Raw genomic sequence first — 111,870 nt, 5'->3', positions numbered from 1 at the left:
CACTCAATGCCCCCAGAGTGCAGCGCTAACATTAGGAGGTGATGAGTGACCAAGCTGGCCTGACAAATGAGAAGAGATCAGCAAACAGAGAACAGCAAACACTTCATGGGAGGGCCAGAACACCTGCTGGGAAAGATGTTCCTTTTGACAGGTATCAGGTGGCATAGGTGGGCGTCACAGCTGAGGAAAGTAGTCTCAGGTAGGGGTAGCCAGTGAGATGCTGAGGTGGTACTGGTAAGTTGTAGTGCTGTTCCTTTGATGTAGTCCAGTTACTGAAGTCAGTAGTTAGGTTTCTCATTTCAGCCATTCTTTGCCTTGTCAGGAACGACTTCTGATAACTTCTCTTTGTTCCACAGGTTTACAGCCTGCTTCCCATTCTACATGACCACTTTCAATTATATAAGGGGTTAAACAAAACTAATTATTCTAACTGGCATGTCTCTGCTTCTTTCCCAAGCCTGAGGAAGGGTACTTCTTGCTGAAAAGCTTGTCTAACATCTGTCCCCACTCTAGAATTGGTCCAGTAAAAGTTATTATCAAACAAATCTTGCATATTCCCTGGACCATAACAATTACAACAACATTACTAACAGGGGAGTTACACCCACAGGGCTGTACTGCATTGATGTGAAAGGTTCAGCAGCTCTGGGGGTGGGAAAGAGAAGTGGAGACCCAGAGCCATACTAACAAGAGCGATACAGTCCTACAGGTAGGGGAGTAGAAGGCACGAGTGTGCATTAGCAGGACAAATGTTATCACAGGCTGGAAGAAGCAGTTTGGAGGGGAGTAAACTCCATGCTGCAATTAAAATTGTTGTTTCTCTCTCTCCCCAGAGGTGAGAGGCAAATAAACAATGAAGTAGTAGGTGAGGAGAAGGCAGAGACAAAATTTGAGTAAGGAAATAGGATGGCCCAAGCAACTAGTAAGGAAAATCTAGGCACAGCTCAGCTGCCAAAAGAAGAATGAACTGGGTCAACCAGGCAGAAAAAGGTTGCAGCAGCCAATACGAAACACAAGCGGAGCTTTGACAAGAGTTTTGGCAATAAGGGTGCAGAAGAAAAGGTTAGTTTAATAGAAGTGATAAAGGAGGAACCTGGAGAGAGCTGTTGCAACAGGTAAACTGCATCCAAAACTTAAGCCTTAAAAACCTACTTTAAAACTTCAATTTACTGAAAATCCAAGTGGCCAGGAGACCTTAGGAGCAGTACTGATTAAAAGCTTCCAGTGTTCTTCAGGGGTGTTGATTGTAGCCGTGTTGGTCTAAGGACATAGGCACACAAGGTTCTTTGGGTAAATGTGATATCTTTTATTAGACTAACTAAATAGTTGGAAAAATTGTTCTTTGCAAGCTGGTGAGGGAGCACTTAGAGCATCTGAATGTCTTCAAGTTGGCAGGAAAGTGCTGAAGGGACTGGTTGGAGTCATTGTAGGACTGTTGTAGCTGAAGACTCGCAGTGCTCAAGATAGGTCCCAAAAGTCTGAAAAAGGGCCAATTTGGTGCCAGTCCTTAAAAAGGAGAGGAGGGAGGATCTGGGAAACTATAAGCCAGTCAGTTTGACCTCAATACCGGCTAAAATTTTGGAAAAAATTATCAAGAATTCCATTTGTGAGAGACTGACAGACGGCATGATGCTAAAGAATAGCCAACATGGTTTCATTGTGGGCAGGTCATGTCTGACCAACCTTGTCCTCTTCTACGATCAAGTAACAAACTGCTTAAATGTGGAAGATGTGATTGATATCATATGCTTGGATTTTAAAAAGGCTTTCCATATGGTGTCTTATGATGCTCTTATAAAAAAACTGGGGGATTGTAGTCTGGCAGAGTCCAAGGTCAGGTGGGTTGGGACCTGGCTGAAGGGGTCGAACCCAGAGAGTGTTAGTGAACAGGTCTGTATCATCTTGGCAGGAGGTGGCCAGTGGTGTCCCGCAGAGTTCAGTTCTTGGACCCGCGCTGTTCAACATTGTTATCAACAATTTAGATGAGTATATGGAAAGCGTGCTGCCCAAGTTTGCGGATGCAGGGCACCCCAGGGGAAAACAAGCAGCAATGGTCATAAACTGTTAGAGGATGGTTTCAGGTTGGATGTAAGGAAGAGCTTCTTTACAGTAAGGGTGACCAGAATCTGAAATTGGCATCTCAAGGAGGTGGTGCAGCCCCCAACCTTGGAAGTCTTCTAAAGGAAACTAGACAGAAACCTTTCTGGGATCATTTGATCTCAGCAGTATTCCTGCCCAGAGCAGAGGGGTTAGACTCAATGATCTTTTGAGGTCCCTTCCAGCCCTTAATTTCTATGATTCTTTTGGGCAGTTTGTGCCCAAAAACTTGCAAAGAACAATTTCTCCAACTATTTATCTGATCTAATAAAAAATACCATATTTACACAAAGAACCTTATCTGTCTAGTGTTCTTCTGTATTTGAGGTTGTTGGAAAAGATTGATCCATCTCCTTTTTGAAATAGTAACAGGAACCCTTTTGTCTCAAGCCACCACTCCGGGATGAGAAGATGCTCTCTCGCTTGGTTGGGAAGGTTTCTTATATTAAGCAAATATCTGACCCCAGTACTCCAGACTCAGAGTTATTGCCTAATTGTTATAAACCCCAAATGCCTTCTTTGATATTCTGCTAATAAAACTGCTACTAGTGACCCAAGCACCAAGACTGGCCACAGACTGCTTTTTCTACAAGTCACCAGGTACAGGGATTGAACCTCATGAGAGAAACCTACCCAAGCCACCAGAGGGCTTTTCAAGGAAAATAACTTTTGTCTCAGTGGGGCTAGGCTGGTTCAGAACAAATGGAAGATTCCTCTCCTGTTACATGTTTCTCTTCAGGGTGGTTTTATATTCCAGTTGACAGAGCAGAATACCATGATTCTACCATAAATGCCTCTGATTTTAATTTTTTCAGGGTTTTTTGTGAATGGCTCTCCCCCAGAAGCTACTAAGGCAGAAAAGTATACAACCAGGGCCCCATTTGGTAGTGCTGTCTGAAAGAGTGAGATGGCTGAGAAGGTCCCACCCCAGCTGGCGGGGCTGACAGAGCCCCAGGCAGATAGCAGCTGCACTGGCCTGCCTCCCAGGAGCAGGGTGGACATGATCAGCCAACATCTGTTCCCCTTTAATCTCTTGTTCCTTTGTGTTTTGGTTTGGAGCTCTTCTACATAATGAGTTACACTCTCTGGCTCATGCACAGCCCCTGCCCTGAACTGCAATTCTCTGGGACCAGGCTGGGAACAGAAGGGTCCTTCAGTGTTTCACAGGTACACCTGGGCTGCTCAGGCTATGCTGCTGCAGGTGTACCTCTGCTGCTTGTAACTCCTCCTCTCCTCTCCAGCAGTGTTCCCAAGCTTCTGCATAAGAGCTCACCAGCAAAGAGCTGGATAGTTAATGATGTTTCTGTTCATCTCCTTGATCTGACTGTTTCTAATTGTTCTGGTTATGAGGCTCATGTCAGAACAACCTTCCAGGCTTCCTTTTATTCACACCCGTAGTCATGCTGCTACGATCACACCTGCAGTGTCTCTGCCTTGAAGTGCTGAAGGGTTCAACTACTTGTGTGTGCCATTTAGTATATCCCATTGCATTATCAACCCAGGGAAGGGGGGAAGACATTGAATCCTAAAGCACCTGTGCTTGTTCAGCTTCCGCTCCTGTCTCCAGCAGTTCACTGAGACACATTGGAGAGGAGCCAAAGATGGCACCCCAGTAAGAGGAAAGCACTTATCACAGATATCCTTTAAAGTCCTTTTCCATTTAACTCCCTACCAGTGTAGCTCACAAAGGAGCATCCGGAGCTGAGATTTGAAAGATGAAGATTTCTATAGAATCTACAGGAGGCCTTGGAGGAAGTAGGCCTTTTCCTCTCTAAACAGGATATGAAATCTCAGGCCATACTATAATTTCTAGCTTGCTTGGCATCTGGTGTCCCTGTAGGGCCAGGGAGACTAGGATAAAAGAGCCTTGGCCTGCTTCACCAGTCTTTCTTCAGAGTGAGGGGCATGTGCCTGGATCACTGCCTGTGTTCTACATAGAGGCAGTTACCTGGGAATAGGAGCACTGAGGGGAGCTGAACTCTGAGTGGAAGTACTTTAGCAACTGTTCACATACAACACCCTGCTGTGGAGTCTGAAGCAGCAGCACTTGGTAATATACCCTGTGTGGGAAACGATTTCAGATTGAAAGGGAACATCAGGAATACACAATGGGACAGATTTCAGAGGCCAATGAACCCAGAGCAGCTCCAAAGAGTTGTGAAATGACCTTTCCACATCCAGCTGTAAAGCAAAACTGGCAGGATCCATGATCCCAAATCTCAGAGCAGGAGAGAATGGATTAAACATGGAGCAGAAAGGGCTGTAATCTCTAGCCACACCAACCCAAAACTCTCTCTGACTTACCTGAGGTCTGCTGCTCAGGTGGATTCACTTTAAACAGGAGAAGAGATGGCATAATGGCCACTTGAAGCTAGATGAGACAGATGTGCACTTATGGAAGGCTAGATCACTGTGTTGTTCAGACATCTGAGAGGTAGGGGCAGCCTTCTGGTCTGAGGGCAGCTTTTCCTCAATCCCTGTTGGATATGCATCCCCAGTGAAGAACTAAAAGATACTTTTACAACATTTCCTGCTATCGCTTCTGTGATGCCTAAAAGATACAGGGGTCTCAACTACACAAAGCTGCTCCCTCCGAGCCTTTCTGCAATCCCGAGGAGGCCATTGTTGCTTTTGAATGGATGTTCATGAAGCAGTCAAGGGTCTACAGGTCATGGTTCAAGGATGCATCTCTTCTCTCTCGCACACTGTTCATGGTTGCATTTTTTACAGAGCTGGTAAAAACAGGATGTGATGAGTTCAAGGGAAAATCTTGAAGTGTTTCTCCCAGGAAAACAGCCTGTGGGCAGGGACCCTACACAGCCAGGGAGGAACTGCCAGGAAAAATAAACAGCCACCCAGCTGTGACTTCCCCTGAGCATCTCCAACCCCTCCCATTTGAGAACAGTTTGTTTCTCCCTCTCTTATCTCCATGCAGATCAAATCCGTGAGTGCACTGTGGGACATTATAGAGTCTAGATGCAGCACTGCAAGGCTGGAACCTGGAGGAGGGAGGTGCTGGGAGCCTACCCCAAGGTGTGAGATTCTCATCTCTAGTCTAGTCCCCCTCCGCCCCCTGCACCTGCCTGTCTTTGCAGAGCCAACTGCTACAGCTTGTAGGTAGTGGAAAAAGAGACACCAATAAAGGACAGTCTCTGGTCACATTAGGAAGGCAGTGGTTTGTGGATGTCACTGCCTTCTAGTGGAAAAGATATGTCACTCCTGCTTTTGTGTTTGAGATGTCGCTCCCTCTTCTGTTTGAGATGGTGGAGTTGCTGCTTTAGCTGAGAAGATCAAGGCCTTAAGGCGCTTGTACATGTGATGCCATTACCATGTACACATGATGAAAATGTCACTTTGTGTGGCTTAATGATGTCACGCTGTACACAGTTTTTGGGGTTTTAAATGGGTTTCCATCATTGCAAACTAAACTACATCATGATGTAGTTTAGTTTGCAGTGATGCATTACAGCTATTAGGCAGCTCACCCCCCGGCTGCGGGACAGGCAGGCAGACTCTGCAGAACAAAAGGATTGGGCCCCTCGCTGCTACTGCCTTCGGCAGGTGCCTGCTGAAAGCAAAAGCAGCGAGGGGCCTGACTTCTTTTATTTTCAGTGGAGTCTGCCCGCCTCTCCCACACCTGGGGGTAAGCTGCTGGCAGGCCATGCAGCCCCTGAGCTGTGGGGGGGCCCAGTCTTTTCCTCCATAGCAGCAGCACCTTCCCCCCTCCCGGGCTCCCCAGGCAGGCTGCTAATGGGCCAGGATTGGGGAAGAGTTGGATTGGGCCAGGTGCTGCCTCCACGCTGGTGCAGCACCAGGTCTGTTAGCAGCCTACCCAGACAGCCCCACAGGGCACCACCATCATGGAGGGAAGGATCAGAGCCCCCCCACAGCTCAGGGACTGCTTAGCCCACCAGCACCTCACCCTCTCGCCACAGGCAGGCTCTGCCAAAAAAAAAAAAAAAAAAAGGATCAGGCCCCTCACTATAACAGTGATGGAAACCCCTAAATTGAAATGGCAGGTTTCAATTAAAAACTCACTGTTTCAATTTAGGGGACACAGAACGCTAAGGACTAACCCCCCCCCCCCCCCCCATGTGTACAAATCCACCCTTTTAGTGCACAGATTTGAATTCCATCTACTGTGCCATAAAAGTCTGAGGGCCTTCAAAGGCTCAGATCAGCCACCCTGAACCATTCAGAAGTTTCAAGGTGAAAATAATTTGTTCCCCTTGCTCAGAGCCAGCAGTTTCCACAAAGAATTTTGCTATGGCTCAAACATGACTTTAGGCTAGAATCTGTGACAAGTTCTATAGCAAAATTTACTTGACATTATTACGTGTAACAAGAATCTGATAGTGCTGGGCTGTGGATCTTGGCGCTAATGCTCTTGAGATGTGGATTCTGCTGTATTCAGAGATTGCATGCCCTGTGGTACAGATCCCTTGGCTTCAATATAAAAACTATAGTGCCTGCAGAAGACTATAGTCAGAGCATGTCAGTAACCCTGGGTGTGTCTACACATGCATTTAAGCAAGCCTAAATTTAATGCGCATTAGCTTACTGTGCATTGAGTTTAGGCAGGCGTCTACACATGCAGGCATTAAAATGCATTAATACTGTGTGTGTAGACTGACTTAGGACTAAAGTTAGTCCCAAGTCAGTCCACACACACAGAGTCTTAATGTGCTTTATTATGTGTCTGCATGTTCTCTAATGCACTTTAACTGTTCACGCCTAAATTTAAAACCTGCATTTGCAGGTATTAAATTTAGGTGTGAATAGCCTAAATTCACCATTTTTAAAGCACCTTAAGGGTGTGGCTCTAATACACCTTAAATTTAAGCTAATGTGCCTTAAAGCATCTCGTGTAGACATGCCCCCTGTCTGCAAATCAGTCTTCTAGGGGAAGAGGGTATGGATTATCCTTTCTTTTTCCCTAGAGGATAAGCCATCATTGGTACAGGGTAGTGCTTTAACTGGAACATTAAAAGTACCCACTTTCTATTCCCTTAAATGGAGGATTAAAGGGAGAGAAAGTGGTCTCTATTCCCTGCATCAATGCTGTCCCTCTGTGGTCAACGTGTTGGCACAAGTGTGACTGTCTGAGATTCCCATGCTCTACAACACTGAGGGTGTACACAGTAGAGGTGCGATTCCAGCACAGCTGGACATATTCAAGATAGCTAAAATTCAACTACCATGAATACCAATAGCAGAAAGGCTGTAGAAACCTAGACTTCAATGCAAGCTAGCTGTGCACACAGCCAGGGCCCTGGACTGGCCTGCACTGAAGCCCATTCTGCTGTGGCTTCACAGCTGTTTCCACTTGAACCACAGACAGAAACCAGCTCAGATAAGGCTGCTAGTGCTGCAATCCCACCTCTGAGTGCATGTTAAATGAACACCCCTCCACCTGGTCCTTCTTCAGGACTCTGCTCAGTAGTGGACACTTTAGGTATTGTAGAGGACCAGAACCCCTTCTTTTGCAAGGCTCTTTGATGGCCTTACATCACCCCCAAATCTTTGGCAAATGCCTGTGCTGTTTTTTAACCAAGTGAATCCCAAATCCTGTGCCATTGGGAGGTAGGCCCATGGTAGCTAATTGTTTCCCCTGGGGATTAGCTGACCCTATTCTACTTCCAGCCAGAAGGTTTAGCAGAGATCAAAAGCCAAGTCATCCTTTTACAGTTCCATGGGCTCCCTGAGGCCATGAAGGAAACCTTGCACTGACGTCTCCAAAAGCCACTGTATTTCCATGCCAGGTCAGTTACCTATCCCTGAAGAGAGGTAGGTGGACCAATGGACAGGGAGAGCAATGGGCAGGTATTTGTCAAGAGAGGTCAGGGATTGAGGAAGAATGGCTCACCATGTGGCAAGCTCTAAGTCCAGTCTCAGACTCAAGCAGTAGAAGGCACTGACAAGAATAGGGGTAGGAGCACTAGTTCTGCAGGGAGCTCCGAAATCCTCTAGCCCCATAGACATATCCCAGTTGCAGACATAAATTAGATATTCTAGTAATACAGACTGTGCTTGCCTAAACAGAAACTGGATACCATGCCAGGGACTGTAAGGGGTGTACCGCCAGGCAGTGGTAATCCAGGCAGCATGGGATCTCTTAACTATGAGATAGAAAACAGCTCTACAGAACATGCCCTCCTCACATTTTATCACCATCTTCAAGCACTTGGAACTGGCCCAGACCTTGTTTCACCTCCCTGGAGACAAGCTGATTACATTTTCCCCTTCCCTCCCTACTCTGCTTTTTACTGGTCCATGGGAAGATAGAGAGCATATTTCCCATCCTATCTGGCTGTGGGAACACCCTGTATGTTCCTCACTTCACCTCAACACATGCTGACCCCAGAGCCTGTGCTTAAACACCAGCTGTTCTCCATACCACTCCCCATAAACCTGAGTGCGGCTGACTAGAACTAGATTCTCATATGTTGCTCTGATGCTGTCTGTGTAATATGGGGTTTGAAGGAAAGACAGATGCTAACCTAGTGAAAGTGCTGCAGCTTTAGCCCTGCAGGCTTAACTCAGCCTTTAGCATTGACCCTGTGTGATCCCGCCAACTATGTGAGTTCCCAGGCTACTGAATTTGCTCTTATGTTCATGGCTCCCTAAGCCATTGCCTCCCCCTACCCCATCTGGATTCACACCTGCCTCAGGTTCATTACTTCAGAACTTCCTCTTCATAGGCTATAGGACTCAGATTGAATGTGAGAGAGAGGCGGAGACCACCCAGGTAGGGGACGTTTAAAATTAGCCTAAAATTTGAAGAATTAAACAGGGCAGATAAACTCTGCAATGTTCACAGCAGGTCTTAGGGTCTCCAAGGCTAAGAATGGAGATTAACTTGATGCTAAACACACAATGAGGGGCACAAGCAGGCCAAGAACTTATGATCATCAGGAAAGGCAGATCCTGGTGCAATCAGAGGCTGCAAGCATGAACCCAGGCCTACAGATCCAACTCAGCTGGGGCTGGGGCTCATGTGCTAGGGGCTCTAGTAACCAAATCCTGGAATTCAGAAATAGAAGAAATCCATTATGTCAGGGAGGCTGATGCAGAAAGAAATTTTCTACTGCTTTGTCCATTCTAATTTCAGAAGTTCCAGGTGATGAGGCTTTCACTGGGAGAGTGATCATCTCATCATAATGTCATTCTCCCCACTTATCTCCACTATGTTTGTGGTGTTCATCCACTTCTCACAACCTGCTCCCAGGATCCATGAGCTCCCTGTGAACTCTCTGGGGCAGAGAACAAATATCTTTCACTTGCTTATACCATGCTTGCCACAATGGAGACTTGAACTTCAGCTGGGGTTCTGATATTCTGCAAGAATATAAATCAGGGGTAGGCAAACCCCAGCACAGGTGCCAGAGCATGGCACATAAAGGTATTTTGCTTGCCTCATGCAGCTTGGGGCAGACAGTGGGGAAGAGGCTAGGGCTGCACTGCCACAACAAGGATTGGGCCCCTTGCGGCTATCCCACCATCTGCCCCTGGCATGCCAATGTCTTACAAGTGGAGGTTGTGGGTGTTTTAGGCATTCCAGCCCAAAATGTTGCTGGCCCCTGGTATAAATAATGTCTTACAGTCTGATAACTCACAAGTAAGGAAGATTCAACACAAGTGTCGGCATTGTTTACCAATCTCCACCAATTATTCTAAATTGTGCTTCCTTTTTATTATAGAAAGAGCTGGAAGCAACTTTGAAAGAGCATCTAATTCCCAAGGCAGGCCCAGTTGTGTTTGTACTATACCCAAACCAATCTTTGTCTAACTTGTTCTTGAAAACCTCCAGTGATGGAAGTTCCAGTGCTTCACTATTCTTACAGTTAGAAAGTCTTTATTATGTCTAACCTGCTTTTTTGCAGTCTAAGGTCATTATACAAAACAGTTTTTTCTCTAGCAAGGGTGTTTACACCCTTTTGGAGGCTGTTATTGTATTCTGCATCAATTATTCCCTAGGGCAGCAAACTAGACAGATTTCGCTCTTTAATGTTTTCGTCATCTGCCATGATCATTTGCGTGGCTGTTCTCTGAACTCCTTCCAGTCTGTCACTATTTGGTAATGCTGTCCCTGGAACTGAACACAGTATTCCAGGCAGCTGAGATCTGTGCGTATGTGTAGTGTTGCCCCCAGGTGATTTGTCCACTGAGAAGATGAGATTTAGATAAGAACTGTATGTCTTCAGCACAGAGAGTTGTTACTGCACCAGAGTTGTAGAGAAAACATGCTCTTTAAGAGATGTCTGTGTATATGGAAGCCAGGATCACACTGATCATTTCTATCTGTGTATTCTCACCCCCAAGTCTCTGCTCTGTGGCTTTGAAGGTTGTTTGCTCCTATTGAATTTGTAAAATTTGTAGAGTAGAAGCATGAATCTTGTATCTGGTACTCTGGAGGGTGTATATCACGTTAACTTCAGAGGCAGGGAGCAACACTGACTTGCCACTTTTGGGAGATTGCCTTCAGCAGTTTCATAAAACTATCATCATTTACCTAACTACGTAATATTATACAATGGCAAAGACATTTCTTCCTGACTTTCACCAATGATCAGTGTGTAAAATCTTGTAAAATGAGGTTAGCCCTGACAATTTTGTCCTAGTCAGTCTCAGTTAAGATGCTGTGTTTTTTCCATATAAATATTTAAATCCTAGGTTTTTTTAAACTTAATGAGCTATTTGTGCTTGGTTGCATTCTGTATCAGTGAGTTCCACAGGAGCTCACATTAGTGAGTTCCATATGTTGCATAAAATGTACTTCCTTAAATATGTTTCCTTCTTACTCCATCCACTGCTTTCTCAAGTTTCTGCATCTTGAAAAGTGCTTACATACCATAAGTGACCTAGACAGAAGTCCTCTCCTCCAACTCAACAGTTTTCCAAGCTAAGCCCCTTCTCCCATGGAAGTCCTCTAGTTACTGTGTTGCCTTTGCATTCTCTATTTCTTTTCTATTAAACTGTGCCCTTTGTTGAGGAGGTGACCGGAAGCTAATACTGGTTTCAAAGAGAAGTTGTGCCATCCATTTATACAGAAACCACTGTGGTATCTTGCAGTACATCTCCTGTTGAAGTGAGACCAAAGGACAGAGTAAGCAGGAGTCTGTAGTCCAATGATTACAGCACCCTTGAGAAGGAGGCCCTGGGCTCTGTTCTCTGTTCCCCGGATCATTTATGCATGTTTACATTAAATGAGCATTGGATAATGATCAGAAATAACTATAGGAGCAAGGACTGAAACCCAGGATCCCCCTATCCCAGGGCAGTGTCCTCATAGTTGGGCTGGAAAGTCGTATTCCTTCATGTTTGCTCTCCTCTTGGCCCCAAGACTTTTGCCTCCTTTCTGCCTGCTGTACCCACTTCAACAGGAGGGGTGGAGAATGCTGGGGCCTGGCCGCTCCCCTGTCACTTATAAGTTAGTGTCTTACAATTCTGCACTCACCTATTTTTCCAGCTACATTTCCAGGTCCTCAGGTAGGTGCTTAACTCCCAACCTACCTTAGGTTCTAGTAATTTAGCTGGTTTTAATGTAAAATTAAAGAACATATTTTTATTTGGAGTTTGGCTGTTTCAGTCTTTAATTTCTTCATGGCTCTCGGGTGCATGTCATGATCTGAGTAGTTGCATTCTGTTGTTATTCTAAGGCATAACTGGTTGTTGACAATTGGTGATTGACAGCAGAAGAGGCCATAGAGAAAAGAAAGAATTAGTCAGAAAGGAGGAAACAGATATATTTCTGAATGGCCCCATGGCTAATGCAGTCCCAAGTAGGAGGAAATAATTAATAGAACCAGAAGAGAAAACTTTCCAGAACGTGTGCGAGTCAAACGGCCTATGACTACAATATCCCAGCGATTATCACCCCTGGGTATCACTGACCTAAACAAACTTTCTTGGGCCTGAATGTTGCTTTTGTTGCTGTTGTTTTTAATTTTGCTGAGTCTCTAAAACCAGCACATGCAACAAATTGTCTGGTTCCAAGGAGCTGTTGTGTAACTTTGCTCTCCAACCCCCAAGCCCCGCTGCCTGCCCTTCATTTAATGGTCTCAGTTTCATCGGGAAGCGCCCTGAGGAACCTCTTAGCTTCCTAATTAGCAACAGAAGGGGCCTATCCTTGCTAGAGGTAGCAGTGAAACGTTTGTGAGCTCTCTTGAGAATAGGAGAGGCAGAGAAGGAGCCATTTCCAGCTGGGAAAACACAAACTTTTATTCACCTCTTCACTGCAGCAGGCCATAGGTAGGAGGTGTGTGTGCTGGGGGTGATGCTTTGCCAAAGGGGCCTAGAGAGATGATGATGGGTTGTTGGCAGTTAGGAGATCAATAGGTGTGAGGAGTGGGAAGAAAACCTCCATGACTTCCCCAGGCTGCTGGCTAGCACAGAAGCCTAAGTTTTACGTAAGATCCTGTGGGTCACCAGCTGTGGTGAAGGCCTCATGGACTAGATTTCTGAGGGAGCGGGGGAGTCTGGTGATGCCGGAAGCAGTTCTCAGATATAATGATTCCTTTACTGCTAATAAGATTCAGGAATTAACGGCTCGGAAGCGCTTAGGAGCTCAGCGTTTTATACCAACATGTAACCAATGGGGCTGAGTACAGAGGCCACCATTCATGCTTGGGGCAGATTTTGGGGTAAAATAAATCTCTTCACTCTCAGCTGAATCTCCTCAGGGAAGTGACAGCTTTCTCTATCCATTGCTTGTGGGGGTTGAGAAGTGGATAGGGCCTCTTTCTTGCGTCCCTGGGCCCAGCCAGCAGCCCTATGCCCAATTCATGAGCAATAAGATTTCTTGGTTAGATTTAAATAGTATTAAATAAGATGAGGATAGTCCCTTGGTATTGCTAAATGTCTGCCTCAGTACTGAGACAACAGGTCTCTGGGAAAAATCCAGTGCCATTAAAATGGGAATATGTGACATCTAGATTTCTGCTAGGCAAGGCCATTTTTGAGCAGCACTGCTTGCAGGACTTAACTAGAGGAAAAACTCCCTCTGTGTAAATTGCTCCACTCTGCACTGTTGAAACCATGTTCCATGTCTCTTATAATTAGGTATCTTGGGCTTGGAAGGACTTGGTCCAACGTGGCAACTGGAAGATGACCAGCAGTCTTGGCTGTCAGGGTGGAGGAATGCCTTGGCACCCATGGAGCCTGTGAAGGAGGGAGAGAAGGTGGCGTCTCTCATGGAAAAAGGGGTTGTAGATCTAATAGTAGGCATGTGTGCAAAGCCAAGACTGGAAGAAACACTTAAGCTGCAAGCATTTAGAGAAGCAAAAGCAGGGAGAGGGTGCTAGTGATATCTTCTATTGGACCAGCTGTATAGTTGAGAGAGATGTTAAACGAGCTTGACCTCGGTATGAAATGCTGACCTAAAAGCTCACTGTATGCCTGAAAGTTTGTCTAACACTTCTCATGACTGCACAACTGGTCCAGTAAAAAATATCACCAAAGAACCCCTTGCTTCTTGCATGACTACAACACTCCATTCACATCCTAACCAAAATAGCACAAGCTTTATTTTGGCTAGCAAGTAATAAGAAGCAGCCACCGCCCACAGGAAGACATGGCAGCCTAACTCCCAATGTGGTGAAAATAGGTGCCCTTTTTGCCATTCTTAGCTATTAAGAGACTCTTGCCTTTCATGGAGGAGCGTCAAACTCACCCTCTTCTCTGGGCTGGATATGAACCCTGGCCAGAGCCAGCCCAGGGCACAGGATTACTTTGGCAGTGGTGGCAGCTCTAGCCCCATCCGATGCATGCAGTGGCAGCAGCAGCAGCAGCAACTCCAGCTACCACTGCACATCCTCTTCCAGAGCTGGAGCTGCTGCTGCTGACACGTGTTTTCGTTGGGGCAGCAGCAACAGCTCCATCTCTGGCACAGAGCAGCACACAATGGTGACAGCTCCAGCACCAGGTTGGGCACAAAAGAAATAAGGCAGCAGCAGAGCTGGCAGCCAAGGAGCTAGGGTCATGGCAGCAGCAAAGCATGTCACGAGGGCAACCAGGGTGTGTCAACATTGGCTTACCTTCTTGACACCACTTGCTATGTTCACCAGGGCTCACGTGGGCTAGATTCTGTGGCCAGCCACATCCCCTAGCCATACCCCCCAATTTCTGGTGGCCTGTTGGTAGCCTAGCAGGCTAGAGACGGTAGCTTTGTGGGCTGAATCCAGCCCATAGGATGTATTTTTTACACCCCTGCCTTACTGAGATTCTTTAGGATACTTAAGGAATTGGATTAGATGATTTATGGACTAGATCAGCATTTCTCAACCCATGAGTTACAACCCAAAAGTGGGTTGCAAGAATGTATGTAAGGGTCACGAGCAAACTTTGCAAATGGATTCTCCTTTAAAGGAAAAAAGAGTGGGAAACTGTGGGTTTTCCCTTGCAGGCTGGCAGAGTTCCAGCCTGCAGGAGGCTGCTTGGGAGCCCCTCATGCCTCACACAGTGGAGGGCTGGGGATGGAAAGCAGCAGGTTGGGAGTGAGGTGGAGTGGCAGGACCAGAGTGCTGTTTTCTACCTAAAACTGTTTATTGGGTCAGGACTGGCCATCAATGTTGACAAATGAGTCCTGGTACAAAAAAGGTTGAGAACCACTGGGCTAGATGATCTATGGAGATCCATTCCAGCCCTACTACTTTACTTCTCTATGATATATCCAAAGAGGAGACTGTTAACCAAGATCTGGCTGACCAGACATATGCTTCCCACATGGAAAAGGGCAAATCAATACTGCTGCTCCAACAAACCCACACTGACGGGTCTAACTGACCTTTGAAGTTCACTGCAATTGGTCTGGATTTTATAAATTATTTTAGTAATCCAAAGTACAAGGCATAAGAGGCATACTCAGAAATTCTGGGTTCTATTCTCAGCTCTGTTACTGACTCACTGTATGACCATGAGTAACCCAGTGTAGTCTTTCCAGTAATCTCTGTAAAATGGGAAAAGTGGCATTTAGGAGGCATATTTCCTTGCTATGTTTGGAGAGTTTTAAGAGCCTGAGGGCCTTATCACATGGTAGACTTAGCCTGTGTTTTATTTAGTAAGCGTGGCTGTGTCAAATTAAAAGTTAGAATGTGTTCTGAGAAGTTGCATGGTAGTGTTTACTACAGTTCCTACGTGCAACATGTAACATGGTGCGGCACCAAGACTCTGGTGCAGTACTGGAGCTAGGACTGACAGTCAGCTGATTTTCAGTCCCAGCCCTGGCACTGCACCAGTCCTAGTCCCAGGACCACATGAGAGGTAGTTCAAGGCTCTGGTACAGTGCCAGTGCTGGCACCCACAACCAGCAAGCTGTGCTGGTATTATCTCCACAGAGTGGTCAAATGATATGATCTGGAAATAGTCCTTGCCCGAAAAGTCCTAACTTTGCTACAACATGATCACACTTAGCACATGTTTTACTGCTTGAATGCATGGACACTCGTGTCTTAAGTGCAGTTAATATGTCATAAGTGTAATTTGTGACCAAGTCCTTAGGCTAGGGACAGAAATTACACATAAACCAGTGTAAGTAATTGGAAACCAATTAAAATCAGAAACAGAACAGAAGTTCAGTGCATATAAACCACTTTCAAAATAGCCAAAACCAGTTGAAGGTAAACCTGGATGACTGTAGTATCAGACTTAACTGATTTACGTTAGATCAGTTTATTGAACTTCTGCCACAGATCCCCTCCAGATTAAAGTTAACTCACAGTCCCCCAGCATCCCAGGATGCTTTGCATATCCCCCACAACCCCTCCCCCCCTCCCAGGATGGGTGGGCTAGTCTTGGCCCAAGTTGTCTGCTCCAGCTGAGATGGGAGGCATGCTCTAGCACCCTCCAGCTTCTGACCTGAGCCACTGCAGGCACGTGGCTGCATTTCCAGAATCAAAAGTGAATGTCTGTTCACTTGCTCATCGGTTCAATCTACACAGTTTAGCCTAACCCAGGAAGATTGAATCAATTCAGCCTTGGGCTTTTTGACTATCTGTGCTTAGCCTAGGTGAAAGCCTAGAATGGGGCAAAGCAGTATTATCATATGGTATGAAATCCACCAGAGGGCGCTCAATACCCATGCAATTATCACAGCTGCTCTTGCTTCAGGACCTAGAGGTGCCTTCTCAAGCAGCCGTTCTTAACCTTCTGTGTGTGTGTCCTAACCCACGAAAGCAGAGCTAAAAATACATAAATGTACATACATTATATTTTTGTGTGAGCATTTGTTAATGGGTGCAGGAGGATCTAAGGCAGTCAGAGTGGGACTGGGAGATAAAGTATCCAAGAAATCTATTCAAATGCACTTCATGCAGTGAAAAAGGCCAAGTCTAATAGCTGTCTAGATACTACAGGCCACCAGCTTTTCCCAAGCCTCAAGGTTCTGCGTGGCATGCTAGACTGATGTGCAGTAGAATATATTTCTTTTCCACCAGCCTTTTTTCTGGAGGCTATAGGAGCAGCTGGGTCAGGGGGAGCTCAGTATTGAGACAAAGGAAGTTACAGGGCAACAGGTTATGTTGCTCTCCTTGCTGCATGCCTACTAGGCCAAACCTACCGACAGCTCTCACAACAGAGCATTATTATGGAAAGTCTGATCACTCAGCAGATAATGAATCTCACTGCTAATGCAACCAGGACCACATGGGAAATGTTAGCAGGGCAGATGAAGAACTCCTGCCTTGTTAATGAGCACTGGGTGATTCCATTCCCTGTCTGCTGCCTCATGTTCCTCATCTGATCAGATACAGCCTTGAAAATATTTGTGTCTTGATGGCCTGAAGACCTCATTATGAAAGGAGCAGGAACCTGAAGGCTTCTCAAGTTCCTGGGACTGCCCTGGGGTGGAATATTAGCCCTAGAGTATATACATTTATGCATACATGTGTGGGGGAAAGGGAGGCAAGGGACAGGTGAGAGACAGCATGACCTAGGTAGTTGCCCTTCTCATTCCAGGTGGAGTAGAGCACCCAGAAATCAAACAGAGGGGCAAAAAGTATACAGGCCAAATTTTGTTCTTCTCACTAACAAAAAGAATAAAATCCAAACTAAAAAAACAGTGTACACCATAGTCAGACTACTAAAATACACACCTGCCTCCTTTGCTTCCCTGGGCTTCTACTGACTCCTGAAAAGCCTGAAAAAAATTGCAGAATAGGATTTCTCATTCCTGCCTTCCACGCAGGCTAGGGAATGAAAGAAAAGAGGTAGACCTTTCACTTTTGATTCTGGTTGGTCTCCCTTGTTCACCACCTTCTCATGCACCAGCACCTGCACAGTGGAGAAGAAAGTTGCCTTGTCACTCCTCTGGCGTGCATCAGGATGAGTGTCCTCAGTGGCTCTCAATGGTTTTTGTACCAGGATCTATTTGTAAACATTGATGGCCAGTCCTGACCCACTGCCCCTTGTTCCTGACCCACTGCCCCCCACCCCACAGTGTGTGGGGCAGGGGATGGGTGGGGTAGGGAGTGGGTACGTAGGGGGCATGGGGAGCCCCAAGCAGCCCCTTGTAGGCTGGAACTCTGCCAGCCTGAGTCACAGTTTCCCACCTTTTTGTCCTTTAAAGGAGAATCCATTTTTAAAGTTTGCTCATGACCCTTTCATATATTCTTGTGACCCACAGGTTGAGAAACATGGCTCTAGGTGGCTTTTAGGAGGAAGCTACCTAACCAATTTTGTTCACCTATCACACTCCCTGCCATTGCAGGGCACCAGGGAGTTGCGGTGCCCTTGGTTCTCCTTCTCTCTTCCTGCAGCACCAATCAGGCTTTCTCATCTTGGTGTTGCTGGGAGCTTTGCAACTCTAGTGTGAGAGGGAATGGAGCAGATGCCTCAGGGAACTCTTAATTTGTGTTCTGTGGTTGCTTGAGCACAAGGGACTAGACTCGGTGATTTGAGAGGTCCCTTCCAGTCCTACATGCCTATGATTTCCTAAGAAAAGTGTGATGTTGCTGAGTTTAATTCCTCAGGGGAATTGGTCTCATTACCATGCTCATCATTCAAACCTGAGGATGCTTTCATGCCTGTGAAAAGAATTGCAGTGTTCTGTAGCAACTTAATCAAATGCTACAGTTTACAGAGTTTGAGCCCACAATGGTACACTGCTCTAGCGTTACCTTCCTTTTTCAGAAGAGCAAGTCAGAAGTCAAATGCTACAACGCAAGTGAAAAAAGGCTTCCAGCTACTGAATTAATTTCATCATATCTAGAGAAAACTGATGCATTTCATATGCTCAGCCTCTGCTCGTTTTGGATGCATTCAGCAAAAAAGGAAATAAAGCAGGCCAGACTGCAGGGGACATTGTCATTCAGATGACAGCTCTGCCTAAGAAAATGTGCCAATTTAGCAGGATTCTAATAGCATGCTCTTAAAATGGTCTGAAAGTCTTTAGTAAAGACAATTCCTGGATGCAGGTTCTTCATTTTGGCCACTAGAGGTTGCGATGTAACAGGGAATGATCCTTGTTTTCCACTAGGCAAATACTGCTACAGTTCAAGAATGGTGGGAGCCTTCCTGGAGGATCTCTTGTTCTCTTCTTCATCAGGGCTTAATCATTTCCTCACAGACCAAACTTCTGTACTTGTTCGCACCTGATTTACTGCAGTTCAGTGCCTCAGAATCAGGCTACATTGCTCTCCCCTGATTCCCTTTCCATTAACCAGACAACTGCCTCCCCTGCTAACTGATTGCCCTTGGTCCTACTGTCAACAGCAACTCGTTCATACCTTACCTTTTGTCTGCAGCTTTAATTAACTGCATCAGTTCCTTTCCAGCCTTCCCAGTTCCAGGGTTTTTTCCCCCCCCTCAGATCTCTGAGCCAGTTTCTCATCGAAGTTTAGGGCCCTTCCTTTTCTTGACTGCTAGATAAGAAATATTTGAGTAACGTTTCACAGTGTAAGGTGTATTTTGCACTCTTGTACCTCAGGGGAATCACAGTGTGTTGAACCTGAATTAGGGCATCTTGCAGGGGTCCCTATCTGTTTTCCATGAGGCTGGAATCAAATTCTTCCCTCCTGTTGCTTCTCATTCATAGTTTCATAGTTGGTAGGGTTGGAAGGGACCTAAGCAGATCATCTAGTCCGAATCCCTGCCATGGGCAGGAAAGTATGCTGGTGTCAAATGACTCCAGCCAGGTGGCTGTCTAGCCTCCTTTGGAAGACCCCCCAGGGTAGAGGCTAGCACCACTTCCCTTGGAAGTTGGTTCCAGCTCCTAGCCGCCCTGACTGTGAAGTAGTGCCTCCTGATATCTAGCCTGAATCTACTCTGAATCAACTTATGGCAGTTATTCCTTGTCACTCCTGATAGTGCTCGGGGGAACGGGGACTCTCCCATTGCCTGCTGGTCCCCCTTGGCAAGTTTATAGGCAGCCACCAGATCCCTTCTCAGCTTTCTTTTGTGGAGGCTGAACAGATTCAGGTCCCATAGCCTCTCCTCGTAGGGCTTGCCCTGCTGCCCCCTAATCATGCGAGTGGCCCTCCTCTGGACCCTCTCACTACACCTCTTAATATTACTCCCTCTTATGAAACCAAGCATCAAGCCCTGAGAAGCTGAAGAAATCCATTTTGATTCTGTGAATAAATGAATGAGCACACTGAAGCATGGCCAGAAATAATGGGGGGGCTGTTGGTTGAACTCTGACCATGCAAAGGACTGCCCCGCTGCTCCCATTGCCACCGCCACGACAGGCAGCCCTGAAATGCAAAGACCCATAGCAAAATGGAAACATGAATGCCAAGGATGGCAGTGATCATCCTACAACACCTTGCACAGTGCATAAAGACACGGATATTTCTCCCATCACTGAAAAGCAGCTGCTTCTGGGGTAAAGCACAGCAGCCATTCTGCATGAAGGCCACTGCTTAGTAGTTTAGGACAGGAAGTGAAGGAGAATCCTTTCCCTAGCTGAAAGGGAAGTGCAACGGTAGGGAAACAACATATAATCCCCTGAAGTTAAATGCAGTCATTTTCTCTCAGGGCCTCACTTTTTTTCCATCTGATCCAAAAACACAGGTGAGTTGAAGATGTGCCCAGGTGGCCAAGTTATCTGCAATCCCCTGCTTAAGCAGCAGGTGGCAAGATGAGATGACACAGTTTGCAATGTTATGGAGAAAGCCGAGAGGAGAAGGCAGCAGCAACAATCGGTGCTTCCTGGTCCAGTGTCATGTGTGGGCTGAACTGGACCGAAATGTGGCAGCAAGTCCTTCAGAGCGTCCGGTGAGTGCAGAAGGGTGCAGGAGAGCCCTTTGGGGAGCAGGTGCCATGTCAGCTGGACTCCAGGCAGGGGGAAAAGTCCAACAGGGGAGTGAGTCGGAGCTGCCAGCACTGATCACGCTGCTGGGGAGTGCTCACTACAGCTGCCATTGTGTCCCTTTGGCAGGGAATGGCTCCCCTGGATGTGATCACTTAGGAGGCTTGGCTCAACTAAAGGGCTAAGCCAAGGGGCTGCCTGAGGTGGGTTAGCAGCAGGGTTAAGGCTGTTCAGTGCCAAATCAACACGGTACCCTGCTGCGATATTCTGTGCTTCTCGCGAAACCCTATCAGGCATCTGGCATGAATATTTGGGTGTCTGTTGCATAAGCTGCTGAGCCTCCAAGCTGCTGGGGAAAGGCAGAGGCACAGGCTTCCTGTTCCCCCTTGGCAGGCAGAGCTTTTAGTACCCAGCTGTCAGACTCTGGCAGGGGATGCTGCTGAAGTTGCAGCCACAGGGGCCTCCATAGCTGGTGGGTAAGATGGGAACTGCTCCGTGGTGATGGCTCGTTTTGTTGTGGCTGCCCGGGCTCAGGCACAGGGCAGTCTGTCACACTCCTCCAGGCAACCAGGAATCTTTACTCACTTTCTCCTCACACACGTCGTCACTCTCCCCACAGCTAGTATGGGGAAGCTGGGAGGCAGGGTTTGAAGGGAAAGGACTGTATGCTAAATGTCAGACTGCTCATCTGAAGTATGGGTGAATAGCTTGCTAGAACCTGCCAGGATTATGGCATTTCCTGAAAGAGCCCGCATTTGCAGCACAAGGTTGCAGTCTGATACAGGACTTCTGTCATGCAGCAGGGAGCCTGGAGGCAACAGCCTAGGAGGACGTGGGGCACCTGATTGAAATGGATGTCCTGGTCCTGTAGGAAAATTGGGACTCAGATCCGGTGCTTGAGGCTATGAGGAAACCATAAGGGAAGCCCTGCCAAGTGGAGCTGGCTCTTGGACTGCTGGCTTCTTCCAGGGTTGAAAACTGTCCTCTCTGGAATGTACTGCAATGCTGGTAGCTCCGACTGCCCTCCTGGACTTCGCTCCCCACCTCCATTCTGACTGTTGCATAAGCTGACTGTTTACTCCCCACCTCCATTCTGACTGATATGCAAAGTCGCGATCGTTCTCCATAGCAATTCCACATTAATGTAATCTGAACACTGGGCCTCCCAGTGTCCCCTGGGTCAGTTCCCTGGGCTGTACTGATACTCTTCTCTGTTGTTGAGGATACCGGGCTGAGAGCTTTCACCAAGTGGAGCCAGGAGAGCTCCATGACCAGTAAACAGGCACGTGATGATCAGAGATCCTGGCTTTCTCTGATTTAAAATTTCAGTTAAAAAAAGTAACCCAAAATCCACATTTTTCCATGATTTAAATGAAACACTACTATAGATAGATAGATAGATTTTAATCATGGAAAATGTGGATTTGGAGTTACTTTTTAAACTGAAAATTGGGGATTTTTTTAAATCAGAGAAAACCAGGATCCCTGGTGAGGATCTCAGTTCTTTAAACCACATATTGCTAATGGGCATTATCCCTTGATGGTGTATTAGAGAGCTGTCAGAGGAAGGACTGTGGCTCTTAGACACTTCCTTCCAAGTGCTATTGTTCAGTTCAGCTCTTATTTGCCCTTTTTAATTGTTTCCAAGATTAGTTTTTTTCCCCCATTTAACCTGGGGGTAAAGCCCCTCATCTTGCAATAGAATACAATATAGCTGGGAGATCGGGGGACAGGCAGGTGCCACGGCTCCAGCTCCAGCCCTGACCCAGGGCTGGGGCCAGAGTAGTAACCGCTGCCTGCCCCCCACTGCCTCTGAACCCCTCTGATGCTCCTCCTCTCTACAGCCTCTTCCCCAACACCATCTCTTCCCCTATCAGCTTCTGCTCCCTGCCTACCGCACCTAGTGGTAGAAGAGGGGCAGGCAGGGAACAGAGGCTGTGGGGGGAAGGGAAGTGGGGAAAGGGAGGGTCCAGAGGCTATGGGGAGGCAGGCAGCAAGGCAGCAAATAGGTGGTGGACCAGGCAGCAAAGTACAAGCTGCCTGACCTCCCCACACCACCTGCTCCCCTCCACTACCTGCCCCCCTGCAGCAGTGGGGGGCAAATTAAAGATGATCCTCCAATAATTAGATTATAACAAATTTTATAAATTGTCCATTTATAGAATCTAATTATTGGGGGTCATTTTAAATCCAGGGTAAACTTGGGGCTTCTGTTCCTAATCTGACAGCAACCTAACCTGACTCTTAAACCAACATAGGCAGGTCATAGGATCAAAGGAAAATAGGGCTGGAAGTGCTATCACGACATTATCTAGTTCAGCCCCTGGCTCAAGGCAAGACAGACCATCTGCCTAACCTGCTCTTGAAAATTTCCAGGGATGGAGACTCCACAGCTTCTCTGCATAGCCTGTTCCAGTGCTTAACCAGTATCATAGTCATAAAGTTCCTCTTAATCTCCAATTTACATTTCCCCTGCTGCAGCTTGAAGCTGTTGCTTCTAGTCCTGTCCCCTGTAACTACAGAGAAAAGCCTATTGCCATCCTCTCTATAATCACCCTTCAGGTATTGGAAGATGGCTATCAGATGTCTCTTCAGTTTTCTCTTCTTCAGACTAGATAAATCTAGTTCTTTAGACATTCCTCCAAAGTGGAGGTTAGGCTGGCTGGTCTGTAATTCCCCTTTCTTAAAGATGGGTACTATGCTTACCCTTTTCCAACCATCTGGGACCTCACTCATCCTCCACAAGTTCTCAAAAAGGATAGCCAATGGCTATGAAATTATTTCATCTTATTCCTTCAGTACTCTAGGGTATGTCCCATCAGGCTTTGCTGACTTGAAAGGATCTACTTTCTTAAATAATCCCTAACCTGTTCTTCCACTATTCTAAGTTGTTTGTCTCCTCCCTTATCATTGCTGCTAACAACTGTAGTCATGTGGTAGCTGCCCCTATTTGTGAAGGCTGAAGTAAAAAAGACATTAAATACTTTGGCCTTTTTTGTATGTAGCCATTTATCTTGTGTACCCCAAGTTCTGTATCCCCAAACTGGGGATACAGTCTTGAGCTCGATCTTCAAAGGTGCTAGAAATCTATAACCCTCGTTGGCTTCATGAGTGTACATTACCTCCCAAACCCATGCTGTATGGGTGTAGGAAGGGTGCTCAACCCCAAGCCCATGGGCTAGATCCAGCTCTCAGTATTGTGTTGTCTGGCCTGTAAGGCTCCTCATGGGGCCAAAAAATTGTTGATAGGGGAACGATGTCAGCATTAATTGCTACTCCCCAGCTACCAAATTTCCACACACCTGGAGAGCCCTATAGGCAGACAGTGTGGCCCTGCACACTAGACTAGACACATGGGTCACAGTGATGGAAAGTGGTGCAAAGTGGAATCTGTGCATGCAGAGACTAATCTGGGCAGCGTGAGGCAAGATCTGGGCACACAGGTCCCAAACTGAGTGGCACGAGGCCAGATCTGGGCAGTACAGGCAGGGTTCAAATTACACTTAAACTCTTGTGGGGGTCTGCAAAAAATATTCATCAGGATCGGGGCTGTGTGCATGAGTCCCCGCCAGTACTACAGGGCTGGGGCCAGCAGCAGCGGCAACCAGGAGGAGCCACCACCACCACCACCTGGGCTGCTTAGAAAGACACAGGGTGGGCCAGGGACTGTGTACCATGGCACATGGCCTCCGGGCTGTTGAGAAGGAGGGAAGGGGTGCTGACCGGCCCACAGCGGGGCTCTTGTTTCTTATGGGGGGCTCTCATCCCTTATGGAGGGGCTCAGCCCTCCCACCCAAGCTCCCCCATAATTCAAACCCTGAGTGCAGGGCTGGATCTGGATCCAGATGGTGCAAGGGAAGATCTGGGTGGTTGGAACCCAACCTCATGTACTGACCCCACATGAGATCCAGCTCGTAGACCAGCTTGACACCAGTTACCTTGCCCATGGGGACAAAAGTTTGGATATCACTGTTCTGAAGGCACTGGAGTAGTCTAGTGTCCTGAATCTTTGGTGACTAAATGTGATACCTTTGTCTCTTTCTAGGTCCTTTGAATATCCCCAGAGTGCGATTGTGGTATCCACAGCCCTGGGAGCTGGAGGGCTCCTGACTTGTTGGCTCCTGTCTCGACAGAAAATCAAGACCTTAGAGGTGGGAGATGGATGGTGGGGTTCAGGCGAGAGGCCCCCAAAAGAAAAAGAAGATGAGAGCATCCGACCTTTCCGAATTGAAACCTCAGACAGGGAAATCCAGGTATCAGGGCTGGGATATAGGGACCTGGGAAAGGTATCCAAGGAGAAGGAGCTTGGGGGCCTAGAAATCAGAGGTGTATTGCTGATCAGTCCATCCATCTGTCTGCTTGAGGCTGACATCCCAATGCATACAGGAATACTGGGCTGGAAAAAGAAACGAGTTCCAGTCCATACTGGATCACAAATTGACTGAGTTACCTGGATCGCAGGCTAGTGGTGGTTTATCAAGATCACAACATCCCCATGCAACCTGAGAGAGAAGCTGCTGAGAGGCTCAAACCTGAAATAGAAGGGATTGGTGGTGAAGCCTGAGGTACACTAAGCGGCAGTTGCATGCAAGGTTTTGGGAACAGCAGTGAGAACTGTAGGTCAGGATTGAAGGCAGCTGTAGGGCTAAATTTAGAATCCTGGCACCGGAATAGCAGTGGGTGGTATAAGTCAGGACCAACAGTCAGCAGAACTGGGAAAAAGAAAGTACAGTCCATACCTGACCCTAAATCTAATTCTCTAGTAAAGAACAGCTCAGGTAACTGGGGTTGAGCTTCAGAGACTTTCACCTCTTTGGTCACCATTTCCACTCATCCCAGCCAGTAGTGACTAAAAGCTGTTATCATTTGCTGTGAGTGGGCAGCTTGTGTGACCAGATCACAAAACCACTCTTCATCTGCCACCCATTATCTCCATTGCTCACAGCCTAAGCAGAGACAGTAATTGCGTATTGGGCCCCAGAGGCTGGCCTTAGCTTTCTGCTGTTAGGGGCTGTCCCTCCAGAGCAGCAGCGAGGCATTCAGATTCAGGCAATCTGGGCTTCCATGCCCCTTGTGCACTATGCACAGAGAGGCCTACGTTTTCCTTAAGGTGCATCTCCACTAGGGCAGCAGTATGTCTCATCTGGGATAGCCATGAGTACATCTCACCCCCTGACTCACCCACATGCTCCAAACCTGGAAATACACTGATGGGACTGACCTGGGCTCATTCCCAGCAGCTGCTGAAAAGCATGTTGGAGACAGAGTAGTCACAGAAGGACACACAGCATCTTGCCCAGTATGCTTCCAGGTTTGGAGCGTCCAAGGGGGATTGGGGTGAGGCAGGGCATGTTAGTAATGTCACAGCTGAGGTACACTGCCATCAGGGTGTAAGCATGTTCTGAATCCAGCAGCATGTTAAAAAGAGAAGATGAAATGTGGGTGACAGTGAAATACCTCCCTCTTTGCACAGAGAAGGAAACCTAGGCACAGAATGGGAAAATGGTTTGCCCATGATTGTGTATTGTCAGCATTCAAGCCAGGAATAGAACCTAGGGGGTCCTGCCAACCATTCCCTGCTTTAACCAGTAATATACGTAATACACGTTTTCACTGGGTTCATAATTCAGGAGGTCCTCTGTGATGTGGCTGCCTAGACAGTGCCCTTTAGGCCATTACATAATAGCATAGAAAGCAGAGCAGCTGGAAGACCTGGCATGTGATATATTCTGCCAGTATCTTATGGCCCACAACAGAATTCTTCCTCTGCAGGACCTGCACGAGCGCCTGGACAGGGCCCGCTACACACCCCCACTGGAGGGGGCTGCCTTCCAGTACGGATTCAATACTACCTACCTGCGGCGAGTTGTTGCCTACTGGAGGAACCAGTTTAACTGGCAGAAACAAGTGGAAATTTTGAACCAATATCCACATTTCAAAACTACCATTGAAGGTACATGAGGCTCCTTAGCCTCTGAATGCTCCATTCATTTCCCCAAGGTGTCCTTCCCCTCACTCACAAGCTACCCACTCTGTTTCTTTTTCTCCTCACTTTTATATAGTGCTCCCCCACCATTCTCCTCACCCCTTCTTCTCCATCTGCCTTCCTTTGTGAAAGGCACTTTTGAGACAAGGAGTCACTAGAACAGGAGTGAGCAAAATGCAACCCAGGGGCTGGATGTGGCCCACCAGGCCATTCTACCCAACCCACGGGGCCCCTAAAAAATTTAGAAAATTAATATTTATCTGCCCTGGGTTGCCTATCATGCAGCCCTCGATGGCTTGCCAAAACTCAGTAAGCTGCCTTCTGCCCAAAATAACTGCCCACCCCTGTACTAGAACCTGATACCTAGCAGCTTCTTCCATTGCAGAGCTCAGCATTGTACTTAGATATAGCAAAGGAGGTATCCATTGTCCCCCCAGGCTCACAGCCCTCATCGTCATCAAAGTCAGGATGACCTTTTCATGCTGGGATCTAAGCCTCATTGGCTGCAGCCTTATCACTCACCCTCAAGAGGGCTAACATAAACCCTCTCAATGTGTGGCATCCTCTCCCAGCTCCAACTGTGGAGTTCCCTCCCTCTGCCATGGGTCTTTCTGCATGGCTTTGCTGCAAACACTGGCTAAGAATTTGCCTTCCACCTTTAGGGTCCAGGTCAGGATCTGAGAAGCATGTGTAACATTAACCAGCCTGTCTTGGGTTTCTGGCAGGGATCGACATACACTTCATCCACGTGAAGCCCCTGCATGTCCCCAGGGGTCAGATAGTCCGGCCTTTGCTAATGGTGCATGGCTGGCCTGGCTCCTTCTTTGAGTTCTATAAGATCATCCCGCTGCTCACTGACCCAGCCAGACATGGCCTGAATGAGGACGTGGTGTTTGAGGTCATCTGCCCGTCCATCCCTGGTTATGGCTTCTCTGAGGCACCTCACCAACGAGGTGAGTAATGAGCAGGAGGAGAAGAGTCATTAGAATCCCAGGCTACCTCAGAGACACCCCAGGAACACTCTGGCTATGGGCTTGTTCCTGAACTTTGGGAGTTGTTCCTTTAATGAAGTGAATTTCATCCCATAAATTCACTAATGAATTTGAGGATCTGAAGGTATCTATGATGGTGTTCACATAGTCAACATGGGCCACTGGCAAGTTTTCAGCTCATTTTTCACAAAAAACTAAATGCCTTGAAAGTGAAAGGCTTTGTGTCTGTTCCCAGTTCCTTGAGCCAGATAATCATTGCCCTGGTGAAAGGCTCCATAGCTTATTAACCATTCCCCCCGAGTCAGCATTTCTCTCGCTGCACCAACATACTTATTCATGCAGGACAGGGGTGAAAACAGTGCTGTACAGTGGCATAAAAATACACCAAAATCCCTTCCCAGAGGGACAGGTGTGCAATAGAACATAGGCAAGGCAACATCTGTAGTTAGGCAGAAGGCAGGGTAGTGAAGCACTTTATAATCTAACTGAATCAGAAATGCATGAGCTTTTATGATCGATTAGCATCTGATAAAGTGAGCTACGGCCACAAAAGCTTATGCATCTCCGATTCAGTTAGTCTATAAAGTGCCTCTCTACCCTGCCCTCTGCCTGATTTCAAACTAATTCAGCTAAATGAATTTGCTCAATCTCTGTACTTGTAATAGCAGGGGCACATCAAGGAACAGGTAATTTCCCAGTGGCCTTTGGAAGAAATGAGGAAGAATGCTGGGTGAGGGTTAACAGCAGGGTTCTTGCACACTGAGATGATGGCCTGAAGGATGATGCAGGGATGAGTGAAAGAAACCAAAGGAGCAGAGAACAGGGGTGGGATGGAGACTGGGCAGAGCCTTAAAGGGAAAGACCAAGGACATGAACTTGGGGCAGGAGAGTGAGAGCCAATGGAGGGATTTGAGGGGAGCGGATGTTGAGGGGAGCGGATGGAGATATGCAGAGAAAAATGAATTTGGGTGAACTGTAGCAGAAGAACAAGGTGAAAAGGCTACAGAGCAAAGTCTGTGTCTTGCACTGCATGTGAAAAAGCACTAGGCAGGCCTACAGTATTTACTAACAATGTTGATCCAAGAGACCAGCACATACAAGCTGGGACCTATTGTCTCTCTGCTAAGGAGTAAAGCAGATGTTGTCTCCTCCCTTCCAGTTCCCTGGTGCCCACACTGTCTTTTACCCCAGAGGAAACTGCAGTGAGTCCAATGAAGTCTCATTTCTTGGCTTTTACATCTCCAGGTTCTGCCAGCTGCTTTGTTATAAAGGGTCAGCTCCATCTGCTAGACATATTTAGTTAGCTGGTCTGTGACAGATGCTCCTTGCAGTGATATTGGAAAGGTCCACGTGGCTGAGGTCACCAGACTCTGGACTCAGCTGTGAAAATTTGGATTGCAGGGTTAGTAGGGAGTCAAGTCACCCTCCTCATTCCCCATGATTCCCACAGTGCTTCTGCATCCCTCCCTGATGCTTCTCATTAGCAAAGGGTAACACGGAGCACCATTGTCAGGTGTTAGCCTCAGGATCACTCAACAGAACACAAAGGGCCTGGACCAATACAACATTTACATCAGTGTAATCAGCATCACACTCATGTGAAAATGTAGAAAACAGATGATACAACCTCCTAAACTGGGCTAACTTCACCCAACAGAGTGCAGGAGTAACCTGGAAAAGATGAGGGTAAAACTCTAACAGCATAAATTGGACCAGGATAGGTTTCCTCTGGTCTATGTCCAGACATTATGGGTTCTTGTTTGAAATCTGTGTTTATCTTATGAATCATGTTTGTACGCTTAACAGGGCTAACATTGCATAACACCCCACAGCACTCTTAAAAGGACCTCAAAGCACCCTGCTGGAGAATCACTTCCATAGGTTAACTTATTACCAGCTCCCTGGCCACCTACGAGTATGTAGGTACAGTAGTAGCCATGTACTGCATGCAGCTACCCACGGGAAAGAACAAGGGTTCTTGTGTGTTGTTCAGGGCCCAAACACATCCCCTCAGTATTAGTGATTCCTGGCTGGAGAAGGCAATGTAGAGAAAACAGGTTTGTAACAAAACATTTCTCCTTATGCACAGGCTTTGACACTCTGGCTGCTGCCCGGATATTTCACAAGCTGATGGAAAGGCTGGGCTTCAAGGAGTTCTATGTCCAGGGGGGAGATTGGGGCTCCCAGATCACCACAAACATGGCTCAAATGCAAGCAAAGTGAGTTAACAAGGAGCGGGGTGGGACAGCAAGAGGCCAGAGTGAGTTAACAAGGAGGGGGAGGGACAGCTGGGCGTTCTAGCTCCGTGACCACCCAGTACATAGTGCTGTCAATCTCTTCCTGAATCCTACAGCATTAAGAATTTGCTTCCCAGCCCTGGGACTCTCATGACTCAGGATCAGGATTTTAATGTGAGAGGGAACATTCTCACCTTCATGACTCAGAAACCAGATGGCTATTGAAATAGAGCCCCAAATCTATTGGCTTGTTTGTTTTAAATAATCTCATGGCTTTAGAGCCTTGCTTCCTGACTTTTGGGTGCTTGGAATGAAAAAGTCGCATAGGCAACAGTGGTGATCAGAGTGTGGCTGCTAATCATGGAGTCTTTAACCACAGAGGTGAGGTCCATGCTGATTAGTAATTACCCATCTCAGCAAGCAGACAGGCCACTCTGATGGAGCATTATGACATAATACGTGCTGTAGCTTCTTCAAGCTGCATCCCTGTATTAAAGAATCAGATAGTTGCCATCTTCTTCATTTGATAGACACTAACAGCCTTCACACTTCTGCCAAGTGAGCTGTGCAGCCCTGGCCCAGAGACTATTTTTATAGCTTCAAGTTGAGCACAAGTCAGGAGGATTTTGACAATATTTCTCTTTATCCTTCTGGATCCTTGCTAGACAGTGGTATGGATTCTAGAGCAGGTGGCAAAACAGTCCCTTGAGATAGAGCAGGAACATGCTTCCTGAGCCACATAATACCCATGGCACCCCAGGATTTTCTTCACCCTGGCTGAGAATTGCTGAATGTCCTTTTTCAAAAATGTCCATTAACTTGAGGTGGCTTGGCTTGTGAGCAGATGAGATTTGGCACCCAAACACTAGGGGACTGTTTTTAAGCATATGCTGGCCATAGCAAGAGCAAGATGTGAGCTGTGTCTACACCCCAAAGCCATGTAGCATACACCAGCAACGGCAAACCAGGAGAGCAAACAGATAATACACAAGACGTATTACAACTCCAGTTTGGTTTAGCACTCTTCTCCTTCAGGCCGGTTTGCTCTTTATCCATATCCTACCTCTTCCATTCCATTTGTGTGCCTCCTGTGCATCTCAAGTTCTTTTGCATTCATATTTAGTCATTCTCCCTTCACTGATATCAACTATTTTCTCAGCCTTTTCTATTTCAGTAGCATCTAATTTCTTCAAGATCACTCCCAGGTTTGTCCTAACTGTATGAACTGCCACCCCTCTACTCTATGGTCCAGAGCAGCCCTGAAGCAGAATCAGGTTCTAATCTCTAATCCAAATAAGGAAGGAAAGGAAGTGAGGAAATTCAGAAATGGATGAGGAACTGTCAAGAAGTTGAACTGTAGTCTGAGGCATAAATCTCTTACCTATCTAAAAGACAGGCTTAGGACATACTTGCTAAAGGAGAAATAGGTTGGTCTTAGAAAATGGTTTTAAAAGCTAGATAATGAGATGTAGTGAAGTGTGCACTCCATTCCCTAGACTTGAGCAGGCCACATCAAGAGGAAAGGCCCTGAAGAAGCTCAAGTCACTGCATTTTAGGACTGTGTGAAGTCCACTTGGCATCCAGGATAGCCTCAAAAGGAACCTCATGGCCATGGGTAGGTTAGGATAGGCTTCTCAGCAAGTACACAGTGGGGTGGTTATTACAGAGCCTTAGTATAAGGCAGAAAGGCTCCACAGTGATAGCTGAGCCAGCCAAGTCTAATGGGAGCCAAAGACTGCTGCCATTCGTGCATCCTCCTGTTGGTACAGCAGCGATGGTGTTTGTATCAGCTGCACCAGGCTTAGTCTACATCTGGCGTGTTCATATGAGAAAGTTGGGAATATATGTACTTGAAGAGCTGCCTCCAGTGAAAAAGACATCTTTGGGAAGTTCAGTGTGGCCCAGTGCAGTGTTGCTGCCAAGTGCAGATCTCTAACTTCCAAAGAAGCCACAGAAACAGAATCCCTTTTGTTCTTAATTAGCATCGACCTAATATTGCTGCTGCTTATTATGTTCCTTAACATTGTTGTTTGCAGGCAAGTGAAAGGACTCCACCTGAATTTGGTCTTCATAAGCTCAAGCGGTTTGGGGAGACTGGTGTCTTTGATACTTGGGGCCTATGTACCATGGCTTGTAGGCCTGACCAGGGAAGATTCCCGCCGCTTATTTCCATACTTGGAAAAGAGTGTGTATGAAATCCTACGAGAGTCTGGCTACTTGCACATCCAGGCTACAAAGCCAGACACAGCAGGTAACACCTCCACGTGGCCAATACACCATACTCCCTCACGTTCTACATCCCACCACGTAAGCCAAGCACCTTATATTGGGAAGGCAGAATGAAAAAAGAAAGATTTGTCCAGATGCTTACCTGCCACAGCATGGGCTCACCATGGCCAAGTGCTGGCTGCACACAGGAGGGATGGAGTCTTCTCTTCAGTGGACACGTGTACAAGACACTTACTGCACAGTTGACTAATTAACTGTGCAGTAAATGTTTCAGCGCCTACACATGCCCCTATCAGGGTGCATGAAACTAATAAACTGGCATTTACAAGTCCTACCCTGCTGCAGAATTTTTTTGTGCACAGCAGCACGTGTAGGCACTGACAGGGCTGGTTGGGGCATGAGGGTACTTCACTGTCTGCCAGGTAACCCCATGCTGGAGCACCTTCGTGCCCCAGCCAGCCTCTCTGCAGCATAATGAGCCTGGTCAGAGCAGCCCTGGCCTGGCAGGCTGATCCCCCATAGCCCCCTGCCAGCTGGGGCTGCTCTGACTTGGCTCAATGTGCTGTGGTTCAGGCACAAGTACAGGCATGCCAAGGAGCTTCCCCAGAGCAGTAAACCATGGAGAAATAAGCAGCTTATTGCTGCCCCCTAATGGCCCAGTATTACTCCTCCTCTCCTTACAGCTCTACAGCTCAAGATTTAACCCTGTCACAACTGCTGCAGTATTGGGTGAGGATAAGTGATACCTCTAAGAAGGGAGCACAGCTCCCAACAACCAGTTCATTGCCCCCATGCCAGCACAGAAATCAGACTCCTCACTTAACGCACACACCCTAATTTGGGATGGCTTTTTGGGTGGATGCATGCGATATGTAAGTACGGCAATAAATGTACATAGACGATGGGAACAATCACAGTTGAACAAATTCTTAACACATTTAAAGAGCAGTGTATCCTAGTTGACTGAACAAAGGATTAGGTGCCAAGGACTCTAAAGCACTGCTCAAGCTCTCCCTCTGATTTATGATGTTATCTTGGACAAATTACACAGCACTCGATTACACAGGGAAATTATAGTCGTCAGTCAGTGTGAACTTCCAGCATACCACCTACTCCACACCAGCTCCTTATGTTGATACTCAGTGGGTGCATTTACATGAGACTGATTGCGCAGTAGTCCAATACTACTGTGCAGTAGCATCCCATGGAAACAACTGTAACACAATGGTACTGTGTAGTAGTCATGAAAAAGGTGTTCACCAGTGCTACTGCACAGTAACTCGAGTTACTGCGTAGTTATTTAGGACTTGTACTGCACAGTCAGCATCTCATGTAGACACAGCTAGTGTGCAAAGTAGCTTTTTCCACTATGTTGGAAGCTAGCTCATACAAAAGCTGTACTCTAAGAACATCCACAGAGGAAGTCCGTGAGGAGTAGCTAATGTGCTACACAAACTGTAGGATCCATTGGCAAAAATTAATGCCGTCACTACGTTACCATAGCAATGTGCTCCCTCAGTATAGCACGTTGCTACAGTGACATAGCAGCCAAAAATAACCGTGCGCCGCCAGGCTGTTACTGCACTGTCTTTTAGTACTTCCAAAAGGAAGTACTAAACAACGGCACAGTAACAACGGTGCCATACGGCCACGTGTAGACACGCCCAGTCATACCTTTGCTTACTACACAGTAATATCCCTTTGTAAAGAAGTCCTTTATTTCCCACTCTCCATTACCTCACCTGCAAGTGATGGGTAATACTCACCTCCTTGCATTCATGCACTCTGAAGAGGCAACATGCTATAGAAAGGCTAAGTTTATGATTCACACCAGAGGTAAAAGAAGGATAAATGCACAACCTTGTCACTCTCCCACCTCCATAAAAGGCAACCAAGCACCTTGAAAGGGCCTGGATATCTTTCCTTTCAGATTGTTTGGGAATTCCGTCTCACTGTTGCTGCTTCCTGCCTTCCTTAAAACATAATCCCTTTAATGATTTAATTATTACTGACTGACTGACTTGGTTCCTGGCTTCTCCTGAAGAGACCATCTACATTAAAACTGGGGACAGACTCTGAATGACAACATAGGCTCTGTCAGTAGCAAACTGTCCTGACTGATAGAGCACAAGAGTATTAGTACCCCAAGTCTTTGCTAGATCCCATTAGGAAACTTTAGACTTCTTGGAAACCCAATTTAGCTTTAGCAGAGGTAGGGCAGGCTCACATGAATATAAAAGCTGTTTTGTTGCTTTCCTAAATTAGGCTGTGGATTAAATGATTCCCCTGTAGCACTTGCTGCCTACATTCTGGAGAAGTTTTCTACTTGGACTGATAAATCATTCCGGGACCTGGATGACGGAGGTCTGGAAAGGTATGAAAATGAGTGACATGCCTGCAGACTAGAGCAAGGAAGAAAGATTACTAAAAGGAAGCCTCCTGATAAGCTCAGGAAGGTGAGATCTGCCACTGAGATCAAATCTAAATAAAGGAATATCACACAGGACAAGTAGTAGAATACAATGGATAGCAGAGCAGTTGTTCTATGCTCCCCAGCTCAATCTAAAGCCAACTGGGCATGGATTAATTCACAGCTCAAAGATGATCTGAGAACAGAGGGGCTTTCCCATTTTCAGGGTACATAGTCAACACTGCAACCAGCAGCAGCTTAGCTAGTGATGATGATCCTCTGGTTTATCTCTCTATAGAAAATTCTCTCTGGATGACCTTTTGACCAATGTGATGATTTATTGGGTGACTTCATCTATTGTGCCCTCTATGCGTTTCTACAAGGAGAATTTTTCCACAAATCCTACCACTGCTCCACATGCCAGGTAAAAAATAAATAAATAAATAAATAAATATTTTTTAAAAAAGGTGGGGGAGGTAAAGGCCTTGGAATCTAGACTAAATAATACTGTAAAAATATGGACAAAACCACCTTCTGTGTCAGATAAATTCTTATGCAGTGGTGTTCTTGTAATCGCTGAGTTTTTCTCTTAAAAAAAAATAAAAATCCAAGTTTATAGTGAAATTCTCACTAACCAGGTGGTGGTTTCTCTTTGGTTCCAACATGTAGCAGAAAAAAAGTTTGATTATTTAAGCTTCTTTTGGAGGTGGATGGTAGTGGAAATAGATGTCCTTCCTCAGCAAGAGAAGTTAATTTGTGGAGTCTTGTATTTAACATGGTTAGAATAGAGGCCTATGGTTTCACATTTCTCTTGGAGGTATGGTTTTAGTCTGGGGCTACCTCCCATGAGCTTCCCGACAGTCCGAAGACTCTCCTTTTTTGGGCAACAGTTTAATTGAAGCAGTAAGGGAGCCACCTACGGTTTGATAAACTACATCAGGTAACACAGGGAAGAGTGTCCTAAAGAACTGGTCTCAGATTCTGTAATAAGCACTTAACTTTAAATTAAGCTAGGATGAGTCTAACACCAAATTCCAAACTGGCGTCCTCTTCTTGAGCACAAAGCTGACTACCCTGAAGGAAACTGTTTAGGAGGGCCATCCTTTCCAAACAACTATCACTAATATGAACAACGATAAAATGGAGACTTCTTTAGGATGGAATTAATGCTTGTAAATTTGGATGGGGGCTTAGGTTTAATACCAATAGGGGCCTGAAATTCAGTTCAACCAAGATTTTGACTACACTGCAGTCTGTGGCATGGTGTGGAGATAGGGGAGTTTGCATGTGGAAGCGAAAACAGACAGCTTCCAGTGCCTGATCCACTTTGGGTGTCTGCAGCACAGGAAAGCGAGTGTTGTACAAGAGGGTTTTGCCTCCTGCCAGAGTAAATTATCAAGATTAGTTTAAGTGCTCTAGGCCAGTAGTGATTTTTACCCAGCAGGCCAGATAGGTAGCACCTGTTCTGTCTGTGGGCTGGATCTGGCTGGAGGTCCCAATCTGGCACTCAGAGTGGCCACGAGACGGCCCCGTCTAGCTATGCAAAGTGGGGCAGGAGGCAGCTTAGCCCTAATCCAGCTGAACAGGGGGAAGAGGGTCTCTGTCCTGGTTCTAACCCACCACAGGGCTCAGGAATTTGGCAGTGGAGGACAGCGGTGGTATTAATTGCCACTGCTCCCCCCACTCCCAAATTTTCTGATGTGTAGGGAGCCCCACAGGCTGGATAGTACAGCTCCGCAGACTGCATCTGGCCCGTGGGCCAGTTTGAACACCCTTGCTCTAGGCTAAAGCTTGTCTCAAGCTTTCCAAGATGCTGCTGCTCCAATCCTGCCATGTTTCCATTTCAGTAGAAACAATTCATAGCCTGAAGGAAATGAACCACCTCTCCATTCAGTATAGTAAGTTCAGAAGCCACAAGGCACTTCAAAGAGAGTACAGTAGAATTACTTATGGCAGGAACTGTAGAACAGTACATTTCTAATTTAGTCCCAGCTGGCAGTATTTGTATGCCTCACCTCAAAACAAATCTGAACTGCTCAATAACTTGCTAATAAGACACTTGAATCTGTTTAGGGTTGGAGTGTATGTCCCCACCGGCCTTGCTGTCTTTCCTCAGGAGCTTATATACACACCATGCACTTGGGCAAAGAAGAAGTTCAAGAATATAGTCGCTTACACTTACATGCCACGTGGGGGGCATTTTGCTGCTTTTGAAGAACCAAAGCTGCTGGCAGAAGACATCAAGCAGCTGGTGAGAAAGGTGGAATGTCTGTAAGCCACTGGCAGCATTCATGGGAGTGTGAATACACACAGGGCTAACAACTGCACCACTGCTTATACCTTACGCAATCTGTTCATTTGATTGAAGCTTTCAGTTGATTTTTGCTAGATGCCAGATTAATTCAAATAACCAAGCTCTAGATTTTTTTTTTTTGTATATAAATAAAGTTCTCTCTAATGTATGTTGTCCTATTTCATTCTAGGAGCATTTTACTGGGAAAACTCCCATGTATTTGAACTTCAGTTACAGCAAGGAATGCAAGCAGTTTGATGCAACAATACTGTTGTTTTTGTTTACGGAAAAATTCCTGTCCATTCCTCCAGGCTAGCGTGGCAGAATCTATAGAAGTCTCTTTGAATGCTTTTTATTTTTAAGTGTGACTTGAAGGAATCCAGCTGTGCCACCATAAAACTAGGCTCAGCAGTTAGTGGGAAAGGCACAAACATGCTCTCCCTGGCATGTGCCCAAACCATTCCTCCTGGACAGAGGCAAAACATCATATGGAAAAAAAAAAAAGAGCTGCCACAAAGATCAGTGTAGCCCATTATAATGGAATATTCCCCAATAAGTTCAGCAGCCCTGCACCAAAAAGCAGCTTTTCAACTTGTTTATAGAAATTCTGCCTCCATACAAGTCAGTTTGGCATCTTGCTGTGTATTACAGTGCATGCCACTAGTTCTGTATATAACAGCAGTTGTGGCATGACTGACAAACCTGTCATTATTAAAGTGCACTGCTGACACTCACAGGGCACCTTCTGTTCTCCAGGCTGAAAGCACTGAGTGAGCACAGTTACCTTCCAAGTCCAGGTCTCTGTTCCAGCTTAGACTTAAATTTATGCTATTCTAAAGTCTTAAACAAGGTAGATGTGGGTCACATTTATGGATGGGTTACTTCTCCTCTGCAGGTTCCAGATGGCCGAAATAGCCAAATTTGAAAAAAAATGACAGACCTGGAACAACTTTGCCATTGAAGGGCCACTATCTCTCGCTAAGTACAGTGAAGACAGTCACATTAAAAAAAAGAAACAAGCTGAAGTCAGAGGTAGGATCACCCTTAACCAAGGGATTAGAGCAGCTTTATCAGCACTTTGGATCTGAACTTTGGATCTACAGTTCCTTTTCTTAATAGGTTTTACATTCATGTCCACAGTGCAGAACTGAGAGGATACATTCCCTTCAAGTCTCATTACCAACTCTGAAAGCAGGAAAATTTTCCTTTGAGTAACACAGGCTACTCCAAGCTCAGAACATGAAGCTCAGTGCTATGTCATCTTGCTGCCCTACTTCCATTTTCTCACCAGTTAGATCAAACAGCATAAAACTGAGTCTGAAAATGTAAGAGTCTAGACTGAGTAGGTTCATGTGAAACTGGTCAGAAAACTCTTCTGAAGTACAGAAAGATAATATCAACTGCTGGATAGAAGGCATTAACTGTTGTTGATGATCCCCCATCTTTGGAACATCACCCTTTGTGTTAAGTGAATTAACTTACAGCATTGTATATTTGTACTTTACAGGACATGCCTAAGCAACCCTTACTCTCCTTCCTAATATGACCATGCTGTAAGACAGGGTTGTCAGACATATGGCCTGTGGGCCCGATCCAGCCCTTGGAGCCATATGATTCAGCCCGTGGATATCCAGACCAACTGCATGCACTGCATGGGGCACATGCTGGCTCTGGCCCTGCATGCTGCATTTGGCACATAAGCTGGACTCAGTGCTGGGTGTGCATAGAACACAGCACAGGCTATTGGTCCAGGGCGTACCCTGTATGCAGCACAAAGGCTAGACTGGCTTGTGCACTGGCTCCAGAGGTGGTCTAGCAAGACACCACATGCAGCTTGTGCCACAGACCCCACCCCCGCCAATGCTGCATGCAGCCCCAGGTCCAGCCTACGCACCATGTGCACAGCAAGCTCTGGGGCAGCATGTGCTGCACTCAAAGCACAGGCTGAACCTGGCACTAAGTCCTGCACATGGCACAGGGAGTCAGTCCTGATCCAGCAATCATCATCCAGCCCTGCAGACCATGAGTTGACAACCCTGCTATAAGGTAAGAGATCCTGAGTGCTTAGTAAGACCACCTATAGCATTTACCTCCTTGTATCATTCATTCTAAGCATTGATTATGAAAGTCCAGATTCACCCATTAACATTGCACAGTGATTTGCCAGCCAGCAGAAAGGGAACACTACATAAGCACCACAATAAGCCTGGAGAAAAAAAATTCCCCGAAACAGCTACTTCAAGTATTGGCTGGTTGAGTGGGTAAGCTGCAGAAGAGTTAATGTTGCTTTAACCCACTAGCCAGTTTCACCTGCTGCAAGTCAGTTCCCCAGAAAACTGGCACCTTCCTTCATCTGTGGACATAACTGTGCTCTACAGGGATTTGCCTCTGACAATGTAGCAGTGAGAAATTTAAGACATTGTTGAAAAAAAAAAACAAACAAAAACAAACAAACAAAAAACAGAACATTGTCCAGATGCCAGAAGGTAGCAGATGCCCTGGAGAACGGCTTCAAGCAAGAGAGGATATGTGGTTACATTTGATAAAAAGTCAAGTAAAGCAGCACCAGAGAGTTATTAAAAGCCCTACTAAAATGCAGTACAACAAGAGTCATTCATGGAAGCCCTTGACTGTCACTGGTGCCTGGAACCATATGTAGTCCTCCCAGGGAGACGTCATTCCCATGTGGGTAGAAGGACTTGTACAGCTATCTCCACTGCAAGACAAGTTGACAGTCAGTTTCCTCCCTCGGGTTGGCACTTTGTAGTTGAGCTTGGGTCGAAACCAGTCAATGCCACAGTCACGATGCCCTTGGACCATGACAGTGGTGCCCATGACAGGGAGAGCCTGTAATTCACTGAAGACATCTGCAAGGAAGAGCGAGTGGAAGAGCTTACGAACACAGGATGGTGTTTGCAGGCTCTCCTCAGCATTACCCACACAGATGCCCTCCAAGTTGATCTCATAGAGCTCCTTAGGATTCATGGCATTGCCTCCAAGCAGGATAAGGATCCGGGGGACTAGCGTCAGGTGGAACATGGCTTCCAAATGCTGGAACAGCCCCTCCAGATCCACTAACGCCTGCTGACACTTTTTGCTGCCCAAGTCTGTGGAATGCAGCTTCTTAATCACATCTTCAACCTGAAAGAAAGATTTTGGTAATTCTGAGCAAGTGGCGGGAAATCTTTGTTAATGTCTGTTTGAAAATTAAAAAAAAGCATGCCCACTCCTTACTTCTTAGGGGGTCTTCAGAAAGTTTAAGTTCTTATTAAAAAAGGGAGTACAGGCAGCTTTGTTTAAAATTGGCCATATCAAAGACAAGAGCTGCTTTGCACTGCAGCTAACCTATTGTGTAACACACACATTCTACAATATTCTCTAATTCAAAATCTGGGGTCCCTATTATACAGGGATCACTACTATATCTGTTCTTTCAAAAGACTGCTTTTTTTTTTTTTAAAGCAGACAAAAAGGAAACATTTTCTATTAATTCAAACTGCAAAGCGTAATTCTGGTTGTGAACCAGAAGACCTGACGGTGGATTATTTTTTGTCAGAATAGAAAAATGCATTAAGGTAAATGATATCCCCCCTCCCCCATTTTAAATAAAAATATACCGTTTTTCCAGTTAGATTCTCTTAAAAATGGATTATTTTTAAAATACACTTCAAGTTATAACAGCCCATATCAAAGCCAAGCTTTACTCTACTCTATTAAGTCATTTAGAAAAGTGTTCAAGCAGTATTTTTCCTACCAAGTGACACTGAATTGGAGGAAGTCACTGGCTAAGCATCTTTAACCAGAATATACTGAAGTACTAAAGCATCTTCAACAGCAGTAGCTTTTTCTGCAGGCACAGAGAAGTGATTCCCTTCTTGTCAGGATTGTTAGTTGAATTCAAAGATAAGAAAGAAGTTGAGAATTTATAAACCTAGAAATCTTGTTTTCCTCTTTTGATTAATGAATAAAAAGTGAAATGAGAGGAGAGAATTCTGCTAGTTCTAAAACCCTGAAAGACGAGTTGAAGTAATTTGTTCCTGGTCATTACAGGTACTTCCTCCATTTATTAAAAAGCCTTTTAAAAAGGCACGTTACAACAGCTTGTCTTTTTAAACTAACAAATTTTAAAATGTTTTGTTTACCTTCATTGGTGCAGCTTGGTACGATTAAAGAAAGAAATTCTTTACTTGCCATTTTTTAAATTAAAAAAAAATTAAAAATCCAAAAAAGCATATGTCAAGCCATCTAACTAAATACAGAGAGATGGGATGAATCCTCACTAGCAAAAATGTTTTGTTTTAAAACCTCAACTACTGATGCAAATAAAGGATTCAAATCTATCCACTCTAGATCAATGATGTTTGGATGCCTTCCTTGGCTTTTCCGGGAAAGCAGCAGAGATTTCACTATAATTAAAAGCTGTTATGCTCACAAGGTCAGATATCTGGGTTACTAATAAAAGTACAGAAGACCCTTGCCATTTGTGGGGGATACTTTCTGGATATCCCCACTAATAGCAAAACCCGCAAATATAGCACTGCATTCATGAATGGCGCGTGCCCCCTCGGGGGGGGAGGGGAGGAGGAGGCACAGCTGCACTGATGACAGCGGGAGCGCGGCAGCAGGAGCAAGCACAGAGCTCCCAAGGGTTTCCTGTAAGTGTATTTAAGATACAGGTTCAGCATTTGCACTGTAATAAGGTGAATACTCGGTGTACCACAAATATTTGAAACCACAAACAGCGAGAGTTTCTTGTATCCTCTTGAGGGCACAGCGTCCTCAGAGGATAGGACATGCCTCAAATACAACCCCATGGGTGTTTTATGCTGCTAACTAACAAAGCTTGAAACAATCTGAAAAAGGAGGAGAGCATCTTGATACAAGACACAGCACTAAGTGCTCTCAGAGCAGCACAAGGCAGCTGGGCCTCTGACAGGTGCCAGCACCCTGGAGGGGAGAGGAGCAGAGCACAGGAGAGTCAAGCCTCTGGGCTTTTTCATCCCAAGTTTCTTCAGGATCCAAGCCCCTTCCTTTGCCTCAGCCCTGGAAAGCGATTACCTCGGACAAAGCAACCACCAAGTCATGAAAATCTTGCAAGACCTGACAGCACTAGTCTCCAAGGGCCCTCCTACACATTCAAACAAAAGCCAGATAGAAACCTAAGATTCATGACCCATTTCTAAGCACTAACTTGACAGCAGGCAAGGCAGCTCTTGGCATAAGCTGGAGAGTCCTACGGTGGGTGGGATAACAGCTTTGCATCAGGAGACCATCTGTATTTAGGGGGCGAGTCACCAACAGAATCATGCAATAGATGCAACAGGCCCCAGGGGCCTCTGCCTCACCCGGACAGCAATCCTACAGCCCTGGTTTATATGGAGGCGGGGGGGGGGGGCGCGCGCCTGTGTCCGTGTCTGTCCGTCCATCTGTGTGCGAGCCCGTGCGGCAGGGGGGAAGGGGGGCACTCACCGGCGGGGGCGGCGCGGCGCGGGGGCGGCGGCAGAAGTGGGCCAGCTGCTCGTAGGGCAGGGGCAGCTGGTGGCGCTGGTGCAGCACGTGCTTGAGCAGCTCGCAGGCGAAGCGGCAGCAGCCTTCGCGCGTCACCACACCCGGGAACACCACCGACACCGGACCCGGCTCGCCCGCAAGGGGCAGAGAGACGTCACCGTCACGGGGCCGCCCCGCGCCGCCCGGCACCGCCATTTCCTGGCCGCCGCCGGCCCCAGCCACCGATTTGAATGGCCGCCGCCCCGAGGCATCATGGGAGCCGCGGCCCTTCCGCTTCCCGACGGAAAGGAGTGGGCGGCCGCCATCTTGGTGCGGGGTTTAGCATTAATGAAAGTTGGAGAGAAACCAGCTCCGGCTGCCTTGACACACGTGATGCTTATTGCGTGGTCAAGCGCTCAGTAGGTGTACCCTAGCCATACCGGCCAAGCATCGGCACCGACTTTTAATTTCACCGTGGGGTGGCAGGATTGCCAACTCTCAGGGTTTTTGACGTTGTTGTTAAAGTCGATGCTTCAGGAATGTGAAAAACAGAGCTTTCTTTTAGCCATATATATAAATGTCCATAGAAGAAAGAGCCACGTTTTTCACCTTTCTGAATGCAGTGCCAAAAATCATGAGCGCTGGCAATGGTGGGGTGGGCCAAAGAGGATAGGCTCGTGGAAAGTTTTACACATTTCAGCCCTCTTCCCCAGGGGTCCAGGGCCCGTGGCCCCCACACTCAGTGCCTCTGGTGCCAAGTCATTAGCTTGTGAGAAAAATGACCCTCTGGCTGTAGAAGAAGCCAACCAGCTATCCAGTTAGTGCTTGGAAATGGGCCCCCAGTCCATGCCGGTTGCTGTCCAGCTCTCGTTCCAACCCATAGCAGGGCCCTAATAGAATGATGACACATTTCCAAGCACTGACTTGTAGAGCTGGTTGGCTCCTTTTATAACTGGAGTCATGCTTATCCGGTGGTAATGATTTTGCATGTGTGGCCAGTTGACATTTGTTGCACAATTCGTGTTAATGGTGTGATAAATCCTTTGCACTTATGGCCTGCCTTAAGTGCAAGGGCCAGCCTGAATGTATTGTGTGATTCACCTGTTAATTGTGCAATATAGGTAATGTGTAGCAGGGGCCTTAGAGGAGCTGCCGAGTGGACATGGACATTTAAAAAGCAAAAAACCCCAAATGGTAGGTTAGAGGATGCTCCACTTGTAACCTCTAAGATATTGCAAATCACAGACCAAAACAACACTGGCCCTGAATCTTTCACAGGGCTACTCTCCAGGTACAAAGGTTGTCTGCAGAAAAGATGTCATTGTGGACCCCGCTTGCTGTGCTTAGTGAAACCCCCTGACTAAACTGACCATAAGGAAATGCTGGACATCATCTGGGAAATCTGGGACACTGCCCCTCCTCGTGCTCTCACAAGTTGGCAGGGGCGAGTCACCATGCCAGCAATGACTGCCCACCTGCAAATCACTCCATGCCACCCCAACTCCTACCCAGACTGCGTTCCAAGCCCCTGTGTTTCTGGGACACCCATTTCTCAACAGCCAGTCAAGACCAGCCCCTGAAATCTGGGACTGTCCCAGCTACAATTGGACATATGGTCACCCTACTCATCACCTTTTGCCTTCATCTGTGGTGTGGCCAAATGCAGTTTTTGCTCGTGCCAGGGTTAAAAGGTATTGGACTAAGTCATTGTGCCTAGATTCAGTGGGCGAAGAAACACAAGTGGAGACTAGGATTGTATTATATGGCTTTCACTGAGGTGTGTTTGGGTCTTCTGTGGACTCCTGGCCTGGTGCTAAGCATGTGGGGGCCCAAGGGCCCTGGCCCCCTAATGAAGAAGTCTGTCACCTGCATAAAACTTTTCACCATCAGATGTCCATCATCTTAGCGCTCCCACCCTCAGCAAAAATAAATTTAGCACCTGTGTTCCTGCCTATAAAAAATATGTTGTGAGACTTAAAATCCATGTGTAGCCATGTGGCTAAGGATGAGAGGATCTAGGCAGGACCCCTGGATTCTGCAGCCATCTCTTACCTATGCATGGATCTTCCTGCTACGTACTTCCTCTCATTGTCTCTGTTTTCATCCCTCTCATTATTTTAATTAGTTGTGGCAATTATGGTGCTAGTATCTTACAAGATACAGCTGGAATGTTGCAGTCATGAGAGTGACATGCCGTTTTTGTGCCTGGGCTGCTGTCGCACGCAACAGCTGACTCCACTTGAGCTGTGCCTAAACAGGGGCGGAGACTTCTGATCTTCCTCCCTGGGGCAGACAGGTTACCACCAACCGTAATAGATCAGTCCTGGAGGAGGAGGAGAAAAACTGCAATGAGAGGGTGTGGTTGCAGTCAGCTGTGTTTGCAAACAAAGCATGTCTCCAGCCTCCTTGGGCATGATCTTCAAGGTAAAAGGAGGGGGAAAGGGAACGAGTCCACATGTCACAGCCTGATGGGAGCTGTAGTTCAGTAGCTCCTGCGCGGTTGTGTGAGACTATTTCTAGCCCTGTCAGCAACACCCCAAGAAGTGCTGTGCAAACACTAATTAAAAGAGTATTGCCAGGGCAGCAGATACTTGTCCTCCCTGTTTGGCAGCTGAAAAAATGAGACCTGCTGAAATCCAATCCAAGCAGTAGCCAGGCCAAGTGATATGACTGAGGCCCCACTGTGAGTCAGTGGCAGAGGCAAGGGTTGGCAGAGATGCCAGGACATTCTTGGCCCCAAACCTTTCGCCTGGAGTATGAAACCCTCTCGTGACCATGAAGTGCCTATGTTCAGAGTCTGCCTGAGCTGTGTCCCTCTGTATTTCCACACGGCCATGAATGAAGCTGAAGCTGTGGGAGAAACCAATCAGGACTCGTAGTAGAGATGATATCCTTTATTAGACCAACAAGATTTTTGCAGAGAAAAAATCTTTAATTGCAAAAATCTTGTTGGTCTAATAAAAGATATCATCTCTACTACGAGTCCTCGTTGCTTTTTCCTCTAGACTAATACGGCTACAACCTGGATACCTGAAGCTGTGGGATGCGTGCAGGGCCTGAGGTGCGGCACGGCTCTGCCACTCAAAGCATACTCTCCTCACCACCCAGGAGCCTGAGTAGCCGGGCAAGTGGGCAAAAGGTCAGCTAGTACCTGCCTGCTTCCTTCCACCCCGGAACTACATCTCCCATCAGACCCCTGGCGCAGCGGGTGCCGCCTTACAGGGGGCCTGGGTGCCCGGGGCATGCTGGGAACTGTAGGCCCGCCAGAGCCGCTGCCTCAGAGGGGCTGCTGGGGGGTGCCGGGAGCGACCACTCCGGACTGCTGCTCCCGCGGGGCCCGCCGGGAGCGGTGGCGGCAGAGGGCCGCGCGGGGCATGCCGGGAGGTGTAGTCCGGAGGGGAAGGTGTTGCGGATTCGGTGTCCCGTGATGCCCTGCGGCTGTTTCTGACGCCAGGGCCCGGGTGGGCCGGGCCGGGCAGTGCAGTGCGTCGCGGGCCGGGACCGTGACCGGGGCCGGGGCAGGATGGACTCGCGCGTGTCGGAGCTGTTCGGCGGCTGCTGCCGGGCGGCGGCGCCGGGGGGCGGCGGGGGAGCCCTGCGCGGGCGCGGTGGCCTCGGCGGCGGCTGCAAGGCGAAGAAGAAGGGCGGGCGCGGCCGGGGCGGCAAGGCCAACAACCCGCCCTACCTGCCGCCCGAGGTACGTGCGGGCCGGCCCTGCGTGTGCTTCCGCGCGTACGCGTGTGTGTGCCCATGTGTGTACGTGCGCTTCTGCGTGGCTGTGCCCCTTGGGTGGACGTGTACACGCCTGTAGCTCTGTGCTTGCTTGTACGTGTGTGCGTGTACATACATATGTGCGTGCACTTTTGTGTGTGCATACTTCTGTGTGTATGCGGCCATGTGCGTGTACTTTTATGTGCGCATACACATGTAGGTGGATGTCTGTGCATGTGCACACTTGTATGTGTGATACAGGCATGCACGCGTACAGGCGTGCACACATTTCTGTGGGCACAGGGTTGTACGTGTGTGCATGCATGTGCCTCTGTGTGTACAGGCACCGCTATGTGTACATGCATGTACATCTACGTGTGTGCATGTGTCTGCACTTGTACACATGCACATAAGTCATTTGCAGCTTCGTGGGGGTGGCATCCCCCCTGGCTGATTCTGGGCAGTGCCCTGAAAGCAGTGGGCAAGCAGAGGGAGCAGGGGCCCTGGCAGCGATGCAAGACGTGATGAGGTGGCGGAGGCGTTATCCCTAGCTGGGGCAGGCCGCACAGGGAAGGGTTGGCCTCAGCTGAGAGGTGGCCGCCTAAGCGGTAGATCTCTGCAGAGAAAGAGTTTGCCCCACCATGCCCATGACCTCTGTCTCTTCTAGCCTCTCTCCCCTCAGCTCCAGTCCTGGGAGCATGGAGGACTGAGGTGGATGGTTTTCTCAATTAACCAGGCTGGAAGCAGTCCCTGCAAGTTGGCTCAGTTGCCATGATTGTGGTGGGATGTGTTAAGATGCAGTTCCATGCTGCCTGAATTGTGGCTTGGCCCCTTGGGGAGGGGGGCACTGGGCTCACCCCCCCCCCCCCCCGCCACCCTCACCCCGGTGGGGTCTGAGACAGCCCTGCTCCTTGACCTGCCTGACCTAAAGATGCCCTGCCGGGAGGGTGCAGACATCAGCACAGCAGTGCTTGGCCTCCTGTCAGCAGGTGGAAAAACCTTATAGCCTCATAGTTACTGGGTTGCATAAGGATGAGTGTTGTTCCTTATGCAACCCTGAATGCCCTGTTCCCATCTCTTGTGGATATCTCATCTGCCAGATTGCGTGGGAACATACCCCTAGCTCCTAGGCCCACATTCCTGGCTCAGCAGGCTCCAGCAGCTCCACCCCCTCTAGTCTAATGGGATTCTCTCTATATTTGCTGATTTGGGGGAGCCAGCATGCAGAGGGTCCCCTCCCAGCCCTGGAGAGCAAGAGAGGAGGCATCCCATTTCATGGGGCTTGGCTTGGAAAGGGGACATTGTAGTCTCTTAAGTGCAGACAGTTCCCCAGGGCATGGGGCTGAAACCCGTTCTTGAAGCACAGGGCTTGCCAGGCTGGCGGCACTGCTGCTGTCTCTTGAGGAAGGTTTAAAATCCCAGAATGGCGGTGAGGGCACCTGTTTTTGTGCAAGGCAGGGCCCTTGATCTCAGGCTTGGGGATCAAAAGGTGTAGCTTCCTGTAGCTTCAGTTAGGACCTCCATACTCTGTTCCCAGGGACAGCATTGTTTTTTGTGGCACCTTGGTGGTTGTGCCTGTCAGTGGATAGCACAGCCAGTCCCTGGAGGCTTTGGTATCTCTTCCTTTCCTCTGCAGACCTGCATGCTCCATTGCCGGGCAAGTCTGTACTTGTTGCTTTGGTTTGTATAAGCTGCTCTGAGACAAGACACACCCCTTGCTTAGGACAACACAGCTACCAGTACCTGTGTTGGGAGACAATGCCTTCCCCACAGTTGTAAGGCAGGTGACTAAATGGGTAAAAAATAGGAGCCTCACACTGATGCCTTTCCCACCATGAGCAGTTTCACCTGTAAAACTAGAGTTGTCAATCCCAGGCCCCAGTTACTTTTGCCCTCTGCCATCAGCAGCCATCAGTGTGGTTAGGAGTTGAGCTAAAATGCAGGGAGACCTGCCAGGGAGCAGGGCTGCACCTTTCCCTGACAGAAGCCATGCCCTAAGAAAAGGAACGATGTCTTGAGAAGGACGACAAGGCAGTGCTGCAACTTGCTCCCAAAAACACAAAAAAAACATCCACATGGGTCAGCCTCTGCACTACTATCAGTGATTTGCTGTCTCCCTACAGGAAGCAGCCTTGTTTCCTTTGCCCTTGGGTGGTGATCGGTAGGAGATGGAATTTGATATCGGACACACCTTCTTTCTTGGGGTTGGGGTGGACTTGTTGAGTTAGTGGCTCTTTTTTCTATTCCTGGCTACAGCAATCTGATTTGGCAGCAGTCCCTCCTGGGGAAGCCCCTCTGAGTTGTGCACCCACAGGAGCTCCCACTCCAGTCTGTTTCTCTGGAGCTGTTAGTAGTTTGTTTCATCACAAGCTGATCAAATAGTGCTTGCTTCCTGATGGCTGTGTAGAACCTTGCTTCCCTCCCTGCAGGCTAGCCAGAAATGTTAGTGCCTCATTTAGTTAGAGAAGCACTTAGTGGAAATGGGAGCAACTGCTGTCAAGGAGCGGATGGTCTCTGGCAGGCCAGTTCAGTGCTGGAGTGATTCTTGGGAGCATGTGTTAGAACAGTACAAGGAGGGTGGGAAGGAGGGGAACCTCCATGGCTCAGTGTTGGAGTGGGGGAGGGAAAAGGGAGAGCCTGAGTGTCTGTCCCAGATCACCAGTTCTTCTTGTACAGATCTAGGGGAGGAGGCACTGGATAGTGTGGCGTTGGGGAGGGGAGATATGGCACCTTTCACCCCAGATCACCAGATCCCGAACAGGTCTAGCCAAACTGTGAATATAAGTTATACCTGTCAGTAATGTAATGGCCTTTGTAAAATAAAATGTAGTAGGGGGGGTATTTCTGTCTGTTTTGTAGAAAGTCACCTGCTCTACCACTTGTCACCTCAGCAGTGGCACCAGGAATTGACTGTGCCGTGGAGAACGAGTCCTCTTCATCCACCCCTACAGGGCAGGGCTGTTTTGGAGATAGTGACCTCTTGTTACTTTCAGAAGGGTTTTGGCTGGCATCATACAGATTGGCTAATGCCTTTACACTCCACTCACTTAAACTCCTAGCGTTCACAAGAGAACATCCCAGCTGTTTGTTACCAGACAGACAGCGGCAGCATGTGTCTGGGCAGTTCTAGGGGAACACCGGAGTGAGCCCTGCAGCTCTGGCCAAAGAGGCTGCAACGTATCGTGTGTACTGAATGTTGTGTGGTTTCTTTCTGAAGTAACAGGAAGAGCCCTAATGCTGCTTGACTGCTGATTATACTCCCCCCCCCCAGGCCAGTGTGCAGGCTCATGGTGTGAGGGCAGCCCAGTAGGTAGGGAAAAGTATCTGCAGAAGGTGCCTTGGTGGCACAGAAGGTCATTAACCCATGTATCTTGTTTTGTTCTTTACCAGGCAGAAGATGGGAACATTGAGTACAAGGTGAGTCCTTTGGGGGTTGCAGAGAGGATACTCCCTAATCTGGGGCTCATGGGAGATTAAATTAATAAAGGCAGTATGTAAGGGAGGTGTCTTGGTACACCCCAGGAAACCTGCCCTGGGGAGCAGGTGCAAGAAGACAAGTAGACTACACTATCTATGTAGCTTTGGGCTCTCTGAATCCAGTGGTATGGGTTGATGTAGAACAGACTGGATCCTGATTTCATGCAGTACAGAGTCCCTTAGAGCTACACTCTATGGGCCCTCACATGACTGGAGCAGTCAAGTGATCAGTGTGCACTTGGCTTCTTCTGAGCCATATTCCCTCCTTAGAGAGACAGAGCTACTGATGCCAGTTATGGCTCTTCCAACCGCACTGCAGAGCTGTCCCACCATTCTTAGCTATTGAAGCCATTACAAATGTGGTCGAGCCCATGCTGTCCCTGGGGTGCCAACTCTATTCTAGTCCACAGCTGCCATCTGCAAGGTGCTTGAAACATTCTGCTCTTGATATATGCAGCTACCTGTAATCCCATCTTTCCTTTCCCCCTGGCTCTTCAGACACTAGTTTGGAGTGTGTTTCCCAGGGGCAAGTCTGCAGGAGGGGCTGTTGCTTCACAGTGGAGGATTAGGGAGTTGTTTTCCCTGGGAGGTGGGATCCCTTCCAGTGCAGGCCACGATCATAACTGCTCTTTCCCTCAAGCAGCTGAAGCTGGTGAACCCCTCGCAGTATCGCTTTGAGCACCTAGTGACGCAGATGAAGTGGCGGCTACAGGAAGGCCGGGGCGAGGCTGTATATCAGATTGGTGTGGAGGACAATGGGCTGCTGGTGGGCCTGTCAGAGGAGGAGATGCGTGCTTCCCTCAAGACTCTGCGCCGCATGGCTGAAAAGTATGCATCTCCTCAGGATCTCTACCCTCCCTGTAGCCGAGTGGTTCAGATGTTCTCCAGCTTAGGAAAACCCAGCTCTGTCCCCAGCACCCCCAGAACCCTTGCAGATCTGGTGGCTGTTCTGCCACCTCCACAAAGCCTACAGATCAAGGAAATTCCCCCTAGCCAATGTCCTTCATAACCAGAGAGGACCCTAGATGAGGGCCTGTGGTCTTTGCTGCTAGAGAGCACTATGGTTGACAGTGTTAGGTTTCTGCATAGGTTTCTGTCACTCAGAGTTAATCTCCCTGGCAGATTGAGTTTTGCTCTGAATTCCCCTGTGGTTCCCTGGGAAGGTGATTCCCTGAAGGGCCAATCTTGCAGTGACCAGTTCCCTCCTGCCCCTTTTGCAGGGTCGGCGCTGACATCACCGTCCTGCGGGAGCGCGAGGTAGATTATGACAGCGATATTCCCAGGAAGATAACAGAGGTCCTTGTCCGGAAGGTTCCTGATAACCAGCAGGTATGGGACCCCTTGACTGGGCTGTTCTCCCTGGCTTGGGGACCCTCTGGTACTGGAAACTGCCAGGCTCTGTCTAAGAGGTTTTCTGTTGGGAAGAGCTAGGAATCCTTCCCCTGGAGGCACCTTCTTCTAGAATAGTTCATAGGACACACTTTAGTGAGCTGCCAGCATGGGATCATGAGACCCTCCTTCATCTGGAGGGGATCAGTTAGAACCCACTCCAAGTAGTGGGGGTTGGCTGGGTCAGGGAGTGCGATGACGAAGCCTTGCACCTCTGTGGCAGTGGGCCTTTTGAGGATCAGGCCATGACAATGAATGTCCGTCACACCAAGCATGTACGTGAACTTCCTTTTGTGATGTCATAGGCCAATATGCGTCATCACAGCAGAGTGTGCTGTGACAAACCCTGTCCCATGACACCATGGGCTAGGGGACAAATCTAAAGCAGCAGCCAGAGATTGCTGTGCAGTACAGTCCCTCTTGGCTACCCTTCAGGGAGCCTGTAGGGCATGCCTCTGCTGACATCTGGTGAGCACATGCCACCTGTCTATATGAGTGGGGTCCCTGTCCAAAGGGGACAGGTTCCCCTGTGATTTTTCTCAGTCTTGTTCCTTTAGTTCCTAGACCTGCGAGTGGCTGTGTTGGGGAATGTGGACTCAGGAAAGTCGACCCTGCTGGGTGTCCTCACGCAGGGTGAGCTGGATAATGGGCGGGGCAGAGCTCGCCTCAACCTCTTCCGGCATCTCCATGAAATTCAGACAGGAAGAACATCCAGCATCAGCTTTGAGATCCTGGGCTTCAACAGCAAAGGAGAGGTAAGGGTGGCAGTGAGGAGAAAGGGACCAGATCAGTTACAGCAGAGAATGGGGGAGTGTGGGTGTCCTATCTTGTTGCTTCTGGCCGCTGCACCTGAAGGGATCATTCCTTATCACTCGTGGATCAGCCAAGGAACAGATGTCTAGTCCTGCATTCCCTGTTGGTGCAGTTGAGGTTAGGAACGATGCAGCTGAGGTGCTGCTTGTCCAGGTGGAACAGACATACTTTCTAGTGTCCTGCCTCTGCCTCCAGAAGAGCAGCTCTGAGGTTGACCTTATAGTGCAGCCATAGCAGTTTGAGGTCTCTTGGGCCTGGACTTTTTCCAAGTGCCAACCCTCAAGTTCTCTCTGGCACTTGTTTCTGCTTAGGTGGAGTTGGGGTTGACAGCTCCCTTTTCTTTTGCATGCCCCTCCCTCAGCCTCTGGTTTCTCTTCCTCACTAGGTAGTGAACTACAGTGACTCACGAACCGCAGAAGAAATCTGTGAGAGTTCCTCCAAAATGATCACCTTCATTGACCTGGCTGGCCACCATAAGTACCTGAAAACCACCATCTTTGGCCTCACCAGCTACTGCCCGGACTTTGCTATGCTGGTAGTGAGTGCCAACACTGGCATCGGTAAGTGTGCCCCAGCTTGCCTGAAGTCCTCCCACTGCCCGCATCTTGCCCTGTGCCATCTGGATGGCTGTTTTCTGACTAATCCTTGGCTCTGCAAGAAACACTGTGGGTTCCTAGGGAGAGGCCCTGTCTTTCTGTCTAGGGTGATGCTTAAAAAAATCGTGCCCTCTTCCCATTACCCAGAAGCTGAGCTTCCATTTTCATCCCTGGTGAGCTTTCTGGCCTGAGACACAAAGGCATCCTGCAAGCAAGTGATCTTGGTTCCTGTTACTTTTAGCTGAACTCTCCCTGATCTCTTGTAGCAGGTACAACGCGAGAGCACCTGGGCCTGGCCATGGCCCTCAAGGTACCTTTCTTCATCGTCATCAGCAAAGTGGACTTGTGTTCAAAAGCCACTGTGGAACGGACTGTGAAGCAGCTGGAGCGCATCCTGAAGCAGCCAGGCTGCAACAAGCTCCCCCTGTTGGTGAACTCAGATGATGATGCTGTTACAGCAGCGCAGCAGTTTGCACAGTCTCCCAAGTAAGGGACCTTCATCCTTTCTTGCAAGGGTTGTGGTCAGTCAGCTTAGTCTGGGCTCCTTGGGGTATTCCTTGCTCCACAAAGATGCAAGAGGAGACCACCTTTTTAGGAGGCATTAGCTGAAATAAACATCTCTTAAATTATCCACCTGTCCCCTCCCTAGATTTTGTCATCCTCATTCATGTTCCTTCTCTGAGGCCTGTTCTGGACACACACAGCAAGAGCCAATGACTGATAGTGGAATGAATGTATTCCCGTATTATCTAGGAGACAATGTTCCTGTGAGGAAACTTGAATTGATTGGGTGCAGATGGCCTGGCTTGAACCCTTTGTGGGTAGGTGGGATCATTGCCAGCCCACGCTGCCTTCCCTAGGTGGGGTTAGTTCTTTACAACAGTTCCCCAGGGTGGGTTCCGCAGCTGCGTTGCACCCCTAGCTCATTCCTCTCTGTCTGTTTGGCAGCATCACCCCCATCTTCACTCTGTCCAGCGTTTCTGGGGAGAACCTGGATCTCTTGAAAGTTTTCCTCAACATCCTTCCTCCTCTGACCAACAGCAAAGAGCAGGAGGAGTTGATGCAACAGCTCACAGAGTTCCAGGTATGTAAGAGTGTTCCCTTCAGGTTATTACACTGTGCTTACCACCGTGGTGGCTCAAGCCAGGCAGAGGGTCCCCTGGATTCGGCGTAGCAAAAGTTGTTAGCTGCTGGACAAGTAACAAGGGAGCTGAAAACAGAGACCCAGCTTGTACTCATGCTAAAAATCTATCAGACAGTTGGGTCCCCAGCTGAACTTCAGAGAGGAGATGCATTGACCATATCTGAATAAAGACAGCTTTTATGTCCATTTCTTAAGTCTGCGGTGTTTTAAAATGGGGAGGTGTGGGGGCTGATGAAAACCCTGATGCACGCTTTGGTACCCTGAAGAAAGGAGCTTTCCTGCAGCCTGTGTTAGGTGGATGATTGTGGTTGCTTTCCCTGTTGCCCAGTGACTAAGGAGCTTGCTCTTGTTGCTGTAGGTGGATGAGATCTACACAGTGCCTGAGGTGGGGACTGTCGTGGGAGGAACACTGTCAAGGTGAGTGCTGCTCTTTATATAAAAAAATCAACACAGGGCCAGGCTTTGGGTGTGGCAAGGGTGATGTGGCATGACCAGTACTGATCTTGCAGGGGATTTGATCCATGCTGCACTGCCAGGCCAGTGTAGGGCAAGCTGCCTTAATACCCTTCTCTGGGTGAGATGGGGAGCAGTGTAGGGATGAGCTTAGGAGCAAGTATTGTTCTAGGAGACAGGCACTGGTGAGAATCCTGGGCAACTAGCTGCACCTTCAGGCATGAGGAGGGCACCTTGCATGAAGGAAACTGAAAGAGATGATTGGTGGGTGGCCAGAGCACAAAAGATCCAGCGTGGGAGCTGCTCGGCTGTCAGGGCAGTGGCTGGTGCTTGGTTGGCCTTCTGAGGTAGCACTTTCATTGGACTCCAAAGTCCTGCCTCAGGTAGGAGGTAGCTTGGAGAAGAGCAGCAGGACCATAGCCCTATCCCTGATGAGAGCAGTGTTTGCTGTGTTGCCTCTGTACAAACCAAGGGGAATGTTCTTCCTGTTGGTCTCCTGATCAAGATTGGGTCTGCTGGTCCCTCTCTCAAGGATCCTAGATAAACTGATCCACAGTCAGTGCTAAATTCCCTGCATTCCAGTGAAGGCAACACAGAGTTCAAGGAGGAGGTGCAGACTGGGGTGTCTATATCTCAGGACCAGACCCTTGGAATCTGAGCATCAGCATACCTGCTGTAGAGGAACAGGGGGCGGCACTAATTGCTTTGAGGAATTCTGACTCCCACATTGCCAGCGCTGATCAGTTGGGCAGACCCTGGAGCAAGAGCCCAAGCAAACTGCCTTGTAGTGGGATTTGGAGAGGCTGTGAATCGACTTCACTGAGTGTCACTTTCCTTGTGTGTCATGCTTAAAATGTGTCCTGCTCTTGTGCCATCTGCAGTGGGATCTGCAGAGAGGGGGAGAACCTGGTGGTTGGCCCAACTGACGATGGCAAGTTCCTCCAGCTGAAGGTGTGTAGCATCCAGCGGAACCGTTCAGCATGTCGTGTGCTCCGGGCAGGACAGGCTGCTACCTTGGCCCTTGGGTCCTTTGACCGGTCCCTGCTACGCAAGGTGAGTCTTGTTCCCATCCTCTAGGACAGGGGTTGTCAACCAGGGGTATGCTTCTACACACCACCCAGTGCTTCTTCCTCCCAGGAGCAAAGGGAGGGGGGACAGCAAGGGCAGCAACACCCCTTTGCAGGCTGCACAGACGCTGCCCACCTGGCTGGACATGGGAGGGTGGGGGGAAGCTCATGTGCAGTGGCCACTGCCACCACCCTGCATCTGGCTGTGAGCCTCCCCTTCTCCATTGCTCCATATTCAGCCGCCGAGGGTACGCTTATTGGAGTTGGAGTACTGAGTCCAGTTCTGGGTGCCACACTTCAGGAGAGATGTGGGCAACATCGAGAGGATCCAGAGGAGGGCCACTCACGTGATTAGGGGGCAGCGGGGCAGGCCCTACGAGGAGAGGCTATGGGACCTGAACCTGTCCAGCCTCCACAAAAGGAGGCTGAGAGGGGATCTGGTGGCTGCCTATAAACTTGCCAAGGGGGATCAGCAGGCAATGGGAGAGTCCCTGTTCCCCTGTGCACTACTGTGGGTAACAAGGAACAATGGCCATAAGTTGACTGAGAGTAGATTCAGGCTAGATATCAGGAGGCACTACTTCACTGTCAGGGCAGCTAGGAACTGGAACCAACTTCCAAGGGAAGTGGTGCTCACCCCTACCCTGGGGGTCTTCCAAAGGAGGCTAGACTGCCACCTAGCTGGAGTCATTTGACCCCAGCATCCTTTCCTGCCCATGGCAGGGGGTTGGACTAGATGATCTGCTTAGGTCCCTTCCGACCCTACCAACTATGAAACTATTAAAGGTTGAAAACTCCTGCTCTAGGAGCTGCCACTCAGCTCCTCAGTGGTCAAGGAGTGATGGGGTCAGCGACCAAGACCTTGAGCTGGCAAGGTTGAAGGTTATTACTCTTTCTCAGAGCTGTCCTACTTGCTGGGAAGGGATTTGGGATACACATGAGAAACATTCACCCCAACTCCAAGCCTACAACCACCACCCTAAAATCTGCTTCAACTAGTGTGACAGCAGGCCTCCGGGCTTTGGCATGCATCCATGCATCTTTGTAGATTTTCAGGGACTGGGTTGGGGCTGAGCCCCAAAGCAAGGAAGAGATTATGGCAAGCTAAAGGCCATGGGATTCAGACCAAGAAAGGGCTGTTCTCTGATAACCTGAGTTTTGGGTTTGGGGCTGTCATGCAGGGCATGGTGATGGTGAGCCCAGAGATGAACCCCACTATCTGCTCAGTCTTTGAAGCTGAGATCGTACTGCTTTTCCACGCCACAACTTTCAGGAAAGGATTCCAGGTCACTGTGCATGTGGGAAATGTGCGGCAGACTGCCATTGTGGAGAAGATCCATGGGAAGGTGAGCTCCCAACTATGGAGTGGGTGTTGCCAGGATTCCTTAGTGTTAATACCTTCAGGCAGAAAGAGAAGTGGGATAGGATGTCCTGGCTATCACAATCATAGATTTGAACTCACTGCTCATCCCTGCTAAAGCCAGTGGACTTGGTCAGATTCCTCCTTTCCTCTCCTGAGAAGCTGCCTCTTCACTTTGCAGATGGTCTGCTGGAATCACTGGGGAAAGCATCAACAGGACAGGATAGGGGAGTAACCCCTTCTCCAATCCTCACTTGAAGAGAATCAATTTTTGTCCCAGGTTCCCCTTACAGTGGGAGGGACTCGGGCTGCGGCAATGTAAATAGTGGGTGACTGGAGAAAGGAGGGATCTTGTAACCATCCCTGTTTCCCAGTGCCCGCCAATGTGGGGCTAACGGTCATACTCCTGTTTGTACTGTGGTGACCAATTGTCCTGTCTCTCCCTCAGGACAAGCTGCGAACAGGGGAGAAGGCTGTCGTTCGTTTCAGGTTCATCAAACACCCTGAGTACTTGAAGATCGGAGCCAAGCTGCTCTTCCGGGAAGGAGTCACCAAAGGTATTGGGCATGTCACCGACCTTCAAGGCATCACCACCAAAGAGAACAGCTTAGAGGAAACCCTGGGGACAGGAGGGCTGAGCTTCTGACTACCGTTCAGTGGGAGTGCTCTCCAGACACCAACGATTGGGGAGACTGATGGGAGCTCCCCCAGCTCTTCAGGTGCTACCAGGAGCTGCTGCTACCCAGTTCTAGCATGGGTTTCTCTCCTCCGCGTTGCAAGATGGAGCCCAGGAGATTTTCTTGCATTCAGTGCCCTTCGTGGGACAAATGAAGCATGTCTTTGCATCGCCTGCTGTTTTTGTTAACCTGCCCTCTCTGAGAATAGACCAGCGGCAGACCTGGGCAGGCGAGTCCTGGCTTTGTTTCTTGTTTGGAAAGTTACTGGCTTAGGCAAAGCAAAGCCCCTGAAGTGAATGACTGGCAGCGAAGGGAACCTGCCTCCTGTCATGCAGAAAGATCAGCCCCATTCTGGCTTGCCGAGCATTGGGCCCTGTTGTCATACTGTTTTCCCTATGGGGCATAGACCTTTGGGTAGGGGCAGGAGCAAGCCTTGCCACCTACAGCAGGGGCTGGGTTACACATGGACTCACAAACAAAAGGAAGGCCTCTCAAATTGCTTTCAGGACACTTTTTAACCCTTTGATTTTGGTTGGTTTTAATCCAGTCCTAATTTCCTTCTGTGCTGAGTTTTCAAGACTCCTGCTTAGTTTCATCTCTTCCTGTGTGTGTCAACTTGGGGGAAACCTCCTCCCTGGACTAGCCCTCGCCTGGTGGGGTGACTTCTGCCCAGTGCTCCTGTCATGTGGGAGGTCTACACAGCCCAGTGCAGTTGGCCTGCTAAAGGAAACATGAAGCCAGATTTTACACCTGTCTCTTCTGCTCACTGAGGCTAGCCATAGCCTGTGTTTATACCTGCAGGTGGCTGTTGGAGTTTAGCAGCAGTGACTTGCAGTGGATTTGTTGCAGTCAGACTGTGCCCCAGCCCAGCTCACTCCTTGGGGACTTGCCTTAATACTTAAGAAGCCTAGGGGGCAGTTAGCAGCACAATGTACAGTGGCTTCTACCATTGGATGCAATTTTGACAGCAACTGCTGCAGTGATACTTTTGCTCTCGTTCTTCTTGGTCAAGTAGAGGGGAGACGTCCTTATCTCTGCCATGGAGACTCAGTGTCTGAGGGAAGCTAGTGTGAGCCCATGGCCACTGAAGAACCTGTATGCAGGTAGAGACCAGCATGCTCCTGTCTCCCTCCACTCTGGCTATATACTTCCCCACTTGTGTCCTTCAGGTAACAAGTGCTGAGTAGTGAGGGGCAGCCTGGAGAGTGCAGTAGAGGCTGTATTGCTGTACGTAAGGCTCCTGATTTTCTTGGTGACTTCAGCCAGGCTGGTTGGCTGGAGCACTGCCTGCAGCTAGCATGCTGTATAAGGAGACATGGGCAGCTGGGCTGGGTAGCGTCTGCAGGTGGTGTTAAGGAGAAAAAAGGGAGCTAGTGTTTTGCTCCCTGCAATGCAGATCAGATGCTCTAAGGCAAATGTCCCTCAAACAACTTGGGGCCAGATGCTTCTGCTGCCTCCTGCTCTGGGTTTTCTTCTTGCTGGGGCTGCCGCTAGGGTCCAGGGAGGTAAGACTGAATGGCTGAGTTTACTACTCCAATGAGCTGCTCTAGAACATCAGCTTCCTCACTACCAGCTCTGCCTGCAGCCTGCAAAAGTGGCTGGCAGTTTTGAAGGGGGGTAGGGGAAGAAGATGAGTGGTTTGTTCTACCAAGAAGGGTTAAGGGGAAGTGCCTTCCTTCCCAACCCACTGTGCTGATTGAATCCTCCTGGCTTGGGGAGGCCTGTTACTAACACAGAACAAGTGCTGCCCATTCTCTTCGGAGGGGCAGGGAACTGACTCTTGGAAGTACCTTGCCCACTTCCAGCTGGGGCTAGAGGGCTCTTCTCTCTCCCCTTCACATATGGATGTGGCTGCTTTATTGGCTCAGATTCATTAAAGCAGGGGGCTTTTCCATTTCAGCCCTGGCAGCTGGCTGGGTCCCAGTGCAGTGTTTTTGCCCTCATATATGCTTTCAGGGAGGACAGGGCCCCAACTACCAGCAAGAACTTCCCTCTGGTGCTACTGTGTCAGGGTAAGCATTGCCCAAGGAGGGGCTCCGTCTCCCTGTTGCCTGCAGTGCCCTTGATATGGCCTCCAGCACTGACACATCCTCAAGGTGCTGTTTCTTCCCTGGAAGAGCACTTTTCACCCCTGTCCTGTCCTTCCTTCCCTGTGTGGGGTAACTGTTCTTGGTGCCATGCTCTTCATACTTCACTGTTATGTTGTCTTGGATTTCTCATGCTGGGAGATGATGCCCATTTCTTTGGCATCTCTATATATAATGTACAGAATAAAGATGTTTTATTGAGAGTGCACTGGCTGCGTGGTGGAGGTGGAGAGAGCTTTCCCAAACCTTGCAGCCTTTTGTGGAAATGACTTTGTTGCTAGGTCACAGCTTTAAAAAAGCTGTCTTCCCCTCCCCCCTCTTCCCATGCTCGGCCCTATAAATACAGTCTGGGACGGTGGAAAGAACACACGTACGCTGCTGTTTACAAGCTTGCGCTGCCTGCTTATCAGACCTTAGCCACCAGTGGTTAAGATGACTCAGCCATGTCACCCTGAGCTCAGCAGCTCTTGCTGCAACAGGCTGATCTTGCTGTACCCACAGTGCTGAGTGGCCATGCATGCCTGTTACCTCAGGCCCTAATTAAAGGATCACTCCCCATAGCCTCAGCTTAACTGGTAGTTTTGTTTTGAAACAGTTCCAGCCTTTAGCCAGCATTGGTGGGAGGAGTGTTTTCCTCAGCCTCCAGAGGCTGGAAACCAGGTTGGCCTGCATTTTAGAGGACTTGTTGCCACCTCCCTTGCCTGGAGAGCACAGTTGAACCCAGCTCTGTTGGATTGAAAGGTTGTATTGCCTTTTTCCTTACTCATCCTGTTTACATTTTTTTGCATGTCATCCAGCTTGGCTGATGCCCCACACTGTCAGTTTTGTTTCCTGGCCGTCCTGCAGCAAACTGCTGCTATCACAAGAAAGTGATGCAATCTTATCAGTATGGTTGTAATTGCTACTCACAGGACAGCTGAGAAATCCCCTTGTTTCTGAACTCAAGATGTACAGTGACTATGAGCCCCTTCTGCAGGTCAGTGTAGATAGTTATGGGACAGAAAGCTCTGTCCCCTAAACCTAGAGGGAAGGTATGAAAGCTGCTGCTGACCAAGGGAAAGCAGCTGTTCCCTAAAGGAAATGGGCCACAGCTGAGCCAAAGCCAATTATCAGTATAATATGGGGATGGAAATAAGCATGCAAATGCTGTTCCTGCCAGTGCTGGCTATCTATACTTAACCTTAGACTCTGCCCTCCCCCCTCTAGGACTCACCCATGGAGAACCACACGATGAAACTGCCTGCAAGCCTAAAGTTTTCAACCACACCCAGAACTGTTACAACGTGGCAGGAATCCCCTTCCCAGAGCCAAGTTCACATGCCAGCAGCTAGCAACCACTGTTTTGAATGTGGCCTGAGCCTGAAGAAATCATCTCCTGTGGGGGAGGTGGGGGTAGATCCTGATAAGCTGAGCTCTGCTATGGAAATGAAAGCTTCCTTATTCAGCGCAACAGCCGGTCTCTCCTCAGCACAGATTTGCTCTGCTGCAGTGGTGCTGTGTACTGGGGTGATCCTCTCTACAGCCCGCAAAGTAGGCTGTTCCCTACTTTGGGAGCTTGTCAGCCAGCCCCTTGTAGTCCTTGCTGCAGAACAGCTGGACCTGTATCAAAGGCCAGCTGATACAGCTGCTTGCAACCTTCAGGTAAAGAACATACTACTATAAGCAGCAAAAAATAGGTGGAGCCTCCTCTCTGGAAAGGGAAAAGTGCTTTTTTAAACAGACCCAAGGGATTCTCTCTCAGCTTTTTTCTTTAAAAATCACATCACTGCTGTAGCTAGCCCCTAGCATGGTCCAAAGTAGTTATCAATGCTCAGGGAGAATACAGAGCAAGTAGGACCAATACTAGTGCAATGGGTGCCATGCAGCAGAAAGCTGTTTCCTGCCACTATCTACACACAAGTTCTCTGTCATGCTTTGAACTCCTGCCTCATGCAAGAGTCAGTGCTGAGGGTCCTGACATTAGTCAGCTGGAGTAGCCAAGAGAAAGAGGAAAATCCATTCCACTCCAGTAGCCTAAGCACATGACTAAGAAGGATACAATGTCAGGCTACATGACAGGCAAGCCCCAGCCCTGCCCTGCCTCACTATGCCATCTTAAGTGGGGAAAACACCACAGCCTACAGAGACTAAAGATAACATTCTTTGCTTTTTGTGCAAAACTCTGCAGCAGCAGCACACAAACCCTGGCACCGCTTCCACCAGCACCCCCAGAAGTGGCCAGAAGGGCCTGCAACTCCACAGCCCCTAGCAAAGCTGGTGGGGCACTGCTGCTTTTTCTTCCTCAGGTCTAGCTGTTCTCAGCCAAAGGGAGAAGAAACATTTATTAGATAAAAATTGACAGAAAGGATAAAAACTTTAAAAAACAAAATCAGTTCCTTCTAAAATCGTTCTGGAGCACCTGGCTGGGCACAGGCTTAGGGAGGCAGCCGTTTAAAGAAGTAGTCCAGAGTCCTGGTAACTCCCTGTCTACGTCGCTTCATGCTAGAGCCTGTGGGGGTCTTGGGCTTGCTTTTGCCATTGGCAGGACTGAGAGGCATGGCACAAGGACTGGTCGGCATGGCACAAGGACTGGTCCGCACAGGGGAAGTGTGGGGGAAGCTGAGCTCTGTGAAGGAGTTCTGCAGCTCCACTGCAAAGTGATAATCCATGTGCTCTGGGAGGTCCCAAACCAGCACCTGCTGGCCACACTTCTCACAGAGCAACTGGTCCCCTGGAGAAGTGTGGGGGGCCTGGCCACACCCAGAAGAAGGTGCTAAACTCCCCTCCTTCCACTCAGCAGCTTGTTCTGAAGCAGCTTCTGGTTCTGCTTTCAGGGTGGTCCTGGGCACTAGGGCAGCAGAGGAGGTTCCTGCAGTACCAGATGACTCCTCACAGGGAAGTGGCTTAGAAGAGGGAGAGTTGCCCCCCTTGGGGCTTTGCTTCACAATGGCTTCTGGACTCTGAACTGTGTTGAGGATGGGATCTTCTAGGTCCTGGTGTCTATCAGGACAAGGCAACAATGAGCCTGCACCAATGACAACAGGTACACAGGGCCCTGCAGCAGCACAGGCTTGCTGCTTCTCTGCTGCCCTCTGGAAATAGGAATCAATGGCATTCACTGGCTTCTTGCCAGGCTCTTTCCTTGGGCTCCCAAGGGACTTAGCATTGGGGCTGATGGGTGCTGTGGCACCAGCTGTTGGGGCTTCACTGGTCAGGAAGGTGGCAATGCCTGCAGGGAGGAGGGTGGGAGCTTCAGAGAACTTGCTTGCAGACATAAGTAGCATTGTAAGTGGAGGGGACCTGTGAAGAAAAATGGATTAGTAACAGCTCGAAGACTGGCTACAGGAGCAAAAGCCAAGGCAGGCTTTAAAGCTACAAAGTTTCAGCAGGCACAGAACACAGGTTGCGGACTGCTTGAAGCTAGGCAAAGTGTCTAAGGCAGGAGTGGGCAAAACGGTGGATCCAGGTGATGGCCAGGGGCTGGTGGGAAATGGAATCCAGCCACCTTGCTGCAGCTGGTTTCCATAGAGACCCCAGCAGCAGATGCACTGTAAGAGCATGGAGACCAGCCCCAGCGGCAGAGAGCTACTCCACAGCCAGGGCTGGGATCTTGCAGTGGTGACAGCGAGGTCCAGAGCTGGGGCAGATCCGCGATCCGCTGCCTGCATGCCCCTGCCCAGGGTGTGCAGACAGTGGATCACAGCTCTGCCCCAGCTCTGGACTATGTTGTCATTGCCACAAGATCCCAGCCCTGGAGCACTGCCTGCCCTACCACATACCCAGCCAGTGCTGCTGGGGCTGGTCTCTATGGAAACCCTGGTCCAGTGCTGTCACAGTACTGACACTGTTGGGATCTCCATGGAAACCAGCCACAGCAGGGGTTGCTGGGAAATGGAGTCTGCTGCAGTCCCAATGCAGCCCGCGGGCCAGACTGCCTGCCCCTGGTCTATGGTGAGCTGGGTCTGGTGGTGTTTGATAAAACATTAGTGTCCCTTCAGCCTGCAAAATGGACTGCCTTCCTCTTCGCCCCACACCCCAAAAAAGACAACTAAAATCAGGCTGGGCCTTTCACTCACAGGAGCAGAGGGAGCCCAGCCAGGGCTAGTGCTGCCCAAGGCTGCAGCAGCTGCTGCAATCCCCACAGGCCAGGCTGTGCTCAAGTGCCTGGATCTCCACCTGAGCCCAAGGCACAGCTGTCCTAGCTGGGCCCCACTTATCCGCTTAGGAAGAAAACCACACATGGGTGATATGCCCGAGACTGTGCTTTTGTGCCCATCCTGTGACCCTTTAACCCTCTGTCCCCTAGGTTTATAGCACAAGCTCTCCCTTGTGTAGCACAAATGATGCTACAGCCACACTAGTGAGCTGGGCACTCAGCACACCCTGGAGCACACAGATTCAATGGCAGTGAGGCCCCTGGCTACAGCTCTGTAGTGAGCTCTGCACTGCAAGGTCAAGAGGCTTAAGTGAGAATAATGCTCAAGATGCGTCTTCCATAGGGGCAGTGCTCTCCTGCAGACAGGTGCAGGACACACAGGGCATGTCCCAGCTCTGTTCCCTACTTGCTCTAACAGTTCCTGTTCCTGCCTGTATCCAGCAAGACCCTGCTATTCTGTCTGTTACCCCTCCCAAGGCAGAGAACCTCTGCCCAGCAGTAGCAGCAGCAAAGTAGCTGGGAATTGAAGCCGCTCACCATGCAGCCTGCTGGGCTCCAGCCATGTTGCAGTTCCGGATGAGCGCAAAGGCATCAGTGCTGATCTTGTGGGCATCATAGCGGGCCAAAGCACAGCACCGCGTCAGGCCGTGGGGTTTCAAGTCACCTTGCATGCGGATGCTCACCATCAGCTGCTTGGCTATGCGGCCATTCTGTGGGAGAGGACGCAGCTGTAACATGGATGACACCTAGAGGGCAAAGCTGGCAATGCCAGAAGCTTGCTCATACTATGGGCCAAGAGGTCTCTATCCCAGGAAGACAAGCTGCCATCTGTCACTGCGGCAGTGTGTGAACACCTAACGTGGCAGGAGCTGCTACAGCTACATCATGCCAGAGGAAGGGTTTCACCCCTACTTTCCCTCTATCCTCACCAACACTGGAGAGCTAGCAGGTCCACAGCTCAGGCCCACAACCTAGCACACAGGGCTGAGCCAGCTTACTCACTTGCCAAGGGTATAAGGAGCCTGTTTATTTACAAAGCTGCCACTGGGAGATACAGGATACTAGGCTAATTGGCCTGTGGTCTGACCCACTGGGGAGTTTCTTATGCTATAAGAGGCCTTGGCAGAGTTGTCTTGGCAGGTCCCAGGATCAAGCTGCACAGCAGGAAGAAGCCTGGGCAGTATCTGCACACTCACTCCCAGGTGACCATGACCCTTGCACTCAACAATGGAGCAGGGGACAGCAACCTTCCAGCTCAGCAGCATTTTGGGGCCAGGCCCTCTAGAACAGGGGTTGGCAAAATTTTTTACCAGAGTTCCAAAAACACTTCAACCTCGACCCATGCCTCAACTTGAGATGCCAGGGGCAGACTGTGGGGAGCTGTGTGGGGGCAATCCTCATTGCTGGTGGTGGGTGCTTGTGTACCACGAGGTGCACAGCAGGGGAGGGGCCGGAGTTGGGCTTCCCCAGCCCCTTCCCTGCTGTGCACCCCAAGGCACACATGCAGCTACCACTGCCACAGAGCCCAGGGGCCCGCAGGCTGTAAACAGCTGCACTGGGGTCCAGAGCCCTGGAGACCCTGGTCCCCCTCCCCCACTGTTCACCCAGAGGCGTGCATACAGCAGCCGGTCACAGAGCCCAGTTGGAGCTCTGGACCCTGGTGCAGCTGTCTGCAGCCTTGTGACTGCCTGCCACAGTCAGTCCAGGCTCTGTAGGCTTTGGAAGCCACTGCTTGCAGCAGGGTTTGCAGCCTCCTAGCCGCCTGCTGTAAGCTGCCCGGGCTTCATGGCTGGTGGCAGTTACCCAGAGCCTGGGCTGGCTGTGGTGCAGAGTAAAATGGCCTCACATGCCATGCTCTAGTATGTGTGCCAGGGATTGCCGACCACTGCTCTAGAAGGTGAGGGCACCAGTGCTGTGCCTAGGGCCTTCCTCATCTCTTCAGTCAACAACACAATGCATGCGAATGCAGGGTTGTTTCCATGGCCACTTGCTACCAGAGCCTGATGTCACACCCTGCTGCAAAGATAGCACATGCCTCTGGCCCAGCCACACAACATTTGGAATCAGGCCTCTCCTTACTTGGCTCCTGTCCTTGCCGAGTCTTGACTCCAGTTCCGAGGCCAACTGCAGGATCCAGTGCTGCACCTGCAAGTAGCACACAATGGCAGTTGATGCAGTCCTAGGGATGGACAGACGCACACAACTGATCATAGGACCTGACCCCTCCCCTCCTTCTACTTAGTTGCTGCCACAGCCAGAACCAAGGGGAGAAGAGCTCATCCCAGACTGGGCTCAACAATTCATTCTTTGACAAGCTAAAGAGCAAGAAACTTCTGGAAGTTCAAAGCTAAGGAAGAAGGGGTTGGGATTCTGTCAAAAATGCATCTGCAACCCAGAAGCAGTGGTTCTCAACATTCTGAGACCTGTGGAAAATGTCTGCTCTTAGTTTTCACTTTTTTTTTTTTTTTTGACTACAGAAAAATAATAGAGCTGTTTTTTCTGCTGTAAGGAACTCAGAAAAGCCACAAATATGGGTTTCTATTTGAAATTTCTGGGCTTATCTTGTGAATCACATTTGCACAAATCACATTTGGCACCCCTAAAAGGATCAAGACAATCCAGCATGCTGTGGCACCCTGGTTGAGAATCACCGAGTTAGAGCATCCCAGACTATGCAGCACAGGCTAGCACTGGGAATCTGAAAGGAACAGCGAAATCCCTCAGCCTGAGGGAAAGGCAATGACAGTGAAGCATCCCAGAGATGCTAAAAGCACTGTTTCTACTCTTTACAAGGAAGAAGGGGGATTTCTGTTATGGTGATGTCACCAGTCTGCATATGAACCCACACCTTGGAAGGTGAAGAGCTCAGCTTTGTGCAGCTCCACCATCTGGGTGCTTAGGGATAGGGCTCCCCAACCTGGCCCAGAGACATGATGCTCCCCAGCCCAGCATTAGGCGATTCACAAAAAGTTGAGTCTACTGCTTGACAAACATCACCCACTCTACTGCACTTGCATGAGGACTTTCCCTCTGTCCAGGCATCTTAATGCTCCATTGCAGCAGGAGCCTGAAGCCCCCTTGGGAAGTGACAAAGGCCTCATAATGGTAGCAGCTGGGACACTTCACCCAGAGCCTTTCAGCAGCACCATCAGGTTCCCATTCAGCCTGCCTTGGTTAAACTCCAGCAAAGGCAGTATCCCTCCCCCACTAAACTTTACTGGGACAAGTACTAAGTTCTTAAAGAGTGGATGCAAGGTGCAGATGTAGAACCTCAAGCTCATACACCACCCACGACACACACACCACAGTCCAAGAAACCCAGCATGAGAGCATCCAGTGGCAAAAACAGAGACAGGTTATTGTCAAGGAGCCTTTCTAGTGACTAGACTTGCTCAGCTCAGGAAATTCTTCCTTTTCCTGGCATTTGCATGGGAACATGTCCATGTTAAACCACATACTGCATGCATGCTTCAAAAGTGCCCAAAGCATGGGATAAACAGGAAGCAACCCCAGAGAGACGGCATCAGCACCACCCCTTGGGATAATAATCCGAAGGCTCCCAAGTTCCTTAGACAGGACTCATAGCCTAATGACTTTACTTTATGGACTTGGTCCCTCACCCTGGGAGACCAGCCATGTGTGGCTCTACAGGATATGAGCTACCTCACACTTAGCTACAAGGTCTTGGATCCTACTGACAAATCCTACACATGCCAAAGAGAATGTAAAGTTATGCACAACAGGCCTTGGCCACCTGGGCCTGTTCCCCTCAAAAAGCAGAGTAAAGAGGATCAGGGCCAGAAATGTCTATCATCACCCATGTCCTTTGCCACCTTTGTACAATTCAGCATTCTGAAGTCTAAATGCCAATAGACACCCTTTCTCCTCTGGCCTGAAGGGCATAAATGTTTCCTAGCTGTTCTTGCACAGGCTCCCCAGAGCCCGATTTCCAGACACTGTGAGGGCTGATCTTTGGCACACACAACACATGCCAAGAGGGAGGGAAGAAGCCACAGCTGGCACAGGGGTACAAAAGCCCCCTCCGCCTCTACTTCTGCTCAGGAGGCCTTCTGCTCTCCTACCTGCTGCTGAGTAGCCAAAGCTGTTTTCCCGGGGAAGTTCTTGCTGCAGCCGATGGACTGGGGCAAATACCTGGGTCTCACAGGCTCATGTTCAATCCCTCTGCACATATCATAGAGCCAGGACCTGAAAGTCACACAGGAGGTTTGCAATGATAACATTCCATCTTTCAGGGCACTGACCATCTGCCCAGGGAGGGCTCTACACACCTGTGAAATGGGCACTGGATAGCTGTGTGACAATGCATGTAGGCACAGCATAGGGACTCCTTCCTTCCCTAAATCCAACCAGCTATTTAGATGTCCTGGTCCCAAGCTAATCTAGGCAGGCAGCATACAAGTCACAGGACAGGTGATGTAAGAATCAGCCCTCATACAGATGATACAGCTAGCTGCATCTCAGCTTGGCCATTTTTCAGCTATAAATCACTATGGCACCTATGTCACAGCTACACAGGAGCAGGAAACCTGCATAACAGCTGGGAAGCAACACCCAACACCAATTATTGCTTAAGTCCTCTGAATTTCTCCCCTCCTGATGCAGCAGGGTTCACCAGACTGGAAGTTCTGTGGCACAGCTCTGACCCAGGATGGGGGCTTCAGGCTCAAGACTGGCAGAGGCTCCTTCCTGTATGATGGGCCTGTGCACTGCCTGCCTCCCACTCCACCATGGATGCCCCCTGCTATGCAGCTTAGGCAGAGCCCCTGGAATGGCTTGCACCCCATGGCCAGATTGGGGGGGGGGGGGCGGGGGGGGGGGGCAGGGCAAGTTGGATGGGAGCTAAGTGAGGGCACCAGGCACCTGCAAAGAACTGAAGCGAGGCAGAGCATGCTCCCTGCATCACTGCAACCCCTGAAGGCTCAGACAGAAGACTTCCTGAGCAGTAATGCCTGCAGAACCAAAGCTCCCCGCCACTTTGGCAGCACCAAAGTCTTCATATCCTCCTGAGACCTGCCCTTGAAGGCAGCAAGTCACTTACCCAGTCTTGTTTCCAAAGTGAGTCTGGAGCTGCAACATGCTGAACTGGGTCAGCTGCCCCATGTACTCCACCCCCAGGATCTCACTGACAGAGGCGCCCAGCTTCCCACCTAGGTTGCGGCTGCAAGAGAGAATGCAGAAGAGAGCTGTCACCTGAATGCTATGAAGGGTGTGTTCAGTCCTCAGCTGTTCGCTGGTTAGTCAGCTGGATGCAGGACAGCTGAGGGAGCAGTACTGCCTGGAAAGTCTAGAGGACAAAGGGGAAAGCAACATGATTCACAAGAACATGGCTCAGCAACAGCTTCAGCCAGAAAGAAGGCTGCACAGGAAATGGCAAACCACCCAGGGAGAGAAAGCACAAAGTCAGCACCCCCATGGTATTTAAGAACACATAGACCCCACTCCCCCATCCTTGCACTCAGACCTCAAACTCCTCCCCTCGCCTTTTTCTTTTTTAAGAGACATAGCCTTTAACCTCTGATTTGAGGACCACCTCCTGCAGTTCTTCCTAGATGAGCATGAACTGCCCCTTCCTTCCCCTCTCCCTGCAGCAGGTAGATTATAGCAGTTTCATGTGGACCTCGCCAAGAGTCATGCTGCAGAAAGCAGGAACAGTACTTCCCCAAGCACCACCCATGTGCCTCTTACTAGTGGGCTGTGATCATCATGCATGTTCGCTGGGCTGCTGGAACTCAGCTCCCCACTACTCAGATATGAATATACCTATGGGCTCTTCATGCTCAATTTCCACTTGCAGGGGCTTGTACAGCCCACTGAATTTCTCAAGGTTAGCTACACCATTAGGAAGGGACAACGGTAATGCCCTCATGGACTCTAGCAGGTTCCTTGATGGGTCTGCTCCTTGGCATCTCCTTTGCTCTTGGTATCAGAACTTGAAGATCTTCAAAAGTGAAACTCCTTCCTCTTCTTCCTGACATGCTTTAATAAGCACCAAGAAATTAACCACTTCAGACATCCATGTTATTATCACTAGGCATCTGAGCAGTTCCAGAGATGAACATGGCAATCTGCGCTTGTGCGCTCTTCTAGTTCTGCATGTAGGCAGCCATAACAGAGAAAACCAAACTGAAGCATACATCTTGGCAACCAGGTCACCTAGAGGCTTTTTATAAAAGCAAGTACAGAACCCAGAGAGCAAGATAGCAGCAGAAAGAGGTATGGATGTACTCTACCTGCCATGAACCAGCTCCGCCTGAGCCCTGGGATCAGTGAAAGCAGGTAGCTCCTCATTACTTACATGCTATTGATGGGCATCTGGCTGAAGAGCTGCGGGACACGTCCCAGGGGTATTAGTGTCTGGCGGTTTGGCTTGTGCAGCCCACAGGCCAGTTTTGCCAGTACCTGGAACATGGAAGAGGGTGGAAAGCCCATTATTGTGCACCCTGCACATTCAGAGGAACACAGGCTTATAAAGGACTCTGCCCAATGGTGTAGCCAACTCTGCTAAAGGCTTCTTTATCTTCATGTTCTTGGTGAAGGATAAGATTCAGCTTCCACCACACTCTACTCTCAGGTGCTATCTACCCACAGGTCTGAACTGTGCTAGCTAAGCTTGAGCTGGAACCTGCAAAATTTTGACTTTGAAAGGGAAGGATCAGAGCCCTGCTTTAGACTGTCACAGAGAAGCAGGGGTCTAGAGCACAGTGTGGGTGGTTGAGTTTTGATCAGAAAGCTGTGCTAGAACATCAAAAGCAACTGCCACATTTCTGTCCTATTACCTACACCAGACCACATCTCTCTCTCTGGGCCTCTCCTCTTCCATCTTCTCCGCTCTGTTTAGCTGCAACTGCTAGTCTTGTCACTAAGGTCAGCAGCAGAGAGGTAGATCAAGAAATCATCAAGATGAGGAAGTCAAGTATATCAAGACCATCCATGACTAACTTGCTCTTAAAAAACCTCTAATGATGGCAATTCCATAACATATTTACGTAGCCTGTACTGCTGGTTAACTCCTTATAGATTTTCCTAATATTTAAATCTCAATCTTCTTTGTGGCACATTAAAGCATTACTTCTCATCCTGCCCCTGGATATTAAGAACAATCACTTGCTGCCTTCTTCTACATACTGGAAAACTGGTGTTCCCCCTCAGTTCTTTTCTTTTGAATGAACCGGGTTTGGCTCTACTCTTCCTCAGGAGTCAAAGTCTTGTAAACGTAAAGTTTTGCCATTCTTGCTGTTCTCCCGTGGATTCTTGTTTACATTTTTTTTTTTAAATGCGTCATCCACAAGACAGGGCAAAGTATTCCAGCATCAAATACAGCAGAATTACTGCCTGTGACACTCATCTTGATACATCACTCAGAATAAGATTGGTCTTTTTTGCAACAGCATTGCATTGCCTTGCCAGATTGTATTCAATCCAGTCTGCTAGAGCCCCACCTTTTCTGCAGTACTGTGGCCTAACCACTTATTGTTTACTTTGTATGCATGCATTTGACTTCTTTCTTAGCACAGTCCCTTCCATTATGATATTCTGAACTTGTTAATTTTGGTCCAATGTATCAAAATCATTTTGAATTCCATTCCTGCCCTCCAAAATGCTGGGCACCTCTCTCAACATGACTTCCTTAAATTTTGTAAGTGCACTCTCTACTCCACTGTCCCCATCTTAAATAAAAATACTGAATAGTACCAAATCCAGGACATTCATCTAGAGAACCCACTATAAATGCCCCCCCTAGTTTGACACCAAAACACTGGCTGAAATGCCACTCAGAGTAGTTATCATTCACACACCTACACAAGATAAAATCATCTAAATCTATATCACTGTAGTTTACTTATGAGATTGCAACAGGGGACAGCATCAAAGCCTTAAAGTCAGAATCTCGTATCTACCAATTTTCCCCTACCTGCTAGGCCAAATTATGAAAAGAAGCAAATTTAAATTGGTTTCACAAGATTCATTTTTGACAAATGCATGCTGTTCTCCTCCAAGTGCTTACCCTATCTGCCCACTGTGGGATTGATGGTTTAATAAATAAATAACCTCTAATGCAGTGATTTTCAAGTAGGGTGCTGGGGCACTGAAGAGTGCAACAAGATACTGTGAGGGGTGCTTCAAAGTGTGAGGAGACAAGCAGATAAGCTTAGGTTCAGTCCCTGTCCAGCTCTTCCCTGAACCCCACTGCACAGCTTCTCTGCAAGGAGGTAAGCACTATAATAGATGTCAGCTTTTAAAATGGGGGGCTGCTCAATTCACAGGAGTTCTGGATGCGTGCCTCAAATCTAAAAAGGTTGAGCACCACTGCTCTAGTGGTTCATATACTGATTGCGGTAGTTCTTTTAGCAGTATAGTGTGATCATCAGGCCCTGGCTATTATAATGCACATAACTATTCTTTACATCTGCTCGCTTCATGTTCCAGATAGTGTTCCTATTCACTTGTAAAGTTATTTAGTTAACTAACCACAATTAACCCTATCTGTCAACAACCAAACCAACAGCCAGACATTACCCAGCAAAGTGTAAAATAATTCATGCAACAGGAAACCCGCTACTGCTGCAAAGTAACAGCTTGCTCCCCTTTGCGCCTGGCTGCACGTGTGAAGTGTTCCTGTGGCTGCTGCTGGCAGTCTACTGTGCATCACCTCAAGCTGTATCTGCCTAGCTGAAGGTTAGCCAGTCTAAGGAAATGCAGTCTCACTCACCCTATGTTTGTGGGTGCAAGTGAAAAGAGCACAAAGGCAGGACACTGAGGCAGGGTTGTTCTCATCTAACTGAACGGTTTATACCAGTTAAAAAAACAAAACAAAAAAAAAAAAACTTCCCAAGTTTACAATATCTGTCCACTGCTTTCAGGAAAGAAGACTCCCGTAAGGCAAGTCATTTCAAGAGGACACTCCTGTGGTTCACAGGCCTTTTCTATAGCGAGCAAACTGCTTGGAATACAGCAAGAAAAGAAGCCCCAGCCAGTAAATGAATCCAGCTCCTCTTAGGAGTTCACATTTTTGGACACATATTCCTTACACTCTGCTTAGTGTTATTCTCAAGTAGGTATGCCCATGTTTGGCCAGGATGTTCACCCTGCTCATACCCATCAGTTAGGAGCACTGACTGTCAGGCACTTTACAACCTGTGCAGACTTTATTGTTTGGACCAGTTATGTCATCAACTGACCCGCACCTTATTGTGTGAAATCCCAGCCGAGCACCTGTAACCAGTGACTTCTTCTACGGCTGCCCTCATTTCCTCCACAATTACTGCTCCTACTGTCAGCTGCAGGTCCGGGCAGCTGGAGTCATCGAAAGGCAGGGAACTGAGCCACTGGTGCAAGCCATGCTGCCGCAGCTCCTCTAAAATACACACACACACACAGAAAAAACAAAACAAAAAAAAACAAACACACAACCGGAGAAGATCACAGCGGGTATTTCTAGTTCCCCACAAATTAGGGTGCTGGTTTTAGCAAACCCCAATGAACAGTGCCCACATACTCTTGTCATTGTGCCTTAATATCCAGAAGAAAGGCAAGCTTCCTAAACCTGAAGCGCATACTTGGGCAGAAATCCTGCGTGTGCTTTGGAAAAGGGAAGGCAATACCCGTCTCTCTCTAAATAATTTAACTGACAACTGCTCTCCCATTGCAGCGGGGAAGAGAAGGGGAAGCTAATACGATAAAGCTGTTAAGTTTTAGCTGCAAGCCTGTACTGCAGAATACCTTAAAATAAAATTAAAATTGGCTTTAAATAGTCACCAATACATAACCCCTGATCTGATATGCAAAATATCTAAATGCATAACAGTCCTCCCAAGCAGTTCCTTCAATACAGATGAAGTCCCTAGGGTCATCTTTAAAGCAAGTCCCAGCCCACGGATGAAAATTTTCCCCTGGAAGTGGAGCTGCAGTCTGTACGTGAACTCTGGCACCAGGTTTGACGTGCTATCATCCACAGAACAGGTAGGGATGAAAGACAATAGGGAAAGGGCCAGACAAGCAGATGCTCTGACACTTTAGAGACCCAGCCCCAACTGAGATCCTCTTTGCAATGCCACAATCAAACTGCCTTCCACCTGGTCCTGCTTCTCTGTCCCTTGGGTTACAGATGGCCTGGCTTCTCTTCCCTTAAGAGTTTCCTACTTTGTGAGGCCGCTACCTCGCCTTCCCACAAAAACCAAGCTGAAAAGCAAGGGCAAGGAGGCAGCACCTGCCAGCAGGCTGGCAGTACCTTTGCAGTCTGTGCTCCCACCCTGTGCTGCTGCAGCGTCAGTGTCATCAGGCAGGCCCTGGATGAAGGTGGTAGGCAGCAGCTCTGCAGGGACAGGCTGCCCCCGCATCTTTCTGAGCCTCTCCTGCACGGCATTCGTGAGGTCCATATACGCCTCATCGATGCTGGCCCGCTCGATCACGGCGAAACGTGACATCACCTCCATCACCTCCAGGCTGGCCTCCCGGTACCTGCAGGGGAAGGGAGGGAGGACAGCCCCACCCTCGATTACGAATGAGGACTGGGATTAGGACACCCCACCCTGCCCCACTCACCTGGTGAGATCGGCCTTGCCGCGCGCCTGCGGCACTCGCGCCACCAGCAAGTCGGGGCAGAGCTTGCGGGCATCGGCCGCCCACATGCCCCGCGCCACGCCGAACGCGCGTGCCTCGTAGCTGACGGCGATGACCCTGGGGGGAAGGGGAGGGGAGGGGGTGAGCGCAGGGCCCGGCCGGCGGGACGTGGTGGGGGGGGACGACCGGCACGTACCCGCCGCCGCGCCACCGGTTGTACTGCACCACGGCGCAAGGGCGGCCCCGCAGCCGCGGCTCGAGGCGCTGCTCCACCTGCATGAAGAAGCAGTCCATGTCTGCAAGCGCCACCACACGCTCCTGCCCCTGCGCCATGGCTAACTGCAGCCGAACCGCCAGCCCCAGGCAACGGCTGCGCCGCCCGCCGGGAAATAGAGTCCCCGCCCCCTCCGGGCACGCTGGGAGCGGTAGTTCTGGTGGAACGGAAGTCTCACACTTTCCCCGCCTCCCGTGTGGGGAATTGCACCGCCTCAGGGCGGCAGCTAGGGGGCGGAGCCGACGTGGAGGCGCAGCGTGTCCCACCACGCTCCTCTCTGCGGCCGCTTGGCCAACCCTGCGCATGCGCATGGCTCTCGCGTGGGACCCCTGGCACATGCGCAGTGTGCTCGTGTTGCCGCGCCTGCGCGTTGGCGCCCCTTCTCCTGGTGCGGGGCCCCCGTCCACCGTGCCCGTCTCCCCGGCACCGCCATGTCCGCCGAGCAGGTGAGCAGCCTGTGCGAGCAGCTGGTGAAGGCGGTGACGGTGATCATGGACCCGGCCTCCACCCAGCGCTACCGCCTGGAGGCGCTCAAGGTAGCGGGAGTGCGGGGGTGCGGCCGCGCTGGGCGAGGGACAGACACGCGGGCGACGGCGGCCCTGCGTCCCTTGCGGACGCAGTGGAGGGGAAGGACTGCCACCCTGAGCAGGGCCCCGACCCGCATGGGTTTTTGGCCCCGCCCACACCTTGCCTGCGCTCTGGCCCCGCCCCACTTTCTGGCCCCGCCCATACCTTGCCTGGGCTCTGGCCCCGCCCCCACCTGGCCTTGGTTCTGCTTTCCCCCTTGCTTTTCTGGCCCCAACCCCAGCTTGCCTCTGTCCTGACTCAGTCCCTCCTTGGTTCTGGTCCTGACCCCACCCCCTTCCCATAGGGCTCACGGCAGCAGGGGTGGCAGCTCTGGCCCTCTCTCCCTGCCCCCCAGCCACCTGCACACCCAGCCCTGGGTGTGCTGCAGCCCCATGTAGGGCCCCCTCCCCCCCTCAGGGGACAGGTGAGGCGCACACTCCCTGCCCTACTTTGCCCCCTGAAGCTGGGCCTGTTTGTCCAGCCACGTTGGGCACCAGGGAAACGGGCCCCCCAGCAGGAGGTGTACAGCCCCGGCTGCCATCCCTGCTGCAGCCCCTCTCCCCACGTGCTGGCAGTCGGTGGCACGGCAGCTTCATGGCCCGCAATGGGCGGAGAAGGTGTCTGCCAGTGTCAGAGAGTCTTGCTCTGGGGGTTGGTAGGCACCAAGCTCTGGTCGACTCACCTGAAACTGCCTGCAGGCTCAGGAAGGCTCGCTTGGTCTCAGAACATGCCTGGAAAGGGTGTAAAACAGTAGGGCAGTGATTCTCAACCAGGGTGCTGCCGCATCCCAGGTCCCTTGAGGTCCTGCAGAGCGCCACGCAGTGTCAGCGCTGACGTGTGCAAACTCAATTCACAAGATAAACCCAGAGATTTGAAACCAGAATCCATGGTGTTAAAACCACACTGCCCTGTTGGGATCTTTTTGAGTTCTTTGCAGCAGAAGAACTGCTCTAATATTTTTACGTAGTTAAAAAATGAGTGAAAACTAAAAGTTGGCATTTTCCAAGGGGGCCTTGAGTCTGCTGCAGTAGGGGGATAGCTTAGCACCCTCAGGTGTGGGTGGTTCAGCCTCCCCCTGCTACTCTAGGAAAATTCCCCTCACCTCCCTCCCTATATACAGAGTAGGGAATTTTGAAGGTATGGGGACTTTTTGCTTGAAATTTGCCTGTTTCACTTTTCCCTTCCTCCTCTGGGTTAATGCTTGGTAATTTTATACTCAATGTTTTTCTTGCTCCTTCCCAGTTCTGTGAGGAGTTTAAGGAGAAGTGTCCCATCTGCGTCCCATGTGGGCTAAAGCTGGCGGAGAAAACGCAGACAGCCATTGTCAGGCACTTTGGTCTTCAGATCTTGGAGCACGTGGTCAAGTAAGGGGTTCTCCTCTCAAATGTTGGGGACTTTGCAGAGGAAAAGAACATAGCTGCCCATTTAATAATTCCAGAAATCTGTTGGTGACAGCAGGAGACTGTGGGTTTGGGGGTTCTGGGTCTTAGCTCCAACACCACTGCTGTGTGACATAAGGGAGCAAATCACTGTCCCTCCCTGTGTTTCTCTCCCCATTTGTAAAAGAGGGTTAGTAGTAAATACTGTTCAGGAGGAATATGGAGGTTATTTCACTGATGTTTATAAAGCACGTTCCTGGCCATGGCAGGGGGTCGGACTTGATGATCTGCTCAGGTCCCTTCCGACCCTACCTACTATGAAACTATGATTTCAGGCAGACCATGTTAGGAATTGGCAGGGTGTTATCTCTGTAAACTCAAAACTGCATGTCCTGTCATTACCAGTAAATCCTGCTCACTCAGGGTGCATCTACACATGAAATTAAGGCAAAGCAATAAACTTCAGATCTGTTTGAGTCAAAGTAAACTTCTCCCAGGCACAGCATCTGCACATGCACCTGGGACGGCAGCAATTCAAGTCAGGGTGGAGCAGGCCTGGGCTGGAAGGGGTCACGGGAGTAGCAGCAGAGGGGCTGGCTGGGGCTGGGGTGCAACTCTGCTGACCCTGCGGAGCTGTGTGGCTAAGTGCTAAGCAGGAGTCTGGCCCCCACCCAGTCGCTGTCTACATGTGCGTTTCAGTGCAGTAAATGATCTCGCTGTAAGATTGTACTGTCCCTGACTGTACCACAGTTAATTAGTTTACTGTGCCACAGTACTGGCGCATATGTAGGTGGTGATGCTTTACTGTGCAGCTAATTAGTCTACTCTGCAGTAAAGCGCACATGCAGATGCGCCCTCCCTGAACTGTGCTGGCAGCAAGTATATGAATGCATTAACTGGGTAATTTTAACTCTAACCCATGATGTGGCTTGTTTTTTTTCAGTAAGGAATGGGGTGCTGGCAGAGCAGTGAACTGTACAGCCTCAGCCTACCTAGCCTGGGCAAAGGGCTGAAAATTTGTTAAGGACACACATATGTTTTAGCTGCTTTAGAAGAGGCAGTGGGGTGTGTCTGCTCTGGAGTGCACAGCAGCTGGTACACTGTAATTGTTAAGCCTGAAGAATCCTGTAGCATAGCAGCTGGCAACCTATTCAGGCTGTGGGCTGAAATGATCCAGCTTCGGTCAGAGGCAAGTGGGCAGGCACCAGAACCTGGTTGCTGCCGCTTCTCCATACTGTGAAGCCCTGCACCTGTAGGCCAAATCTGAACCACAAGCCATAGATTGCTGACCTATACTGCAGTGATGCAGGTGAGCTAAATTGCCCTAACTTGGATCCTGAGTGAAGCAGAGTGGTTTTGGAGTGGTTTTGCCACAGTTGTATCGCTACAGAATGAGACGGGTGTTGTGGTTGCATCTTAGCAGCTCGTATCCATATTTTCTGATACTGTTCCAATTGTCATATTTATATCCTAAGAAACAAGTTGGTTTCTATGAATGTGTTCACTTGGTGTCCGCTATATGTGTTGTTGGGCAGGTTCCGCTGGAACAACATGCCTCGCCTTGAGAAAGTTTATTTGAAGAACAATGTCATGGGGCTCATCTCCAATGTAAGTACTGGCTGCCTCCAGGCCAAACCACCATGGGGGCTCTTCCTCTTTTTGGAGGTGGCTAATGGAAGCGAGGCAAAAGGGTTGGTTTTGGTTTAGAGCACAAAAGAGTCTTTACCATTCTGGCTTTACCGTTTACTTGCTATGTGGCCCTGCAGGAGATGCTGTTTCTCCCCGTGCCTTAGTCTCTTCTCACCTCTAGGATAAACCAAACGCCTCGCACACAGGGATCTAAATGTAGCCCTGCTTCATATTTATAAAGTGTTGTTACAGGTCTTTGTTGGAAGGGTTAGTAAAGGAGAGATGACTGCTTCTGTGTATGAACAATAGAGTGGGGTGGAAAGAAACTGCACTTTACTAAGGTGCTCCCTGTTCTGAAATGCAGCTCTGGGATGAGAGAATTTCTGCTGCTCTTGGCATGAAAGCCAGAGGAAGTACCTAATCCAAGTTCTTGACTCTTAAAGGGAGTGCCTTTTGGTTGACACTGTAGGACCATATATTGGTGGCTGGTGGATTAAACCCAGAAAGCTTACTATTGCGTTCAAGACCTCCTCTCACTATGGCACAAGAGAAGGCTTCTGAGTTGATCTTTTCTCCCCTTCCTCACTTTGTCTCCTGGGACTAATGGTCTGCATAAATTGGTTCTGCCAAGTACCACAGGAAAGCTGTTTCAAGTGAGGCAGCTGGGATGAGGATCTATTTGTGAGGGTGTTTTTTTGTACTGTGCAGTGTGTCAACTACCAGGATTCTTTCATGATCTGACTAGTGAATATTCTGGGTTCAGTTGGCTCCCTTCTTATGTGACTGGTTCTCCTTGTCTCACAGGGAACCCAGAATATTTTGGAGGAGGAAAGCCACATTAAGGATGTTCTGTCCCGCATTGTGGTGGAAATGATCAAGCGTGAATGGCCTCAGCATTGGCCCGATATGCTGAAGGAGTTGGACACGCTCTCCAAACAAGGGGTATGAAGCACACCTGTCAGTGCTATTTGTCCTGTTTTTCCAGGTGGGGGCTTGTCAGTAGAGATTTAAACTATCCTAGTAACTCCTGTCTGGCTGTTCCCCAGACCATGAGCTGTAGTGTTTTTGGTTTGTTACTGAGCTGCACCATGTCTGATGTCATGTAAGGGCTCATTGGATATGTTTCTTCTTGGGACATCAGGAGACACAGACAGAACTGGTGATGTTCATCCTCTTACGTCTGGCAGAGGATGTGGTGACTTTCCAAACACTGCCTACCCAGCGGCGACGGGACATCCAGCAAACCCTCACCCAGAACATGGAGAAGATCTTCAGCTTCCTGCTCACCACCCTACAGCAGAATGTCAACAAATACAGGCGCATGGTAAGAGTCTCCTTCCCTGTAGTCCAGTCAGCCTTGGAGACCTCAGGGCATTGAACTGAATCACGGCTTTTTGAGAGACAAGAGGAGAAACTGTCTGAAGTCAATTGCTGTAGGTACACGTTGGGACTCTACTGTGAGCTGAGAAACCCTTGTGGACTGCATAGGAAGTCTCAGGAGGCTGCAGTGGGTGTCAGCTGTCTGCATTGGTGTAAACTTTGCACTTGGTATTGGGAAGCTGAGCTGGTTGACAGTAGGGGACATCTCCACAGCAAAATGAAGGTGCAGCTGTAGCATGTAGTAGGCAGACCTGGGCGAACTTGGAGAATGGTAGCTTTGAAGACCAAGCAGACTGCTTGCCCTTCAGGGTCATGTGCTGCCCTCCTGTCTTTCATTTACTGTGTAGATCTACCCAGAGGCATTCGCTTGCCAAGTGCATTGGGAGTTGTACCTTGGTTTGTTCAGCTGTTTTCTCTTACTTGTCAATTCACAAACTCCTGGCTATGAAGAAATGCCTAAAGGTGCTGCTACCTTCCACTTGCAGACACCTCTCATCTCAACTGGACTTTATTAGGCCAGACATACACACGTTGCTCAATACATGTAGTACTGGAGATTCTTCCCCAAGGGACTTTGGTGACCTGATCCAGTGAAAGTGAAGTGGGTTTGGCAAGGCAAGGCACACAGCTATGACTAACCCAGACATATGCTTCTCATATGCACATTATGTTCCCTCTTTTCAATCCATTAAAATCGAGCTGCATTTAACACACAAGGCTAGGGGGAGGGGTGGTGGTCAGTAGCGAAAGACTGTGTCCTATCTGCAGAGAGGGACATCTCAGCCCTGTTTCCTGTGGCACATTCACTGGCCAGATGGATCCTTCCACAGAGCCACGGTAGATTTTTGTGCAGTTTCTGGCTGCAAGAGGTGGTGGGTGGGGAACCATGGTGAGTTTCATAGAGCAGTTGGAAGCGTGTCCAGGGGAGGTTGGAATTGCAATACTGAGGCTCTGAAGTGTGGCTGCTTCTGCTAACGGTGGCATCTTTCTGATTGGCAAGGTTGGAGCACCCCAGGAACAAGACGCCCTCGCCATTCCACAGGTTAGCAGATCTTTGAGCTGTTTGTGCGCAGGGTGAATTCTGAGGGTTGGGCGTTCAGCTACTCATCTGCACATTAAGGTTGTGGGGGAGGTAACATACAGCCCCCCAAGGCTTATAATCCATGGTGCTTTAAGATATGCAGCTCCAACATGGTGGGTCTGCAGAGGCATTTGGGGCAGTAACCAGGGTGATTTAAATCATTACATGATCTGTGTTGACAGAGTTGAGCTTCCAAATCCAAACCTTGCAGCAGAAAGATATGCTTGCAGCATCCTTGCATCCAGGAAAACTGAGGGTCTGCCCAGGTCAGACTCTGCTGTTGCTATATTTAGGCACTGATATGTCCCCAAAAGTTCACGAGCTGCTGTTAAGCGGTAGGAGCTGGGAAGCAGGACTCGGGGGTTCCATTCCTGGCTCTACCCCTGGCTTGCCTTGTTCCTTTCGGTAAGTCACTTCTCCTTTCCAAACAGTAGTTTTGCTAAAATGAGGCCACCAGCATCTCCTGGAGCTTGTAGTAACTGGATGCAACATGCTCTAAAAGGGCAAAGACATCTTTTTCCCTGGAAGTTTCCAGGAAGCTCAAGAACACCTTCCCATCTCCTGCCTTCCTCTCACCCTCTTCTGCCTGGAACCTGCTGACTGGAATGTCTTCTTTCAGATGAGAGAGAAACTGTGGCTAAACTTGCTGTGGAAAGTCCCGTCTCTCTACTAATCAGCGGGTTGTGGAAGTGGCTGTGGTGGCTACGGCCATGTCCTGAGCTGGAAAGTGTGTTGCAGCCTCTTTCACTGGGCAGCTGTTTATTGAGGCTTCTCCTGGCTGTGTCCTCTGGAATGAGCCAGGGCTTGCCCAGCAGTGGCTGGGAAAAGTGCACTCTAACAATCACTTACTGTCTCTTGTTCTCTTTTCCAGAAGACTGACCTGACTCAGGAGCCAAAGGTGAGTATAAGGCAGGGCCAATATATTCCCAAGACCAAGGCTACCGAGAACCAGACCCAATGTTCCCATACTGCAGGCTAATACCAGACACAGAGTTGCTGTTAAATCATCCTTTAATTACTGTATTTTTCTCATATACAATGCACCCTGGAATAAGATGCACCCCTTTTTCCCAAAGGCAGAATGAAGAAAAAAGAACTTCCCTTGCAGTAACTGAGTAGCCGCTGCTAGGCAGTGAGCCTGCTCATTATTTTGTTCCCTGTTGGTCCATGCAGACTTTGCTTTTGCCCTGTAAGCAGCAGAAACTGCTCTTACTGCCTTTCTTGCCTTTCAGTTTCCAGCAGCTGTTTTTCAGGGTGGAAGAAGGCATGTTCTATCCAGCAAAGTACAGTACTTGGGGAAGCTCCCCGCTTTAAGCTGTCTGCCCTTTGGAAGAGAACTGTTCAGGGTCCAGGTAGAGCATGGATCTGCTGTTCTTGGCCTGAAGACTGTGCTCTACTTCCCCTAGCTCAGGGGCAGGCAAAGTCCAGCCTGCATGCCGGGTCGGGCCCACAGCAGACTCCATGTTCCAGCAGCCCCTGCTGGCTCTGCAGCCAGTTTCCGTGGAGACCCCAGCAGCAGCAGGGCCGTGACAGCACAGGGCCAGGGGTCGCCATTCAGACCAGCAAAGGAATTCAGACCGCGCACCCAGCTAGCAGTGCCAGCAGGGTACGCGGCTGGGCAGGAATCTGCTCTGAGGTCGGGACTGGGATCTTGCTGCAGTGACTGCGGTTTGGATCCAGGGCATAACTGCGATCTGCTTCCTACACATCCTGGCAGAGGCTGCTGGGAAATGGAGTCCAGCCACTGGCTGGATCCACCATTCGCCCACCCCTGCCCTAACTGCACCCACTTCAGTTTCTTCCCTAGAGAAAGGTACTTCAGAAAGTTGTCCATGTTGTTTATCCTCTGAAGCAGCCAGCTGTGATTGAGATATTGTCCTGTCCATAAGTTTTGCTGTGAGTTTGGTTTTATGTGGAAAAATGGTTCTGACTCTGACCTCTTCCTCACTGTCTGTCCACAGGCCCAAGCAAACTGCCGTGTGGGGATAGCAGCCCTCAACACTCTGGCAGGCTACATAGATTGGGTGGCAATGAGCCACATCACAGCAGATAACTGCAAGCTCTTAGAGATGTTGTGCCTGCTTCTGAATGAGCCTGAGCTACAAATCGGAGCAGCAGAGTGTCTCCTGATTGCTGTCAGCAGGAAGGTGAGTTCATCCTCAGGAGCTTTTCTGACTTTGAGCTGCTGCTTATTTCTTCTGATTGAGGAATGGGAATCTCATTCATTTGTTGACTGAAGCCACCTTCCCTCCAGCTGCCCAGGAGCCTGGGTGATGATAAGGTGGATATCACACCATGAGGGTGTGCAGAGCAGTGGCTGAAACTCACCCTGGCCCCGTTTTCTCTGTGCCCCATCTCCTTTGAAGTTGGAAAAACCTGCTTGAGTGAGTAGTATTATCTCTGCCCCTGCAGAGCATTGGGGTGTTGCCATCCAGCTGTAATAGCTTAGCAGGATTTCTGATGTACAGCAGAACTTCTGCAACAACAGCGTAAACACAAGCCATGTGTGTTCTGCCACCATGCCTACTGAGGGCACATTTAACCCAAAACAGTGTCATGAGCCCAGTACTTGCAGTCAATCCTACAGCCTGGCTGTTCATCACCTGCCCTTCAGTGACAAGCCAATGTGCAGCCTAAGAAGGAAAATGCACACAAGGGCCCAGGTTGTCTCAGTTTAAGGTTCCCAGGTGGTGATTATTAGAATAGTGTACCTTTATTACAGCATTCCTTAAGTTTCTTACTACAATCTTTACTTCATGTCTGGGGGGGAATGCAAGGCGCCAAATGGCAGCATGGCTAGTGGCCTGGCTAGAAGGAAGGACTGCAGTCATCTCTTGTTAACCCTGGGTGTTTATGCTCCTTTATGCCTAGGGAAAACTGGAGGATCGGAAGCCCTTGATGGTTTTGTTTGGAGATGTTGCCATGCACTACATACTGTCTGCTGCTCAGTAAGTACTGTCTTGCTGCTGCTGTGAAGGCATGTTATGGTCTTCAAACAACAAATGGCTGTTTCTGGTCTGCATGAATTCTCAGCTTCCTACCCATAGAGTGCTGTCCTCCAAGCCATTGCTCCTTGAAAAGCTAGCAATTGTCTTAAGTTCATAGTTTAAGAAGCAGCTGGTCTGAATAACATCTAGTTTTCAAAACCCTTCTCTTTCAGGCCGAGATTTGATCAGGAATATTTGTAAAGTCCAAAGGATACAGACTAGAAATACTTCTAAATTTTAATTTGACCCATGCTACCAAGAACTTCAGTAGTGGTAAAAGAAACCCAGTCACATTGACATCTCAGTGTCCCGACAGTTTTCCTGTGTCATCTGCTGTGTGTTTAACTCTGACCTGCCCTTTCCCTTCCTTTCCATCCCAGGACAGCAGATGGAGAAGGCCTAGTAGAGAAACACTATGTCTTCTTGAAGAGACTTTGCCAAGTTTTGTGTGCTTTGGGCAGCCAGCTGTGCGCATTACTAGTAAGTTCCCTAAAAATGCCAGAAATGGTCTTGAGAGGGCTATCTTCCATGGGGATTGATTGGCTTTAGATGTGTATACCATGTTCCTAGTTTTGCACCATTGATGTTGGCTGGTTTTGGATTCGTTCCTCTAACTTTGGCGAAAGAAAACCTTCACTTTGAAGTGTAACCTGGGGGCTGTGTCCTGTCAGCACTCTAGGAACATGGGATGTAGAAAACCTGTTGGATCATCAAACTTGGTCTCTTGCTGTTGTGAGAAAATGCAACATATAATCTTCTTTATACACTGCTCCAGCTGACTTTTAAAATGAGTTAGTTCTTGTTCCTCCTGCTCCTGCTACAAGAAAACCTATTCTGACTTCCAGCCTAAATTTATTCATAGCTAGTTTATTCCCATTTGCTTCTATGCCCTTTAATTTAAATAGTCCTTTTTCCTCTTTGGTGTTCATATCCACTCTTGGTGTGCATTGAAACTTTGGAGCTTTCACTGGCTGCACCAAGTCCAGGATGTGTTAGGAGCTGTTTATATAGTGAGGGAGGCAGACTTGTTGGCAGATTCTGTTTGTGGAAAAACCATGGCAGCTGGCTGCAAAGAAATGGTGTGACAGTAAATTCTTTCAGAAACAGAAAACAAAAACCCCTTTGAGAAGCAGGTGCAGGTAATCTATTACTTGAGATGAGGTTCATTTTGTTTGCTGTCAGAGTAGAGAGTATAGCCTTCCATTTTAATCCTTAATAAAGACTGCTGTGAATATTAGGGATCTTGGGGGCCTCTTTAATTTAAGTTCTCCTCTTGCTTCCCCTCGAGAGAGGCGAAAGAACACCAGGGAAGAGTCTGCTGCTATGGTAGTAGTAACAAGAAGAGCTCCAGAGAAGGGAGTGCTTAAGACAGCATCAGGTCAGGGTACAGACAGTGCAAAGAAGCAGCACCTTGAAAAGAAGGTTTTCATTTTGAGCACGTAGTTGCTCTAAACACATGTTTTGAACTTCCCAGAAATGGGGGTGAGGTGAGCTGGGAAAATGACACTGAACTCTGCTCAGTGAACCTGCATGTGAAATTCTGCCAGTTTTGTTAAGAACTGCTACAACCCAGGCTTTCTTTTCCCACCATTTCTGTGGTGGTCAGGCAGTCCTGGCCCAGCAGTAACCTGGTTACCTGGGGTGTTGTGGCTTAGTTAAAATGGCCTCCAACAGGCTCAGAGCCTACCCTTTTCTCTCCAACATGGATGCTGACTCCTTCAGCTTCTCCAGAACAACCTACTGGAACTAGCTCCAGGACAAGCTACTGGAACTGCCCTTTGAGCAGCAACAGTTTCAGAACATAGTCATTCTGCTGTGGCTTCCCAGCCCCCACAAGATGCTGAGTCCTAGTTGTATAATGACACTGCCACTTTTGTCCCATCTCCTCCTGCTCTGACTCTAAAGTGTTTCATCTGAACTTACTTCTCTTTCTCTTAAAAGGGCTCCGATTCTGATGTGGAAACGCCAGCAAATTTTGGAAAATATCTTGATTCGTTTTTAGCTTTCACAACCCATCCCAGTCAGGTATGTAAAGGACAGAGAATCTCTGCAGCATGTATGCAATTAAGCTACCCACGTAGGTGGGTGCATAACTTCTCCTCCTGAAGGAATCTTTGCTCATGTCTGTTGCATACTCGAGAGCCAGACACCATTTTCTAGCCGCTCTGTTTCCTTTTCTGACAATATGGGAAGAAGCAACACCTCTGCTGCTCTGACTGTCAGCATCCCAAAAAATCCAATTCAGTATGGCTGACATTGTCAGTGAAGCTGATATTTCCTTTCTGGAGAGTTTTATTTGAGTCTGGTTTAGCTTGGAGGTTTCAGGTGAGCCTCGAAAAGTGCATGACCGTACTAGGGTGTTGATGTAAATTGTGTTTGCCCTCTGGTGCAGAAGCCTGAACCTTTTGTGCTAAGAAATCCTTGCCCTGTTGAAATCTTTGTTTTTTTCCATGTTTTCTCAGTTCCTGCGCTCCTCCACCCAGATCACCTGGGGAGCCCTCTTCCGGCATGATGTCCTGTCTCATGACCCTCTGCTCTTGGCTATGATCCCAAAGTATCTGAGAGCATCTATGACTAACCTAGTAAAGGTATGGGGGATCTCTGACCTGCTGGATGTTGAGCAGGTGGCTTCATTAACGTTATACAGCTGTAACAGTAGAGAAGCTGGGTAGTTGATGTGGCTGTAGGGAGAGTCACCTCCAGGCTGCTGTGCAGCTCTCCTGAAGAATTGCCACTGTCTAGTTTGTGCCCTTAGTCTGAGCCTCCTTGGAGCTAGCTCTCAGCTGACATGGATGGTTTCATCCCCTCCTTCACCTTGTCCCTTGTATTTCCAGGTGGGCTTTCCCTCCAAGACAGACAGCCCCAGTTGTGAATACTCTCGCTTTGACTTTGACAGTGATGAGGACTTCAATGCCTTCTTCAACTGTAAGTCACTCTTGCCTGGGAGCCTCTGGGCTAGTTGTGTTGGCTGTGTCCAAGGCTTGCAGCCTTCCCTTCGTTCCTGCCAAGTTACTATCTAGGGCCCCATATACCAACTCAGCAGTGGGGTACACTTGTTCACGTTGTCCCAGCTTATCTTTGTGCTTTGTGTCTGGTGAACTTTTTGGCATTTGCCATGCATTTAAGCTCTTGACCAGCAGGTGGAGCCCAAAACAACAGCCTCTGCAGAGCCTTCACCACCTGCTGTGTAAGGCAAGGATTCTTCTCCACCAGAGTGTTGTGGCATCCTAGGGTACCTTGAAATCCTTTCAAGGGCACCATGCAGTGTTACCACTATTAGGTGTGCAAACATGATCCACAGGATAAATATTTCCAAGCAGGAATCCGTAGCATTAAAACCATTCTGCCCTGTTGTGGTCTTTGAGTTCTTTGCAGCTGAAGAATTGCTCGAGTATTTTTCTGTGCTCAAAAAAATGAGAAAAAATTAAAAGCTAACATTTTTGCAGGGGAGCCTTGATCTCAAACGGTGGAGAGCCACTGGTGTAAAGAAATAGCTACCTTGGAGTCAACTGGGGAATTAACTTGGAATGAAACAGTTATACCCAGCACAGGATCAGGAGCTGGGCCTGGAGACAAAGGTTTAAAAAAAGAGGGCCAAGCACTGGAGTTCTGTCTTTACATGTGATTCACATCAGGGTCCCTTTGGATAGAAACTGGGAAGCACTTGCACAAAAACAGCATTTTAGATTGTTTATTAATTACATAAGAAAATATCCTCAGTATTAAAGGCAAAACATATTTTGGTTACATTTACTGAAACAAAAATGAAAGCATTGTCAGTACTTAGTGAATTGAGCTGACTCTTTTTAATATCCTTCAGTTTTGTATACAAGGTAACTTATCTTCTATTGCCTAGTTCTTAGTTATTGTTTGTAAGAGGAAAATAAGCATTCCTGCCTCTTCAGTTCCCCATCGGTTTCTCAGCTTTTCAGTGAGTCACTGGAGCTCATCTGAGGGGAACTGAAGTGAAGAGAAAATGTTCTCTCTGAACCTGTGAAGAGGTGACTGTTGTAAAACTTGGTCTCCAGAAAATTCCAATTCTGTATATTTAGCCAGTGATTTCCAGTGCAGTGGGCTGATTTGCTTTAAAACTTTGGCAACAAAGATATTCTCTTATAATATTTATAATTAAAATAAGTTTAACATTATATTAAATGCAGGCCTTAGCATATGTTGTTATAATTTACTTTTTAAAGAATGCAATTTGAAATTAATTTAAATGTGCTGAGCTCACTCTGCAGAGCACCACTGCCTAAGTAGTTGTCACAAATGTCCCCAACATTGCAAATGGCGTCTACCTCATCTTTCCAATATCTGAACCTACCTCTTTTTGTCCGTTTCCTGTGGCAGCTTTCCGGGCACAGCAGGGAGAGGTGATGAGGATGGCATGTCGTTTGGACCCAAAGACTGGCTTTCAGATGGCTGGGGAATGGCTGAAGTACCAGTTGTCATCTCCTGTTGATATTGGAGCCATGAACTGTAAGTTGCCTGAAGCAGGGCAGGAAAGGCAGGGAGCTTGGGCTCCCATTGGCAACCAGAACAAATTTTTGTGGGTATCTTTTAAGCCTCTTAAAAGTGACCTGGCTTTCAAGTCAATCTTCCCTAGATCTCTGCAAGGCAATGCCTTGGTAGCCTACTTATGCACATCCTACCACAGAGCCTTTGGCTGAAAGGAAGACTCCTGCCTATCCCAGTTCTAGTTTGTATCTTTAAAGGCAGCTGTTTCAAACAAAAGCAGTTCTAAACAAAAAGGCCAGACTTGGTTGGTGCTATCATTTCTGTAAAATCCAGGCTATCCCCATCCTGAGAAATTCTGCCTTCCCTGGCTTACTTGACTTTGGAAAAGTGACTTTGTCAAGTCACTTTTCCTCCAGAAGGCCATCTGCTGCCTTCCAAGGCCCATTGTGGTGAGTACTGTCCCAGGTGCCACTGACACAAGGAACAGTGGTCTCAAGTTGCAGCAAGGAAGGTTTAGGTTGGATATTAGGAAAAACTTTCTCACTGGGAGGGTGGTGAAGCACTGGAACAGGTTATCTGCATAAGTGGTGGAATCTCCATCCTTGCTCGTTTTTAAAGCTTGGCTTGACAAAGGCCTGGCTGGAATGATCTAGTTGGGGATGGTTCTGCTTTGAGCAGGGTGTTGGACTAGATGACCTCCTGAGGTCCCTTTCAACTGTGATTTTCTATGATTCTCTGAGAATGCTGGTCATTCAACCCATCCCTTTCTTTTCCACTCAGTCCTGGTTGTTGGAAGCAGTTCCTCTCTATATCTCCAGAATGGTATTTGTGACTCAGGAGCTGAATTGTTCCTTGACTAATAAAAGTGGTAGCCTTCAAGCACCATTTGGTACCTTGGGGGTTCTCCAACCATGAATCTTTCTGATGGAAAAGATTGCAGAAGGAAGAGACTGAAGTGCTTGTTAATAGGGTGGGTAAAATCATCCATTGTAGGATTTTGCAGAGGATCCACAGGCTAGCAGCATGCTCGAGGGATGAAGGGAAAGCTAGGTCATTCCAGGGCCATGGCAGTTCACATGGTCTTTTTTTCCTCTTTTGTAGCTAAGACAGGGGAAGGTCTCTGTTCCATCTTCTCACCTTCCTTTGTGCAATGGGATGCTATGACCTTCTTCTCAGAGAGTGTCATCAGCCAGATGTTTCGAACTCTGGATAAGGAAGTAAGTACTTCTCTAACCTATTTCCGGAGACTGTCTTGGTTTGAGGTGGGTGTTTGCCAGCTGCATTGCTCTTCAAACAGCATGAAGCAAAAATGCTGGCTTGTAACCACAACATCTGTGCTGAATCCTGAACTCTGTTAGGAGAGGTCTCAGTTGCTCTGTGTGTGTGTAGGGAGGATGATCTATTAGGATGGTAAAGCCAATCCCACTGAAATCTTCCAGTGTCAGAAAAATGTCCTGTACCTAGATGCACAGTGTTCTGAAAGGAATTGGTGCAGAGAGTAGAGCCCTAGGATGGTGTAGTCACAACAGTCTGTCCTGTCAGGGAAGAAAGTGTATTTTATATGGCACCTGTCACTGTTTGTTAAAATGGCATCCTGTGGGTTTTTTTGAGACTAAACGAGAAAGGTTTGTATATGCACAGCACAGGGAGCAAGTGCACAGCAAACAGCAAGGAAAATGTAGTTTCCCTCTCTGTTGGTAGCAACCCAGTTACTAAAAAATCACAGGCAGCAATCATTAGTAACCTTTGAAACTGGCTTTTACCTGGGATTAGGTTGCTTTGTTATTTTAGCTGCTTGTTCTGGTCACAGCAAAATGTGGCAAGAAAAAATGGCTTATTAGACAGGAGGCAATTATTAGACAGGAGGCAAAATATTAGACAGGAGGCCAAAAAAGAGAGCTTGGGAAAAAGTGAGGAGTTGTTTGATGCCCTGGAAAGGAAGTAATAGTAAGTATTTCAAGTTTGGCATCCTACACTGTAGACATAGTGATGCCATCTTCTATCTTTCAACAGCAGTTTCCCATCAAATGTATATACATTAACACATGCCCTTGTACTAGTTGTCTCGCCTAGTTTGAAAATGGAAGACTTCACCCACAGGTATCAGTCAACACACAGACTTCCCAGTTAGACCCTTGGTAGAGACATTGGAGTGTTTGCTGTGTGCTGGAATTCTTACCATTGCTCTCTTTCTCCTCCCTCCCCTTATTTCTCCTCACAGGAAATTCCAGTAAATGAGGGCATAGAGCTGCTGCAGCTTGTCCTGAACTTTGAAACAAAGGACCCCCTCATTTTGTCCTGTGTGCTTACCAACGTCTCTGCACTTTTCCCCTTTGTCACCTACAGGCCAGAGTACCTGCCACAAGTCCTCTCCAAGGTTGGCACCATCTAGCCTACCCCTTGATCAGTTACTCTGTAGGTGAAGCAGTAGTACCATGTAACCCTTGCATTGTTTTTTATTCACACGCCTTCCTCATGATATTTCTCTGAGAGAGGAATAATCCTTCTTGTTAGAGGTGGAAAAACTGATACAGCCTGTTGCAGAATCAGAAAACCCAGATTTGATTTCCAGCCCTGGACTTCAACCACTGAATGAGAGCCTCTGACCAGTGTGCCTTAGCATTGCTAAAGACCTCCTTATAGTGGGAATTCGTTGTTTTGCTTAATAGGAGAGTTTCCATTAACTTGGTGATTAGTGTATAATCCCCAGGTACAGGAGTGAATTCCAGATGTAAGGATTGATTTCATTTTTCCCCTTGTCCCTCAGCTCTTTGCCTCAGTGACCTTTGAAGTTATAGAAGAAAGTAAGGTGAGTCCTTACTATCCCACTATGTTCATATCATGTGCATTCTGTGTGAGGGTCCATCAATGCCTAAAATGGGGTAGGACATAACACTACAACAAGATCCGTGTTTGTGGGTCTGTTCTTGGAAGGGGGAAAAGAACCTAAAGAGCTGTCTCCTCTTGCCTAATAAGCCTTGGCTGATGTAAGCTTGGGAGGTGTGTAGGTTGAAATTCAACCCCTTGAAGAAGTCCAGAACAAAGCCACTTAGTTCCTAGTCTTATGCTAGACCTCTAGGGATTGAATTTCATCTGGTAGACAGACATCTTTCAATGGTTAGCAAGCATGTGGCTGTGATTCATGTGCTAGCCCAGGATGCATGTTGGGAACCTGTTTACAAATAAGATCAAGCATGTGTGTGTCCCTGAAGCAGAACTAGAAGACAGCTTGTTTGGGTTGGGGCACTGCTCAGACTAGCTGTAACCCCTCAGGGGATTAGCTGCACTTAATTGATCCCTAGGAATGCACGTGCCAGTGTCCGTTTCCCTTAGCTCTACAGCACAGAAAGTTGTGTAGATTTTGCAGACTGTTGGCTCTAGCTTGACCTCAGGTCTCTTGAATATTATTATATCTATCCAGGCCCCAAGAACTCGTGCAGTAAAGAATGTGAGAAGACACGCATGCTCCTCGATCATCAAGATGTGTCGGGACTACCCTCAGCTTGTCCTGGTATGTACATGAAAGGTTATTCTAGGGACCTGCCACCTCACCTTCATTTGCATGCCCAGGGTCTATGGGGAGTTCAAGTGTAAGATAATAAGTAATAGCTGAAGGGTCAGGGGCAGGAGGAAGTCAAGCCTACAACAGCTTAACAGGCGCAGTGGCTATATTTTAATTTTTGTACTGATCAACTGTCCCTATTGGCTCCTTAGCTGATATGGCAGCAGAAGTGGTCTGGAGCAGAGGTAGTGGTATTTCCCTTCTGGACCGGTTCAGGGAGTTTACAAAAGGATATTAGCTGCTCTTTCTCTTTGAACCCACCAGAGTCAGTCTTTTGTAGAGACCACATGCTGCTGGCAGGTCTGGGCTTGTGGCTCCCTTAGTGCTGCTGCCTGTATTGCTTTGTGGCTGTGGGAACTGTAATTCAAGTGCTGTTGTTGACTTGGAACTTTGGAAACCTGCAGTGAACTGCCTGGTGTTCCCCACCCCTTTGAGTTTCCTTCATGTATTTGGGAGCACAGCAGCTCTCACTTGTTCTGTGGTTATAGATTAAACTCCCTATTGTGGAAGAACACAAGCTGCTCCTTTGAAAGTGCTAGTTGGGGTCGTGTAACATTTTGGCCATCATCATCGCTTCCAAGACAGAGAGGTTTTGGCATTACCTATCCATGAGTGTTCCCTGGCACTTATGCAGAGCTGCCAGGTACGCCCAGCCAATTAGTGAAGAGAGGAACTGCACATACAGAGACACCATTTGTTTGGATCATCAGGGGATGTTTCTGTTAGGCTCCCATGATGGAAATATCCTAAGGTCTGGCATTTCAGAGTCCTAAACCACCTTGTTTCTTTGCCAGTCATGTGGGATATAGACTGTGCTGCCATGGCTATAGGTGGTCAGGGCAGGGAGTAGGGAGATGCCAATGGCACTGATCCAGATTCAAACAACCTTTATAAGAGGGGTTGCAGGCAACAGAGATCCCAGGGAGATATGAGCATGGAAGGGAGAAATGGATGGATAGAGTAGAAGCAAGTTGTACACAGGGAAAAGACTTGAAGATCACAGCAGGGATGGACTCTTCTTGAGAGAGAGGGCATGTCAGTCAGCCCCATTCACCAGCTATTTCCACTGCTTTGTTTTCTGGGAGTATGGTGCACTCTGGTTTGCCTGGGCTCCCCAAACATGAGTGCAGCAATGCCAGTCAGGTTCCTCACCACACCATGTGCATGACGCTGTCCTGTTTTGGGTGGGTGTGTTCCAGCCAAATTTTGAGATGCTGTATAACCACGTGAAGCAGCTGCTGTCCAACGAGCTGCTGCTAACGCAGATGGAGAAGTGCGCCCTCATGGAGGCCCTGGTCCTCATCAGCAACCAGTTCAAGGATTATGAACGGCAGAAGGCCTTCCTGGAGGAGCTCATGGCTCCTGTAGCCAGCCTGTGGCTCTCTGAAGAGATGCAGAGGTACGGGACCTGTATTAACTGTTCCTGTGATAGAGCTGAAGGGCAGGCAGAGGTGATGGGAGTAGCACATCCCTCCTGGTGGAGACTGTGCACACCAAAGGAAGACAGCCTTGTGTCTCCTGGTCACCTGTGTCCTGGATAGTGACTGATTGCTTGCCACAAGCCCTCTGCTCTCAGAAAGTTTGGCCACCACCCAAGGTCCTGCTAAGTGTCTAGAGCTGTTTGGGGGTGTCTGTCTGAGCTGAGAGCTCAGGGAGGTATCATAGGTCTACAGCACTCTATAAACATCTGGGAAAAGGGATCAAAATAACCCCTGAGAGCACTAAACAACAGCACTGCTGAAACTTGAGACGAGCAGAATACTTCCACAGTCATTGCACTGAAGGGTTCTTGGCCCCAGGGAGAGGGCTCTACACGGGGGTTTGTAGAGGGGTTTGCTGGCTGGTTCTTGTAATCTTGAGCCAAATCAGAGTTGAATACAATACAGAAAACTAGTTGGTCCCACCAGCCTCCCCTGAGCCCATCTGGTTGATCTGAGGCTCTATAAACAATGTGGAGGGTCACCTTCATCAAAAACCATAGGGGAGCTGATTATAGGAGTTCAAGGTCACCTTAAGTTCAGCTTTAAATCAGTTAAACTGGTTGAGCAAGCTCCCCATGAATATCTTCAGATCTATTTTGCTGTCCTCCTTCCATAGCTTCCCTTTGTTGTGATGCCTGCTTAAAACCTGATAGCCATTATGCTGGTATGCCAAGGGCACTGCCTGCCCTGTTTACCATTATGGTCTCCTTATCTCTTGGTTTTTCCCCATCTTTCTGTACCCATCTGTTGTCTCTTGTCTACTTAGATTGTCCACTCTCTGGGGCAGAGACTGTCTTTCTGTTTGCGCACTATCTGCCATTTGATAACAGTCTTCAAATGTCTGACGAGTGATTATAGAGAGGATGGAGATGGGCTTTTCACTGTGGACATAGGTGACAGGACTAGGAGCAATGGTCTCAAGCTACAACGGAGGGAATTTAGGTTGGAGATTAGGAGGAGCTTTCTGACTACGAGGGTGCTCAAGCATTGGAACAGGCTACCTAGAGAAGTTGTGAAATCGCAATCCTTGGAAGTTTTCAAGAGCTGGTTGGACAGAAATGGGTGGGGATGGCTTTAGTCAGGGATGATCTTGCTCTGAGAAGGGGGCTGAACTAGACGAACTTGTAAGGTCCCTTCCAGCCTATGAACCTATCACAGTGAGCTTGTGGTTCACATCAAGGCTGCCTAGGCATGACAAAATACAAGTCAATTTGGGTTGCTGTGCTAGAACATGAAGAGTGTTGACTGCAGGTGCCAGACTGCTGACATTGAACAAAATTCATGGTTTGTCTCTCCTCTCAGAGTCCTGTCAGATCCTGAATCTTTCATCTCATACGTGGGTGCTGATAACAAAATCACTGATCCAATCTTGGAAGATCCCAGTGGTCTGAACCGCTCCAGAGTGAGTATCTATTATCTAAGGAGCCTTGGGCCTTGGAAGAGATGTATAACCTCCCTGCATTGTACATGCACTTACCTATCCTGCCTCTTGGGCAAGGCCTAATGTCCCCCTTCTGTTGGATTCGGCCTGTTTGTGCTGCAGAATAAGGATTGGTTTCAGACTCCTCAGCTCAAGCAAACAAATGTGGGTCATATAAGATGAGCTGGCTCCACAAGGTGGAGTTTTCCATTTTACCCTTTACCCTTCCCTAGCTGGCATGTAGGTTCCAGAGATGATCTGTACCTCTTCTAGAATGGAATTTCCCTCTGTTCCTGGTCCTTAAATCTTTATACTTGGTGTGGCTCAGGCTCTTTCTGGTGCTGTCAGATTAATGCTGGTTTTTTCGGGGAAATGCAGTATTGTGAGTTGTGATTTTATATGGCACAGTGTCTGGAGTGGGCAAAATACGGCCTGTGAGCCAGATGCGGTCCGCCAGCCCATTCTATCCGGCCTGCGGGACCCCTAAAAAATTTAGAAAATATAGTTATCTGCCCCTGGCTGCCTGTCATGTGGCCCTCAATGGCTTTCCAGAACTCAGTAAGCAGCCCTCTGTCTGAAATAATTGCCCGCCCCGGTCTAACTAAAATATTCACGGGGTGCATGGCTTTGTACAATCTAGTGGCTGCAGTAGGTGCCCATTCTTGGCAGGATTTGATTGGTAGGTACCATCCTTAGGGCTATAGATGATGTCAAAATGCAAACTTCAGAATTTTGCTTGATGCTAATTCTCACTTAGACCATTGTATGAAAATGGATCTTTCAATTGAATTGTCACGTGTGATGGAGATGAAAGACTGATGCCTTAAACATTTCCTTTTAGAAGGTACCCTGTGTGGTTCCTTGAACTCTGCAAGATCTTCTTCATTGATACTTTGTCCTATAAGAAGTTCCTGAGCTCTGCCAGAGGGACAAAAGGTTATTGCAGACTTCAGAAGATATTAGAGTAGCTTGCCGCATCTCACAGGGTTGGACCAGTGGTGGCAGGCCATCCTGTTGTGAAAAGTTCCTGGGAGAGAATATGGGTAACAAGGTCCTCTTTGGCCTTATTGCTAAGAAGTGTTCTTTCCATGTCTTCTGGTTTGCTGTAGATAAGCTTTTGTGTGTACACCATTCTGGGAGTTGTGAAGCGGGCTCGCTGGCCCACTGCCCTGGAAGAGGCTACGGCTGGAGGATTTGTCGTCGGGTGCACACCCAGCGGTAGTCCGATCTACCGTAACCCCTGCACTGAGCAAGTCCTGAAACTTATGGACAACTTGCTTGCTCTCATCAGGTGGGTTGAGTTGACATGACCTCAGTTATGCTGACTGAAATCTCTTAAATTAAAATTGCCACATGTGCGTTCTGAGCATGTTCTCCCATTGAAGCCGACGGGAGCACAGGCTTGGGCACCTGCACTAATGCTGTTCCTGACTGTTCTCAGTGGGGAATAGGACTGGGGAAACTGAGCCTTCCCAGCACTCACTGCCCTGGCCTACAAGATTCCATCAGAGCCAATGGGAGCTTGGGCTGGGGCTGCCACCCCCACCCCGACTCCCACCTTGGATTCTGCCCATAAAACTGCCACCACAACTAACAAAGCGTTTCTCAACTAATGTCTCTGCTCTGCCCTCAGCCCCCACCAGGCCACCTCTCCAGGTACCACCAGGGCAGTCCCAGCTCTCATCGCGTCCAGTGGGAGTTTGCACTCTTCTCTCTTCAGTACTCAGTTGAGCTTGTTTGATTTGCCAAATGTGAATTCTGGGGGCCTGAAGCATGATCTTCTGTTGAAACTTGAAGGGGCACCTGCTGAGGCTGTCTGTGACTGGCAGGACACCTACTGGCACTATGATTATGTATCTGTAGACTGGCCGATGTGGAGGGAGATGAGGGTTCAGGTGTGTGAGGTGAGCAGAGGAGTGTAGCCCTTGAATTACTGAAGTATCTAGGGAAAAAAACAGCCCTTGGATTTACAAAGAAGCTACCAAGGTGTGGACTGTGCTGTGGAGGCACCGCTAGCTTCAGAGATAATGTGAGGTCATGCTGTGCAGAGTCTGAGACAACTTCCCTCTGCCTGCATCTGAAGCTAGATGATTGCTGAAAAGTGACTGTCTGAAGAGACTGGTCTAATCCACTCTTAGCTGTAAGGACATTGTAGGTACTCAGCTTGGCAGGACTTGCACATCATTCATGAAATCAGGACCTTGCTGCTTCCAGTAGGAAGCAGTGTCCTGGGCAGAGATGGGGGTGGGGCAGGTTCCTCCAATCTTGATCCACTCATTACAAGGCTTAGGGTGGCTCATTTGTAGGCAGGGTTGAACCATCCAGTTTGTTACTGATGAAGCAGAATCCACCCTGTCCCATGTGATTTGCCTTTTTCTTGCATAGGTCAAGGATCCCATGGATCAATTCTTGTGGCAAGTTGTGAGCTTTCTGGGCAGAGACAGTCTTGTTCAGTGATTTGTGTACAGCTCAGCACATTTTAGTGACTAAAGCTTGCACATCACCATAGCTGTGAAATCCAATAAAACAGCATCCCAGTTAGTGTTCCCCTGCCTTACAGCAGGTTGTTATGGCCACAGATGAGGGACCTGTTTCCCACACAATCACTGTACTCCCAAAATTAATATGTTAAAGACCTTAGGGGGATACCTGTTATGAGCAGCCTAAGAAACTAAATTCCACCCTCATCCATCTGGGCCCTATTCTTGCCTCCTTTTGCAAGGAGACACCCAGGCTGTGCTCTATGACTAGTGTACCTTCTCTAGCACTAGGAACATGGCTCCCATGGTGTGTTCTGAGGTAGCAGATTGATGTTGTCATTCATACTTCTCTGTTACAGACTGGGGCCATTCATTTTAGACTTTTCTGAGCAATAGGTTGTGGCTTGTACTTGATCCTTTAAGGTTCCCACACCCTGTTTCCCAGGAGAGTTTTATAAAGGTTGACACTCTTTCTATGGCAGGGACAACATGGTTGAAGTAGTGAACGTGCCCAGCCTCCTGCCCTGCATCTGGCTTCACTGAGCACAGAAGAATGAGGCCCCACTCTACAGGGTAATTGCCAGGTGTAAGGACATCCAGCTGTCATAAATTGGCAGAGCTTTTGGGCAAAAGCAGTATTGAAGCTTCCAGGAAAGCAGAGAGCCTGTGGTCTCTTTCCCTCTGACATTGTTTCTGTTGTCCAGGAGGGTTTTGCCACATGTACAGGTTCATGTGGTTCACACAAAGGTCTCTGAAGTCTTGAGAAGCTTCTGTGTGGATATTAGAAGTACTGCACTAGAGCCAAGCATGGCTGCCTTGTGTGGTAGTTGCAGCTTCAGGATAGTAGCTGACTTTATGCTTGGGTACATTGCATAGCATTGGGTCTAAAGGCCAACTTTTAGGGAAAGCCAGCTAGTTCCTGAAGTGTTACTGAGCTGCTGAGGGAAAGGGGCTAATGCCAGGGGCTTGGAGGTCTCACAGGATGCACTGGCTGACTGGATCTGCAAGAAGCAGCCTCACAAATTCTCCTGAGCAGCTGAATTGAACTGTAAGTAAAGAAGCTCCTATGAAGCTGGGGATGTTCTCCACTGTAAATGGTTGTGCTTACTCCTTTCTGGGTCCCTTGTGTGGTGCCTTAGGCCATGTAGGGGAGGAGACATAGGGACAGTGTTAGTAATCACTGGGTTGATACCAAGGTAAGTAGTGTGTGTAATAGCTCCTTGGTCTTGGCCATGACCTCCGAGATGGCCAGGGAGCTCAGGTAACAGGATAACTCCGCAGCAGTTCATACGTGCACCTTGAGAGATGCAGACAGTGTAAGGATGCCTCTGACAGCTGGTCTTTTTGTGCTTGACCTAATTTGCCTGTTGCTTTCACAGTGGATGTCCAATTGTTGAATGAACTTGAAGTTGCTCTGTTAATTGTTTGCAGCTTGATGTTTGATAGTACTTCTTGTCCTCTGTGGTATTTCAGTTTATCCAGCTGCTTCCCCAGCTTTTTGGCTTACGGTTTTTGTGACGTTCTTGCTTTCTCTTCAGGGTTTGAGCCTAAATAAAAGGCAAGTTCTGTGGTATTGGAATGTCTTGGAGTCAGCAGCTGAATAGACCGACTCACCCACCATCATCCCCAGTGCCTGGGATCTGAACAAACCAACCAGGCTTATCAGGAGTCCTGCACAAACTGGGGGCTTTTTCTGAACCCAGCTTGACAAGATGCTGATCTTACACAGCATTAATATCTGCAGTGGCCTGGCTCTGTAGATACAACTATCTCCGATTTTTCTAATATAGACAGTTCCACTTCTGGGTTAAGACCTTTTTTTTTTTTCCCACCGCAGACTCCCAGGAAGTTCTGAAAGGCTCATCCTCTAGCCTAGCAGACAACATCTTGGTATCAGAGATGCTTCCAGCTTGCTTAACAGAGCTGTGATTCTCTCTGAAAATACACTCCCCCCATTCCCTGCCATATCCTTTTTCTGTGTCTTTGCTGGGCTATAAATGTTTCTCTTGAATGTCATTTTCCATGTTTTCCTGGGCACTGGATTTCCCAGAAGTCCCTTTTTATCCGGTGACTGTACTCAGTGCTCAGTCTGAGTATCCTGACCTTTTCATATCTGGTGGCTGCCTTCTAACTATGCCTGGTGGCTGAGCAGTTTGGTCCCACTAACTTCAGTTACTGCTGCAGCTTTGCTGAACCCTCTGACTGAGCATCTACCTATGCAGGTTTACTACTGACTTGAGAGTATGTTTTAAGGTGAGACTCGTGGCAGCAAGCTGCAGGGTGCGATGATCTCTCCTCAGTGGGACCAGCCAGCCAGCTGGTTTGATCAGAGCAAAGCCACTTTACAGGATTAGTGGCCAATTCCATGATCATGCATTTGACACATTGTGATATAACAGGCAGGACCTTCCTTCCCATTATCCAAGTTCAGCCTTTACTAGCATGAAACAGGTTGGAGACACACAAAGGGTGACTGAGTAAAGGTGTCCTCATAGTCATATGTGGTCATATGTTCACTGTGGTCATAGTATAGCCTCAAGCAGGGGTACATAGCTCTCTGAACCTGTAGGGCAGCGTTTCCCAAACTTGAAAGCTGAAACCTTTACCAGGAAAACAAAATTACTGTGCCTCTGAGATCCATCCTGGCATGGTAGTCCTACTCCAAATGGGTTAGTCAGTAGGTTATATAGGTCTTCACACAGGATTTTACTGTCCTGTACAGTAGGACAGAGTGAAGTAGTTAACAGCACAGACACTTGTGGTCTGTTAGCGCTCAGTAAGAGGAACAGGATAGTTTGGAGTCAGCTCAGGCCCTCTGCAAGCTCAGGCTGGCACTGGTGCATTGGTGTTTCTTCACAGTCATGACAACTAGAGACTCTTTAACAAAAAAAAAAAAAAATGTCCCAAACTCTGGAGAACAGCAGAGGTCTGCCCCTGTCCCCCTTCCCCTGCCAGTCCTTTGCGCCTCACGCTTTGGGAAACGCTGCTCTAGGGGTTGATACTGAGTTGCCCTTGATCACCTCTAGCAGCAGGTACAATGGCATTGCAGTTTTGACGGAGGCTGTTGGGCCGTTTGGCTGCAGGATTTGTGCTGTGTGCAGCTGTCGACACCCAGAGTGGAGGTCTGAGGTCTCAAAGGAGAGCGAGGTAGGTGAGAGAGACACCCCCTGCTGAGGCAAGCTCTTGAGAGTTATGACCCTGGTTAAGGGAGGGACTCATTTTGGCCTGGATGGCAAAAACTAACCACCCTTGGCTGAATTGGTGTCCCTCAAAGAGAGCAGACCATGTGGCTGTCTCCTGGTTATGCAGATCTCTTCCCAGTCAGATGCATTGTCCAGGGGCGTGTGTCTCCGCCACTAGCAACGTGTACATTAGGCCATGGTGCTCCCTAGAGTTCCTCCGGTGCCGCCTGCCATTCTGGGGACTGTGACCCATCCCCGAGGGGCAGTGTGTGTATTTCGGAGCAGGGGCAGCAGGCGCAGGGTATCTTGCTAGAAATGGAACTGTGGGTTTTTAAATCTGCTCTCTGGTCCCTCTGGCCAAGCCAACGAGCTGCTGCCAGTTTCAGCTGGAGACTTGCTGGGAGTCTTTGCTGCCCACACTCAGAAGGGCGTGGCCTGAGCAGTCGGACATGCGAGTGGGCAGCTGGGAGCTCCAGGACACGAGGTGGAGTCTCTCCAGGTCTCTACCTCTGGGGGAGAAGTGTCCCCAGTATTTTCCCAGGTGGGGAAGGGGGATCCCATGCACAAGTGCTTGGTCTCTCCTTCCTCATCACCTGCCACAGAGGAGCTTGTTCACAGGCTGAAGGAGGAGGATCCCACTGTCAAGTACGAAGGGGCTTCGCTTGTGCGAGTATGAACCGCTCTCTTCTTTTTCAGGACTCACAACAATCTCTACATGCCGGAGGTGGTGGCAAAGCTGGGGGACACTTTTGCAAAGGCCTTAGACATGCTGGAAGTGGAGAAGAACGCCATCCTAGGTAAAGGGCTCTTCCTTAGAGGGGACCCTTTGGGTAGCTTCCCTAGGAAGACACCTTTGCATTCAAATGAAGCAGCTGGAAGGGGCCAAAAATCCAACTCCTGTTCATCGGCTCTGATTTTAATTTATTCCCTTTCATGAAACATCTTTATACTAGTGATGTCTGAATCCAACCTCCCACCCAGTTTACCCTTGTGAAGAGATACCAGACATCTCTCCCCACCCCAGCCCTCCCATCCCAGCTGTGGAGAAGTTGCTGCAGCTTGGTATGAGTTGATTCCCAAGCTATCCTCATTTTGCTACATAGACAAGGCTAGATGTGTGTGTGCTGTTGTAATTAGAGCAGTGCTCCACAATCGCATTAGCTACCACTGGTGCAGGAGCCTGATGTCTGAAGAACTTCAGGCAAAGGCCTGCAGCCTGGCTCCAGTGGTCATTTCCAAACATTTCATTATGAGTAGGGTTTGTTAGAACCTGAGTCCAAAGATGTGAGCTGCCTTGGGCAGTATGATCTACCCAAATAAAGAAAATGGTCTTGCCCCTGGGCTAGGACTTGGGAGACTCGAGTTCAGTTTCATCCTCTGCTACAGATGCTCTGGGACCCGGGATAAGTTGTTTCTTGTTTTCCTGTGACTCTGAAATGAGGGTGCTCTTTTCCCTTCTCTGTCTTGTCTATTTTAACTATAAATCTTCAGGGGAGAGATTGTGTCTGGTGGTGTGTAACAGCACCTAGAACAACACAGGCACGACCTCAGCCAGAATCAGTAACATACACCCAGTGAGTTTAGCCAGTCCCCATAATTAACCTCAGGGAGAGGCTGCTGAAAGAGAGTTGTGACACTGGCAAGTTTTTTTACGGATTAGTTTGAACACCTGGTCCTGTCAGCCTTGGAGGAGTGAAGAGGGACTGATGCAGCTGTGAGGAGCTGCACACTCTTGCAGCCTTTTCACTGAGGAGATCTGAAATAGCTGTGCCCTCCACCTGCTGGATGCAGCCAAGTTGAATTCAGCAGGTGCCCAGCCCAGTTCAGTGGTGGCAGAAGGGTTGTAGTACTGTCCACATAAACAACTTACCTGAGAGCAGAGGATCCTTCGTTGGTTTGCTGTGGTCCTGGTGATTTCTCACTTGATGCTTATCTCAGAGCCAAGCCTCCCTGAATGGGGTCTATCTGTGAAGGCACCTTGGCTCATGTACTTGATTTCTCTCTCTCCTCAGGTCTCCCTCAGCCTTTGCTGGAGCTTTATGACTCTCCTGTTTACAAAACTGTTCTAGAAAGGATGCAGGGCTTCTTCTGTACCCTGTATGACAACTGGTAAGAGTGACAGAGATCTTCCACGCGGTTACACTGATTCACTGGAACCCACTATTCTAGAGAGGGACTGGCACTGTGACCTCAACTGCCCACCAGCATCTATGTTCACTTGATGCCCAAGTGCCCCTAAGCAATGAGGAAACGCATTGCGCTCGCTCTCTTATATGTACCTGCAGCATAACTGCCAGAAAAGAATTCCAGGTTGCCAAGTCTGCTGGGAATCCTTCCACTGTAAGTCGTGCTGAAATGCTTGTAGAATACCCTGGCCTAGTGTGCCCTTTTTCAGGGTGAGTAGCATCAGTGCTCAGAAGTACATTGCCCTGATACTTCCACAGTAGTTATTTTGCAAGCACCCATGGCACACATTCTGAAATGTCTGTGGAGCCACAGCACTTCCAGCCTTTGCTAGGAGGGAGCTGACAAACCCCTTGTCTAGCTCAGTTACCTTATACATTGTTTTCCATTATAGTTTCCATGTCTTGGGAAATGCTGGCCCATCCATGCAGCAGGATTTCTACACCGTTGAAGGCCTGGCCAACCAACTCCTCACCTCAGCCTTCATCAACCTCAACAACATTCCTGACTACAGGCTACGTCCCATGCTTCGTATCCTTTTTCTTTGGCCTCTGGACAGCCTGGGGAAGCTGCTGCAGTATGTGACACAGGGCTCCCCTTTCCCAATCGGTGCCAGCATTATGGCCACCCATCCTGTTCTTGAAGGCTGTGCAGTCAAAGGAGTAGGAGCTAATTACTAAACAAGGCCCACGTCTGAGTCCCTCATGTCACAGCTAGGACTGTCTCTTAGAGTGAGCAGGGAAAGCACAATTTGGAATGACTTCAGCACAGATGGTGATGCAAAGAAGTTGTGCTGGACAGACTGCAAGAAGGAGAGCCTCTTTGGTGACATGTATTTGGGAGGGTACTTCATTTAGGATACTGGAAAAAGAATAAATTTGCTGACTGGCTCCAGCGATCTTGGGGCTTGCTGTCTAGTTTCCAGTCAGTGACCTCTTCTCAAAGCAAGCACAATAGCTGGCACTGATCCTCTTACTTCTGGGCGGGAAGTCTAACCCCCCTCAGATCTTATCACTGGTCCCTCAAGACACTGGTCAGAGCTGATGGTAAGAGGGTCCAGGAAAACCTGCTCTCGTCCTGCTTTCACCTCAGTTGCTGGCATTGTTCCAAGTACAATAACCTGGTGTTACATCACTGGGATCCTGCTCAGCTGACTGGTGATCTAGCTGTTGTCAACAAGTCTATCGACCAAAGGAACAGAAGGCATGGGTCTCCACCATGTACCAGATAGAGCACAGTATGCCAGGACCCACGCGCTCCCTGTTGCACAACGGTGGTGTGCACTGGTGTGTGGGTTGCATTGTCTGTAAGACTCGCATGCTGTGTATTTCCCTTAACCAACTTGTACAGGCGTGTTTGTGAAGCCCTTGGTGCTCTTCTGCCCCGCAGAGTACTACGAGACCCTTGTCTGCCCTATCCTTGGACCACTCTTCACCTATCTGCATGTGGTAAGAAACTGCGTATTGAGTGTATGTCTCTGTGCTGCTGAGGAGTCAGGGCTCCCTTGTCAGAGTGGGGAGGGGTCCATTCAGCCCCAGCCTTACCACAGCTTCAGAGCCATTTGGGTAGGGGACAGAGCCTAGAGGGTTGATCACTGGCTTCTTCAGCCTGTAGAACGCTGGGCTGCTGTGCCCAGTTGCACTCCTGCCCTGGCTTATTAAAACTCAGATCCTTGCTATGGGTTTCTAGGCTCCAATGGTTTTGACCCTATAGTTTTAGCCACTTTCCTGTATTGCCAGGCCTACACACCCTCTCTCTCCCTCACTCCAAGAATTCTACACCCACCACAGCTTCCCAGCCACTTCTGAGGCATCGTTGCTGGGCTTCTGGCCTGTACACAGTCATGCCTGAAAGGAATCATGTTTATAGCTCCCTTGGTCCAACCTCATGGTTCAAAGGGCCACTGCTAGTAGTAAAGCCACTTTTCTTTTGGCCCTTGTCTGGTGAATGGTACTTGGGCTTGTCAACTGTGTTTCAGGGATGGCTTCTCAAGAAGTTGGTGACTCCTTCTCTCTTTCGCTTCCTCTCCCCCACCTTGTCTTGGTGTTTTGCAGAGGCTGTCCCAGAAATGGCAGGTCATCAACCAGCGAAGCATGCTTTGGTAAGGAACATGGAGGACTCTGGTGCTAAGACCTACCTGGCCCTTTGCCTCCAGCCAGCTGTGCTTAGAGATGAGACCAACCCAAGAGCAGCACTGACATTCTCCAAATGGAGTCAAGTTCAGCTTTCCCAATTGGGGTGGTGGCACTGGTGATGTCTCCTTCAGAGAGAGGGGATCAGGACAGTGGGGCTTCTGGGCCTTGGGCTTGAGCCTGCAGCACAGGAGCCTTGCCATTGGGCTTACTATTAATGGGAGGGTGTGCAAGTGAGCAACTCAGGGAGGGGGGATGTTGGGTGAATCTTGAGGTGTAGGACCATGGAAGGGGAAACTGTCTTGGTGCTTCTCCATGAACCTGAGTATCCAAGAGTGCTGAGTAGCAATGTTCCATCAGCCCTACATTGCTACTTCCCTCATAGAGCAATGGTCTTTACTACTACTTGATCTTAGGAGAAGCTGTCCCCTCCTTTTGTTTATCGTGGGTGTGATCCAGTCTGGCCTGCTAAATCATTTCCTTGTCTTTTCCCAAAGTAGGCACCCTGAGATGCTGCTGCCCTCTCCCCACAGCCTTCCCCTAAACTCTCCTTCTCTTCTGCTAGTGAGGAGGACACAGCAGATGACAACCCTGAGTCTCAGGAGATGCTTGAGGAGCAGCTGGTCAGGCTGCTGACCCGGGAAGTCATGGACCTTATCAGTAAGTGAAACAAGGCTGGGAGCAAGGTTTTGCTTGAGGTGTCCCATCCTGGAAAAGAACCACATGGACTTTGGGACTATTGGATCCAGGGACCAGTAGCCAGTAACAAAATAAGTCAAAAGATAGTAACAGCATGGAAAACAGATGAAAGAGGCTCCCATTATACCCAAATAATAGAGGTCAGTTCCAGATCCCTGAAGTACAGGCTTTTTGTCTCCCAACTTCTCTTCCTGTTAGTATTAACTGTTATTCCCCTGGATGTTTTTGTCCCTGTTGAAGATAGTCCCTCCTTGAATCTTAGTTCCAGATTGGTGTCTCATGACACATGAGATGGGTTGCACCCCTTGCCAACCTGACTATATTGGCACTTGCAAGAGCAGAAGGTAGGGCTTGGGGCATCTTGCTGCCAGGGCTGACATTGTTTCTTACTGGGTGCCAGGAGAACCCTATCTCTTATTCTTTGTTCTGCCACTCACTTAAGCTGAGGGTTTTATATGCACCACAGTGTAATTTTGAGCTCAGAATCTGAGGAAATTAAATGCCATGAAGAAGCCCAGAACTGGAAGAGGCCTTGAGATCATCTAGTCCTAGGCAAGATCAAAGGATTGCAAGCTTTGAAGGAGCTGTTTTGTCACTCCTTTCCTGATTGGCTTCATCTCTTTAAGCTGCTGCATCCCAGGCAGAGTCCAGACACTAAATAATTTTGTTTTAGAGCCTGCTTTGTGGCTCAGTAAAACTGTAGCATCTACTCCATAACCCCACTGTTCTAGTATGAGGCTACAGGTTTGGAGGTGGAGGGAGGCACTGCAGTGACAGACATGTGCACTTCTGAGTCAACACAGCCTCTGACTGTAGTGTTGTCTTTAGATCCCTCTACCATCAAGTGGGTAATGAAGTTTGGGAAATGCTGGGAGAGAATAAAGCTGCCATGGCCCCACAAGAGTGAGCAGGATGATCCTAGTAGGTTCTGCACTAATGTCTCCCCCACTGCTGCTCTTCTGATCTGTGCTTCTTTTTGCAGCTGTTTGCTGCGTTTCAAAGAAAGGCGCTGAGCATAACTCTTCTGCCACTGCAGATGGAGATGGTGAGTAACCTGCCCTGCTGCATCCACTCCCCACAAGTAATGCACACAACTACTTCCTAGCTTGATGCTGATCTTTCACAAATTTGTGGCCTCTCTTTTGAGGTTCTGTGCGGAGCTTGGGCAGGGTCCCCAGGTCCTGCCTTGGGTGGTTCTTCTCCAAGGCTCTGAAGGAACTCAGTTTTAGCCCCAGAAGTCGACATTTTCCTGTAGAGGCTTTGCAGAAATTCAAGTACTTGGGATCTGACTTGCGGTACTGAGGAGAAGGCTTCCTCCTCCCAGCCCTTCAAGGATGGGAAAGCTGCCTTGCCCAACCCCAGTACACTAAGCAAGCCATCTGCAAACAGCTGTCCATGCCTTGTTAGGAATTAACCCTATTCAGATGACCTCTTTTGCTTGGTGAGGAAGGTGATCTGTCAGCAGGGCTTCCATCCTAGCTGGGAGAACAGGAAGAGTTGGGAAACCCCCTCTTCCTTATGTGGAGGTGGGTTAGGTAAGGGACTTAGACTGAGCCTTACTTGTGTCACTCCTTTCTGAGGAGTGAAGTGTTGGTGCAGCTGCCTTGTCTTTCCTTGTAGATGATGAGATGATGTCTACAGATGTGACTCCACCTGCCAGCGCCGAGCTCACTGAGCTGGGAAAGTGTTTGATGAAGCAAGAGGTAAGGCATGGGGAGCTATTGGCTGCTTCCCCCCCCTACCTCTTTCCCAAACTACCTGCTGTAGGCATCTTTAATTTGTCACACTCACACTTTGTCTCAGAATTCTTTGTGCTGGCTTCAAAGCAGCAGCAGCTGGTGAGCGTTGGGTGGGGCTGTTTTGGTGCCTACTCAAACCCACTTGCCTTTGCTGCAGGAAGTTTGCTTGCTGCAGCTCTCACGGGCTGACCAGGTACATGGTGGATCCTCTCTTGGGCACAGAGTGGAACTGAGCTGATGGCTGAGGGGCCTGGCATGCTTTTTGCCTTCAAATAGAGAATGAAACTGAGCTGTCCAGTCCCATGTTGGGGTTCTCTAAATGCCCATATGGTCCTTCTGCCTCCTTCAGAAGCAAAACCTCTAGCTTCCACTGACCTGTGTTTCCCCACCTCCTTTCCAGGATGTCTGCACTGCTTTGCTGATCACTTCCTACACATCCCTCTCCTGGAAAGATACCCTGTCCTGCCAAAGAACCACCACGCAGCTTTGCTGGCCATTGCTCAAACAGGTACTTTTCGCACAGAGAGTAGAATGGGAGAGGGGATTGTTGATGGAGAGGCAAACATGGAGGCTCTATGCTTAGGTGAGAAAGCAGGGTGCCCTTCCCTTGCTGTCCGCTTTACCTTTGTGCTCAGGCTCCATCATCAGTCTGAATAATGGCTGGATGTTTTCTCCCTTGGGACAGGAAGAGCAGGCCTGACTTGTGCTGATATCTTGGCTCCATGCTTATACAGTAGATACCACTTTATTGCTTACTAGTTATGTGCATGTTTTTAGTTCTGTTTTCCTGTAGGACAAAAACATTCACTTCCTATTCAAGGAAATGTCACCCGGGTATCTCTATATTGGTCTTCAGCATATTTTGGTTTATTGCCTGAAACCTGAAAAAAAGGAATTAAAAAACTGGTTCGCTGAATAATGAAAAGATTGAGCTGTGTGTGGAAAGAGATTTACATTTGTAACACAATTTAGCACAGTGTTTGAAATTTGTGGAATGTTTTTGTACTCTGGCAAATGACAACATAGGGATTTTTGTTGTTTCAAATGAAGCACATTTCACTTTGAGGTATATTGACCATATTAGATCATTCATTCAGTGGCTTATGAGAGAGAGAACCAATCTGTTACATGTGGGATTTCCTTATAATTATTTGTGTTCGGGCAGATTGTAAGGATGTAGTGTAACTGTTAGTTGTAAGGGACAACAAAGCATAAAAAGCCATTGAACAGCAATTGCTGTAGTTATCCATTTATTCACCAGCAAATCTTTTAAGAGCTGACAAAAGTAAAAATGGGCAGAAGAACTCACAGTGCAGCACCACATGACCAGGAACTAGAGGTGCATTGAAACATCGGTCCAATATCGGATCAGCACCAATATAAAGAAAATTGACTATTGGAAATTGACTTTTTTTGCCTGATGTGGCTGATAATGTGGCCGATAAATGCCCCATGTATGTGCGCAGCCACAACGCAGCACACAGGCAGCAAGAACCAAAGCCTGGCAGCGTGAAGAGTTGCACCCAGCTGGTAAATCCGCTGTGGTGGAAGGGGAAGGGGGAGGGAAGGGCTGTGGTGGGGCAGATTGAGGCAGTGAGGAAGGGAGTGGGGCTGGGGCAGGGGCAGGCGCTGCCCATGCAGGGCAGGGCCACAGTTCAATTGTGGGGGGGGGAGGAGGTGGTGGCTCACACCATGGCACGCACCCCGGGAAGGCATGGGGGGTGCGTGTGCCCCCCAGATCTGCACAGGGTGAGGGCAGGCTGCCACTGTAAGCTGCGACCAGGGCTGGGCCAGGCTGTGCTCGGGACAGGGCAGGCATTGGTGCTGGGAGGGGATTTGGGGGAACTACGGCGAATTTAGGGATGGCTACAGCATCCCCCCGAAGCTCCCCCCTTCCCAGCGTAGCTGCCTTCTGCCCAAACCAGCCCCCGCTGGGAAGAGCCTGGTGCAGCCCCGGCCCCAGCCCATAGCAGCAGCCCGCCCTGCCCTGCATGCAGATCCGGGGGCACATGCACACCCCACCAACCCCTTCTACCCCAGGAGTGTGCAGGGCTGGAGTCGCCCTCCCCCCACACCCATGAACTGCGGCTCTATGCTGTGCCCCGCCCTGCCCCGGCCCAACTGAGCAGCTCCTGCTGCAACCCCACTCCCTCCATCACCATGGGGGGGCCTCAGTCTGCCCCCCCACCTCCTTCCTTCCCCATTCCCACAACAGGCTTACCAGCTGGACACTGCTCTTCAAGCTGCCAGGCTGTGTATCAGAAATTGAATCAATATCGGCCAATATGCCTCCTTAAAAATCGGCTATCGGTATTGGCCCAAAAAATCTCTATCGGTGCACCCCTACCAGGAATGACACTGTCTGCTTCAATTCTGTTTCCCCCCTCTCCCCTCATTTCGCCTATTTCCATAACTTTCTTGGTGGAGGACACTGCAGATACCCATAATCTCTTCTATTAACTGTCGCAGGTGCTTACTGGGAACCTGATCCCTGATGCAGTGACCTGGTTCTTCACAAGCGTGCTGAAAGGATTACAGACACATGGGCAGCACGATGGTTGCATGGCAGCTCTCGTCCACCTGGCCTTCCAGATCTATGAGGCTTTGGTAAGGAACCTGGGGTGGGGAGAAGGGGATCCCTCTTGTTCTGATGCTAGGTTTCATAGGAGGCAGTGAATGAGCTGATCCCAAGCCTAAGCGGGGAAGGGGTGGGGGAAGCTAACAAGCCCCACGTTCTGATCCGTCAGAAGAAAGAAGGTGTCTTTCCTCTGGCAGAGCTCATGCTGAGCAGAGTCTTCCCTTCTTCCTGCAGCGCCCACGCTATGCAGAGCTGAAGGCTGTGATGGAGCAGATTCCAGAAATCCAGAGGGAGTCACTAGAGCAGTTTGACTCCAAGCTGCTCACTCCAACACTGCAAAAGGTGGCAGATAAGCGCCGGAAGGACCAATTCAAACGCCTAATTGCAGGCTGCATTGGGGTAAATGACCACTCACAGCCAGGCCCTTTACTCCTGAAAAAATGTCCCTAGCTAGCCTGCCCCTTCTTTCAGCATGTGTATGTGCTGCTGCTGGGTCTCATCAGCACTGGGCTGGATGGGATGGTACCTGAGCACTTAGGAGCACCCTGGAGGCACCTCTAGACTGAGGGCACTCCAGGTGCAGGAGGCCCTTCAAAGTGGGAGAGGAAGCACCGTTAGGCAGAGCCCACAGGTGGTACAGAGCTTTGTGTGGGACAGCACCATTGGGTTGAAAGGTATTGGAGCCTACTGGGTTGATGTATGTGGTAACAAATCAGGGTCCCATTGTGGCAATGCCACTTCTGTCAGCATCTACAGATGCCAGGCTATTCTTCTGGACCTCGCAAGGGTCTTCTCAGAACCTGTATGGGTTAAGGGAAGTTGGGGACCTAGGCTAGTTTGTGAGAAATGGAACGGGGGAATGAAACATGATGGAAACCTTTGGCTGAGTGGGACTAACATACAGCTGCCCCTCTGTCTCCTGCAGAAGCCGCTAGGGGAGCAGTTTCGTAAGGAAGTTCACATCCGGAACCTCCCATCTCTCTTCAAAAAGGTGAAGCCATTGCTGGAGACAGACATACTGGAGAATGAGGATGGAGGAGGTCTCACAGCACTGTTTGAGCCCTGAGCTGTGGGCACTTCAGTCACCCCCTCTCGCACTTCATATTTTGTCTCCTCATAACAGTCACCGTAGAGCCCTCTCTGCCCACTCCTCCACAGGTGTTTGTTTGACTAAAACCCCTGCTTGGCCTGTCCCTTTCCCCTTCTTAAACGGTGGAGGGCCTAAGCTGGGATTTGATTTAGTCAAATAAGCTTTCCCTGACCTTTTCCCCCAGCAGATTTGCAGCTTTAGATCTCAACTTCTTCACCAGACAAGAGCTGAGCACATAGACTCTGTTATAGTGCCTGGTCACTCTGCAGCCTTGGGTCAGCCTAACCCCACATGCAAATCCTATGGGATTTGGGTTTATTGTGGGCCCCAGCTGGAGATGGCACCCCCTAGCTTCACCTTGAGTGGAGGCTTCACTAGGGTCACATGAGACACTCCTGTTATGTCTGCCATCATGTCTCTATTTGACCTTCTCTGTTCTTCAGAGGGTTTGTATCCTGATAAATTTGTTTTTTTTCTTGGACCGTTTGAAAGACCCAAGCTGTGACTGCTTCCCTGGGCTGGGAGCTGCACAGGTGAGAGCATGGTAGTGCCCTAAAATCGTCCTTTAACTGGTGATTCACCTTTTTAAGGCACTGCACCTCTCTGGAAGGAGACAGTATTGCCATCTCATTCAGCTAAGAACCAAATGGAAAGCTGGCTTTGGTTTTGTGCTGGTGTCTATCAGGCGTCTCTCAGGAGGATTGGGGCAGGAATGTTTTGAGCAAAGCAGGATATGCAAAATCTGGACCTATCTGCCATAAGCTTGTAACACCTTAATGTGAGACGTGTCCCTACTGCTGCTGTTGGGATAACGGGCCATGTTGACTCAGGGATGTGCAGCATCTAGGAATATCCTCCCCTTGAAAACCTGACCTCCCTTAGCCAGCACTGAAGGCAATGGAGGTTTAAATACCCCTCCCACTTCAGCAGAATAAGGGAATGGGACTTGGGGTTTAGGACCCTTCTGTATATGGTGTGGTTGCTCTAGTGGCTATTCTCCGTCAGAGGGTTGAGTGTCATGGCAGGAGGTTGGGGTCAGTCAAGCAAAATACCCATGGGGAAGCCTGACCTGAAAGAGTTGCCTTTGGAGGAAGCAGGAGGCTGTATTAAACCACTGCAGAGCTGGCTGTTCTTACAAAGCAAACAATCCACTCATTCTCTTCCAAGAGAAGGCAGTAGCACAGAAGCTGAGTAGACCCCTGTCTAAAACTAGGCCTGGTGGTTTGCCATATAGGATGCATGAACATGGCTGCAAAGAAACAACTGAAGCTGCTGGGAAGTATATCAGCTGGACTGGGCAGAAGAGCTGACAAGAAGGAGGCTCCAGAGAACAGGCCTTGGAAAAGCAGTCTGTGGTCATCATGTGGCCTAAGTCCTGTTTTATCCTTCTGCCTTTGCTGTTCCACAGTCCACTCCACTCTTTCTAGGCCTCAATCTTTTACTAAATTCCTGAGCTGAAGAGGCTCCTGGCTCCAGCAGCAGCTGGCTGTATTTATTGTGTTGTGATTTTTAACATTCTGTGACTTCATGCTAGAAACAGATTTTTTTTTAATGGTTTTTAGAGCCTTTTTTGTAGGAACGTTCAACCTGAAGCCATCTCTGAATTGGCTGTGTTACACCTCTGAATGTCAGTAAAGATATTTCAGTTCTACATGCAAGGAGTCATGGCTGTCTCTTCTGTCTAGGCTTTACCTGCGTCTCAGCTCCCAGTCAGTACTGAGGACTCCATGTGGTACCTGAGTGTTACTCCTCTCCTATTACACCTCAATTTCTTTTTATTTCAGTGGCCAAAATGTCAGTGGGTGAAATGATAGACTCTGATCTAGGCTGTACCAAAGAGAGTACAGCTTGGATCAGAGTCTATCAGGAGCTGTATTTGTGTGAAGTCTAGCTCAGAGACATGTGAAATGAACTGCTGACATACCTCAGTAGGGGGAGAGGCACAGCATATGTGAGCTTTGCACACTAGGGGTTGAAGTCAGAATGCAAGAAACAAGCTAGAATTCTGGCACACATTCAGCTGCTTCAATTCTAGTGCAAAAATTAAATGCAAAGCATTGCTTGCAGCAATTATTACTACCCCTTCATATGGAGCTATGGCAG

General features: G+C 48.8%; 5 protein-coding genes across 11 annotated transcripts; 3 read left to right on the top strand and 2 right to left on the bottom strand.

The window, feature by feature from the left end:
- The first annotated feature begins 20,196 nt into the window (after positions 1 to 20,196).
- Positions 20,197 to 36,657, top strand: LOC102571832 (epoxide hydrolase 1). The gene is made up of 9 exons (XM_006276357.4): positions 20,197 to 20,307; positions 24,387 to 24,594; positions 26,114 to 26,294; positions 27,053 to 27,280; positions 29,409 to 29,538; positions 31,593 to 31,807; positions 34,051 to 34,159; positions 34,494 to 34,619; positions 36,269 to 36,657. Exons 1-9 carry the CDS (start codon positions 20,255 to 20,257, stop codon positions 36,468 to 36,470), a joined length of 1,452 nt encoding a protein of 483 aa, XP_006276419.2. The 5' UTR covers positions 20,197 to 20,254; the 3' UTR covers positions 36,471 to 36,657.
- Positions 36,658 to 37,068: 411 nt separating this feature from the next.
- Positions 37,069 to 42,306, bottom strand: MAD2L1BP (MAD2L1 binding protein). Its single transcript, XM_006276358.4, has 2 exons — positions 41,958 to 42,306; positions 37,069 to 39,629 (listed from the first exon to the last, which is right to left on the bottom strand). Exons 1-2 carry the CDS (start codon positions 42,189 to 42,191, stop codon positions 39,099 to 39,101), a joined length of 765 nt encoding a protein of 254 aa, XP_006276420.1. The 5' UTR covers positions 42,192 to 42,306; the 3' UTR covers positions 37,069 to 39,098.
- A 3,100-nt stretch (positions 42,307 to 45,406) lies between these two features.
- Positions 45,407 to 58,957, top strand: GTPBP2 (GTP binding protein 2). Its single transcript, XM_006276349.4, has 12 exons — positions 45,407 to 45,672; positions 49,077 to 49,103; positions 49,807 to 49,991; positions 50,384 to 50,492; positions 51,110 to 51,307; positions 51,751 to 51,925; positions 52,228 to 52,447; positions 52,910 to 53,045; positions 53,464 to 53,522; positions 54,440 to 54,611; positions 55,807 to 55,971; positions 56,434 to 58,957. The coding sequence occupies exons 1-12, from the start codon at positions 45,499 to 45,501 to the stop codon at positions 56,629 to 56,631; spliced, it is 1,818 nt and encodes a 605-aa protein (XP_006276411.1). The 5' UTR covers positions 45,407 to 45,498; the 3' UTR covers positions 56,632 to 58,957.
- Positions 58,958 to 61,051: 2,094 nt separating this feature from the next.
- Positions 61,052 to 74,077, bottom strand: POLH (DNA polymerase eta). Of its 4 annotated transcripts, none has more exons than XM_006276359.4 (10): positions 73,662 to 74,077; positions 73,448 to 73,582; positions 73,134 to 73,363; positions 72,091 to 72,260; positions 69,201 to 69,304; positions 67,944 to 68,063; positions 66,967 to 67,090; positions 64,964 to 65,029; positions 63,422 to 63,594; positions 61,052 to 62,028 (listed from the first exon to the last, which is right to left on the bottom strand). In XM_006276359.4, the coding sequence occupies exons 1-10, from the start codon at positions 74,075 to 74,077 to the stop codon at positions 61,164 to 61,166; spliced, it is 2,403 nt and encodes an 800-aa protein (XP_006276421.4). In that variant the 3' UTR covers positions 61,052 to 61,163. The 4 variants fall into 4 exon arrangements, with proteins under 4 accessions (XP_006276421.4, XP_019356109.1, XP_059572644.1 ...); XM_019500564.2 differs by having other exon boundaries at positions 73,739 to 74,001; XM_059716661.1 differs by lacking the exon at positions 73,448 to 73,582.
- A 24-nt stretch (positions 74,078 to 74,101) lies between these two features.
- On the top strand, positions 74,102 to 111,418 carry XPO5 (exportin 5). Of its 4 annotated transcripts, none has more exons than XM_014600039.3 (33): positions 74,102 to 74,185; positions 75,549 to 75,670; positions 77,221 to 77,293; positions 78,119 to 78,256; positions 78,456 to 78,638; positions 79,695 to 79,736; positions 80,647 to 80,673; positions 81,737 to 81,922; positions 82,647 to 82,723; positions 83,143 to 83,242; positions 84,704 to 84,787; positions 85,225 to 85,350; positions 85,597 to 85,687; positions 87,113 to 87,241; positions 88,322 to 88,437; positions 89,442 to 89,597; positions 89,988 to 90,029; positions 90,642 to 90,731; positions 91,982 to 92,181; positions 93,566 to 93,665; positions 94,793 to 94,974; positions 100,042 to 100,142; positions 101,358 to 101,454; positions 101,924 to 102,060; positions 102,880 to 102,977; positions 103,584 to 103,630; positions 104,227 to 104,321; positions 105,343 to 105,405; positions 105,981 to 106,063; positions 106,500 to 106,607; positions 108,569 to 108,706; positions 108,912 to 109,076; positions 109,603 to 111,418. In XM_014600039.3, exons 1-33 carry the CDS (start codon positions 74,171 to 74,173, stop codon positions 109,741 to 109,743), a joined length of 3,552 nt encoding a protein of 1,183 aa, XP_014455525.1. In that variant the 5' UTR covers positions 74,102 to 74,170; the 3' UTR covers positions 109,744 to 111,418. The 4 variants fall into 4 exon arrangements, with proteins under 4 accessions (XP_014455525.1, XP_019356106.2, XP_006276412.3 ...); XM_019500561.2 differs by having other exon boundaries at positions 74,171 to 74,275; positions 80,650 to 80,673; XM_006276350.4 differs by having other exon boundaries at positions 74,171 to 74,275.
- Positions 111,419 to 111,870: the final 452 nt, after the last annotated feature.

Source organism: Alligator mississippiensis, chromosome 1 (genome assembly GCF_030867095.1).
Source record: "Alligator mississippiensis isolate rAllMis1 chromosome 1, rAllMis1, whole genome shotgun sequence".
Taxonomy (NCBI): Eukaryota; Metazoa; Chordata; order Crocodylia; family Alligatoridae; genus Alligator; species Alligator mississippiensis.
This window is presented reverse-complemented; position numbering and strand designations above follow the sequence as displayed.

Excerpts from the sequence above, each read along its gene's own strand:
- POLH (XM_006276359.4), bottom strand. The coding sequence starts at position 74,077 with ATGTGCCAGGGGTCCCACGCGAGAGCCATGCGCATGCGCAGGGTTGGC. Across the intron at positions 73,583-73,661 it reads AACCGGTGGCGCGGCGGCGG|GGTCATCGCCGTCAGCTACG; the intron begins GTACGTGCCGGT and ends CCTTCCCCCCAG. Across the intron at positions 72,261-73,133 it reads TGGGAGCACAGACTGCAAAG|AGGAGCTGCGGCAGCATGGC; the intron begins GTACTGCCAGCC and ends TGTGTATTTTAG.
- MAD2L1BP (XM_006276358.4), bottom strand. The coding sequence starts at position 42,191 with ATGGCGGTGCCGGGCGGCGCGGGGCGGCCCCGTGACGGTGACGTCTCT. Across the intron at positions 39,630-41,957 it reads GCGCCGCGCCGCCCCCGCCG|GTTGAAGATGTGATTAAGAA; the intron begins GTGAGTGCCCCC and ends TCTTTCTTTCAG.
- XPO5 (XM_006276350.4), top strand. The coding sequence starts at position 74,171 with ATGTCCGCCGAGCAGGTGAGCAGCCTGTGCGAGCAGCTGGTGAAGGCG. Across the intron at positions 102,978-103,583 it reads TCTTCACCTATCTGCATGTG|AGGCTGTCCCAGAAATGGCA; the intron begins GTAAGAAACTGC and ends GGTGTTTTGCAG. Across the intron at positions 106,608-108,568 it reads GCTGGCCATTGCTCAAACAG|GTGCTTACTGGGAACCTGAT; the intron begins GTACTTTTCGCA and ends TAACTGTCGCAG.
- LOC102571832 (XM_006276357.4), top strand. The coding sequence starts at position 20,255 with ATGTGTGGGCTGAACTGGACCGAAATGTGGCAGCAAGTCCTTCAGAGC. Across the intron at positions 29,539-31,592 it reads ATGGCTCAAATGCAAGCAAA|GCAAGTGAAAGGACTCCACC; the intron begins GTGAGTTAACAA and ends TGTTGTTTGCAG. Across the intron at positions 34,160-34,493 it reads GATGACGGAGGTCTGGAAAG|AAAATTCTCTCTGGATGACC; the intron begins GTATGAAAATGA and ends ATCTCTCTATAG.
- GTPBP2 (XM_006276349.4), top strand. The coding sequence starts at position 45,499 with ATGGACTCGCGCGTGTCGGAGCTGTTCGGCGGCTGCTGCCGGGCGGCG. Across the intron at positions 45,673-49,076 it reads CGCCCTACCTGCCGCCCGAG|GCAGAAGATGGGAACATTGA; the intron begins GTACGTGCGGGC and ends GTTCTTTACCAG. Across the intron at positions 54,612-55,806 it reads ACCGGTCCCTGCTACGCAAG|GGCATGGTGATGGTGAGCCC; the intron begins GTGAGTCTTGTT and ends GCTGTCATGCAG.